Source organism: Schistocerca gregaria, chromosome 8 (assembly GCF_023897955.1).
Source record: "Schistocerca gregaria isolate iqSchGreg1 chromosome 8, iqSchGreg1.2, whole genome shotgun sequence".
NCBI lineage: Eukaryota > Metazoa > Arthropoda > Insecta > Orthoptera > Acrididae > Schistocerca > Schistocerca gregaria.
Genome location: NC_064927.1, coordinates 123,757,913 through 123,902,091, shown reverse-complemented (window position 1 = coordinate 123,902,091; position 144,179 = coordinate 123,757,913). Strand labels below are relative to the sequence as shown.

Genomic DNA, 144,179 nt, shown 5'->3' with positions numbered 1-144,179 from the left:
TATTCAATCTGTATATTGAGCAAGCAATGAAGGAAACAAAAGAAAAATTCGGAGTAGGTATTAAAATCCATGGAAAAGAAATAAAAACTTCGAGGTTCGCCGATGACATTGTAATTCTGTTAGTGACATCAAAAGACTTCGAAGAGCAGTTCAACGGAATGGATAGTTTCTGGAATGGAGGGTATAAGATGAACATCAACAAAAGCAAAACGAGGATAATGGAATGTAGTCGAATTAAGTCGGGTGATGCTAAGGGAATTAGATTAGGAAATGAGACACTTAAAGTAGTAAAGGAGTTTTGCTATTTGGAGAGCAAAATAACTGATGATGGTCGAAGTAGAGAGGATATCAAATGTAGAGTGGCAATGGTAAGGAAAGCGTTTCTGAAGAAGAGAAATTTAACATCGAGTATTGATTTAAGTGTCAGGAAGTCGTTTATGAAAGTATTTGTATGGAGCGTAGCCATGTATGGAAGTGAAACATGGACGATAACTAGTTTCGACAAGAAAAGAATAGAAGCTTTCGAAATGTGGTGCTACAGAAGAATGCTGAAGATTAGATGGGTAGATCATATGATTAATGAGGAGGTATTGAATAGGATTGGGGAGAAGAGACGTTTGTGGCACAACTTGGCTAGAAGAAGGGATCGGTTGGTAGGACATATTCTGAGGCATCAAGGGATCACCAATTTAGTGTTGGAGAGCAGCGTGGAGGGTAAAAATCGTAGAGGGAGACCAAGAGATGAATACACTAAACAGATTCAGAAGGATGTGGGTTGCAGTAGGTACTGGGAGACGAAGAAGCTTGCACAGTATAGAGTAGCATGGAGAGCTGCATCAAACCAGTCTCAGAACTGAAGACCACAACAACAACTAGATGGTCTGGGACATACGTCCTGAGTTCCACTTTTCAGGCAGGGAAATGTTATAAAGAAGTTGATTGGGAGAGGAACTTTTACAGAGCCTCTTAAGGGAGGATAACACAGATTACAAAATTATGTCATTGGCCAACGTCGACACACTGCACAACTTGATGGGCTACAACAGCGATACGGGGGTGAAAGTCATCCTGTTGGAAAACACCGCCGGAATTCTGTTTAGCACAACACGTCATGTTACCAGATTGGCGTACAAATTTACACTCAAGATGCGTGGGATAGCCACGAGTCCTCTTGCTGCCATACGAAATCGTACATCAGACCATAACTCCAAGTGTAGGTCCTGCCTGTTCAGCACGCTGCCAGGTTGGTTGCAGGTCCTCAACTGGCCTCCTTGGCTCTGAGCACTATGGGGACTCAACTCCTGTGGTTATCAGTCCCCTAGAACTTAGAACCACTTAAACCTAACTAACCTAAGGACATCACACACATCCATGCCCGAGGCAGGATTCGAACCTGCGACCGTAGCAGACCCGCGGTTCCGGACTGAAGCGCGTAGAACCACTCGCTGGCCTCCTTCTAACCAACAATGACACAGAGGCAAAACCAGCAGCTTCCATCAGAAAACATAACAGACCTCCATCCTGCCATCCAATGAATACCTCGCTTGACACCACTGAGGTTGCAGATGGCGGTGATTTCAAGTCATTGGAATGCATGATACAGGACATCTGGTTCGGAAATGTCCTTGAGGTAACCGGTTTTTAACAGTTCATTGTGTCACTGTGGTACTAAGTACCGCACAGAAAGCTGGTTCAGATACAGTACGATGCGCCAGAGCCATACGATCGTATTCCCTCTCTGTAGCGCCACGTGGCCGCCCGGAACGCAGTGACCTTCTGATCATACATTCCTGTGACCATAGCTGCCAGAAACCGTGTACAGTAACTACATTTCTGCCAAAGTCTATCTCCAATATCGCAGAAGGAACACCCATTTTCTCGTAACTCAATTGCATGAGCTTGTTCAAACTCAATGAAATGTTGATAAGGGGGTTTTTATTGCCTTAAACGCATTCTTCAGTAGCATCAACTCACCAATTCCATTGTCAAATCAAACTAATGCCCACCACCGTTACGGCGTGTAACTAAAGAAACATGATTTCCTTCCTCACAGGAGGAGTACTAAATGTAGCAACAAGCCTACCAACTTCCGTTTACGACGCACAGCTTCTTATTGTGTTGTGATTTTTTTTCCATCAGTGTATTTCTCCTACAACGTGGTTCTGCACAACTATAATCAGATCACTGTCGAAGGGATATAAAAAAAAAGGTATAAAGTATCTTGTCAAACCATACCATGCAGTAGTTGGCGTAGTAATCAAAACTATGGAACAAATGCCGATGTAGACAAAAATCCTGCGTTGTTACGGATTCATATCACATAGTGCCACTCAGTAGTATAACTACTTCGAAGAGATCTGACAGGCTTGCGGGAAGTACAAATTCCAAGGTTTACCGCCGCAAGTAGCAGAGAGATAACATCCTGTTTGTCCGCGGCTTCAGTTATCACCGAAGAATCTGCCCGCCGGCTGCACACCTCGGTAGAGCTCTGTCAAGATCACGTCTAGGGTTTCGAATACCTGCAGTGTCACTTCCGTTTGATGACATAAATAGCTGACTTACGCCGAGGTAACGTCTCCTGACATCGTGTCGGACCTCCTTTTGTCAGGCGTAGTGCAGCATGGACTCAACAAGTAGCTGGAAGTCCACCGCAGAAACGTTGAGCCACGCTGTCTCATAGCCATCCACATTTGCGAAAGTGGTGCTGGAACATAATTTTGTGCACGAACAGACCTCTATATTATGTTCCATAAATCTTCGATTGGTTTCATTTCGTACCGTATGGTAATTCCTAGTGTTTGTCGAAAAAATAGTCCTCATCCCCCTTAAGCTCACGGAGAATTTCCGTAACTAATATTGAGCAACCGAGCAGTAACTAACCTTTTCCGTTTGTGTGGCGTTATTTTCTTGTCAACAACCATAGAATGATGAAAGATGTGCTTGTATAGTGAAACGCGCAAAGCACTAGCTTGTAAGTCGCTGAGGTGAACCTGACCTGGATCGAATACTAGTGCTGGATTAAATATTTAACGTCAGATACATCGGCAAGTTTGAGTCTGGCTTTTAGCAGGTTTTCCACGCTCGTTTTGGCAAATGCTCGACTACCCCCCGCTCTATTAAAGCACGATCACAAGCAGGACAAAGTTTATACGATTAATACAAAAGTTTTGCCCACGAATTTCGTCCCTAAGGCCTTCTTGATGACTGGATACAAGAAGGACACCTGGTCAAAAACTTTAAAAAATCATGAAACCAGCGGGTCCAGTAGGAAGGCATAGTTGCTACAAAAGAGCCTTATGGCTGCTGAGAAGTTTAATGTCAAAGATGAACAAATAACAGTAAATTTTTCCAAAAATATGAGAGTGTCACTCACAAAAATAAAATCCTGGGGTCAAATTTATCAACGACCCCAGGATTTAATTTTTGTGAGTGCCACTCTCATGTTTTTGAAAGATTAACTCTGATTTGTTCTTTTTTTCTACGTTACTGCCAGAGACAACCAATGAACTCATTTATTTCTATCATAAAGTTTATTTTAGTCAAAGTCTCACATAAAATATAGCAGCTGAGGTCAGTTGGTGATCCTCAAGGTAGTCTGGTACAGCCTTTCTCCAAGCATAATTCCAAGAGCTAATCAGGATGACTGATAATGCGGAACCGATTACACAGTGAAATATTTGAAGCTACTCTTGCCTGTAATAAAATTTATTAACTTGCATTTTCAAGTGCTTTCATTTCAGAGTAACTGAATTTTGATTGATTTGGATATCACTAAAACAGTTAATGGAATAGCTGTTTTATTTTTGTTCATACTCGTTCATCATTTGATAGCATCACCCCCCCACAACAACTCCTAATTGACCATTGCACGTTATGAAAGAACTAGATTTAGAGAATTCAACTTTTTATTCGACAACTGTGTGAATGTTTGGAAATGTAGTCTTTCGTTTGAGCAAAACTGGCCACCCACTGCGATGGCAGGGTTCCCTTAAGACTTCGTTTCAAGTCTTTTGTCATGTGATGGGATGAAAGCAAGGATGCTAACTGCCACCAGCTGTTCAACATACATGGAGAAAATTTGTTAGGTAAGGTCATAGAGAATATGAGGAACTGAAATTGGAAATGACTAAAATACACGAATGATCAAGCAGTGCTGGCGGAACTAAAGATGATGTCAAGAGTATTCCAAGAAGGAGCGAGAATTATGGAATGAAGACAAGATGGAACAATTAAAATTCTTTCTGTACACGGGGCTTCTAATGACACGCAAGGAAGCTGTACGGCAAGAGTATGGGAAAGAGGGCGTTTGAAAATATGAAGCAGGTACTAACATATACTATAGAAGAACTTCAACGGAGTTGACAAAAATATTGCTGAATGGTGTGCCCGGAGCGCATAGTTATATAGCAGTGAATCATGCATAGTTAAAAAGAAAGAAGGAAAATATTTAGAAAGTTTCGAAACGCGGCTATGGAAAAGCACGCTTAAGGTGAAGTGGACTGACAGCCTTAAGAATGAAGAACCAATGAAGAAAATACGGGAACAAAGAAGGCTATCGGAAACTATCAGAAAGAGGAAGAAATCTTGGCTGAGACATATTCTGCATACGATTTGTCTCCAATAAAGATTTATGAACAGAAAAGATGAAAGAATAAGAGGAAAATATAGGAAGAGGGTTTTAACTAGAACAAACTAACAGCTGAACGAAAATGCTCAGAATTGGGCACGATAGAGAGCCTCCAGTTGGAACCGGTCATAAACTAAAGAAGAAGAAGGGTAGAAGTAGAGTGCACAGTTAGCCAGAGCCTGACTATTACGGATGGACTCCAAGTTACACGCAGCTGAGGCCATTTACACACACTACCTGATAAAAGTATCAGAACATCTTACTAGTGCTTAATTGACCAGTAGGTGTCACGAGAGGAGACCACACATCTATAAAAGAAGACAGGGAGCATTGTGTTGTCAACAGAGAAACAGCAACATCAGGATGCGTCAGTCAGTTCAGCTCAGTTACTTCGATCGTGGGCTAGTCATTGGATGTCAGCTGAGCAACAAACCCATCGGGGACATTTCAGCACGTCTAAAGCTGCCCAAATCGACTGTTGGCGATATAACTGTGAAGTGGAAACGTGGAAGAACAACGACAGCTAAATCAAGACCAGACAGACTTCATGTACTAATTGATTAGGGCCGTCGAGCACTGCGAAGGGCAGTTGTAAAAGATCGCACGAAGTCGACGCTGGAAATCACTCGTGAATTCCGAAGTGCTACCAGGTGTCCACCTCGCAAAATGACGATGCTTCAAAGGAACGGGACACACTGGTCGAGCGACTCGCCGTAAGCCACACATTTCTGAAGACAATGCTAAGCCACGCTCGATAACCGGAAAGGAGTGATTTGGAGTGATGAATCTCGATGTGTTCTATGGCAATCCTGTAGAATCGTTTGGGTTTGGCCAATGCCGGATGAACGTTGCCTGCTATTAGACGTAGTGATACTGGTTGAGTATGTGGTTGTTTTCCGTGGTCGCTCGACACGAATTCATCTCCTACACAAAACGTTTTATCTCACAGTAGCTCTTGCAGCATACGTCCTCAATTTCTTGCTGTATATATTCTAATCTCCATCTTCTTCTACTGTTTTTATCCTCTACAGCTCCCTCCATTACCATGGAAGTTATTGCCCGATGTCTTAACAGATGTCCTATCATCCTGTCCCTTCTTCTTTTCAGTGTTTTCCGCATATTCCTTTCCTAGCCGCTTCTGTGGAGAACCTCATCTTATAGTACAGGAAATTTTCAACATTCTTTGCCACAGTAGATAAACCGGTTACCGTGAGATTACCGACGTTAGGCGCTGTTGGGCGTGGCCGGCGCTTGGATGGGTGACTATCCAGCCACCATGCGCTTTTGCCATTTTTCGGGGTGCACTCAGCCTCGTGATGCCAATTGAGGAGCTACTCGACCCAATAGTAGCGGCGTCGGTCAAGAATACCATCATAACGACCGGGAGAGCGGTGTGCTGACCCCATGACTCTCCTACCCGCATCCTCCACTGAGGATGACACGGCGGTCGGATGGTCCCGGTAGATCACTCGCGGCCTGAAGACGGAGTGCTTTTTTTCCTGTAGTACCACATCTCAATCGACAGTGGTTTTGCTTAAATAAGCTATTTTAAACCATACTCGGGCTGGTTGATATCAAAACCCGTATGATTGTACTAAGCCATTTCTCTCTGTTAGTCTATTTTTGACAAGGTAGCGATAGAGGTAAGTTATGTCAGTTTCATATATGTGTAATTCAGTATGCAAATAGCATTAAGCATTAATAAAAGATATGTGAAGACAGAACATGTCTCATGGAATAATGGATACGGCGAACCTGAGTGCTTTCTCTGGATTGTATACTGCAGTATAATGCGGTCGGTCCAAGAAACAAGTGATAGCTATTAAAATGAAAATAGATGCACGTGTAACGCTCGTCAGCAAGACTTGGTTATTAGACAACAAAATTTGTTGCAAAGAGAAAGGCTACGGTTCAGTTGAGACGCCGCCGTCATGGTAGGAACATAATTCCCCGTACTCTTCAGTTTAATAATGCATTCATGAACACTTTTTCGCTTGACATTATAATCTTGCAAGATGTTACGAAATTTACGGTCATGAATTGTCCTGATATCCATGTCTCCAAAACTGCTGGGACGCAATCAGTTTCCGAAGAAAGGTTCCGTTGGTCACCAACTCAGAACTAGCGGCGTCCACATAAACGAAGCTAGTGGGATACATCTGGTATGCTGACAAGGTTCTTTCGAGTAGCTGTAGAAGTGTCGCTAGAAAGCCCTTACACATCCTCCATATAGTCCCGATCTCTCCCCAATGCATTTTCTATATTCTTGGAGCCTTGAAGAAAGACATTCGTGGCCCTTGCATGGAGGAATTGATCGTGTAGGATATCACACCACAACGCAAACCACAGTGGCAATGTACATAAATATTCCGTGTACATGATTGTATGTGTTCTTCTTTGACTCTTGATTTAGGCACTCTGTCAGGCACTTTGTTGTGAATAGCAAAGTAATGACGTAGATTAGATGCACTTTTAGTGTGCTATGTTCAGTGTGCTAGAGAAAATAACGTATTCGTAAGTACCAGTATTAATGTAGCATATGTGATAGTCAATAGATAACCATCTACCTGGTTACGTCAATAGAACCGCGCCGGCTGCATAGCAGGCTCGTACATTCCAGGCCACCCGCGTCGCGTTTATTTTCACGTTCGACGTGATAGAGGCACTAGTAACCGTAGAACAGAACTATTATTTTTAAACATATTCATGCATAGCCTAAGTATCTAAAGTACAAGTAACCGCAAGGAAGCCCACGCTGCTAGTCGTGCTGTATAACGCACTGCTTTCCGGGCGGGAAGGCGTGCCGGTCCCCAGCGCGAATTAGTGTCGAGGCTCGTTGTGCCAGCCAGTCTGTGGGTGGTTTTTAAGGCGGTTTTCCCATCTGCCCCGGCGAATGCGGGCTGGTTCCCTTTATTCCGCCTCAGTTTCACTATCTCGCAAACACTTTCTCCTCGTAATTACTCTACCACGTAAGCATTGGGGTTACACTCGTCCGGTGTGAGATGTTCTCGGGGGGGGGGGGGGGGGGGGAGGGGGGGGTGAGGGGGGGGGGGAAGGGGGGTGAGGGGGGGGGGCGGGGCGTACCACCCCCACCATTTTGGCAACATAACTCAGTGGTATGGTTTACGCAATTGTAAAGCCAGTTCATGTTAGCACAAGAATCGTCCGATAAAACCAAATACAGATATGTCGTCGCAGCACTAAATGGAGATTTAGCTGCAGAAGCGCAAAACATCCTGGTCGCACAGCCAAATGCCGAGCGATATGCATCTATCAAAAACTCTTTAGTGATTCGCACATCCTAATCCGAGACGAAGCGATTGGAAAGGCTTTTAAGAACGGAGTAACTCGGTGATCGCACCCTATTGTAGCTTCTACGACATCTAAGGACGTTGGCGAGATGTACCACGAAACATCTGGTTGTCTCACGTGGCTTCCGGTAAGCAGAAAATTTCAACGATTTATCCGGTGAAATGAACACGCTGCCACAGATAACAGACATAACTGTGTAAACGTACCCATCCGTGAACGTGTCAACATTCGTTTCACAACAAGATAACGCAAACGCAGTGACTCTCTCCTCCCTACAGTCACAATTAGCTCAGCTGTGTACAAATCACTTCATTGCGAATGACGCACACTCGTCGACAGCAATATCATCTCGAAGCCGCAGACGATCACCTACTAAGCTGAAAATCTGCTGGCGTCATAAGAAGTTCGCCAACGTGAAAGCGCAAGTATGACACCGAGGACCTGTCACCGAGTACCTGTCTGGCAATAGCATATGCTGCTTTTGCGTCATGGACCGTGACACCGAAATACAGTATTTAGTAGATTCATAGTGGAACTATCAGTGTACCCGTCAATCCGACTACCAAGCCGCATCTGTGATAATTACTATTTATTCGCCGCCAGCGACTCCAAGATCAGGACATATGGGCACGTGACTCTATTACGCAATTTCGGATTACGTCACCGACTGCAGTGTCAGTTCACGGTGGTAGACGTGCCACAGCACATTCTAGGAGTTGATTTCTTATCTTTTTTACGGCCTGGTCGACTTTCCAGTAGCAGTTGAGGAGCTCCGTAGTGCCAAAGAAGAATAATGGATGGCGCCCATTAGGCGATTACCACCTACTCCACACGAAGACATACGTGCTCAGCATCCAGTGCCACATATAGAAAACACTCCCTTCAGCATCAACGGTAAGAAAATATTCTTTACTATTGACTATTTTATCATCGGTTCATACACAGTCATGCGCTCATAACAGCCCCACTGAATTAGTTTTGAAGGGCCTGCTGAAGCCAAGTAAAGGGTGCAGTGGACAAGCGAAACAGTCGCTTTCAAAAAAATTGTTCAAATGGCTGTAAGCACTATGGGACTTCTGACGTCATCAGTCCCCTATACTTAGAACTACTTAAAAGTAACTAACCTAAGGACAACACACACATCCATGCCCGAGGCAGGATTCGAACCTGCAACCGTAGCGGTCGCGCGGTTCCAGAGTGAAGCGCCTACAATCGCTCGGCAAGCGAAGTCGCTTTTCAAGCTGTAAAAACAATAGCAGAGGCTTCACAATTAGCTCACTCATTATCACAGGGTCAACTTGTGCTCATGGTGAATGCTTCGGCTAACGCTGTAAGCGCCATAAGTTTCGGATTTTATTCATAACAGACACTCAAAACACCCTGTGAAACAAGAAGCTAAAATTACGATTTGTTACTTGAAGTACCAAACAGCCCATGCGTCTCACAAAATGCAATGTCTAACGTATCAAAATACATACGACTCAATCAGAGTAAATATTATTCATGACTTGTTATCCAAAGCAGTACATCGTATTAATAAAGATATTTTTCCACCATACGTCGGATTATATTTATTTACTTGTTAACTCTGCACCATGGTCTCTTCGCAAAATACACGTAGGAGTGAGCAATATACTGCTTGACTCTTCGGTGAAGGTATGTTTTCGAAACTTCACCAAAAGCCTGTACCTAGTTACTGAGCGTCTCTCTTGCAGATTCTTCCACTGGAGTTTATCTATCATCTTGGTAAAACTTTTGAGATTACTAAATGATCCTGTAACGAAGTGCGCTGATCTCCGTTGGACCTTCTCTCTCACAACCGTATCTGGTACGAATCCCACACCGGTGAGCAATATTCAAGCAGTGGGCGAACAAGTGTACTGTATCCTGTTTCCTATGTTTCCTTAGGATTCTTCCAATGAATCTCAGTCTGGCATCTGCTTTACCGACGATTAATTTTGTATGGCCATTCCATTTTAAATCACTCCTGATGCCTACTCCCAGATAATTTATGGAATTAACTGCTTCAAGCTTCTGACGAGCTATATTGTAGCTAAATGATAAGGGAACTATCTTTCTGTGTGTTCGCAGCACATTACACTTGTCTACATTGAGATTCAATTGCCATTCCCTCCCTGCACCATGCGTCAATTCGTTGCAGATCCTACTGCATTTCAGTACAATTTTCCACTGTTACAACCTCTCGATATACTACAGCATCATTCGCAAAAAGCCTCTGTAAACTTCCGATGTTATCCATAAGGTCATTTATATATATGTTGCGAATAGTAACGATCCTACGACACTCCCCTACGGCACACCTGAAATCACTCTTACTTCGGAAGACTTCTCTCCATTGAGAATGGCATGCTGCTTTCTGTCATCTAGGAACCGATCCCCGTAGTCTAGGGGTATCGTCTTTGATTCACAATCAAAACCTCTTCGGTCCCGGGTTCGATCCCCACCATTGCCTAAATTTTGATAAATAATCAGCATTGGAGGCCGAAGACTTCCGGCATAAGAAGTCAGCCTCATTCTGCCAACGGCCTTGTGAAAGAGGGCGGAGGAGTGGATAGAGGTTCAGGGCACTCTCTTGTCCTAGGGGTGAGAAATTGCCCCTAAAGGCGGAAGAATCAGCAATGATCAACGACATGAGGATGCAGAAGGCAATGGAAACCACTGCATTAAAAACACGTAACGTGTATCCACAGGACATGTGGCCTGTAGTTGAAGAAGTGTCATGATGATCTCTCCATTGGCAAAAGATTCCGGAATAGTCCCCCATGCGGATCTCCGGGAGGGGACTGCCAAGGGGGAGGTTACCATGAGAAAAAGATTGAATAATCAAGGAAAGGATAATGTTCTACGAGTTGGGGCGTGGCATGTCAGAAGCTTGAACGTGGTAGGGAAACTAGAAAATCTGAAAAGGGAAATGCAAAGGCTCAGTCTAGATATAGTAGGGGTCAGTGAAGTGAAGTGGAAGGAAGACAAGGATTTCTGGTCAGATGAGTATCGGGTAATATCAACAGCAGCAGTAAATGGTATAACAGGTGTAGGATTCGTTACGAATAGGAAGGTAGGGCAGAGGGTCTGTTACTGTGAACAGTTCAGTGACCGGGTTGTTCTAATCAGAATCGTCAGCAGACCAACACCGACAACGATAGTTCAGGTATACATGCCGACGTCGCAAGCTGAAGATGAACAGATAGAGAAAGTGTATGAGGATATTGAAAGGTTAATGCAATATGTAAAGGGGGACGAAAATCTAATAGTCATGGGCGACTAGAATGCAGTTATAGGGGAAGGAGTAGAAGAAAAGGTTACAGGAGAATATGGGCTTGGGACAAGGAATGAAAGAGGAGAAAGACTAATTGAGTTCTGTAACAAGTTTCAGCTAGTAATAGCGAATACCCTGTTCAAGAATCACAAGAGGAGGAGGTATACTTCGAGAAGGCCGGGAGATACGGGAAGATTTCCATTAGATTACATCATGGTCAGACAGAGATTCCGAAATCAGATACTGGATTGTAAGGCGTACCCAGGAGCAGATATACACTCCTGGAAATTGAAATAAGAACACTGTGAATTCATTGTCCCAGGAAGGGGAAACTTTGTTGACACATTATGGGGTCAGATACATCACATGATCACACTGATAGAACCACAGGCACATAGACACAGGCAACAGAGCATGCACAATGTCGGCACTTGTACAGTGTATATCCACCTTTCGCAGCAATGCAGGCTGCTATTCTCCCATGGAGACGATCGTAGAGAGGCTGGATGTAGTCCTGTGGAACGGCTTGCCATGCCATTTCCTCCTGGGGCCTCAGTTGGACCAGCGTTCGTGCTAGACGTGCAGACAGCGTGAGACGACGCTTCATCCAGTCCCAAACATGCTCAATGGGGGACAGATCCGGAAATCTTGCTGGCCAGGATAGCTGACTTACACCTTCTAGAGCACGTTGGCTGGCACGGGATACATGCGGACGTGCATTTTCCTGTTGGAACAGCAAGTTCCCTTGCCGGTCTAGGAATGGTAGAACGATGGGTTCGATGACGGTTTGGATGTACCGTGCACTATTCAGTGTCCCCTCGACGATCACCAGAGGTGTACGGCCAGTGTAGGAGATCGCTCCCCACACCATGATGCCGGGTGTTGGCCCTGTGTGCCTCGGTCGTATGCAGTCCTGATTGTGGCGCCAAACACGCATACGAGCATCATTGGCACCAAGGCAGAAGCGACTCTCATCGCAGAAGACGACACGTCTCCATTCGTCCCTCCATTCACGCCTGTCGCGACACCACTGGAGGCGGGCTGCACGATGTTGGGGCGTGAGCGGAAGACCGCCTAACGGTGTGCGGGACCGTAGCCCAGCTTCATGGAGACGGTTGCGAAAGGTCCTCGCTGATACCCCAGGAGCAACAGTGTTCCTAATTCGCTGGGAAGTGGCGGTGCGGTCCCCTACGGCACTCCGTAGGATCCTACGGTCTTGGCGTGCATCCGTGCGTCGCTGCGGTCCGGTCCCAGTTCGACGGGCACGTGCACCTTCCGCCGACCACTGGCGACAACATCGATGTACTGTGGAGACCTCACGCCCCACGTGTTGAGAAATAAGGCGGTACGTCCACCCGGCCTCCCTCAAGCCCACTATACGCCCTCGCTCAAAGTCCGTCAACTGCACATACGGTTCACGTCTACGCTGTCGCGGCATGCTACCAGTGTTAAAGACTACGATGGAGCTCCGTATGCCACGGCAAACTGGCTGACACTGACGGCGGCGGTGCACAAATGCTGCGCAGCTAGCGCCATACGACGGCCAACACCGCGGTTCCTGGTGTGTCCGCTGTGCCGTGCGTGTGATCATTGCTTGTACAGCCCTCTCGCAGTGTCAGGAGCAAGTATGGTGGGTCTGACACACGGGTGTCAATGTGTTCTTTTTTTCATTTCCAGAAGTGTAGACTCAGATCACAATATTGTAGTGATGCAGAGTAGGCTGAAGTTCAAGACATTAGTCAGGAAGAAAATACGCAAAGAAGTTCTAAGGAATGACGAGATACGTTTGAAGTTCTCTAACGCCATAGATACAGCAATAAGGAATAGCGCAGTAGGCATTACAGTTGAAGAGGAATGGACATCTCTAAAAAGGGCCATCACAGTAGTTGGGAAGGAAAACATAGGTACAAAGAATGTAGCTGCGAAGAAACCATGGGTAACAGAAGAAATACTTCAGTTGATTGATGAAAGGAGGACGTACAAACATGTTCCGGGAAAATCAGGAATACAAGAATACAAGTCACTGAGGAATGAAATAAATAGGAAGTGCAGGGAAACTAAGACGAAATGTCTGCAGGAAAAATGTGAAGACATCCAAAAAGATATGATTGTCGGAAGGACAGACTCAGCATACAGGAAGGTCAAAACAACCTTTGGTGGCATTAAAAGCAACGGTGGTAACATTAAGAGTGCAACGGGAATTCCACTGTTAAATGCAGAGGAAAGAGCAGATAGGTGGAAAGAATACATTGAAAGCCTATATGAGGGTGAAGATTTGTCTGATGTGATAGAAGACGAAACAGGAGTCGATTGTCGATTTAGAAGAGGTAGGGGATCCAGTATTAGAATCGGAATTTAAAAGAGCTTTGGAGGACTTACGGTCAAATAAGGCAGAAGTGATGGATAACATTCCATCAGAATTTCTAAAATCATTAGGGGAATAGGCAACAAAACGACTATTCACGTTGGTGGGTAGAATATATGAGTCTGGCGACATACCATCTGACTTTCGGAAAAGCATCATCCACACAATTCCGAAGACGGCAAGAGCTGACAAGTGCGAGAATTATCGCACAATCAGCTTAACAGCTCATCCATCGAAGCTGCTTACAAGAATAATATACAGAAGAATGGAAAAGAAAATTGAGAATGCACTAGGTGACGATCAGTTTGGCTTTAGGAAAAGTAAAGGCACGAGAGAGGCAATTCTGACGTTACGGCTAAAATGGAAGCAAGACTAAAGAAAAATCAAGAGACGTTCATATTATTTGTCGACCTGGAAAAAGCGTTCGAAAATATAAAATGGTGCAAGCTGTTCAATATTCTGAAAGACGTAGGGGTAAGCTGTAGGGAGAGGCGGGTCGTATACAATATGTAAAACAACCAAGAGGGAATAATAATAGTGGACGATCAAGAACGAAGTGCTCGTATTAAGAAGGGCGTAAGACAATGCTGTAGCCTTTCGCCCCTACTCTTCAATCTGTACATCGAGGAAGCAATGATGGAAATAAAAGAATTTTTCAGGAGTGGAATTAAAATACAAGGTGAAAGGATATCAATGATACGATTCACTTATGACATTGCTATCCTGAGTGAAAGTGAAGAAGAATTAAATAATCCGTTGAACGGAATGAACAGTCTAATGAGTACACAGTATGGTTTCAGAGTAAATCGGAGAAAGACAAAGGTAATGGGATGTAGTAGAAATGAGAACAGCGAGAAACTTAACATCAGGATTGATGGTCACGAAGTCAATGAAGTTAAGGAATTCTGCTACCTAGGCAGTAAAATAACCAATGACGGATGGAGCAAGGAGGACATCAAAAGCAGACTCGTCATGCCAAAAAAGGAATTTCTGGCCAAGAGAAGTCTACTAATATCAAATACCGTCCTTAATTTGAGGAAGAAATTTCTGAGGATGTACGTGTGGAGTATAGCATTGTATGGTAGTGAAACATGGACTGTGGGAAAACCGTATCAGAAGAGAATCGAAGCATTTGACATGTGGTGCAATAGACGAATGTTGAAAATTAGGTGGACTGATAAGGTAAGGAATGAGGAGGTTCTACGCAGAGTCGGAGAGGAAAGGAATATGTGTAAAACACTGATATGGAGAAGGGACCGGATGATAGGACATCTGCTAAGACATGAGGGAATGACTTCCATGGTATTAGAGGGAACTGTAGAGGGCAAAAACTGTAGAGGAAGACAGAGATTGGAATACGTCAAGTAAATAATTGAGGACGTAGATTGCAAGTGCTACTCTGAGATGAAGAGGTTAGCACAGAAAAGGAATTCGTGGCGGTCCGCATCATACCAGTCCGTAGACTGATGACCGAAAAAAAAAGGAACTCTTCAATCGAATCACACATTTGGTCTGACAGTCCATACGCTCTTACTTTGTTCGTTAAACGACTGTGGGGAACTGTATCAAACGCCTTGCGGAAGCCAAGAAACACGGCATCTACCTGGGAACCCGTGTCTATGGCTGTCTGAGTCTCGTGGACGAATAGCGCAACCTGGGTTTCACATGGTCATCTATTTCAAAACCCATGCTGATTCTTACAGAGTAGATTTCTAGTCTCCAGAAAAGTCATTACAGTCTATCATAATACATGTTCCAAAATTCTACAACTGATCGACGTAAGAGATATGGGTCTATAGTTCTGCACATCTGTTCGACGTCTCTTCCTGAAAACGGTGATGACCTGTGCCCTTTTTCAATCTTTTGGAACGCTAGGCTCTTCTAGAGACCTACGATACACGGCTGTCAGAGGGGGGGCAAGTTCCTTCGTACTCTGTGTAAAATCGAACTGGTATATCATCAGGTCCATCGGCCTTTCCCCTTTTGGGCGATTTTAATTCTTTTTCTATCCCTCTGTCACCTATTTCGATATTTACCATTTTTTCATCTCTGCGACAATCTAGAGAAGGAGTTACAGTGCAGTCTTCCTCTGTGAAACAGCTCTGGAAGAAGACATTTAGTATTTCGGCCTTTAGCCTGTCATCCTCTGTTCCAGTACCATGTTGGTTACAGAGTGTCTGGACGTTTTGTTTTGATCCACCTCCAGATTTGACATAAAACCAGAATTTCTTAGGATTTTCTGCCAAGTCAGTACATAGAACTTTACTTTCGAATTCGTTGAACGCCTCTCGCATAGCCCTCCTTACATTACATTTCGCTTCGCGTAATTTTTGTTTGTCTGGAAGGCTATGGTTATCTTTCTGTTCGCTGTGAAGTTCCCTTTGCTTCCGTAGCAGCTTTCTAACTCCCTTCTTGCACTTGATAACTCTTTTCCATCTGTTATGATCTTGCTTGGTACATACTCATTTAATGCATATTGTATGATGGATTTGAACTTCGTCCTCTGATCCTTAACAATATCTATACTTGAGATAACACTTTTGTTTTGAGCCGCCAAGTACTGTGAAATCTGCTTTGTGTCACTTCCGCTAAACATAAAAATTTTTCTACTATTTTTAATATTTCTATTTACGGCTGAAATGATAATTTATTGATTAATGCGATATAAGTTATTAAGAGCTTAATGCTTTCTAGTATTGTTAATGGTTGTTTTTTTTCTTTATTGTAGTTCAATTCCTCATCGGGGATGGGGGACGAGGGTGGCAGCAGCATAGACGCTGCTCTTCAACCAAAGACATTAATTATAAAACATAAGACATTTAAACTGACATAAAGGAGAAAATATGGCGGTACAGAAATATAAAAAGGGGGAACATTATGTAAGAAAAAGGGGGACGACTGTAAAATGGCGATAAAAACCTTAAAGAAATATCATACACATAAAACCACACACTATGACAATTAAAAGAACACAAGGCAAAGTACGGCCAGTGCATAAAAGTTGCGACGAGCAGCGTATCACAGAACAATCACAGACAACAATACTGTGTACAAGTCCAGTACACAATGAAAATCACAGCTTATGACACAGTCATAACCGGTTTCGCCCATACAATGACAACCTTCAGATTCTAAATGCAGCATACACTAAACACAGATTTATATGGTCAACGCATGAATGCATGAACCTGTGTTCAGTGTATGCCGCCTTTGAAGATGGTCATTGTATGGCCGAAACTGATTATGACTAGGTCATAAGAATGTGATTCCGTATATAAATAAAAAAATTTTACGAGATAATCAATCACTCACCCCATGGATAAAATGTCGTTTTTTTCCAAAATCACATCTCTCGACAGCATCGGAGAACAGCACCAAACACAACAAAGACATAGCACACTGTGAAAATTCCCCTTAGGAAAATTATATTTGACTGTGCTTAAACTGACTCACAATATTTTTAGAGCAACGCAATCTGACTTTCAAAAATCCCTACAAAAGAATGGCCCTGACTACCATTAACCTATAGCTTTCACAAATCACTTACCAAAAATCTTCGTTACTCGAACTACTGCAATACAGCGAGCGCCACTACTGCCAACTAAATAAAAGATTCAAACTATTGAAGGCACTAACTACTGATAGGCATAGTTAGCAAATGAAAGATTTTGATAGAGAACAAACAATGTATTTACCTTAATAGTCATAATATATATAGCAGTTCATAACATCCATTCTTACAAATTTCAAAACTCCGCCATCTCTCTCCCCACATCCACCACTGCTGGCGGCTCACCTCCAACTGCACAACGCTACGCGCTGCTAACAGCCAACAGCCTAACACTACAATAGCGAATATTACAACAATGCCACCAGCCACAGACTGCGCACAGCACAGCCAGTGATTTTCATACAGAGCGCTACATGGCGTTACAAATAAGAAAAACCTAAACAGCCTACTTACAACTGATGTCGACAAACAAACTGAGACGATCTGTCAGGGGTACAGAGAAGAGGGAGAAGGGAAGAAAGAGGAGATAGGTGGTGCTAGAGGGGAAAGAGAGGGGGAGACGGGCGGCAGCGCGCCGATGGGGGCCAGGGAGAGAAATGTGGAGGAGGGAAACAGCTGAGGAGGGGGTGCAGAGACTTAGGGGGGGGGGGGGGGAAGGTATAACTGCGCTAGGGAAAGGAGGGGAGAGGAAACAAGGGGGCCCTGAAGAGGAGGGGGAATAAGGTCAGGCTACACTTGGTAGGAAGGGTAGATGTCACAGCAAATTTATCATCCAGGAGGGGGAGGTGCTGGACATTCCCCGGCTGAAGGAGATGGAGGTTGTGGAGGTGGAGAGAGGGAGGGATACAGTGATAGAGGTGCAGCAATGGATGCGGTGGAGAGGAAGGAGGACACCAGGGGGTGGCAGGATCAAGCCTGTGGACAGTTTAAACGTTGCAGATATGTAGCGGGAAAAGGAGGTGGGAAGGGATGGGGTCATACAGGAGTCGTGTGGGGGATGGAAGGCACATATAGAAAGCAAGGAAGAGTATGTGGCGTTCTAGGGTTTGGAGGGCCTTTTGAAAGCAGGGAGGGGCAGAGATCCAGGCAATGCTGGCATAACAGAAGATAGGATGGATGAGGGATTTGTAGGTGTGGAGGATAGTGGAAGGATGCAGTCCCCATATCCAGCCATACAGGAATTTCAGTAAATGGAGGCGGGACTGGGCTTTCTGCTGGATGTTCAGCGGATGAGGGGTCCAGGGGAGGTGACAGTTGAGGGTGACAGCAAGGTATCAGGGTGGAGGTGAGCTAGATGGGACAGCAATAAATGGTTAGGTAGAAATCATGGAGATGGAATTGGCAGTTGGTGTGGTGTATGACGATTGCATGCATTTTGGAGGGATTGATATGAAGGAACCATTGGTTGCAACAAGTGGCGAACTGGTCAAAATGGGTTTGGAGGGTGCATTGGGACCATTGAAGAATGGGATAGAGAGCCAGGAAGGCGGTGCCATCAGCATATTGGTGGAGGTGGACAGTTGGGGATGGCTTGGGCATATCTGCAGTGTACAGGAGATAGAGGAGGACAGAGCCCTGGGGGACGCAGCAGTGGGATAAATGATACCGGAGTTGGCATCGTGCAGGGTGACATAGGAAGGACGGCGTGAGAGGAAGGAAGCTACCAGACGGACAAAATTGATAGGCAGGGCGTAGTTTCGGAGTTTAAAGAGGAGGCTGGGATGGCATACATGGTCGTAGGCATTTTGGAATGATAGGAAGAGGCGATGGAAGGGGGTTTGTTGGGTTTGAGATATAAGAGTATGTGCAAAGTATTCTACAAGTTAGGGTAGAAGCCAGTAGAGAGGATGACGTTGTATAAATCGGCAGGGACCGTCAGGAAGGAGAAGGGGCATGCACTGAGGTGGCAGTAGGTGACACAGTCGTGACCAGGGACCGTGTTGCGTTTTGACTAGAGGATAAGATGAACGTCTTGTGCTGTGATTGGATTGTTTATGGCGGAGGGGGCAACTGCCCCAAGTACTGGAGACTGGGACAAGGTGGAGTGACTGAGGTATCTGTGCGTTCCATGATGGTGGGGAGAAAAGGGAATAATTAATGGTTGTTACTGTAATCTTCATTTTAAAATACAACTTTACATGGGAAGAATGAGAAGTTGGTTTTATTATACAGTTTTTCTTCAGACGACTTTTGATTTTTTATTTTGATTTTAAAATTTGAGAGTTTTTCATTAAAAAAAGATAAAATTTGTTTTATTATAAACTTTTGTTTAAACTATATGTTTGGTCTGGGCTATTCTTGTTTGTAAATGATAGCTCGTGTAGTGTTTTTGGGCGCCGAGTGTTGGGCTAAGTGTGCTTATTTATAAATGAACTCCCTGTTTTGATTTAAGACACGCTGTACAAAGAAACGATGTATAATTTCTTAGCGGTGTGACTTATACACTACTTTAGTCATTACTTTGTTGTATTGGTGATGACTATGGTATGCAACAAATACTTTCTTACACATCCGATAGGGACTCCACGTGCAGGAAAATTTCCTCAGGCTGACTGAAGTTAGATTGTCAGTTTCTGTATCCGTTTTCACAATCACTTGCATTGTACTCCTTTGGATAACGATTGTCGTGATTTTTTCTGTGTGGAGTAATATTTATTCTGATTGGATGGTACATATTTTTACACGTTAGACATTGCACTTTGTCAGACGCATTGACTGTTTGGTACTTCATGTAATAAATAGTAACATTAGCCTGTTGTTCCACAGGATGATTTGAGAATGGGTTGTAAATAAAAACCCGAAACTAGTCTTCATCTAGTAATAAGAAGAGATATTTTGTAACTTCGGCTGTGTGTTTTATTGAAACTGAAAATAATTGGAGGCACCAGTCTTCTTTAGTTGCAAGCTGTCCCCATCAAAGCAACTCTGGACAGCTTACTACCAAGAACTGTACGCTGCATGTGCTGAGGTTTGGTAGTTAGGACACTCGTTAGAAGGTGGCTGTTTACCCTTTACACGGACCGTAAATGCTGTGCTACGCTTTCAATAAGAAACCAGAAAAAGCATTACGAAGTCAGTTTCAACACTTGGGCTATGTCAGTCAGTTTACTACTCACATAGTCTATGAGCAAGGGAAATCCATTACGAGGTCCTCACTCAGTCCGGCAGCACGATGCAAGTTATTGGATCACCGAGCGGGATAGAAGCTACAACGCGTGACTGTACCAGCAACAAAATTCGTATTGTACTGTGAGCAAAAGTACTACCGTTCATACCTCACCAATTCAGTTCACAAGTAACAGCGTCAGTGCACAAAATGGCTCATGCCGGAATCTGAGACACGGCGAAATTAGTCAAACAGACTTTCGTCTGGCCAGAAATGGATTCGGACCGTAAGATATGCGTCACACACTGTATAAGATCACTCGGCTCGTCAATGCACCATTAGACACATTCCTCCCAGAACGCCAGCTCTCAGAACACTTGCATACAGACACGGGGAGCCGCCTTTCCAGTGTCTGAAGGTACAGCTCCTTTCTCAAGGCCGTGAATCGGTTTTCGAGATGACCTGAAGCTTTTTCTATGTAAGACAATACAGCGGCAACAACAGCACAAACGTTATTAAATTTTAAAATTTTCCCGGCGAATTGACTGTTCAAACAAATTTCGGGCTTTCAGCCGGTCGTCGTTCAATACTTGGCACGATATTTAAACTGGGCACCTGCCAGTCATCTTCAGTTGAGCCGTCGAAGAGTGGCGAAAACGTCGCCGAAATATGGTGGCACATGTGAGAACTCCGGCTAGTGCCACCTAGAGAACAAAGTTGAAGACACACGTTCTTATGCGAGAACCTCTCTAGCTGAATTCGTTTATTTGTACGTAACGACACGGTAAGCAGCCTACTGCAGCGTGCGTATGAAGGACCATGTACAGTATTTGGTAGAAGCAACAAACCTTTTATGTCAGAGATCAGGGGTGTGTCTACCACCGTATCCATTGACAGACCCAAATCTGGCTTCTTTGGTACATAAGATACAACGAAGTCGACCGGCCCCACGACTGCCAAGGATAAAGATGTAATTCCTGAATGTCCAACATGATGACGATAAGATACGACAACCAACTGGCGCTGTGTTGAAGAAAGTGACGTCCAGTGCAGTTCAACCACAACCCGCTGGTACCACCTAACTCAGAAATATGACACCAGATTTCCAAAAAAGAGCGACAATGGGTACAGGACTTTAGGTCCGATTCAACATCAGATGCCGTTGATACTCTGGGGGGAGAAGAGAGGGGAGTCATATAGGATGTCACACCACGACGAAAAGCGCAATGACAGTGTAAGTAAATACTAAATACTGTATCACACCCATGATTCTATGTGTTGTTTTTTGACTCTTGATTTAGCTTTAGTATTCTACGCTCCATGAATTGGAGATCAGAAACTGTCCCACCAGCATTAACGTAATAATGTGGAAATGAGTGATTAACTATTAAAAGATAACCACAACCGTCTTGTCTCTTAGTGGGGTACACGTATTAAAAGTTACAGCGACTACTAATAAAGAGTTTACTTATTTTTTTCATGCGTCTCCTTTTTCATTTGACTACCCCTGTGTTTCTTTGACTTGGGGACTAGACACGTCGTTGCTGCTAGAATCGCCAGACAAAAGGCAACTAGTGACCGTAATTTAATTCACGTAATAGGGGAGAAGTAAGTAATGAGGTAAGTTACGATATCTGTATTTCATCTCTTATATTAATCCTTTTTAATTATAAATCGATAGCTACTATTCAAGGCTGAATTTGATTTAAAATAGCAAATTACACCCATTATCTGCGGTAATCAGTCTTTGTAGCTCAACACAGTAAGCTACATATTAGGGAATATGAGTTCAATTTGTATTATCGGTACACAGTGTCTGCAGATACTGCATAAAATTATCATTGCCGTATTACCTTGCTGTACACATTGAATAAGTTGTTCACTTACCTTGGGAATAGAGATTGATGTTAGTGATCCTGTAAAGCAGAATATTCACACAAGCCGTCTTGTAAAAGAACATGATCTACCTTCAACACTTATATCTCAAGCTTTGTTGGGAAGAAGGGAATGTCTGCAGAGTGACAGAGCTTACATTTCGCACAAGGACCATGGCTTCAGTGGACTACAGTAAAACATACTGTTTTTCGACGTAGTTCAGGGCAGCAAGGGTAACGTGACGCCTTGTGTTAATTTGTTGAAAGTTAACGCCACGGAGATCTCGAAGATACGGTACATCCCCCCCCCCCCCCCTCCACCACCACCACCATAATGTGTTATAAATGCAGCAGGTGGTCCAAATTTCAGGCTTTGCGAATCAGAGAATACCCTGTTGTCAACCCAATGCTAACTTATTCCTTCAATCAGGTTGTTCACCTGAATTATAATAAACTCTGTCTGAGAAAGTTTAATCCCCTCGGAGCATAGAAACTTGACTACATCAGTTGTAATGCTGTAAACAGAACCAGGAGTCGTCCCGAAAATAACAGTGCCACTCCTGGGTCGTGTCGTCCTTTCATATGTGCTCCTAGTGTTAGAATTATTAGTATTTCATATCTGTGTTCCACGTAATGGTGACGCACTTTATGGAAAATAAACACACCTGGACATGTCTGCACACTTCGTCGCCAGTGATTCATAAGGCGATCTTGTAAGTTTGTGAACCATCCTGTAGTTGCTTTTTAGGAAGTAGTGCTGTAGACAGAATGGGGAACTGTCTGCTCGCTCTTCATTTTACAGTTCTGTCGAGGAGGGTAATGCATGGTAACAATCGGGCGAACTATCTTCTCTCATCCTTCTAACCTCCACCCTCATCCACGGAAGACGATTTATTTCTTTATGGCTCTACAACACTTAGATGTGGCACAAACATTTAATATTTGTTCTTAATCCACGTTACTTTTTTTGTTTTTTTTTTCTTTGTGCAATATGAAAACTAAACTCCTTCCGAACAGGCCATGAATGCCCACCAGTACTGACCGGCCACCGTGTCATCCTCAGCCCACAGGCGTCACTGGATTAGCATATGGAGGGGCATGTGGCCAGCACACACCCCTCCCTGTCGCATGTCAGTTTACAATACTGGAGCCGCTACGTGGAAACTGCACCAGAGAAAAGATTAATAGGACCTCTGTTGCAGAAAATTTAATGTGCTTTTGTACTGGAAAACATTTTCGCAAGAATATGCGTTTTTGACATAGTTGAGAAAAACCTAAAGAAGTTACCTTCAACAGTATTTTTTCGTATATTATTCACGACACTCCCTACAATGACTGTCGAAAAATTTGCCAATACATGAATTGCTCCACCTAATTTTTCTTCTTTGACTGGGCAGGTTTTCATATATTTGACTTTAATTAGAAGAAGAGCAGCAATATAGCTATCATGTCGTTTACGAGTAAGCATCTTAAGTTTCCTGATGTTAAGAGAAGTAGCCACTTAGTGGAATAGGAAATTATATGCATTACAAGGCATAATTTATCTTTGTAGCACAATATTCGAGGCAAGTACTGAGAAAATACAAGATGAAGAAAAATTCATGCACGCGGACTTCTCAGCGCGATTTCTCGAGTACTAGCAAAACAAAAATGATTCTCACAAAATTTCGTCCTGCACATATTCCCGGCAGAAAATGGACGTTAAATATTGGCAATCTGGCAACATTGTAATCATATGCACTGTTTCAGTATATAGCAGCAGTACTGTGTAGTTGGTGCAGTGTTCAGCGGTTTGGCAAAACATGGCAGGAGGTCGAGGCTAATTGTTTTTATTTGTCAATTTCATTCTTCCGTATAATACTGTAGTATACACTGTTTCTTAAGCCACATGCATTGAACATTTAGATAGTACACGTTTCGAATTTATTTGCAAATCACGTTGCTGGGTCTACTGGTGACGTGGAGCCATAACAAAATGTAATGGACCTGAACATCGAAAGAATAATAATTGCTACTAATCGACGGGACCAATGAACCAGGGTAAACAGAAAACAGGTTTGGAACCTAATAGTTACAGTGGTATGAAGTATTTCGCTTCTAGTGTTTGTAGCGAGTACGTAAAACTTGCATTCTCATATTAGACTGGGTGTTTCAGCTGCCCCTAGCGACACGTTTCATGTAACTCAGAACACCTTCTAATATCACGCAGGAAATTCCCATATTTTTTGAATCGCTATGTGCTAAGTGTTAGTCAAACAAAAACAAACGAACATGACTTTTTGTAGGAAATAGATGTTGTTAAATTTTGTACTGGGTTACGATTTCGCTAGAGGTCGTGATTTTATTCAAGAAAAACATACAAAAGTGACCTTAAATGCACTACCATCCAGTTTTTCTTGAATAACTATGAAAATGTGATTTTCTAGTAAAACATGTCTCGCTATAAAATTTAATTACATTAACTTTCCTACGAAAATGTCCTGTTCGTTTTTTTGTAGGATTAATAGGTCGTACTGAGGGAGAAGATATCAAAATAGCGAGTGTTTTTTAAATACGTTGCAGTTCAAATGAACTCCATTGGTAGAAGGAGCTGAATACCTTGTATAAATGTAAATAATAGGTAAATTTTTTGCCTGACGTGAAAGCAAAATCTGATATTAGTGATCCTATATAAGTGAATATTCGTACAGACAACCATGTAAAAGAACTTGGAACATCTTCAGTATCTGTGTGTTAGGTGTTCTATCACACAATACAGAGTGAACTTAAATAAACGACAATTTTGTTCTGACAAGAAGAGTAGGGCTTATTTTTCGTACCAGTGCAGTGACTTCAGTGGGGAACTGTAAAACACCGTCATTACCGACATAGGTCAAGACTGAAAGGGTAGACTGCGTTTCTGTTTTATCTAGTTGAAAGATAACGCCACGGAGATCTTTAAGGTTGGGCACAACCCCTGAGCATAATGTGCCATAAACGAAACAGCTGTTGCAAATTACAGGCTTTGTGAACCAGTGGAGAGACTGTTGTGTAGCCTCTGGCAGTCTATGCCTTCAGGCAGTTGACCTGAAAGATGGTAAACGCAGCCTCCTACTGTTCGTTGTCACCGTAATACTGAAAAGTACACTCCTGGAAATTGAAATAAGAACACCGTGAATTCATTGTCCCAGGAAGGGGAAACTTTATTGACACATTCCTGGGGTCAGATACATCACATGACCACACTGACAGAACCACAGGCACATAGACACAGGCAACAGAGCATGCACAATGTCGGCACTAGTACAGTGTATATCCACCTTTCGCAGCAATGCAGGCTGCTATTCTCCCATGGAGACGATCGTAGAGATGCTGGATGTAGTCCTGTGGAACGGCTTGCCATGCCATTTCCACCTGGCGCCTCAGTTGGACCTGCGTTCGTGCTGGACGTGCAGACCGCGTGAGACGACGCTTCATCCAGTCCCAAACATGCTCAATGGGTGACAGATCCGGAGATCTTGCTGGCCAGGGTAGTTGACTTACACCTTCTAGAGCACGTTGGGTGGCACGGGATACATGCGGACGTGCATTGTCCTGTTGGAACAGCAAGTTCCCTTGCCGGTCTAGGAATGGTAGAACGATGGGTTCGATGACGGTTTGGATGTACCGTGCACTATTCAGTGTCCCCTCGACGATCACCAGAGGTGTACGGCCAGTGTAGGAGATCGCTCCCCACACCATGATGCTACAGCCGTAATTTTTCCCGAGGACATGCAGCTTTACTGTATGATTAAATGATGATGGCATCCTCTTGGATAAAATATTCCGGAGGTAAAATAGTCCCCCATTCGGATCTCCGGGCGGGGACTACTCAGGAGGATGTCGTTATCAGGAGAAAGAAAACTGGCGTTCTACGGATCGGAGCGTGGAATGTCAGATCCCTTAATCAGGCAGGTAGGTTAGAAAATTTAAAAAGGGAAATGGATAGGTTAAAGTTAGATATAGTGGGAAATAGTGAAGTTCGGTGGCAGGAGTAACAAGACTTCTGGTCAGGTGACTACAGGTTTATAAACACAAAATCAAATAGGGGTAATGCAGGAGTATGTTTAATAATGAATATGAAAATAGGAATGCGGGTAAGCTACTACAAACCGCATAGTGAACGCATTATTGTGGACAAGATAGATACGAAACCCACACCTACTACAGTAGTACAAGTTTATATGCCAACTAGCTCTGCAGATAACGAAGAAATTGAAGAAATGTACGATGAAATAAAAGAAATTATTCAGATAGTGAAGGGAGACGAAAATTTAATAGTAATGGGGGACTGGAATTCGAGTGTAGGAAAAGGGAGAGAAGAAACATAGTAGGTCAATATGGATTGGGGCTAAGAAATGAAAGAGGAAGCCGCCTAGTAGAATTTTGTACAGAGCACAACTTAATCATAGGTAACACTTGGTTTAAGAATCATGAAAGAAGATTGTATACGTGGAAGAATCCTGGAGATACTAAAAGGTATCAGATAGATTATATAATGGTAAGACAGAGATTTAGGAACCAGGTTTTAAGTTGTAAGACATTTCCAGGGGCAGATGTGGACTCTGACCACAATCTATTGGTTATGACCTGTAGATTAAAACTGAAAGAACTGCAAAAATGTGGGAAATTAAGGAGATGGGACCTGGATAAACTGAAAGAACCAAAGTTGTACAGAGTTACAGGGAGAGCATAAGGGAACAATTGACAGGAATAGGGGAAAGAAATACAGTAGAAGAAGAATGGGTAGCTCTGAGGGATAAAGTAGTGAAGGCAGCAGAGGATAAATTAGGTAAAAGACGAGGGCTGCTAGAAATCCTTGGGTAACAGAAGAAATATTGAATTTAATTGATGAAAGGAGAAAATATAAAAAAGCAGTAAATGAAGCAGGCAAAAAGGAATACAAACGTCTCAAAAATGAGATCGGCAGGAAGTGCAAAATGGCTAAACAGGGATGGCTAGAGGACAAATGTAAGGATGTAGAAGCTTATCTCACTAGGGGTAAGATAGATACTGCCTACAGGAAAATTAAAGAGACCTTTGGAGAGAAGAGAACCACGTGTATGAATATCAAGAGCTCAGATGGCAACCCAGTTCTAAGCAAAGAAGGGAAGGCAGAAAGGTGGAAGGAGTATATAGAAGGTTTATACAAGGGTGATGTACTTGAGGACAATATTATGGAAATGGAAGAGGATGTAGATGAAGACGAAATGGGAGATACGATACTGCGTGAAGAGTTTGACAGAGCACTGAAAGACCTGAGTCGAAACAAGGCCCCCGGAGTAGACAACATTCCATTAGAACTACTGACGGCCTTGGGAGAGCCAGTCATGACAAAACTCTACCAGCTGGTGAGCAAGATGTATGAGACAGGAGAAATACCCTCAGACTTCAAGAAGAATATAATAATTCCAATCCCAAAGAAAGCAGGTGTTGACATGTGAAAATTACCGAACTATCAGTTTAATAAGTCACAGCTGCAAAATACTAATGCGAATTCTTTACAGACGAATGGAAAAACTGGTAGATGCGGACCTCGGGGAGGATCAGTTTGGATTCCGTCGAAATGTTGGAACACGTGAGACAATACTGACCTTACGACTTATCTTAGAAGATAGATTAAGAAAAGGCAAACTTACGTCTCTAGCATTTGTAGACATAGAGAAAGCTTTTGACAATGTTGACTGGAATACTCTTTTTCAAATTCTAAAGGTGGCAGGGGTAAAATACTGGGAGCTAAAGGCTATTTACAATTTGTACAGAAACCAGATGGCAGTCATAAGAGTCGAGAGGCATGAAAGGGAAGCAGTGGTTGGGAAAGGAGTGAGACAGGGTTGTAGCCTCTCCCCGATGTTATTCAATCTGTATATTGAGCAAGCAGTAAAGGAAACAAAAGAAAAATTTGGAGTAGGTATTAAAATTCATTGAGACGAAGTAAAAACTTTGAGGTTCGCCGATGACATTGTAATTCTGTCAGAGACGGCAAAGGACTTGGAAGAGTAGTTGAACGGAATGGACAGTGTCTTGAAAGGAGGATATAAGATGAACATCAACAAAAGCAAAATGAGGATAATGGAATGTAGTCCAATTAAATCGGGTGATACTGAGGGAATTAGATTAGGAAATGAGACACTTAAAGTAGTAAAGGAGTTTTGCTATTTAGGAACTAAATTAACTGATGATGGTCGAAGTAGAGAGGATATAAAATGTAGACTGGCAATGGCAAGGAAAGGGTTTCTGAAGAAGAGAAATTTGTTAACATCGAATATAGATTTAAGTGTCAGCAAGTCATTTCTGAAAATATTTGTTTGGAGTGTGGCCATGTATGGAAGTGAAACATGGACGATAACAAGTTTGGACAAGAAGAGAATAGAAGCTTTCGAAATGTGGTGCTGCAGAAGAATACTGAAGATAAGGTGGATAGATCACGTAACTAATGAGGAGGTATTGAATAGGATTGGGGAGAAGAGAAGTTTGTGGCACAACTTTTACTAGAAGAAGGGATCGGTTGGTAGGACATGTTTTGAGGCATCAAGGGATCACAAATTTAGCATTGGAGGGCAGTGTGGAGGGTAAAAATCGTAGAGGGAGACCGAGAGATGAGTACACTAAGCAGATTCAGAAGGATGTAGGTTGCAGTAGGTACTGGGAGATGAAGAAGCTTGCACAGGATAGAGTAGCATGGAGAGCTGCATCAAACCAGTCTCAGGACTGAAGACCACAACAACAACAGCCATGATGCCGGGTGTTGGCCATGTGTGCCTCGGTAGTATGCAGTCCTGATTGTGGCGCTCACATGCACGGCGCCAAACACGCATACGACCATCATTCGCACCAAGACAGAAGCGACTCTCATCGCTGAAGACGACACGTCTCCATTCGTCCCTCCATTCACACCTGTCGCGACACCACTGGAGGCGGGCTGCACGATGTTGGGGCGTGAGCGGAAGACGGCCTAACGGTGTGCGGGACCGTAGCCCAGATTCATGGAGACGGTTGCGAATGGACCTCGCCGATACCCAAGGAGCAACAGTGTCCCTAATTTGCTGGAAAAAGTGGCGGTGCGGTCCCCTACGGCACTGCGTAGGATCCTACGGTCTTGGCGTGCATCCGTGCGTCGCTGCGGTCCGGTCCCAGGTCGACGGGCACGTGCACCTTCCGCCGACCACTGGCGACAACAACGATGTACTGTGGAGACCTCAAGCCCCACGTGTTGAGCAATTCGGCGGTACGTCCACACGGCCTCCCGCATGCCCACTATACGCCCTCGCTCAGAGTCCGTCAACTGCACATATGGTTCACGTCCACGCTGTCGCGGCATGCTACCAGTGTTAAAGACTGCGATGGAGCTCCGTATGCCACAGCAAACTGGCTGACACTGACGGCGGCGGTGCACAAATGCTGCGCAGCTAGCGCCATTCGACGGCCAACACCGCGGTTCCTGGTGTGTCCGCTGTGCCGTGCGGATGATCATTGCTTGTACAGCCCTCTCGCAGTGTCCGGAGCAAGTATGGTGGGTCTGACACACCGGTGTCAATGTGTTCTTTTTTCCATTTCCAGGAGTGTAATTACCCGTCGACCTGGGACCGGACCGCAGCGACGCACGGATGCACGCCAAGACCGTAGGATCCTACGCAGTGCCGTAGGGGACCGCACCGCCACTTCCCAGCAAATTAGGGACACTGTTCCTCCTGGGGTATCGGCGAGGACCATTCGCAATCGTCTCCATGAAGCTGGACTATGGTCCCACACCGTTAGGCCGTCTTCCGCTCACGCCCCAACATCGTGCAGCCCGCCTCCAGTGGTGTCGCGACAGGCGTGAATGGAGGGACGAATGGAGACGTGTCGTCTTCAGCGATAAGAGTCGCTTCTGCCTTGGTGCCAATGATGGTGGTATGCGTGTTTGGCGCCGTGCAGGTGAGCGCCACAATCAGGACTGCATACGACCAAGGCACACAGGGCCAACACCCGGCATCATGGTGTGGGGAGCGATCTCCTACACTGGCCGTACAACTCTGGTGATCGTCGAGGGGACACTGAATAGTGCACGGTACATCCAAACCGTCATCGAACCCATCGTTCTACCATTCCTAGACCGGCAAGGGAACTTGCTGTTCCAACAGGACAATGCACGTCCGCATGTATCCCGTGCCACCCAACGTGCTCTAGAAGGTGTAAGTCAACTACCCTGGCCAGCAAGATCTCCGGATCTGTCCCCCATTGAGCATGTTTGGGACTGGATGAAGCGTCGTCTCACGTGGTCTGCACGTCCAGCACGAACGCTGGTCCAACTGAGGCGCCAGGTGGAAATGGCATGGCAAGCCGTTCCACAGAACTACATCCAGCATCTCTACGATCGTCTCCATGGGAGAATAGCAGCCTGCATTGCTGCGAAAGGTGGATATACACTGTACAAGTGCCGACATTGTGCATGCTCTGTTGCCTGTGTCTATGTGCCTGTGGTTCTGTCAGTGTAATCATGTGATGTATCTGGCCCCAGGAACGTGTCAATTAAGTTTCCCCTTCCTGGGGCAATGAATTCACGGTGTTCTTATTTCAATTTCCAGGAGCGTACATGTGTCGTGATGCTGCACATGGAACCAGCACTCATCGCAAAAAGTGGGGTGCCACTCTAGTGCATTCGATGGGCAGACCACTTTCAACACGTTTCTCTCTTCTGACGCGACAGAGAAAGCCGAAATAATCGTTGCCATGTTAATGATATTGGGCTGTCCCTGTAGATACATGTCTTGCTTGGAACTAGCCAATTTCCTACTTCTTTCTATGTCTTTCAGCTACTAAGGCTCGAATCAGCACTGGACATCGTAGCTTCACTTCCTCCAGTACTTCATCTCATACTTTGCAAACTTCACAGAGGTTCTCCTTCATACCTTGCGCCACTAGAACTCCCGGTAGAAAAGATATTGCGCAGAAATAGCTCAGTCAGAGCCTAGGCTAATATTTCCAGAACGAATTTTTCACTCTGACAGACAGGAAGCTGTAGATGTGCATTAAAATTCTTACTTGGAAAGCTGTATCCGGAGGACACTTGCCCGCGGAACGAAGAGATCACAGGTTCAGGTCCCACTCCGGGACACAGTTTTAATCTGCGAGGAAGTTCCAGATCAATCCACATTGGGTGGCTGATTGAAACTCATTTTCAAAGTAGCTCCTTACTTTCTTTTAAAGTTAATAAAGAGGAACTTCCTTATTAAGTTAAATTGTTGTTTCTCACCTTTTATAAGTAGTTCATGGTTTAAAACCGACCTTCAAATGGAACACTGTTCAATATATTTACAATAGCTTTTAATTTTGTAAATTTTCAATATGTTCTTCGTCCTATGGCGTGTAGTTTAATCTTAATTTTCTTCATTTTATAATTTGTTGTATGGCCCATTGCAATAAAGTAAATTCTTCAGAATGAATTTTTCTCCCTGCAGTAGGGTGTGTGCTGTTTTGAAACACTACGCCAAATTATGTGCTGGATCTAAAATTGAACCCAGAACCTCTGGCTCCGGTTTAAAGTCCCACGTTGACTAGTCTGGCAGAACTAGTGTGGCCGGAAGCCCCAAAACAAAATAAAAAATTAAGCTCCTTCTTTGTTGTAAGTCCTACATTACATTGATACACCTTTTTATCTCACATCTCCACTTAATTGAAAGTATAAATATATTTCGACAATGTTACCTTAACCTGCTTGTCTCACACCGTTCTTGTAAACCTCAGTTTACAATATCTAATTCGTCTTGAACATCTTTGCTGTTTGAAGTTCCTTTTTTATTGTGGGGTGAGGGGTGTGGGAGACAACAGTCTCCTGACTGTTTTTATGCAGTCGGCAACGATTTCCGCTCGTGTGACAACCTCTTCACATCAGAGTATCACTTTCAACCTATGTCCTCAATTATTAGCTGAATGTATTCCAGTTTTTGTCTTCCTCTACAGTTCTTGCCTCTACAGGGTTCTCTAGTACCAAGGAAGTCACTCCCTGATGTCTTAACGGATGGCCTATCATCCTGTCCTTTCTCCTTGTCAGTGTTTTCCACGTATTTCTTTCCCCTCCGTTCTGCGCAGAGCCTCCTCATTCCTTACCTATCAGTTCACCTAATTTTCAACGTTCGTCCGTAGCACTACATCTCAAATGCTTAGATTCTCTTCTATTCCGCTTTTCCCAGTCCATGTTTCGCTACGATACAGTGCTGTACTCCAGACCTACTCTCTCAGAAATTCCTTCCTCAAATTAAATCCATTGTTTGATACTAGTAGATTTTTCTTGGCCAGGAATGCCCTTTTTGCCAGTGCCAGTCTGTTTTTGAAGTCCTCACTGCTCGTCCATCGTTTGTTATTTTTTTCCTAGGAATCAGAATTCCTAAACTTCATCTACTTAGTGACCGCCAATCCTGATGTTAAGTTTATCTCTGTCCTCATATCTGCTACTGCTCATTACTTTCGACTTTCTTCAATTTACTCTGTCCACATTCTGTACTCCTGTACTCGTTAGATTATACATTCCATTCAGCAGATCATGCAATCCGTCTTCACTTTTGCTGGGGATGTCATCAGCGAATAGTATCATTGATATCCTTCCACCTTGAATTTTAATTCCACCCATGAATCCATCTTTTAATTCCATTATTCCTTCTTCGATGTACAGATTGAATAGTAGTGACGAAAGACTACATCCCTTCTTAATTCGAGCACTTCGTTCTTGTCCGTGCACTCTTAGTCATTACGAAAGCGTTCTTAAATGCGATCTGTGTGGCTAGGGACTGGAGATTGCCCAGAGGCGAAGGTAAATAATTCATTTAATAAATAAAATAATTTAACAGCAATATCGCCTGTTACTGGAATATCTACATACTTTATTCTGATAAAACACAGTTGTGATATTAACACACTGTTGTTTCCTTTTTTCAAATTGAAACACAAATGTAGAATTCGTAAATGACATATTCCATTAGTGTAGCGCGGCAGATTACAGCTTGAAACGATAAAATTATGAGATACACAATTGTGGGTCAAACAGGTTAAAAATAGAAAATTTAAGGCGCTTTTGACGAAATTCCAATCATATCACACACAAATGCAAATAGACATTAAAATATGTAGCTATCAAACAAGTAATAACCGTTACAACTATGTTAAAAACTGGATAGGATTGATTGTCGAGGATATAAGGAACAAGTTAACCAGAGCGTGCCTTCCACGAAAAGAAATTTCCAAGAAATGAAATTTAATATTATTCATTTTAATTTCCATTAACAGATACTGAATGTAACAAATACTATGCATTAAAGGAACTTTGCAGAAAATATTTATGCTACCAACAGCATACAACGTAATTAACAATATCAAATTTTCTGTTGTTGAACTCCAGTTTTAATAATTTACTTGCAACTTTATTTTATCCACTTAGGTGAAGTATCTGTACTAATAGATTAGGAACTCTTCAACGTAATTAGTCGAGTTAACGTCAGTCAAAAGTAATATTTCTACTGACTGTTAGTACACTGTTTATTAATGGTGATTGTCAATAAGTGTCATAGAAGCATTCTATTCATACTGTAATAACACGCATTACAGAGAGTATTTTCAGTGAAGTTATCAACTGGTTTGTGATAGCTCATGTAGTAAACCAATACACCTAGTTTAATTTCGTATAGTAGTACGTTGTAACTCAATTAATTTCGTTTCAGTGATGACGTTTACTTTGATTGCATCTCTTGTTCAAAGCCGTCGGAACCAGAGGTAGTTCCTGTTCCACTTTCACCACAGCGAGCCTGAGTATACACAGTATGACAGTGTTATTGCACTCCTATAGCCTCGTTCAAATGTCCCCGTACTTTTTTTAGTTTACGTTAGACTAAGCATTCACAGTCGATTAACATTATCGAGTACTTATTATTTGATGACTGTTCGACATACTACACATTTTTAGTCTAGAGTCTATGTCGCATCAGTTGTTCTGGCTCTCAGATGAAACAGTTGTGTACGCTGTTGTGTCATTGCAGATGTCGAGCACAACGAATTACAATGGATAAACGAAGGTAGCTCCATAGATGAAAAACCGAAGCTGTACGCCGCCCATTAATGTTCAGTTCTTCCTTTCAGGCGCTTAGGCACTAATCTTCGAGTGGATCACCTCACTTGCCGATTAGCATTCTTAGTGTAACCCATAACAACAACAGACGTTGAGATGCAATCACATTGCACAGATCACATTGACTTTGTGAGCAAATCACACCACGCCACGTCATAGTAGCCGTGTTGGACTCCCTACTGCTTTTAAAACTTAAAATGTCTTCAAGAAAATTCAATTTCAAGAGGTTCTTGAGATTGTAGTAACTGGATGTCACTTATTCACAGCGAGGTATTCTCGCCTTGCGACGATATCCTTGAGGGTGAGAGTCTGAAAAAAATAAAAGAAAACCAGCCATTAGTCGTACGCCCGTCACGTGAAAATTAGGAAAGAAGAACTACAGCAATAAAAAATGAATTCTTGACTTTATAGTAAGTAAATGTCTTCATTACCACTGATTCTAGATTTGTTACTCATAGAGCGCATCTGGGACGCTATAAGGAAGCGCAAACGTTATGTCGACATCAATCCAGAACTCAGCACCACCTATCACATGTGTATCAGATGTGGGAAGAACTTCCTCAAGATGATATTCGGAGGCTGTCTACTTCCACGGCGTAAAGAATACCAAAGTGTATTCATGCCTGTGGGACCACATCCCATACTGATGTTTACGATGGACATTAATTTTGAATGTATTTGAAGTATAATTAATTGATACGAGACTTATAATAAACATCACCAACGAGTTTGATTAAGAGCGGACTAATGCTCCGTGATAAAATACGCTCCCCTACCCTCCAGTCTATGTGTTTAAGAATTGTACTTCTGGCTCCGTCCAGATTATAGCGTTTCGTTTGGCTGGGAATCGTTTGTTTTGCAAACGTGTCGTTTGGGGGAGGAATTAAATTAGGAAATAATGCAGTAAGCTCCTATAACTGTTTGACTATTTAGGCAGGAAAGTAACTGGTAACAGATGAGGTAGAGAGTATATAAAATGCCGACAGGTAGTACTAAAATTCTGAGAAAGATGACTTTGTTAACGTCTAACATACATTTAATTGGTAGGAAGTCATTTGCGAAAGTTTTAATCTGGAGAGTAGCTTTGTGCTGAAGTGAAATGTGGACTATTAGCACTTCAGTCAAGAACAGACTAGCGACATTTGAAAAGTGGTGCCAGAGAAGAGTGCTGAAGGTTACATTGGTAGATTTGGCTAACTAATGAGGAGGTTCTGAACAGATTTGAGGGAAAAAGAAATTTATGGAAAATCTTGACTAAGTGGAGGAGTCGGTTGATAGGACCCATCCTCCACACTTGACTCGAGTACCAAATTCACTGTTATTTAATGATATTAAATATATAACTATTATATAAGAATATATAAATTCACTGTTATTTAATGATAGTGAATTTGGTACTGGAGGCAAGTGTGAAAGGTAAGAAATTTAGAGGAAGAGTTAGGCATGAATAGTGTATGTTCTGTAATTATTCGGATATGAAGTGACTTTTACAAGACAGAATAACATGGCCACTTGTCTCCAACCAGACTTCAGGTTGGAGATATGCAACAACAACAACAACAACAACAACAACATAGTCATTAAGTTATACTGGACATTGGATTTTCCGCAGTTATCATCAGTTCCAGATGGAATTTAAGTAACGCTGGTGACAAACTCCCGTTAGTCGTCTTGATATGTGAATGTCGCGGTCATGGAAAACTGAGTGCAGGCCGGAGTGGCCGAGCGGTTCTAGTCACTTCAGTCTGGTGCCGCGCGACTGCGTCGGTCGCAGGTTCGAATCCGTCTCGGGCATGGATATGTGTGATGTCCTTAGGTAAGTTAGGTTTAATTAGTTCTAAGTTCTAGAGGACTGATGACCTCTAGATGTTAAGTCTCATAGTTCTCAGAGACATTTGAGCCATTTGAATACTTAGTCTCTTCAGTGATTTCTAACGAATGTCTTGAGAATTCTCTTGTTACCGGAATGGATAGTGGATACTGCAGGCATTAATATTCGACAGTACCGACGGGGGACAAGCTGTGGGACGTTGTGTCAGTTCTATTTTACGATTTCATAAATTAGTAAACTGTACGGGAAATTGGTCTTTTATATTTCTGTAAAATTCGGACCCTGAGTACTTCGTCTACTGAATATGCTGCTTCAGCTGCAGACCGATGGCAGCTGCTATGATAACGAATGTTCTAATGTGAACAATATGCAGACTGAAGGTAGTCACAAGGAAAGAAATGAGGAACTGTTTGGCCTACGAATTGACTGTAGAAAACGAAATGACGGTGACTCACTTTATCGCTCAACTTGTGTATCGCAACATTCGCTTAACTTCCTTATTAAGAAACACTGTACTGAAAGCCTACGTACCTGACAACAGAGTCTGTTTCATATTATGAGTCGGAGCGTGAGTAATTCTCTGTATCATTATCTCTGCAGATGAAACACGAAAGCACTACTTCGAACCGAGAACAAGCTGATAGCAGATAAAATATCAGAATAATGACTCATATGTGGAAATGAAAAATAAATGAATAAATTTTTAGGGAAAAAGTGAACACTAGTGAGAATTTTAAATATAAGAAAATAATTATAAGGAAACGATACCAAAGACTTGCAAATAAGGGCAAAAACAATTTTAGAACAAAATACTAAATTTAGAAGGTTTTGAAAATAGAAAAAAAAAAACATGGATGGAAGGAAGGGGAAAATCAACTCGGGGAGAAGATGGAGTGTTGGAAAAATAGTATTTAAAGAGAAGAGGAATTGAATTTGTCACTTCATCCTAGTCGATCACTGCAGTAGGTCTTATACTGCACCTTTTAAGTTTTTAAAAATTTTTGCTCTATTCCAGTTAACAATGGACTGCGTTGTATTTGGACGCAGTAGAATAAAGGGAAAGAGTGAACCTTACAACTCAGAAAATCATGAACAATCCATCTTCTTCGTAATATATGACTTCTGGATAAAGGTTCATATATCACTTAATGTAGACAGGTTGGCTACTTCAAGTTTCGTTAACTGAATGCGTTCTCATTTCAGAGATTGCATTGGTCGGATAACGTAAAGAGTCAACGATCCAAAGAGATGGAGGGAAAGGGCAGAGCGAGGCGAGCCAGTCACAGGGCAGACAGCAGTTATTATATTTGTGTATTTTGTGACCCATCTGACGCCAAACACCGTATTTGGATTATATGGATTGCTGTATCATTTATAAGCTTTATACATCTCCTATTGCCTCTTGTGACATCCCTATTGTCGCTTTACAAAAACTCATTCTGCCCGTGTTTCATCCTGTTCATCTGCTGAAAAAGAAACTAAAATGGTCAATGCACTGAAAATTGAGGTACGACAGTGTCACACAAATATTTAAAGGGTTGATACAGGAATCGATCAAATTTCAGAAATGACCAATAATTGGAATGAAAAATTTGTTTCTAAGGAAATAAGACAGTTGAGTGCTTAGTTCTTTAAGAAACTTTGAATTAGCGTATAAATTAAGGCATTTAGCTGTCAAACTGAAAGAAGTAAACTGAGATAAATTTTTTGCAAATAAATAAATATAAAAGAAGAGACAGACACAGAGAAGCAAAAGGAATATCTTATTCAGTTAGTATCCAAATACATAGTTTCCCCGATAATAAAAAATGATTTAATCACAGAAAAATAATTTTTAAAATGAAATCTCATTTGTCACCGTATTTGCCTCACAGACGCTGTACTCATTAGATTTCATTAGTTTCATATATCATGTTCCCGACGTATTGGTCACTCAACTACATCTGTACAACATTTTTAGTGTTAAAGAATGAGTAAGAATTTTATGGCTTTTTCGTTTTTCTCCCAAGTATATGGACCCAGAGCACCCCTTCCCGGAGCTGAAATTGCACGCAGTTCGTCTTTTCTGTGCAACTAAACCGAACAGGAGGGTAGGATTAACATATAATCAGTCTTGCAAAATAAGAGTCAATGTTACGATGAAGAAATTAAATAGTAATCAAGATACTTAACATTTTTGAGAATTGATGAAAACTCAAAACCAGGAAAAAGCGTCTTACTGAAATGTCGCTGTGTAAGAGACAAGTAGGTCTGCAAAATCAACATGAGTCTTACGATTTCACGCCTGTATTCCTTGTTGTTGTCTTCACTGTCCTGCACAGGTCCAGTAGCTACTTCAACATAGACCCACATGAAAGTGCTTACTCTAGCCAAACTTTGGACCCTCTTCACAATTTCGATCACCCATATATCCCTTCACTATCAAAGTAACGAATGCTAGACGCCTCAAGATGTGTTGCGTTAAGCTATCCCTTATTCTGAACAAGTCTGCCTTTATTTTGTCCACGATTAATTTGAGCACTTCTTCATCGGTTATTGGTTCTACGCATCTAACTTTCAGTATTTTTTAGCAACAGCACAGTTCAAAAGATGCAGTTCTCTTCTGGAATGTGCAGGTTCCATATTTCACTTCCATATAGGTCTACGCTCCGGACAAATACTCAGTAATAAACGTTGTAACACATAAATTTGTATTCTTGTTGACAATTCTCCCTTTTTCTGAAACGATTTTATTGTTTTTCATAAAGTGCTTTCTATAATTTTTTTATTGTTGCCGTCGTCTGGTATTTTGCTGTCCAGATAGTAGAACCGGTGAACTACTCCCCTTATGTCACCTCATTGCCTCATTCCCACTACCCACCTAATTTCATGTAACTACACCCCATTACTATTTTCTTTTGACTTTTATTGATGTTCACTTCAGAAGCAATTTTCAAGAAATTATCTTTTTTTTTCGGTTGATGTACCAGGTCCTTTGCAGTCTCTGACAATTACAATGTCATCAGCAAACCTAAATTGAAGAACTGTCGAACTTAAGCAGTGATGATAAGACAGGCTCTACTTGGACAGTAACATGTAACAGTTTTATAGAGCTGTATATTTCTGACTCCAAAGATTCGCTGAAGATGATCATATGATTGAAATGGGTTGCTTTTCTAAATTTCATCTTGATTTTCTTCACACTTCGTCGAGTATACAGATCGAACAAATGGGAGATAGGCTAAAGCCCTAGCCCACTTCTTCTGTAACTCCACTCCATGTCCTTCATTTCTTAAGCCTACAATCCGGCTTCTGTAAAAGTTGTAGACAGCTTTTGTTTGATCGTATTTTATGAGTGATAACTTCAGTATTTCAATGAGTACAGCCCCTTGAACATTCTTAAGCGCTGTTATAAATCTACAAATGCTGCAAATGGTTAATCTTGCTCATGCCATCTTTCCAGATGCATCATAGGATCAGTATTGCCTGTATTGCACCTACATTTTTTTCTGATGCACCTACATTACAACTGATCTCATCGGGGTCGGCTTCTACCAGTGGTCCACATCTGTACTCCGTACGACTATTAATTACATTTCAATTAATTACAACAGTCAGATTTTAAATACTTGGAGAAATACGTGATACACACGGTGCTGTCTTACAAAGCATCTATTCACTACTCTGAGTGCCATAGCTGTAGCGTGTGTCCTGTGTTATTCAATGGCGTAAATATTGAGCAAACAGTAAAGTAAAGCAAGGAGAAATTTTGCAAAAACAAATTAAAGTTAAGGGAGAAGTAAAGAAACTTTAAGGTTTGTTGATGGCACTGTTCTCGTGACAAAGACGGGAGAGGACGTGGGAGATCATTTGAATGGTATTGATTACGTCTTGAAAATATGTTGTTATTGCTGCTGTAGTCTTCAGTTAGAAGATGCGGCTGCTCAGAACTGAAATCTACATCAATTTGAACCTTATTACTTTTGTAATGTCTTGATTCCACAGTACAATGTTTAGCCGTTACATTTTATTCCGTAATTAAGGTGACGATTCCTTGATGTTTCAAGATCTGTTTTATTAACCTATCCTTTGATTTACTCAACTTTTATCAAAAATTCGTTTCTACCCACTCATTAGTTGTGCGATCTACACGTCTAATCTTCAACATCGACTTACAGCACCACATCTCTGAAGCTAATATTCTTTTTTTGACTGATCTGTTAACATTATAGTATGAATACTTAAAAATGAAAACAAGCTGATATAATATAGAATTAATTCAGACGATGCTGAAGGAATCAGATTAGGAAAGTACACATTTATTTGTGCAGATAAAATAAATGTAGACAGGTGAAATAGAGAGGTTCTAAAATGCAGACTGAAAGTATCAAAGAAGCAGCGTTTCTTGGAAAGAGAAACATAAGAGAGGTAACACGTATTTGAGACTTATAGTGTATTTTGAGGAACCATGGATGAGAAGCAGTCTGCTGGAGTGGCCGAGAAGTTCTAGGCCCTACTGTCTGGAGCCGCGCGACCGCTACGGTGTCAGGTTCGAATGCTGCTTCGGAAATGGATGTGTGTGATGTCCTTAGGTTAGTTAGGTTTAAATAGTTCTAAGTTCTAGTGGACTGATGACCTCAGAAGTTAAGTCACATAGTGCTCAGAGCCATAAGAAAAAGAAATTATGAGAAATAGTACAGATCTGAGGAGAATTGATCTCTTGAAATGAGATGTTACAGAAGAATATGAAATTAGGTGGCTAGATCAAGTAAATAATGAAGAGATACTGAACTAACTTATGCAAAAAAAGAGTTTTTTTTGTGCAACTTGACGAAAAGGATAGTTCTGTTGGAAGGACACATCCTGAGACTTCACGGAAAGCTCATCTCAGTAACTGAGTAAAGTCTGGAGTGTAGGAATTGTATAGGGAAATCAAGAGTCGTGTACAGTAAGATCAAGCGGATGTAGGCTGCAGCAGTAATGTAGGGAAGATGAGACCAGTACGGGAATGATGAGTGTGGTGAGACGCATCAGTGTCCCGAGGGGAGACCACAAGAAGGGCTACGGTGTTTTGGTGGATGCTTGAGGACGCCTACGCACCAGGACGAGCTTCTCGGGGCTGAAGCACTTCTCTATTTTCATCTGCAAGCCGTCCTCGTAGTCCTGGACGTGGCAGTGCGTCGTAGGGCCCACTGCCGTGATGACGCTGCGGATCTTGACACCGTTATACGACACCTGGTCGAAGGGCTCGCCCAGCCGGTACGAGAAGGACTCCTTCCAGTCGCCCGTCTGGGAGGTCTGCGTGAAGCGGTCGCCCTCCACCATCAGCATGAACGTCGAGTCCATTGTCACCGCGTTCCGGATCACCTCCAGGTCGTGGATGCCTGCAACAGCCGGACCACTCACTCTCACAATCACAGCAGACGATCAGACACGCCGCAGCGCAGGCACTAGGTAGGCGGAATACGTAAAACGACTTGAAAAGTGCTTCATGCGCCCTATCCTAGGGAACCCGTCTTACATCAACAGCGTGATGGGTGAGTTGCCTGCCTTAAGGAGGTAGGACGCCAAACGGGCCGACTTGGAGCAGGAGAGGCACCACAGGATACTTTGATTTCCACTGTCAATACTTTTACAAGTAAATTCATAAAACCGTGTCAATATGACCAGGAAGGATTCAGGATTCACACTCGTAACAGCGGAAGTTCAAAAATAGAACAAAATAATTTTTTTTACTTTTGAAATTATCATTTTTTCACTTACTATTGGCTGCATTTGTTGCTATAGGTACACTTTTCTTCATAAGTAAGCAGACTGTTCTATGAATTTTACACAGCATAAAAACCATACTTATAGGTGTATGAAACACTAGAATCTATTTAATTTATGAAAAAATGAATGAGCTGTAAGGTTTAAAATTTATGTTTAGAAAAAAATCAAATTTTGTAGTTAATTATCTCAATTTTTACCCAGTTTTAAATAGATTTCGAAAATTCTAGAGTTTCGTACACCTGTAAATATCATTTGTATGCTGTGAAAAAATTCATCAAAGAATCCCTATTACTTGTGAAGAAAAATGTACCTATAGCATGTCCGCATCTCGTGGTCGTGCGGTAGCGTTCTCGCATCCAGCGCCCGGGTTCCGGGTTCGATTCTCGGCGGGGTCAGGGATTCTCTCTGCCTCGTCATGACTGGGTGTGGTGGGATGTCCTTAGGTTAGTTAGGTTTAAGTAGTTCTAAGTTCTAGGGGACCGATGACCATAGATGTTAAGTCCCATAGTGCTCAGAGCCATTTTGTACCTATAGCAACAAATGCAGCCAACAGTAAGTGAAAAAAATGATGAAATTTCATATGTAATTTTTTTTTATTTTGTTACGTTTTTGCACTTCCACTGCTGTGAGTGTGAATCCTGAATCCTTTCTGGTCGTACTGACAATGTTTTATGAATTTATTTGTAAAAGTGTAGACAGTAGAAAATAAAATGTCCTGTGGTGCCTCTCCTGCTACAAGTGGCCCGTTTGACGTCGTACCCCCCTTAAGGTGCATGAAATACTCTGCTCTAAAAAAGTTGAGGGCCAGATAGATAAAGTAACGTAACATATTAACTACTCGGTGGAAATGATTGAAAGTGTAGGAGTATGTAGCCATAATCTCCCAATCGTAGACAAACAGTTGGACGTCACATGAAGTGTGATTAGAGTGAGTATAGCTCCATATATACCAGATCCCACAATACGAGGCGGCTGCAAGAACGGAAAAGACGGTATGTGTCAGTCAGCGAACAGTTACGGAGCGCTGTCGTGATGTTTTTCATTATAAAATGGAACATAGATAACATTTGTGAGCCGTGGAAAAAATTGCTGTTTTGAAGAGCGTTGTGTGAAGCAGCCGCCCTCCGTTTCTGACGGTGGCGCCGCTGTGGCAATCGCACCTTTGCTGTCTCCCTCTGGTGGAAAAGGAGAGAGGTTGCCTGTTCACGTGCATTTAAGGGGCGCTATAAGCTCGCCAGTCGGTCAGTTGGTCATCTGGGTCAGTGTGGGGCAGTCAGTGTCTGTCTGTCGTCTAGAGTGCTAGTATGCGTTAGGCCGCCAGTCTGTAGAGGTTGTTCAGGCAATCGTCATTGGCGGTTGGATCGATCGGTTGGTCGGTCGCACACTGAGACACGAGATGACTTGTCCGTCTTGAGCGTCACCGCATGTGCGTGGTGGTGGAGGTGGTGGTGGTTAGTGTTTAACATCCCGTCGACAACGAGGTCATTAGAGACGGAGCAGAAGCTCTGGTTAGGGAAGGATTGGGAAGGAAATCGGCCGTGCCCTTTCAAAGGAACCATCCCGGCATTTGCCTGAAACTATTTAGGGAAATCACGGAAAACATAAATTGGGATGGCCGGAGACGGGATTGAACCGTCGTCCTCCCGAATGCGAGTCAAGTGTGCTAACCGGCGCATGTGAGGTCGCCACGTCAGTCCAGTGGGTCGCGCCGTATAGCGAGGGGTAGTGGCTTCGCGGTCAACATGAGAGTAACAGGAGTCAACCCACGACATCGGTCTGGCCGGTGCGAGCTGCGACGCCGTGAGACAGGGGATCGGCGTGCCTTCCTGTGTCCGTTGAAGAGACTGGCAGCGGACGGTTCGGGAGAGTGATTTGGGGGTGCTGCGCCAGATCTTCGCCAGACATCGAAGTTTATTAGAAGTTAAGTGATTCGTGATATGTTGTTTCATTTACTTGTTTTAAATTCTACTTGTTTTCTTGGTCTGTCTCTCGTCCGTATTTGTTAGGCAGTTAGTGTCTGTCTGTCAGTGTCGGTCTGCCGTACGTTAATAGCTGCCTCTGTCATGTTTGTTGGATTCGGTGTGTTAACGTATTTATTGGTTGAAGTGTAACGGCCGAATTCCTGAAATATGTTTTTATCTTACCTATCATCTTGAGAGGCCGTATATGTGTAATGTAGAGCATGTTTGGCCAACCTTATATACTTTATGTAAGAATTCATTTCATGGGTTTTTATTTAAATGGTCATTTTAGTATATAAAGTTGCCACCCTTCCACCGTAAGAGTATTTTTTTAAGTGAAGTTGCACCTCCGGTGGCAAGTTAACTTTTAATGTTAGTGTTTTGTACCACTCCCATCACTCCTACGGGGTGCGTAGTTTATGAGCTTGTGTGAATTGTTAAAGTTTTTGGTTTGAAGTAATCTGGTGTGTTGCAGATTTTCACCAGTGTAGTCTTTCAGAGGTTGTTGTGAGCGGTCGAGACTACGGCCGTCGAAAGGGAGCGACAGGTTGTCAGCCCGAAAGCTCATACAGTCAAAAAATTGTCCTTTCTGCCTCTGAATAAATTGTAACTTGATATTTACAGGTTGCTTTCTGATTATAATTTTAAATGTTTCTAAAAAAAAAAGGGCTTTTAGGAATAAAATTTCCATTTGTTGAAAGAAATTTGATTTGTTTCCATCAGTTACCCCCTGGCAACTACTTACACGCTCACATAGTGTGATTAAATGTGTTAATGTTCTTGATGAATTGCTAGTAAATAAAGCAAATTATAAAAGAAAATGATTGTGAAAGTAAATTCACGGTTCAATTTGTATGATTTATTACAGGGAAGAAGAACGAATTGAGACGGTTGCAAGTCAGGTGTTTGCTGTTGCTCACCTTATTGTTTCATTTGCGTTGGGGGAGGGGGGACGGGGGGGGGTGACTTCCGAACCACAGACACTGCTGCCGGAAGTAGAGGAAGTGGTCGACCACAGTCATCTACACCAGCATATGACTGCTACTTCTTGCAACAGGCAAGAAGGCACCGACATCCAACAGTGGGAGCAATTAGAACCACTTTAACAGAACTGCAAGGCGCACAATCTCACGCTCCACAGGAGGACGGCGACTGCGTGGGGGTGCTCAATTACCAGTACGCTGTGTACCGTTGAGACACGCACATCGGAGGCGCTGTCTGCCATAGTGCCAAGGGCATAGGCGCTGCACCAGCGAGGAGTGCGGTGTGGTGCTCTTCGCGGGTGAGAGCGTACTCCGTCGGAATGGTAATTCTGAATGTACCTTCATATGGCGAGATATGGGAACAGATAATGCATCCAGGAACATTGACGAACTTGACAAGTACTGACTTCCAAATCTTTCAACGCGATGACTCACCCGTCAACGTTATTGTGACACACCACTGCTTCCCAAAGTGCGCCTTTTTAGGCGAAATTCAGCCATTACCTCATTTTTATGGATGACACTGCGTTACCAGATCGAATAGTACAGGTGAGCAATTCTTCGAACGAGAGGATATTCGGCGAATGGGCTGGCATTCCAGTTCCCCCGACTTAAATGCCATGTGTGATGAGGTGAGGGGGAGTCTTACAGCACTCTCACATGCAACAAAGATCATCCAGCAGTTGTCAATCCAGCATGGGAGCTCACTGCAAAAGATGCACTGCTCTTCGTGGTGAGCAGACACTCTCTCAAGAACCGTGTCCCGCCGTTTGTAACGCCTAGAGGATGATCATAAACCGCGGTGACTTCAGCTTAATTGAAGTCTTTGAAAAAGAATGTCACTTCTGTTCCTCTCATTGCTTGTTTCTATCATTTACCTTCTCTACTGCATTATCACAGTTCCTCCTATGTATGGCACAAGTTTCATAAGGCTTTTTTACTTGACAGTAACACATCATACAGTATACGATAAATCACACTAGCCTAAGGGCTGTCAATTCGACTAAATACCTAGGAATTACAATTACGAGAAACTTCAGTTGGAAAGACCAAATACATTATATTGTGGGGAAGGCTGCGCTTTGTTGGCAGAACACTTAGAAGGTGCGACAAACTCACTAAAGAGATAGCCTACATTACACTTGTCCGTCCTCTGCTGGAATACTGCTGCGCTGTGTGGGATCCTTACCAGATAGGATTGACGTAGGACATCGAAAACGTGCAAAGAAGGGCAGCTCGTTTTCGTGTTATCACGCAATAGGGGTGAGAATGTCACTGATATGATAAGCGAGTTGGGGTGGCAGTGGCTGAAACAAAGGCTCTCTTCTATGCGGCGAGATCTATTTACGAAATTTCGATCACCAACTTTCTCTTCCGAAAGTGTAAACATGTTTTTGACACCCACCTACTTAGGGAGGAATGATCATCATAATAAAATGAGAGAAATCAGGGCTCGAACGGGAAAGATTTAAGTGTTCCTTTTTCCCACGAGCAATTCGAGAGTGGAATGGAAGAGAAGGAGTATGAAAATGGTTATATGAACCCTCTTCCAGGCCTTAAGTGTGAATTGCAGAGTAACCAAATAGATGTAGATCTAGATCATGCAGCAGGCCGAAGTGGCCGACCGGTTCAAGGCGCTATAGTCCGGAGCCGTGAAACCGCTACGGTCGGAAGTTCGAATCCTGATTCGGGAATGGATGTGTGGGATGTCCTTAGGTTAGTTAGGTTTAAGTAGTTCTAAGTTTTAGGAGACTGATGACCTCAGAAGTTAAGTCTCATTGTGCTCAGAGCCATTTGAACCATTTGAGTTAATCTTACATTTAATAAAAGTATGGCAGTTCCTGTACTACACTGCAGTTAAATATTGTCACTTGCGCAACGACAGAGAAATAAGATTCAAGCATATGACTTGAGATTCCTAAGAACCGAGGAATAATGTGCAATAACATAAAACAAAAAATAGAGATCTTAGGAATCAACTAAAGCTAGAACCAATAAATGATATAATGGATGAATAAAGTTAAATTGAAGGTCGAGATAAAGGACCAGAGTGGTCTTCGTTACAACAAGCCATGGCTTATGTACCATATTGATGATTCTCGATCTAGAAAAACATTTGGCAACTTAAAGTGGTCGAAGGTGTATGAAATCCTTCTGAAAATGCATGTACGCTGTAGGGAAAAGAAAATGTAAAGAATATTTCTCATGTGTGTTCCCATATTCTTATGGGAATTCCGTTTTCATTCTCTGTTTCCTGGATATAGACGTCTGTATGAGACTCGGCCCGCTATAGAGCTTCGTCTTTATTGCAGCCGAAAACCAGGCAACTAGTGTGGGGTCGTAGTCTCCAGGTGGAAATAAATTGAAGGGAATTAGCAGTTCCTTCATTCGCATCACAAACATAAGACATCTCCTGAAAAGTTTTTAGGATACTATTTGTATCACTTGGTGCATTAGATATTTTACAATACTTATATTTAAAGAATTTATTTTTAAATAATGTATCAATTTGAAAAGTGAATTTTCTTGTTCCATTACGCTTCTTTACGTTTGATGAAATGTAAATTCTTTTCCAAAGTCCACAATGTCGCTCCTCGCCCTGAAACGGGAGACTGAATTTGTAATAAATTTACCACATTAAGCGTCCAATTACGAAAAATGCTTTCTCACTAAATGGTTAACTAATATAACAAAACCCTTCTCCAAATTTTGTGTTTCGAGGAGGCTGGCCGTTGATTCTTAGATTTTATTATGTTACTGTCCCAAAACAACGTTGATACCTATTGCAGCCTCTTCGAGATTGAATTTTATGAAATTAATAAATGACTATAATAATAATAATATTAATAATCTATACTACTACACATAGTCAAATAGTTCTTTAACATTGCTAGCAAAACGCTTGAAAAGTTCTTGACCGATTTTTTAAATGTATTTGGTATATAAATACATATACATATAAATTGCATAAAGGGGAAAGGTTGTTATAAAAATTCTCGAAAAGTTCTTGACTGATATACTTCAAATTTTTACATGATACTCAAGTAAACATTCATACATACATATGCTACACATTTTATCGAAAGTATTAAACGTTGTTACTTAAAATACCGGAACCTTCTTGCCCTATTTACCTCAGATTTGTACACAAGCATCACTGCGAGTGACGCGATAAGTAACATAGATTATTTATCAAACAGTCGCCACCCTATTCTAACCTATTCTATTACACAGGAATTATTCTTGATGAAGAACTAAAGGAGATGTATGGAATCACACTAAAAGTTGTGGAAGTTGAATTTAGGTATCACAGAATGCTCAAATAATAAATGGACTCCATTACTATCATTTCAGAATCTCGTGAAAGGATAGTGCACTGTTCTCTTCGTTCAGCAAACACAGTTTCCATAGTCACTGACACTTAAACACTACACGTTGTTTGGTTTGATTAGTTTCTCTCCATTATATCAGATGGTATCGTATATAGGAGATTTTATGAATTTAAAAAGAGTATTTTAGCTTAGAAGGAAATGAATCGAAGGGCTGTTATTGGTATCGAATTCCTGCTCTGGTATCCATGTATATTCACTCTTGTGAACGTAGATCTTTTCAAATATAGATCGTTTCAAATATAGATCGTTTCAAATATTATTAAAAGTAAACTGTCGACATAATAGCGATTTAATGACATGCAACTGTGCCTGTAATAGACTCCGAACAGAACTGTAAGTTTTAAACGAAAAATCCGAGTTTTTATAACCGAAGTTGAAAAGCTAATTTTTGGCATGCTCCTATTAGTGTGTAGTGGAATTCCTCCTAATGGTTTCTGGGCCTTTCGATGTATCCCGTTACTCATTTCTATACAAGATCTCATATCTTTCGTTTTCGTACCTATGCTATTGTTTACATCAACTTTGTGTCAGTTATCTATGTTTTATAAACAGCCGAAAGTTTACTTTACGTATTTTATTGATATGACCGTTTCGGCCAAAATAGGCTATCTTCAGTCACTGCCATCAACTGATGCCCGTAGTCAAAACAGAGTCCAATTCGGTTTTGACTACAAACATCAGGTGTTGTTAATGGGAGATATCCCAGTTTGAGTTCAACTAGATTTTGACGACGCGCAGTAATTGATACTAATGAGAAATTTCCCACCATACGTACTTTAGATCTGAAGATGGCCTAGTTACGTTAGAATCAGAGTCGATAATGGGGAACAGCGCGATACTCCTCCATGACTAACTGAATTGTAGAGATGAAAATTTCTTCCAAAGGAAACATGGAACTGGGTCCTTCTGCGATGAGTGTATCGCTGCTGTACTATTATACACCAAAGGACTCAGCTTCAAAAAATGGATCTGAGCAGTATGGGACTTAACTTCTGAGGCCATCAGCTCCTACAACTTAGTGCTTTAACCTAACTAACCTAAGGACATCACACACATCCATGTCCGAGGCAGCATTCGAACCTGCGACCGTAGCGATCGCGTGGCTACAGATTGTAGCACCTAAAACCGCTCGGCCACCTCGGCCGGCCGGACTGAGCTTCAGACGTGGGTAAGGACAATAATGTAGAGTGATCCTGATCTGTGACTTGGCATTAGCACAACTATAACGAATGACAATATAAAGAAAGGAAACAGTAACAGATAGAGGGGAGACTAAAAACTGTATTTTTACTCATTCTTCTGCATTCTCAGAACAACGAACAGTCGATGACTTTTGTAAAATGGGCATGTTTTGGCCTCAAGAATAAGGGTAGCACTATATGCGAATAGTCCACTACAGTTCGCCTGGTGTGTGTGTGTGTGTGTGTGTGTGTGTGTATGTGCGTGTGTGTGTTCGAGTCAGATTCAGCAGTTCACAACAGGACGCACGTACCTGTCTCTGAGCACTCTTACAGTAACTGATAAAGGGGATATCAAAGTCCCAGGAAGTGTATCAGCACTTTGAGATTGCGATGCCGATATGATAATGGTCTCATAGCCGACAGGTGACACGGCACAGCTTAAAGCCAGGCCTTTACGTCACAGTTCCGTGAATGATAGTGCAGTCTTGCTTACAATACGAAACTGTAATGCCTGTGTTGTCAAAAACTACGATGCAATGTTCCTTCGGACATCCATGCATGTCCAAAGGAACATTACTTTGTAATTCTTCGTAACACAGGCACTGCAATTCCATATTTTCGGCCGACATCGGACCTGCTACTTAAAATGTCCCTCATGTATGAGGGTAACATTAATGGGGTTTACGAGTACTGGTAATACAGATGAACGCCGTAGTCGTGATCGGACAACCGCTCATGCAAATCGAATAATGCGTGTTCCAATAGCGGTCTGGCACAAAATTCCACTGTCGTTATTCCATTATATAGCTGGAAGTACCTCATATTCGCAACTGCGAAAACATTTCATGTCTTGCTCACAAAAGTTTACTATAGCAACAAAATCACTCGACAAGCTCTACGAAGGTCATTATTTTCATCACGGCAGCGGCAACAGCAACCGTTACGAAACTGTCACGAATTAAAAACAGCCCACAGTTGCACTAAATTATGTTTACTTTTAACAGCATGAGTATAACTGAGGTAGTGGCGGAGGACATGAGGTGCCATATGTAATTTTACTTATGTTCTAAACAGGCTTATGTCTGTCGAAGTTATTTTATTGGTCTTGAAGCAGCCGCTGGAGTAAGACCTTTTTCATTTATTAGTGTGTATGACTCCTGAAGAAGGCTGTATTATTATAGCAGAAACCATGGTAAAGGTTTAAAATAAATATAATTTAGAGCAGCTGTGGGCTGTTTTTCATTCGTGAGTCTACGAAGGTCACCTTTGTCTGCAAACAGCGTCTTCAACTACTAATCTAACCATGCAGGGTCCCTGATTCGATCCCCATGCTGATTAAATGTTGAAAAGAAGAAAAAGTATCATAAGCAGTGGCTACCCAGGAATTACAGTATAAGTAGTTGTCAAAGAAGATAGAGACGTGGACCAATAATCAGAGCAGTCTCTGTCCCTTGGGGTGGGAAACTGCCCCTAACTGCAGAAGAATTAGCAATGATCAAAGGGACAAAGATGCAGAAATCAACAGAAATCACTGCTTTAGGGACATGAACTGTATCCACAGGATACCTGTCCTTTAAATAAAACAGTGTCATCATGAGCTCTGCACTGGTGAAAGATTCAGGATTTTTATCCGATTCGGATCTCCTGGAATAAGAAATCCAAGCAGAGGATTTCAGAAACGATTTCCGGAAGAACATACAGCTTATAGAGACGTACAATGAAATTAAAAGGAAAGGTGTCAACACTAAGAATGCAAAGGGAATTTAACTATTAAATGCAGAGGCGAGAGTGGATAGATGAAACGAGCACACTGAAAGCCTCTACGTCGATAGGAACCGATGATGTGATAAAAGGACATAGGGGAATCGTTAGTGGAGCACAGGGAATCCAGTGTTTGAGTCACAATTTAACAAAGCTTTGGGCGACTTGCAACAGAGTAAGACGAAATGAGAAGATAACATTCCTTCGGAATTTCTGAAATCATTGGGAGGGGCGGTATCCAAATGACTATTGAAGTAGCTTTGTGGAATCTATGAGACCGGTGACTAATAGAATTTCAAACAGATGTTACACCCTGCACGCAAACCCCAACATAGCAAGTGCAAGTAAGTACGAGAACTATCACAGAACATCTGAAGCATCCAAGTTGCAGACAAGGATTAGGTACAGAAGAATTAGAAAGAAAACGAGGGTCTGTTGGGTGAGTGCGAATTTGGTTTTATAAACGACAGAGGTACCAGAGAGGCACTTTGGATATTGCTAATGACAATGAAAAATGACTTAAGAACTATCGATATACATTCTTAGGATTTGCCAATCTACAAAAAGCGTTAGACAATACAAGATGGTGCAAGATTTTCGAAATTCTCGTGAAAATAGGTGTAACCTGTAGGGAAAGACTAAGATGAAGGGTGAACAATAAGACAGGAAGACCAAGAACAAAGTATTCGGACTTGAACGACTATGAGACAGGGATGTAATGTTTCCCCTCCACTGCTCAGACTATAAATCGAAGAAACAATTACGCAAATTTAAAAAAAAGGTTTTGGAGTGAGCTTAAAATTCAGCATGAAAGAACATCGATGACAAGATTAGCTGATAAAATTGCTATCTTCAGTGAAAGGGAAGAACATAAGTCAGACTTACCAAATGCAACGAACATTCAAATGACCACACGCTGTTGACTGACAGTAATCCGCAGAAAGGCGAAAGTAACGTGGAGCAGGAGCAATGAGATTAACGTCAAAATTGGTGACCACGAAACAAATAAAGTTGCGAAACTATGCTGCCTAGGAGCAAAAGATATGTAATGGACGAAGCATGGAGGACGTAAGATAACATAGTGGCACAGGAAAAGAGGAACTTTATGTGCAATACAAGTGTACTAGTATCTAAAATTGGCCTTAATTTGAGGAAGAAATTTATTACAATGTACGTCTGGAGCCCAGCACTGCATAGGGAGAATTATGGACTGAATCGAACCGTTTGAGGTGTAGTGCTATAGAACAATGTTGAAATTCAGTCGACTGATAAGGTATGAAATGAGAATATTCTCCACAGTTTCGCGGAGGAGAGGACTGTATAGAAAACACTGGCAGAAATAATGGGTAGTTTGCTACGACATGTATAAAGAGCTCGGGGAATACCTTCCATGGTACTAGGGGAAGAAGTACAGGGTAAAATACTTATTGGGAAAGAAATGGATTAGACTACATCCAACAGGTAATTGAATAAGTAGAGTGCAAGTGGTGCTATGACATGAAGCGGTGGGCACAAAAGAGTAAGAAGCGGCGAGTTCCAATAAACTGATGGACCAAGTTCTTTATCTTGGGTGGAAATCTTGTATGATAAGATTAGCTCATAACACAGCAGTAATCGCAGGAAGTGAATAAGAATACACTGAGGTTACAAAAATCGTGGGATACATCCCTTATATGGTGTCAGATCTTTTTTCTGGCGTAGTGAAGCAACTCAACAAGTCGTTGCAAGTCTCTTGCAGAAATACTGAGCCACGTTGCCTCTGTATCCGTCCATGATGAAAGTTTGTGAAAGAACTGATCTCTCGATTATTCCATAACTGACCTAGAGGGGGTCAAATCAATTACTCGAACTTTCCAGAATCTTCTTCAAACTTATCACGAACAATTGTGGCCCGGTGACAGGTGCATTGTCATCCATAAATATTCCACTGACGTTCTGGACCACGAAGTCCATGAACGGCTGAAAATTGTCTCCTAATAGCCATGCGTCCAGACTACACAGTCCATTTCATGTTAACACAGCTCTCACGATTATGGAGCCACCACTAACCTGCACAGTATCTCATTGACAACTTTGGTCGATGGGTTTATGGGATCTGTGCCACACACTAATCCAACATCAGCTCTTACCAACTGAAATCGTGAGTCAGCTGACCAGGCCACTGTTTTCCAGTCGTCTAGGGTTCCAAGCAATATGGTCACGAGCCCAGGAGAAGCTCTGCACGCGATGTCGTGTTGTTAGAAAAGGCACTCTCGACAATAGTCTACTGCCATAGCCAATTAACGTTATATTTCACCACTCTATTCTAATTCTTAAATAGAATTACACACATACAATAAACCAAACTTAAAAAAGAATATTTGTAGGTCAGAGACGAAGTAGTGGAAAGGTTATGTTGGCAACACTACAAAACACAAACATCAACACACACTTGAAGTACGAAAACAAACAGAACACAGAGGTGTGCATAAAAGTGTGTTGCGAGAAATACATAGTGCTGCAGGACATGCTTCTAGTTCGACTCCGACACCGGCGATCGTTTTCGCAATTTAACCTGCATAGTTGCAATGTACGATGTTGTTATGTTTACTTGCACTGTGCCTGTGTGTTCCTTGATTGCCCTGAAACTTGCTTGTCAGTTTGTGCACGACAGTCCATGCAGTTGGTCGTGAGTGGACTCTGGGATTTACCAATGAAGAAACGGCGACATATTCATGGTGTACGGAGAGTGTAGGAAGAATGCAGTTCGTTCTTCTACAGTGTATGCGGCAAGACATCCCAACAAATGTCGTCCATCTCGGTAATTATCTGTCAGCCTCTTCAACCAGTTACATGAAAGTAAGAGGAGGAAACAAGTGACAAGAGAAAGCTAATATTCTTGCTGCAGTTGCAGTTGATTCGCACTGTATCCCCGTCCAATCGCAAGAGGAAGTTGTGTCGTGCAGGTGTCCCAGTCATTATCCATCTACATACATTCTACCCCTATTACATCTCCCTCCATCAAGAGCTCCATGGAGAAGATTATGACAACAGTGTTAACTTTCCTACATGGGCATTAAGACAGGATACTCTAGACGCATCACTTTTCTTTACTAATGAGCCCACATTTGTCAAGCACGGTCAGAGTCGAATCTAGACGTACCAGGGGTGCCATATCACTCCTACTGCACACGCCCCACACCATTATAGAGCCTCCATCATCCTGCTAACATGCAGGGTTCGTGGACTCAAGAGGTTCTCACCATACCAGTACACGTCCATCTGTTCGATACAATTTGGAACGAGACTCGTCCAACTAGACAATATGTTTCCAATCATCAACAGTCCAATGTCAGTGTCGACGGGTCCAGGCGAGGGGTAAAGCTTTGTGTCATTCAGTCGTCAAGGTTACATGAGTGGGCCTTCATCTCCAAAAGCGCATATCGATGATGTTTCATTGAATGGTTTGCATGCTGACACTTACTTGTTGATGACCCAGCATTGACATCTGCAGCTTTTGCGAAGGGTTGCACTTTTGTCATGTCGAACGGTTCCCTTCAGTCGTCGATGGTCTCTTTCTTAGAGAGTCTTTCTCCGACTGCAGAGATGTTGGAGATTTGATATTTTATCGGACTCATGATATTCGCCGTACACTCATTAAATGGTCGTACGAGAAAAATCCCCACTTCTTCGCTACCTCAGAGAAGCTGTGTCCCAACGCTCGTGCGCCGCCTATAACACCACTTCTGAAAGTGGTCACTTAAATCTTGCTAACCTGCCATTGTAGCAGCAGTGACCGATCTAACAACTGCACGAGACACTTGTTGTCTCAAATATACGTTGACGATCGAGACGTCGCATTCTACCTTTTTACATACCTCTGCATCTGAATACTGTGACGGTACAAACTAGATGAATATTTCTAGTATGCAAGGATTGCTTTGTGGAGAGCGAGCGCGCTACATGGTGCGCGAATCGCGGAGGCGTGTGGCGCGCCCGAACGAGGTTTGCAACGGTCGGTGGGATGGTCTCCGCCGCCGGGCGGCCACGTGGCCCGCAGCTTGGGGCATTGATTTTTAGCACACTATGGAAAAACTACGTAACTTACGGTGAAGAGCGATGCGTCAATGGATTGTGGTCAGCAGTATGCACCTTCTGAAAGATCTATCTTTATTTCAAGTCACGAGACGCATGAGTTATAGTAACCTCAGAATCGGTTAAGATCAGGAATATTGAAAGATTAATAAAAAAAGTAAAAAAAAACTTACAGGGATGAGCGAGCACTCGTTAAAAACGTTTCGTCATAGCGGATCGAGTGCCGTAGTCATATGTTAAGATTCATAAATAATTAAGCCGGTAAAGAGCAATAAGCAAAGTTTGAGGGAATATTGTTTATGAAATTCAATAGAAATTTCATGACGTAAAGAACGGCACTATATAATATTTTGGGTGGCGTCATACATATTTTAAACTATTTAAGTTATACTTAACTTGCAATAGTTTTCATTATTTGCAAATTATTATTAAGATTTATCTCCCATAATTAATTAATTATTATACATATGGAGATTTTGAGAAGCGCAATGTGTAGATCGCTATAGATTACGTCTAAAAACGGTTCTATATGCAGTCCTATGTTAAAACTTTGTAGCAGAGATATGAACAAACAAATTTGCGCTAAGTGGCGAAATTTTGCAAAAAACTAAAAGTTCATTTACGGACGATAGAGTAATTCTATAAATTAATGTAACATAGTAAATAGTATGTACTTTTTAGAGCGGTTCCGATGGTGTACTTATTTCTGTCGAGGGATGAATGTTTCAAAATTCGTAACCTTAACTGGTGAGACTGGTACTTGCATAACCAGGGGGCAGACATCCAAGCCTACATAGGCGAGCGGTCATCATGGCCAGAGGTCAGTCGTTGGTCAGTTGTTTAGGAGGGTGGGTGGCGAGCAACCCCCACTTCAGGGTGGCCAATGTGGTCGTTTGAGAATTTTTTCTAGGGCCGATTTATTTCGACAAAGAGTATTGTTTAATAATGCAAGTGTGCAAGCACATATTTGATGAACTGGAAGTGATACGATTATTTGTGTGAGTGCGAATTACGAGATATACATCGGCGTAATTGAACATGTGGCGATCTGTGATTTCACACCAAATCTGCTAGAACAAAGAGGACAGTGGGACTTGTGGTCCTGTTCGAATGGAATGAGTAATTTTCATTTATAGCAGCCTACATTACTGCTATTCGGGGCTCGGAATCAAATTTTTACTAAAGTAAAACTGTAAACCGTCTCACCAGTACTAATTTCATTGTGTGAAAGAAAAGGACAACGTCAATAAATAGTGATTGGACTGTGTCGTGAAAAACTGATTTTGCTGTAATAATCGCCTAATTTTTGTTCCCTGTATAAACTGTACTCATGATTATTAATTCAAAAACTATAACTAATGCGCGGGTGTGGAACGGTGTACTAATGCACCAAGTGTGGAAATCATCCCCTGAGACGTACGTGAGAGCCAACATTTGCAATAACAATTTTTAACCAACATTTGTATATGCACATTCGTGGGAACGCTTCAACCGCACTTCTTTATTTACCGCCCCCTCTAAATATGCATGCCTCTATCAGTTTCTTTGGCGCTACAGTGTACTTAATTTTATGTTAATCCGGCTTCTTGTTTTTAAGCTTTAAAAAAGTAGAATAACTCCATGAATATTGATTTGCATGAAAAAATGATATAAAACTTTTCGATTCCTTTGAGGTTTATATTTGCATCGCTTGCTTCGAAAACTCTCCTTCTCTTACTGTCACAAGTGCTTCTCCACCCCTCACCAAGGACGTCATTCATGCACCTCACCTGCTGCTTCTTGTATCGTTACTTGAAAATGTGTGTCAACGTTTTCAGAGTGTTTGCTCAGCGTGAAAATGAGGCGGGACACGGGTACACCCGCATCCTTTCATGTCCATTGAGCATTCCGACAGATTTGGGCAATTCCAGGAGGACCATGTGAGAGCGCACACGTCCGGAATTGCTAGAGAGCGTCTCCAGGAACACTCCTCTGAGTTTAAACACTTCCGCTGGCCAATTAACTCCCCAACATGAACATTATTGAGTCGGCCGCTGTGGCAGAGCGGTTCTAGGAGTCAAGTCCGGAACCGCACGACTGCTACGGCCGCAGATTCGAATTCTGCCTCGGGCACGGATGTGGGTAATGTCCATAGGTTAGTTAGTGGTTCTAAGTTCTACGGCACTGATGACCTCAGATCCTATAGTGCTCAGAGCCCTTTGAGCCATTTGCACATTATTGGGCATATCTGCAACGTGCTGTTCAGAAGAGAACTCCACCCCCTCGTACTCTTACCGATTTACGACAAACCCAATCTTGTAGCCTTGAAGACTGCGCGACACAAAGCTTTACGCCTCGTCTCGGCCTGTCGACATCGACATTGTTGATGTCTGGAAATGTACCACCTGGCTGTAAGAGTCTCGTTTCAAATTGTGTCGAACGGATGGACGTGTACTGGTATGGAGACAACCTCTTGAGTCCACCGACCCTGCATGTCAGCAAGCTGGTGGAGGCTCTGTAATGGCGTGGGGCGTGTGCAGTTGAAGTGATATGGGACCCCTGATACGTCCAGATACGACTCTGACAGATGACTCGTACGTAAGCATCCCGTCTGATCCCCTGCATCCGTTCGTGTCCTTTGTGCATTCCGACGGACTTGGGCAACTCCAGCAGGACAATACGGGGTCATTATTAAGTCATAAACTAACCTTGTTGGTTTTTATTGTCCATTCCTCCCCACCGCCGCGACCCCCACCTCCCCCCCCCCCCCCAAACCCAGAGGAAAATTTAATTTTACTGTTCTGGCGATTATTTCTCTTAGAATGACAACCATAGTTAAGATTCATTCATTGGGACTGAGTAAACATTTACCCAATATTTTTGAAGTAAGAGAGAGGTTTATAACCACGAAACCGTTTTAGGAACCAATGATTTAATGGTGAACTGTTATGTCTTTACGTTCTATTAAGACATGCAAAGACCATAGAAACTTTGTAGGAACAACAGTTAATAAGAAGTTAAGCCAGTGATTCAGTAATTGATAGCATAGCATGATATCCAGCATTCCCAAACAAAATTTCTGAGACTCATTGCCGTTACTCTCAAAACACTTGGACTCATACGTGGGTCAGTAAGTGCGAGTATTGTTCTGCTTCCGCTATCCTGTCTGGCCTCTGCGGTATTTCAGATGATCATGGTCCATTTCATCAGTGACTCTAATCACTACAGATTCGAAAGGTCAATAACATAGTAACTGTAGTGACGTTATTCTGCCCATCCAGAATGAGGGTTTTTTCCATAAATACGAAAGGTTTTATAAGGTTTTCACTCGATGAGTACATTTATATTTCAATTTACCATTCATAAATTCGCTCAGTTCAATGCACATTAATGAGTGTTTTACGCAGAACCTTTACAATCTTTAAAGTTCGGAAGGTATCTGAGAAAATGGGACATTCGCAGTTAAAAACGCACCATATTGAGAAAAATGTGTTACAGTTATAAGTAAAACTTATTTTTATTTTTGCATGAAGTTAATTAAAAGTATACTGCTCCATATTGTGAGCTACCTTCCTCATCTGCGTTAACGTTTGTCTTCATTTTTTTCTATCTTGTTTGATTATATTTTTTACGGCAACCTCAGTTTTCTCTTACCAAGTGCACATTGTGATGTCCTTCCACAGTATGCTTCCCCAAACACACACCTACCTTCTTAACAACTGTGTCTAATTCTAGACGCATTATTTGAGGTAATTACAACATCATAGGTCTCTGATTTCTTTATCCAGATAAGTACTCATTTTGGTAGGCAATGACAATACGTAAATTTTTGCACTTTTCATTTCCTTTCCGATGCACCTTCAATGTTACTGCACCACCACAACGGAAACAGTTTACTGCTTCACGTAGAATTCAAGCCCAAATGCTTAATTCCACAATTGTGTTGGCTTTCACATTTTCAACGCTGAGTTCCCCGTAAACGCCGCTGTGTACTATTTTTTTTCTCATGCTATAGGGAACTAGAGGAGAGGGGGGAGTGTGCTAAGGGTGGAGGTGGAGTTCCGATTAGCCTTGTTTTGTATCAGACATCTCACTTTCTTGTATTATACACCGAGCTTAATTTCAAAAATACATCTGCGGTACAACTTTTACACATTTGTTTTCACGTTTCTTAACATTAGTTTTCGGGGGGGGGGGGGGGAGGGGGGGATGTTTGCTTTATATACTAACCCATAACTCTAAAACGAAGGTACTTTACATAAAACACAGCATATATCAAGCGAAGCTCTTCGAGAACAAATCACTACTTAGAGCAAGCTGGCCATAACGAAATAACGAATATCACAGGCTTCTAGAGTAAACAGTTTAGAAAACGTGAGCAGTCAAGTGTAATTCTCGAGGAGGCAAACTGACTATTCAGGTGTAAAGACGAGGAGATAAGACCAACAAGAAACTGTTTCTTCCCAGCAATAATATATCAAACCGTTCAGGACTTCCGACACTTTTTTTAATGAAAAAAGAAACATTTATCCCCTTTTTAACATTATCTGCACTTGTTCCTCCATGAAATCGAAGTAGAAATAGTCACAAGTTACGTGCAGGTCAGTTTCCGAAGTAGAGGTCACTGCATGAAACATCCATGTTTCCCCCTGAACCGTGATACGGCGAAGCAGTTGTGTGGTGAGGAAGAGGAAAGGACTGCGCTGCCCCAGCTGTTACTCACCGTAGGCGTACAGAAAGTCCTCCATGTTTTCCTGGCTGTCAACATCCAGCTTGTACGTGATGCCAGAAATCTTCTCCATTGCGGCCTGCTGTGATATCAGTTCGCGATTCTCGTCCCGTTCCTACCACGAAACTCGGCAGTTTTCGACTCAAAACCAAGAGAAGCGACTTTTTTTTTTAATTTTACGGTACGCGTGGCCAAATGAACCAGCCACGAAACGTTCACTGCTGTAGGTGGCCGGCCTTCACAATCTCGCGACTCCGGGCCTCGATTAGATAAGGGCGACGTTTAATGTGATAAAGCGGCTCTTGTAACGAGACCGCCAGAAAACACGGCGATTTTGCCACAGATGAGAGGATATCGCTCCTTGGAATCGGACCAGTTTCACCGATCATGACTTCCGACGAAATCGATTCGCTTAGTGATAGCTTACAAGTAGTCGCAATGCGCAGTTTAGCGTGCATGTAAGAAATTTTGCCTCTGGGGGCTTCCTTGGATGATTCTGCGCATCATATGCTTGCTATTAGGTGTACGATTGGAGTATTTGAGTATCTCTTGGAGAGTAATTTTTTTTCACATCTTCTACTCCATACGCTAGAGATTCAACGAGAGAGAGCAGTGTAAAGGTACTTAAACATTCGGCAGGAGGAGTACGCCAACCATGAATCGTAATACGTCATGAAAGATAACACACCAACAACAACTGGCGCCACCATCCAAAAGAAAGTTACCACGCCAGAAGTTGTCCATTTGTCCATACTGAATCTAAGAAACAAGGGGTGAGCAAGTAGCGTTAACTTTCGCGTTCTTTGTTTTGGCCAAGGAGAGAGCATGATTCCAAGTCTGAAAAGATCATTTGCTTGTTTAATCTCAACTGTTTACTTAATAACATTATCGCAATAGCTGGAAATGCACGCCAGAATCTTTATGCTGTCGTATTCCATAGCATGAATGGTAGCACCGAAATGAACTTAAAAAAAAAAAAAAAGATATAGAGAGAGAGAGAAAAGAAAAAGCACTCCGTCTTCAGGCCACGAGTGGCCTACCGGGACCATCCGACCGCCGTGTCATCCTCAAGGGAGGATGCGGATAGGACGGGCGTGGGGTCAGCACACCGCTCTCCCGGTCGTTATGATGATATTCTTGACCGAATACGCTACTAATCGGTCGAATAGCTCCTCAATTGGCATAACGAGGCTGTGTGCACCCCCGAAAAATGGCAACAGCGCATTGCGGTGGATTGTCACCCATCCGACCACGCCCAACGGGCTTAACTTTGGTGATTTCACGGGAACCGGTGTATCCACTGCGGCAAGGCCGTTGCCAACGAATTGTTCTGGAGTAGCAAATTTGTTCGCCTGTTGTACGGTGTGTGACGCTTATCGTCTCTACACTGTACACCGGTCCGCGACGCTCTTGATGGTCTGAGCAATGTATGACGTACCATAACTGTACGGGTCACGGTAGACTCCAGTCTTACGCAAACCAAGATCATCCTTTACGGACGCGAAAATGTCTCTAATCTTAGATGTTGGTAGAGAACTATTCCCACAGAATGCAACCTCCTTTGTTGGAAATGGCTCTTGAGTGACGCAAAGAGGCCGTAGGTTTAGATACCACCTCGCTATTTTCGTCATTACTCGATTCATGGTTTCTCGACAGTGAAATACGCTTTCTATCTCTCATTCTGGCAAAAGGTGATACCGACGTAGAATAACTCTGCTGAAAAATTTTCAGGGTCCGAGATGACTTAGGCCCTGTGAAACCGGGTGTGAAGTATACCCCTTCACGCAGGTCACAACCATCTGCCTGAAACTACTGATCCGAGTGAATAAGGGCCCTGGAAAAGGCTTGTCCCAGCGTACCTTCAACCTTCCTCAAGAGGAAGGTTAGTATCACGTTCTGTCTCGAGTGTAGAATCCAAGCATGATGGTGGTCACCTTAAATTTTGCGAACATCACGCCAGCATGAATGGAAAGTGTGCTAGGAACAACAGTAGCATTATACAAGTTTAAGTTTCGAAAAGTGGAAACAAGAATGTTTCTTGTGGTTAAATTTTTGAGGCGGCTGAAATATACGAGGTTTTACGTATGTACCCTCCCAGTTGAAGAAGATGACTACGTGAAAACCATAAGATATTCAGAAAATATACATATCAACTGATACCGCATTTCTCCAAAATTTTAATTCACGTTACCGGCACCCACTGTGGGCACCGTTTGTGACGCAGCAAACGCCAATATGTCAGTGCAGATCATAGACGTCACTCCAGCAGCTGCTTCTTGCGTTGCCACTGCGAAAGAATATTTCTTGTAAATCTGTTCATTGGCATGTCTGTCTACAGATGCGAACTAATTCGAAGCGGCAATATGGAGCGGATGACTTGCCTCCATGTTGTGACATGTCTGCCCTTTGGTGGTGCCCTTTGCAACCACTCCATAGATTTTTATCAGTCACTTATCGAAACTTGGAGAGATGCTGTATCTAGTGACATGTGTCTGTTTACTATATGCCTCGTAGTTCTCATGCAGTCGTCTCCTGACCCCCAGAGGTATTCATCAACAACTCTGTAGAGAAAGATGCAAGGTAAAGTCGGGGTTAAGTGCCAGACTACAGATCCAACGATCGGGAGATCGATGCTTGGTCAGTTTCCTGATTTTTATCAATCACTTATCAGCCCTTTCATTTCCGGCAATGTTTGTAAATGTGAAAAACACCGACTTGCTACTTGTTTGGGAGTCAATGTTAATCTGTAGGTCCCCCTTTTAACTGGTTGGGCAAGTAAGTTGGAAGGTCGGATGACGACGTGAGGATCACTGCTACATCATGCATAGGAAAGAAGTATCGTTTTTAAACCCTGCGCCGATGGAGAAATTAAAAGCCACCGTATTTAGAATGACAACACGTACACTAGACAACTGGCTCCAAAACACAACTAAAGATGACCAATGTCAGACGTTATCGACAGTGAAAAATTAAGAAACAACAGGTCAGAAAATAACATGTTTGGAGTTAGACGAGAGCTTTCGACTAGAATACGCAACTGTGCTCTGAACCCTTCGCAGAGATTCATTTCATTTCAATTTCAGTTTCCTGTCACGAATTTTTAACCTTCTGTCTCCAAAACCCTAAACAGATCGTACATATTCAATAACCATGGCGACATACAATGATTTGTATTTCGTAAATAGTTATAAGTTATGTTAACAGCAAACGTTTGTAAAACTAATGTAAAAATCAAATGGGAAATAAGAATAATTTAAAAGAACATAAAATAAAAGAAATTAATTCACGTTCCAAGTAAATAACTTCCACCTTCTATTCTTCTGATTCTATAAGAAAACCGCTTTTGTCTCTTGCATTGTTATTACGAAGATTACAGTTCGGCTTGTACTGACATCTGTTGTCAGCCACAAAAACCACTATGGAGTAAATGTATTGTAACTGACAAGGGGAAAGCCGCCATTGGTGTCTCTCCGATGCAATCGAAACTTAGCGTGGTGATAGAGGGGTGCAAACACTCAATAGTTTTCGAGAAAACGACTCGGCATCATGAGTTGACTCACGCATAGTGAAATTGAGGTAGTTAGTGCAGTGGCGAAGAGCATAGTTTCGAAATTTCGCTTCCCAACTTCAAACCCTATTTTACAGTTTGTTTTTCTTTTGTCATAACGAAAGTGTGTGACATCAATACGTTTTGTGACATCATAAAATACAATGGAATTATTGACAAAAGACATAACCATTTCAGATCTTATCATCAAAAATCTTGTGCAATTAATAGTAACAAAATCAAAAACATTTCAATTTTTGCTTTGTATTGTACTTTTATACTTCAAGAGAACCAGTTCATTCATAAAAACATTCAAAGAATAACACTTCGGAGCTCAAGGACGAATGTAGCAAGGCATATGTGTCACAGTTTTCATGTTTTGTGTAAGTATCTTTAGGAAAACAACATCGCGTTATAGGGATAATTCCATGGTAAATCACACTTATGTAATCTTTTTTCGAAAACTGGACCATGCCGCTGATTACTGATCAAAGTGTGTATTTTAATTTCAACTCTTCCGCTATTGATTTTTCATTTATTGTGCGATGAGAGTAAGGCACTTCCGCCGGCTGCTGTGGCCGAGTGGTTCTAGGTGCTTCAGTCTGAAACCGCTCGACCGCTACGGTCGCAGGTTCGAATCTTGCCTCGTACGTGGATGTTAGTTAGGTTTAAGTAGATGTAAGTCTAGGGAACTGATGACCTCAGATGTTAAGCCCCATAGTGCTTAGAGCCATTTAAACCATTTGAAGGCACTTCCGTATCTGGGAAGGTAGTTGTTCATCTGTCAGTAAAAGTATACGTGGCAGGCGTTACGTAAGGGCATACATTTTGATGGCATTACTTTTAATGGACACATAGATATTCCGATTTAGTCGACAAACAGCTCTTTATAAGGAGGAATCGTTTTGCCCATCTCACGAGTAAATAAGTCCAGAAACGGCTCCATTTTTACCTAACGTTGCAAAGTATCTACGGAAGCTGACTATAGGTTTCTTTTGTCACCTTTCCAATGCTGCGGTTACTACGTGCACATTTTAATGCCATTACATTACATGGTTTACATAGTGATGGACTCTAGGACCAAACAGGTAACCAGTTTCTTGGAGACAAACGAAACCTGTCGCTAGCAGTTTGTGGAAGGCGCTAATCCCTGCCAGTTGTGTGATACAATCTATTTTTATAAAGACTTGAAACCAGTTTTTGCCATTCATTCCATGATGTATCACGATGTCATACAAATATTGATGTCACTTAGTTCTACGACAACAAAAGAAAGAAGAAACTTAACGGGGTGCAAAATTTCGGATATCTGCTATTTAGCTACTGCGCCACCATCGCATTGGGGTCGACGACGCGCGAGTAGCCTGATGAAGTCGCATCGAAGCTTTGATAATCATTTTCTCGGAAGCTATTGCAAGTTGGCACCTAAACCAAACCAGTGTCACTTTATTTTCATTCTTCTATAATCCAGCCAAGTGTCCACCGCATCAGTGAAAAATGTATGGCGGGTCCCCCTTGTTAGTGTAAGAATTCCAAGATACTTAAAATATTTCCTGCAAGGTACTTGGTTATGTGTTTTACATAGTCTTCTTACAGGTTGCTACTACTAATAAACACTCTGTTTTCACTAGGTGTACAGCATACTAAGATAATTCCATAAGGCAACGAAGAATGAAAATATGCAAAAACAGATATTTCTCTTCACTTTAGGTCTCCTTTAGGAGAAGTGATTTTAAGAACAAAACGTGTTTAACTTAACTTCTTGATTAGTTCAGCTATTTCTTCATTATGTTTCAGTTTGTTGTCCCACTAGACCGCAAGTAATTTTATACATTGCGTTTCATTAAATTTCTGGCCATCAAATTTCACTTCTTTATGTCTCATCCTGTTTGATTAGTTTACGTACATGTCGCGAACCTAATGAAATGTATTCTGTAAACTAACGTCTGTTCTTTTTATACCTGTCTGTGTGTGTGTGTGTGTGTGTGTGTGTGTGTGTGTGTGTGTGTGTGTGTGTGTGTGTGTGTGTGTGTGTGCGTGTGCGTGTGCATGTGCATGTGTTATGAGTTGTGTTACGTGTGTGTGCGTTTGCGTGTGCAGTGTGTGTGTGTATGTGTGTGTGTGTGTGTGTGTGTGTGTGTGTGTGTGTGGTGTGTGGTGTGTGGTGTGTGGTGTGTGGTGTGTGTGTGAGTGTGTGAGTGTGTGTGTGTGTGTGTGTGTGTGTGTGAGAGAGAGAGAGAGAGAGAGAGAGAGAGAGAGAGAGCTGATGTAAGTTTTGGTTCAAATGTTTTGTGGAGGGGTTTATCAATGGGTGAGTGGAAAAATGTAGGGGGGTATTTTTACGATAATAATGCACTGTTGGAGTGTTTATTATTTTTGCTGTTAACTAAACAGTGAGGTAGCTGTCACATATATTTGACCATTCAACACGATTTTCTTTTCTGTTTCGTCTTTTTGTATGTGATAATTTTCTTGCAGGGTTAGGAGATTTTCTTATTGTTGATTCCGATTGTTGTCATCTCTTCTTCTCTAGACGTTGGTTTGTGATTGTGTTCTCTTAGGTGTTCTGTAAATGTGAAGTGGTTTGTCCCATACTTCCAGGCCCTCATATGGACCTTGTGTCTGCCATCAAATGTATTGTCTATTTGTCCATATACTGCTTTTTCACCCCTATCACCAAGTGTTACATTTCCAATCACAGATTTTGTATTGTCACTGATATACAACTGCTTGCTGGTATATATCTATGTCCTTTGCCAGTTTAGTGGTATATTTTTGGACAGAATTGCTTGTTGTGTATTCTGTTTTTACGCCCAGTATTTTGAAAATCTTGGTGATTTAGTCTGTGAGTTTGTGTCTGTGTATCATTGCGTACCATCTTCTGTGTTCTCTTATATTTTCCTGATTATTTTGTGTTGTTGTTATGGTACTGAGTATTTGTGATTGTGTTTGATTCTGTTGTGTTTTTGCCTGTGGTTTTCTGGTTTTATTTCTCTTTCAATTTTTTTTTTGTTCTTTGTGACGTGTTACTATTGAAACCATTGTTTTTGGCTATCTTCATTGTTATGTCAAGTTCTTTTTGGTAGTTTTCTTTGTTGAGTGACATTCTGTTGAGTCTATGGATCATGTGTCGGAGTGCTGCTTGCTTTAGTTAGTGTGGGTCGTTCGAGGATTGGAGAATGATAATGTCAGTTGCTGTTGGTTTACAGTAAATTTCAATCACATGTTTACTGTTTTTATACTGTTCTATTTCAATTGTGAACTTCGTATTTTTGTGTATCTTTTTGACAGCAGCATGTGGTTTTTCAGTTTTTATTTTTGGTTCATTCTGAAGAAGAGGCTGTCATCCATATACTTGAAAGAATACAATTTTTTGCTACTATTTTTGACAAAATGATGTTTTCAATGTGGTTTATAAAAATATTTGCTAAGGCTCCTGAGGCTGGGGCTCCATTGGTAATCCACCTTCTCGTAAATAAAGTTCATTATTGAAATGGAAGTATTTTTGTTCTATTATGAGCTTTATTAATGTATTTCATTAATCTAGTAATCAGTTAAATACGTGTTTTCAAGTTTTTGTCTATGATGTATATTGATTCTGTTACTAGTACATTGGAATACATGCTTTGTGTATGAAATGAGAGAGCTGTTCTTATGTCTGGGATTTTTATATCTTATTTGTTGTATTAGCTGAGAAGTTATTTTAGAAGTTATTTTAGTGGTTCTGTTTTCTTACACAACGAAGTTTTCGGATTGTAATTCTAACATGTATCCTACAAACTTGTAAGTGGAGAATTTTCTGAAATCTGGTGTCGGCTTCATAGGGATATTCGGTTTATGATTTTTGGTTGGCTTCGGAGGACAGGTGAAGTGGGACTATTCTCTATCAGTTTTCTTTTATCCGTGTTATTCAGTAACATGTCTATAATTTTCAGAGTTTTTTTTGTCTGTCATCAGTTTGTGGGGGGCCTTGTTTTAATCTTGTAAACTTATTTTGTGTGATGAATTCCTGTACGTTTTCAGCATATTGTTCTGTATCTATAAGTACAACTGTGTTACCCTTGTCTGCCTTTGAAGTGATGACATTTTCATATTGAAGTTCATTCCTAAGTTTTCTGAGTGTTTCGGATTCTGTGTTTGTGTTGCTGTGTTTTCATGATGGTTACTGTGTTATGTATTCATTTTTTAAGAGTTCCCTATTTAATCCAAAGTTGACACTGTTGTTTCCTCTTCTATCTAAATTAAGATTACATAGAAAATCTGATTATAGAAGTAGAAAGCTTATAGAGAAGGGAAGATATGAGCAGCAGTGTCAATATTCGATTAACGAGAGAATTGGTAAGAAGGAAATATTAGTTTTCAGCATGTACTTACTTAGGTAGGCAATATATATGTAAACAAACCGAAAAGAAGGAGACCTGCCGTAAAACCACAGCAGTTACGACTTTAAATCACAGTTTTCGGTAAAATATCTACAACTAGTGCCAGTATACTAATAATACTCCACACAAATTTGCACAAAGAACATGAAAATTCTGAAGAAAAAAGTTAGTAACATGAAAATGTGCTTACGTGTTGTAAGCGTAGTCATAGTGCGACCTCCAGCATGTGATCAGGTGAGAGGAAACGCAGAAGCCAGCCAAATATTCAAACAATTGTAAGTAAACACTTATTTGTGTAAACAAAATTTGAACTGTTTTATAATCTACAAATATTGCATATTAAAACAATACTGTAACATTTTAGATTTCATTGAAGATCCCTTAAAGAAAAAGGGGAAACGCTTCTGGAACAAGTGACATACAGTGAAATAAAAAGAAGGCAGCTCTTATTTACAAAAGATTTCTAATCGTGAAAACAAATACCAATTTTCGTGGTTCTGTATTCAAAATTGCCTTAATAGCGACATATTTCCAAAAACCGTTAGGGGTGGAATTCCGAAAACTCCATTCTTAGCGACGCCTACAGTGTACGATCAAAACTCTGTCCAAATGTCAGGTTTTTATCCTCAGCGCTTTGATCTGGGCGATGATGAGTCAGTCAATACATTGTCTTTTATATGCATAGATTGCGTGACTATGGAGTATCGTCTCAGTTGTGCAACTGGATTCGACATTTCCTGTCGATGAGATCACAGTTCGTAGTAATTGACAGAGAATCATCTAATAAAACCTGACGTTTGGCGTTCCCGAAGGAAGTGATACAGGCTGTTTGCTCTTCATAATCTATATGAACTATTTAGGAGACAAACTTTCTTAGATTGTTTTCGGATTGAGCTGCCATTTATTGTATGGAGAGCCATCAGAAGATCAAAACCATTTGGAAAATTATTTAGAGAAGATTAAATGATTCGAAAAGAAATAGATGGCTCTAAATAAAGAAAAGCGTGAGCGTATCTACATGAGTACCAAAAGGAATTCGTAAAATTTTGGTTATGTGATAAAGCATATAAACCTAAAGGCTGCAGATTCAACTAAATACGTCGGAACTACTAGGATCGACAGAGAAAATTGGAGAAGTTCAAAGAATGTCAGCCGGTCTTGTACTATCGCGAAACAGGGTATGGAGTGGGGCGTATATGATATGCGAACTGGGATGTCATTCATTAAAATAAAGGCGTTTATCGTTGTAGTAAGGTATATTTCCATAATTAAAATCTCCAGCGTTTTCCTCCGAATGAGGAAAGATTTAAGTGTATTTTTCCCGCGTGTTGTGAGGGAGTGGAACGGTGGAGAAATGGCGAGAAAGAGTAGTTACGTAGGTGTGGATATAGATGCACAGCCATTTGACTAATGTTTATGGTTGAATATAACGTCTCATTCCGAGTCTCTACAATTACTATCATAATGTCAATCAAACATTTTCCCTCTGCTCTCTAGTGATTTTAAAATAATAGTAGAGCTGCAAGAAATACTTCGACAGACAGCTTTGCTGAACGCCGTATTTTGCACGTGGATCAAGGGAAGTGAAAACGTATAGAATTTTAAAAGTGGGGCTTTCGGCTTTACATAAGTGGTTGTAAGAGCTAATAGTCTAAATAACACAACGGCACGTAAGTTTTTTGATGATTGTACATTGACATGACGTGAATTCCATTTTCTTGAAGCCATAGTGGTTGCTAATAAACTACATGGTCCTATCTCGTTAACGTGATCATTGCCCATGTTCGACGACAACGTGCAATAACCATTCATAGATGGCAGGTGTCAGCATTACCGGGCAACTGTGGTGCACGAAAGGCTACAGATGACAGAGAGGAACGACTGCTCTGGACACGTGTACGGGCGGATACACGTGTCACCGTTGAGCGACTGACTGTCCAGATGAACCAAAGGGCTACCAACAGCCTCGCCTCAACGGCCGTACAACTAACCTTGTTGAGCATGGGCTTCCGCAGCTAGCGCCTGGTTCATCGGCGACGAAGGCTGGAATCCGCACGCAAATACCGCATCTGGACGTTCACTGAGTGGTAATAGGTGGTCTTTTCACTCTAAAAAAACTTGTGCTCCCTCAGACAGATGGGTGTTGGCGTGTTCGGCGTGAATCGTCTGAAACCAAACGCTCTGACAGCAGGAGGGAGTGTTATGGCCAGTGGAAAAATGGTTCAAATGGCTCTGAGCACTATGGGACTTAACATCTATGGTCATCAGTCCCCTAGAACTTAGAACTACTCAAATCTAACTAACCTAAGGACATCACACAACACCCAGTCATCACGAGGCAGAGAAAATCCCTGACCCCGGAGGGAACTGAACCCGGGAACCCAGGCGCGGGAAGCGAGAACGCTACCGCACGACCACGAGTTGAGGGTTGACCAGGGAAATGTTTTCGTGAAATTCTCTGGGTGATCCCGTCATGTTTGCCTGCTTGCTTCAAACGTTTGCACCGCACTGAGCCTTCTGGGTGTGGGTGTAGAAGCGTAGATATAGGTGGCGCTCTGGTAACTATGACACTATCTTATTGTTGGCGAACGACGTGGAAACTATTATCTATACCTCTACTACACCTCAGCTGGCATATGCCGTCATCCAAATAAAATCGAAATCGTCTTTCCGGATGTACTAATCTTTCTTTTCGGCACTGTATAAGTTGCCGCTGATGGGTATGTACTTCCTATACTAATACGACAATAAATTAAGTAAATCTATAATAACATGACATATTTTCCATATCTGCAAGCTATAGGTAATCACCGGCCAGCGCAAGCTATAGGTAATCACAAACACAAGAATTTATCATTTAAGTTTCCTCAGCCTCTGTGTTAATTTTTTGTTCTCAGAGATCTATATATACTGGGTGTTTGAAAAAGAACTCTGTAGTTTTAAGTATACATTTAATAAGGAAATTAACGAAAAATTACATCAATGAGTACATATCATGAAAGAGAATTGCTTCAAGTTTTGTTTAATGTAAATAGACTTCAGCGTGGACGCCATTTGTTGCCCTGCACACATCGAGACGATATTCCACTTCTCGCCACGTATTCACCAACATTTCAAATGTAACTGTCCCAACCGCCGCGACAATTCATTCTCATAAATGTTTGATGTCTCTGATCACCAATTCTGTGTCGAAAGTCAACAGCAAAGTCATACCTTTCGATTTCATCAGTAGGTTTTATTTCATGTAACAGCTTAAGTCTTTTACGCACATCATACACAGTACATTAAGGCACTCCTAATTGTAGACTACGTCTGGCAAATGATTTCTTCGGGCTCCTAACACACGAAACACGGATCTGTTCAACAATGTCTTCAGAAGTTCTTTGTTTACCTGGTGATTTCGCTTTTAAAACACTACCGTTTTCCTTGACAGACTTTAGCCAATGACGGATAGTTTTTGCTGTAGGTGGTTCACCACCATACTGACTTCTAAAATTACATTGCACTGTTATGACTGACTCAGTTTTCAGAAGCCAAATAACACACTGCGCTTTCTGTTGCGGAGCACATGTAGTTGCTGAGTTGCTCTGCATTGCATTGCAGACACGCCTGGACTGAAGGAACAGAGGGAAAGAACAGCACTGGTGTCGCCCCAAGGTCAAGCAGACCAGCCAACTACAGGGGAGCCAAATTTGGGGAGTTGATGAATTAAACATCACAAATTAGAATAGTGTATGTCATCTTGTACAGATTCTAGGCACATTAAAACTAGGGATTTATTTTTCAGATACACTGTACTTTCGTTATCTGCTGCTAAGCCTATTTCTTCAGAACGCCAAACGCTGGAGAACAAATTCATGTATCGCTGATTTTGGAAACCCTTCTAAAAAATATCAAGCCTCCTCTATTATTAAACTTCCATTGTTCTCTTTTCCTACCGCTTCGTAGCATTTTCCACATGGTTATCAAAATAAAAATTGTGTGACGTGAATGTGAGGGTGTCTGTACAACATCAAAAGCAAGTTCAACAACATAACAGACACAATTTTTTCTAGGGCGGTCATAATTACGAGATCAGAAGAATATAATTCGGAAAGATAACAGATCTGTTTAAATCTATCTTCCCGATAATTTAACAGTAAGCACCTTAGGCGAAACTAAGAAGCATTATGTAGATTTCCAGTAAATGTTCCTAGACAGCAGAAGTGCGCAGAGGATTGTCCGAGATAACAGAAATACAGAACGTGGGGCCTCATATGAACGCCACACAGCTGTCAGTGGAGAGGAATCGGCAACACTGGAAGTTTATTCATGAAGTGAATTACATTGCAACACTTCGGCCTGCAGTTGTCAGCAATCTTAGTTTATGCAAAGGCGTGTCACTCACCCATTTCGTAGACTAAGTCCTCCATGTTCTCTTGAGTATCAACGTCAAGTTTATATATTATTCCAGAGAACTGTTTCATCAATTCACGGTTGGAGACGGCGTCGCTGCCAGATTCTACAGCTGAACCAAGAGTCATGATGGACACGTGAACAATAGATGTTACCAAGTTGCACGGACCTGCACCTGAATATATAGCTGTATAGCTGCCTTACTTCTCTGCAAAACAGGAAGTAAGATTAGATAACTGTGTTATCAGATAGCTAAAACACAGTGCGCTGGAACCTGAAATTTGAGTGATATCAACTTGTAACGACGTACATCCTCCAGCGGTAAGGAGAGTACCTCAGGCATATACTGTTCACGTTACTAACTGCGTATTGAAGGACGCAGTTCACAGCGAAATATGTGTTTTAGGGACTAACGACGTAATTGAGCTCATACGCAACTTTGGGATTATTTACGCTGATCACTGCTTAGTCCGCCAGTCAACATCATGAATGTCTTAAAGTGAGCATTACACATATGACTCCCAGTATTACAAAGGAAGTGTTATGTAGTGTTAATAGCTTGGGACACCACGAAAGATGGTTCAGTCCCCCAAATGGAAAATACTTTACACATTGACACGTTTCCTTCTCGATATGAGAACGTTACCTCCCGTGTACAACATACAGGATGGGCACAAAAATATGGAAACACAAAAAAAGAGCACATTACCGTGCGTATTACGATGCAGGGAAACCGTTGACATTCAAAACAGCTTCCATTCATTCGGAAAGGATAAATGCAGGTACTGCACAGTTTTCATGGGAATCTTATACAATTCTTCGAGCAAAATAATGGCAAATTCAGATGACGATGATGGAAGTGGATAGTAAAATGGTTCATATGGCTCTGAACAATATGGAACTTAACATCTGAGGTCATCAGTCCCCTAGACTTAGGACTACTTAAAGCTAACTAACCTAAGGACATCGCACACATCCATGGCCGAGGCAGGATTCGATCCTGCGACCCTAGCAGCAGCGCGGTTCTGGACTGAAGCGCCTAGAACCTCTCGGCCACATCGGCCGGCAAGTCGATAGTAATAAAGCACCCTTTTCTCCCAAGCAGATCACAAAGGCTCAATAATATTTGGCAGTACTGACTTGCAGATCAACTTTGGGGCCTTAGAATACCGCAGTAAGGCTGCCAAAATCCTCACCGAGTCAGCCCCGTGTATTCTTGGGACGTAACGTCAGCCAATAGTTGGAAACAGTGTGAAACAAGACTCATCTGACAAAGTGGTAGTCTTTCATTGTTCCGTACTCCAGGCTTATGGCTTCTGCACAACGTCATTTCGGTTACAGGCGTTTACATCACTGATTAGTATTGGAATTCCAGCTTCCCTTCTAATTCCCAGAATATGAAACCCTTTCCTGTTGTTTTGGTGCTGACTGAGCGTGACATTCAATTCTGTAGTGACTTTCACAGCTGTTCTCCTCACATTTTTCATCAAAATCCTCTTCAGTGACCGTGTGTCGCTATCACTCAACGCACACTTTTGTCCGTGTTGTAACTTAGCGGACTTCCGCTTTCCTTGTACGCCGTATAAATAGTGAATACATTACCTCCTGAAAATCTTCGATACAATGCGTCCTGAAACCCCAAACACTTCAGCTCCCTTGGTTACGGAAGCAAGCACCATGCGAGCACCAACAAATTGCCCACGTTCGAAGCTCCGACATAATACGCTCACAACTACACAGAACACTATTCTGATCTCGATTGACACTTCCAACGTATTGGCGACATTGGACAGGTGCCGTTCGTAGATAAATACTGTCCACATCGCTAACCGAACTCCCACGCCCGGGTTTCCGGTTTCGATTTCCGGCCGGGCCAGGGATTTTCTCTGCCTCGTGATGACTGGGTGTTGTGTGATGTCCTTAGGTTAGTTAGGTTTCAGTACTTCTAAGTTCTAGGGGACTGATGACCACAGTCCCATAGTGCTCAGAACCGCTAACCGAACTTGCCTCTGTTTTGCACCAAGATGATACCAGTTTCCCACGAAAACTGTACAGGACTTCTATTTATCTTATCCGACAGACTAGAAGCTGTTTTGAATGTCGACGGTTCTCCTACACCGTATTACGCCTGGTAATGTGTTCGGTTTTTGGGTTTCAATATTTTCGCGACCATCCTGTATGTGGTACGCAGGAGGGAACATTGTCATATCGAGAAGGAAACATATCCATGTCTGAAGTACTTTCCATTTAGGGCACTGAACCAACATTCATGGTTTCCCAACACAACTCTTCTTTTGTAATACTGAGAGTGATATGTGTGATGCTCTCTTTAAAACATTCATGATGTTGGCGGACTGTGCTAGTGGAAGGTAATGTTTGTGATCAGCGTAATTAAGTCCAAAGTTTCGTATGAGCTCAATTACATCGTTAGTCCCTAAAACACATATGTGTGAAGTGCTGCTTCTAGTACGCAGTTAGTAATCGTCAACAGTATATCCCTAAGATACAAAAGTTATCATTTAGCTTTCACAAATGTTCAATATGCCGTCCGTCGGGAGCATCAGAGTTATCCAGTCGAGGGTGAAACTTCAGGAAGCATGTCAGAATTTGTTGCATTGATTCCCGTTGCTATACGGCGTTGCAGGTAAGCCTAACTTGCTATAGGGGAGGCAGACGAAGTGTCCCAGAAACGTCCACAAGAAAAGAATCACGTGTCACCATTTCAGGTGACCTTGGAGGCCAGCAGTGGAATGCGAGATCCGTACACGATGGGAGGTGGGAGATGCAGATCCGCAACCTCGACCACGCCGCACTGTTGGAACTGAAATGCACCGGCTGAAGTGAGAACAGAATACGCCATTTGATCCTGCGTTGTCCCCGTCTCGGCTCGATGTACGTTGGGTGATGAACAAGCAAGTGAGCGAGCTCGCTAATGCTTGGAGTTACTTGACAACAACCGCTTGAAAATGCAATTTACAACCGGCGCGAAGAAACTATTAGTTTCGGAGTGTAACTTATAATTCACTCGTATTTCGGTTTTAAACAAAAGTATTATTTAAATATTCGAACTTTCACACATAAAATATACGTTTCACATATCTCGGTGTTGATGACGTCATACGCCTCAAGCTATGCGTCTCACAATGATATAATGTGGCAGGTATATTCAATGGCGTATGACCATACAACCAGGAAACGTGTTATTAGTGAAGAAGTAATATAGGGGAGGACGAGGAGATTAGTGTTTAACAACCCGTCGACAGACAGGTCATTAGAAAAGGAGCACACGTTCGGATTAGGGAAGGATGGGGAAGGAAATCGGCCGCGGCCTTTCAAGGACACCATCCCTGCATTTGCCTGAAATTATTTAGGGAAATCACGGAAAACCTAAATAATGATGACCGGACGAGGTCTGAACCGTCATCTTCCCGAATGGGAATCCAATGTGCTAATCAATGCACGATCCCGTTCGCCTCATGATGATTTTTTGCTGTGTCAGCAGCGAAAATGTAGTATGCAATAATGTTTTGTGCTTTCCTTATTTTGTGGTGCGTGTAAGCGACAAATTTCAAAAGCATGGGAGATTATGTGCAAAAGTTTCTTCAAAATGGCTAAGCCCTCTTATTTTCAGATACTGGGTGAACATAGTCTGAGTACTTTGTGCGCTGTGGGTTACCGTGCTTCAAGAGAAATGCACAGTTTCTAACTTTAAAACTGAGTTGGTGAGTTAAATTTTTAAGCACAAGGCTACGACTCTTAATAAGTCGAATACCATAACATTTTAAATTTTTAAATTCGTTCTATAATTCATGAGTTAATAAAAATAGTCAAAACCACAACAATCATTTATTTAAAAATGATGACATGTTTCTGGCTTTATGCTGCTCATCCTCAGATCTAACTCACTGTAAAGCTATAAAGAGTGTCAGATTAAATAGGGATGTCATAAACTAACATTGTGTGCGAGAAAGAAAAATCAACAACATCGCATTTACCCACGTGGCTGCAGCCGGCAGTGCACGGGACGGCTGCGTGAAATCACAATCGCTTACTACTGTTGATGGGTTTTTTATTGTTATTTCTTCCACACTCGTCCCATACGGGCGGGTGAGCCCATCCCTACGCCGCCCAAAAATTTCAGCTTTTTAAAGGTGAAAAGTAAAATGAAAGTTTAATAGATGAACCATAGGTGACTTCTTGCAGTTTTAATTAAAACACTAATAATAAGATGTAAAATGAAACGCAATAAGGGCACATTTAAAACATGTAGCTGAATCACTAATCCGTGAAAGAAACACTTTCGTGTCAGTTGAAACTGGAAGGATTTGCTATGGAATTGGCCAGGGAGGAGGTCAGGAATGTAGTGATATAAGAATGGAGGACGGCTGTATAGCAGCAATGGAGTAGGAGTGGCTGGTAAGACAGAAGAGGAGGTGGTGTAGAGAGGGGGCATTGGCGATACTCGTAGTTACTGGGGAAAGGGGTGGGGGGGGGGGGGGGGGGAGAAAGGCAGATGACGCAAAGTGTGGGCTGAAGAAATGTGGGAAGGAGAGGGAGAGGATGCCCTGAAAGAGTGGATTGGGTGGGGACGACTTATAAATATTAGTATGGGCAAATGTCAAGGCGGAGTTAATGATTTGGGAGGGGACAATGGTTGAAGACATGATTGAAGTATCCTTGGGAGAGTATGTAGAGGGTGTGTAGGTGAAGTGTTGGTGGGCCGGCTGCTGTGGCCGAGCGGTTATAGGCACTTCAGTCGGGAACCGCTCTGGCTCTGAGCACTATGGGACTCAACTGCTGTGGTCATTAATCCCCTAGAACTTAGAACTTCTTAAACCTCACTAACCTAAGGACATCACACACATCCATGCCCGAGGCAGGATTCGAACCTGCGACCGTAGTAGTCGCACGGTTCCGGACTGCGCGCATAGAACCGCGAGACCACCGCGGCCGGCAGGGGAACCGCTCTGCTGCTACGGTCGCAGGTTCGAATCCTGCGTCGGGGATGGATGTGTGTGTTGTCCTTAGGTTAGTTAGGTTTAAGTAGTAAGTCTAGGGGACTGATGACCTCAGACGTTAAGTCCCATAGTGCTTAGTGCCATTTGAACCATTTGAAGGGTTGGTGGGATATGTTGATAAAGGAGCGGTGGAAAGTAGAGGGAAAACGATAGCATTATTCAGATGATGGATGATCTGCCGCGAGTTAAGTAAAGAGGAAAACGCGCATTCGTGCCACGTGACGTCAGCCTCAGCCACCAGACAATGGTTTACGAAAGAAGTGTCCAAATGAGCGAATAAAGATGTGGAACAAAATATAAATATTTTGTATAATTTTATACAAAGAGTAGCTTACAAAAACTATATCAGTTCTTTGATAGTAATAGTGTGAGCTATAAACAAATCATATTAAAGGGGCCAGTGTGACAGGCCACATGGTAACCGGTCGCCGCCTGGTGCCGTTGGTTGGCAGTTCCAGGATCGCTGTTTCCACAGACGTGTCGTCGTCAAGACGGCTGCTGGTAGCCAAAGGTGTACCAGGAGGACGCTGCCTCTTGTTATGACGATGCCGTATGGTTATCGACATGCTCTGGCAAGGATGAAGCATCATCATTTTTAAATAAATGATTATTGCCATCTTGACTGTTTTATTATCTCATATTCTGTAACGGATCTCTGTCAAATCCGCGTACAATGTTATCGTTCAAGAATCACACGAAACAGTTAGCATCAATCTTAACTTGTGCATGGAAGCAGGCAAGGTACTGCTACTAGGCCTGGTGATTCTTTTCTCTGCTGAGTGATATGGCGCAGTTATTGAAATTAGTTCAAAGACTGACGATATTAAAAATATTCGTATGGTTTTGCAGAAAGCAAAATTTTTCAGATGTATCAGAGTTATTAAAAGTGGATAAAACAAGTATAATGACACGTTTCCCTAGTATGAGAAAAATTCCATCATATTCTACTAGAGCAGGTTGCTGATTTTGTTAGCAAGCTACTTTGATAAAGGTTTTTGATCACTGTTATTTATCATTGCTTTTAGTACCTAATTTACGAATTGAAGAAAAAGAAGAAAAGACAGAATACCAATTATTTTAATCATAGCACACGTGCATGTTTATCATCTAAATTTTCTATCGAATTGTCGTCCTGCCTATCGAAACGTACATTTTCCCCATTAGTTCGATTGTTACGAGAGGGGACAGGCTGAAATCTTTATAAAAGTGTATTAATATGGCCAGCGAAACGTACGGAATTATATAATTGTTCAATTGAGTTGTAAAGGGCTTGTCTAAAGCCCGGTAGTGGCAGGCCATATCGATAACAGCTATTATTACCGAAAGTTGACCTAAACAATGCGAAACAGTCATTATGGTGGATGCATAGAGCATGTTCATATTCTTTGCTATTGTAATGGGCAGCAACAAAGCATTCAGTGCGTGTCTTGGACAATGTAAGAAATATGTAAACGTAAATACTACTGTTTCTTTCCTGTATGGATATTGTAACAATAATTTAAGTATACTAATGAATGTCTTTAGCGCTGCGTTGATTGAAATTCGTGCAATGATCTTATTTCACGTAACACTATTTTCTACCTCACAACAATGATCTAGTTCGCATAAGCGTTACGCCAATCCTTTGCTAACTTGCTCAGTGGTTCAAATCCACTTACGGACATCATTATTAATACCTGCATAATTGTTTGTTGGGACACATTTGCAGCGAAATATATCACCGATTCTGCTGTTCGTTGGTAGATTTGTGGAGCCATGTGGCACCGGATGCCTAGGGGGACCGGATGCCTACGCACAAGTCACGTGATTTCCGCTTGCTTGTGTACGCGATGACGGCGCTCGATACAAACCCAAATGGGAACCATCGGTTTCACATCAGGCGACTTTGGTGTCCAAGAAATTTCACTATCATGCTCCTCGAACCACTGTAGAACGATTCTGGCTTCGAGACACGGACAATTATGTTGCTGAAACATGACATTGTTGTCAGGGAAGACATTAGGGGCGAAGAGATGCAGGTGGTCGGCAGCTGACAAGTTCTATACTACCACAGCAGGAGAATGCAAGCGCAAGACAATGTCTATCATAGCATAATACTGTTCTCACCGGCCTGCGTCTGTGGTGCGGTGCACGTTTCGAGCAGCGGATCACATGGATGACTGCGTTTGTGGAGATGACCGTTGCCATGGTGTAGCAAAAACTTGATTCATCCGACAAGCCGATACGTGTTACTGTCGTGAACATGTACGGAAAGAGAGCAGAGAAACTGTAATAGGCGCTAAAGAATTGGACATCCACGATTCTTCACGGAACGTGACGTGAGGTTCGGGGCTTGTCTGCTCTGTGAAGTGGAATACATACTGATCTGTAGCATCTCTGCTGAAAGAGCAAATTGCTGATAACGGGAGAGTGTTTCGGAGCCCACCATTCATCGTACGCTGTCGAACATGAAGATAAGCAGCAGACCATTCATATTTCTTCATATGCTGACCCAACGGAGTCGTCAGTTACAATTGCTGTGCGCACGGGACCATCGGGATTCGACCATATATCAATGGAAAGGTGTCGGCTCTTCGAGTGAATTACATTTTTGCTACACTGCGTCAATGTTCGTCTCCACGAACGCCGTCATCGAGGTGAACGGCGGCTCTAAACGTGCAGCACGCCACGGATGTAGGCTGGCGGGAGCAGTATAACGCTATGGGCGACATTCTTCTGCGCTTCATGAGACCCGTAATGGTAATCGAAGACTCGCTGACTGCTGCGAATCACCAGCATCCCTTCATGCTTGATGTCTTCCCCTGCGGCGATGTCGTTTTTCAGCGGAATAATTGTCTGTTTCTCGGAGCCAGAACCGCGCTACAGTGGTTTGAGGAGCTTTATAGTGGACTGAAGTTGATGTCTCGGTTGCCAAACTCGTCCAGTTTAAACCTGTGGAACCCACCTATGTCACTATCTGGCGCCATTACTGCGTTCCAAATTAGTGGCTCGTTATTCAAACGAATTACTTAACCCGTGAGTAGACATCTAATGCCGCATACCTCCACAAACCTACCTACAAACTGTCGGATCCCTCGTACGATGAATCAGTTTTGTATTTCATTCCGAAGACGGACAAACAAAGTCTGAAGCAAGTGGTCATAATGTTTTGACTCATCAGTGTATTTGCTGTACAATTTACTTCTTGTTAGTTTGATAAATATCATTCTGATTTGTAGGACACAACAGGTTATGATCAAAATTGACATTTTCATGTTGATCTTGGTGAACGATGCCATTTTCCTCCACTTGTTTGTTTTCGACAGGTTAGTGAGAAGAAATGTTGTGTTAATATATCGACGAGTGGAAAGTATATGACCATCTTAATAGCACGTTACTCGATCTTTGGAACGCTATACACCTGCGATTCGACAAGTCTTTGGTAGGCTTTGTGGGGGTGCGTGGTGCACTAGATGTCTAACATAGGCAACCCAATGTTAGTAAATTACAGGGCGGTAATTTTTGTGAACTTAGGTGGTGGGTGATAGCGTCCCATATGTGTTCTATGGGGTTCATACTACGCAAATCTGGTGACCAAGACATCACATAAGTTTTCTATCGAGCTCCTCAAACCACTGTGAGACGATTCTGCACGAATATTTGTTCCTGCTGTAAGACGCTATAGCCCTCTAGGAAGACAGAAAGCGAGAAAGGGTGAGGCTGGTCCCCAGTAATATTCACGTAGTCGCCTTCGATTTCTGTCGTTGGTTCAGTGTAAGCCCAGGTGAATAACACTGCTAGGCTACCTAATCACAAGGAATGTCATTCATCCGATCGGCCAACACTTTTCGATTTATCTGATGTCCGATCTGCAAGATCAAGTGTCCACTTCAACTAAAATTGAGGATGTCGCTGAGATTAACATGGGAACGTGTAGTGGTCGTTTGCTGCCGTGGTCAACAATTTCCTCTTAACGATGTGTTCCGAAACCCATGTACGTGACCAGCATTATAGTCCACCGTCACATCTACTGCAGATCGCCGCATATCCCGCGGTATCTAACGTCCAAGCTTCTCAACCCCATGTTCTGTCATGTGACGTGGACGTCCAACACTTCGTAGCGTATAAGTGTCTTCAACCATATCCTAAACACGGTCACGACGGAAAGAAGGGATCATCTGACCGTTTAGGAGACGCTCGCTTGCAGGCGCCGCTCCACAGTAATCACTCCTTTGTCAGAGTAGAAAAAATGGTTCAAATGGCTCTGAGCACTATGGGACTTAACTTGTGAGGTCATCAGTCCCCTAAGTAATCTAAGGACATCACGGACACATATGTCCGAGGCAGGATTCGAACCTGCGACCGTAGCGGTCGCGCGGTTCATGACTGTAGCGCCTAGAACCGCTCGGCCACCCTGGCCGGCTATCAGAGTAGCTTATGGCATTGGAACTCTCCATTTTCGGCCCATATTGTCGGTAGAGTGATTTTTCAGCCGCCTCTGCTCTTATTTCGTACTTTTCATACCGCGTTATGTGTCCGCATCGGAACCAGGTGGCATTTAATCTTGGGGTAGGTAGCGATCCTAATGTTTGGGTACATCAGAGTATATTATCAGCTCTACAAATGAAACTTCATAACAAGTATCTCGTTACATGAGAGAATCGTTTTATAATACACAGGGTGTTACGAAAAGGTACTGCCAAACTTTCAGGAAACATTACTCACACACAAAGAAAGAAAATATGTTATGTGGACATGTGTCCGGAAACGCTTCGACTGAAATGTGCTGGAGCTCCATCGTGCATGAACCACATCTTGTGTCGTACTTGTCAAGGCACATGTTCTAGCAGCACAGGTAGAGTATCCCGTATGAAACCATGGCGGTGAATCGAGGAAGTACAGTACATACTGACGAAACTAAAAAAAGCTCTAACATGGAAATTAAGCGTTTCCGGACACATGTCCAATAACATCTTTTCTTTATTTGAGTGTGAGGAATGTTTCCTGAAAGTTTGGCCGTACCTTTTTGTAACAGCCCGTATAAAAATAGTAACATATATTAGGAATATTTGACGGGGCATTGTGCAAATCAGTTTCAATGAATGTTAAGAACCTCTGTCCGGCACACAATGTTAATCTGCCAGGAAGTTTCGTATCAGCGCACATTCCGTTGCAAACTTAAAATCTCATTCTGTCTAAAGAGATACGCAGCATACCACCATACGGTGAGTGTCTGAAGGTACCCAGCACCACTACTATCCATTTCCTTTCCTGTTCCATTCGCAAATCGAACGAGGGAGAAACGACTATCTATATGCCTCCGAATGAGCCCTAATTTCTCCTTTGTGGTCCTTACGCCCAATATATGTCGGCGGCAGTATAATCGTTCAGCGACCAGCTTCAAATGCCGGTTCTCTAAATCTTCTCAATTGTGTTTCTCGAAAGGAACGTCGCCTTCCCTCCAGGGATTCCCATATGAGTTGCCGAAGTATCTCCGTAACTCTTACGTGTTGTTCGAACCTACCGGCAACAAACCTAGCAGCTCGCCTCTGAACTGCCTCGATGTCGTCCTTCAGTCCGACCTGGTACGGATCCCAAACACTCGAGCGGTACTCGAGAATAGGTCGCACGAGGCTCCTATATGCGGTCTGCTTTAAAGGTGAACCACTCATTCCTAAAATTCTCCCATTGAACCAAAGTCGACCATTCACCTTCCCTACCACAGTTCTCAAATGTTCGTTCCATCTCATATCGTTTTGCAGCGTTACGCCCAGATATTGAAATCACTCCACTGTGTCAAGCAGGACACTAGTAATACTGTGTCCTAACATTACAGGTTTGATCCTCCTACTCACCCTCATTAATTTAAATTTTTCCAAATTAAGGCTAGCTGCCGTTCATCACCCCAACTACATATTTTGTCTAAGTCGTCTTGTATCTTCCTACAATCACTCAGCATATCCAGACACTCCGGGATGATGATGGCTTTGAAACAGAGGACGACACGCGTAAAGCTGAAATACTAAACACCTTTTTCGAAAGCTGTTTCACAGAAGAAGACCGCACTGCAGACCCTTCTCTAAATCCTCGCACAAACGAAAAAATGGCTGACATCGAAATAAGTGTCCAAGGAATAGAAAAGCAACTGGAATCACCCAACAGAGGAAAGTCCACTGGACCTGACGGGATACCAATTTGTTTTTACACAGAGTACGCGAAAGAACTTGCTCCCCTTCTAACAGCCGTGTACCGCAAGTCTAGAGGAACGGAAGGTTCCAAATGATTGGAAAAGAGCACAGGTAGTCCCACTATTCAAGAAGGGTCGTCGAGCAGATGCGCAAAACTAAAGACCTATATCTCTCACGTCGATCTGTTGTAGAATTTTAGGACATGTTTTTTGCTCGAGTATCATGTCGTTTTTGGAAACCCAGAATCTACTCTGTAGGAATCAACATGGATTCCGGAAACAGCGATCGTGTGAGACCCAACTCGCTTTATTTCTTCATAAGACCCAGAAATTATTAGTTACAGGCTCCCAGGTAGATGCTATTTTCCTAGACTTCCGGAAGGCGTTCGATACAGTTCCGCACTGTCGCCTGATAAACAAAGTAAGACCGTACGGAATATCAGACCAGCTGTGTGCTTGGCTTGAGGAGTTTTCAGCAAACAGAACACAGCATGTTGTTATCAATGGAGAGACGTCTACAGACGTTAAAGTAACCTCTGGCGTGCCACAGGGGAGTGTTATGGGACCATTGCTTTTCACAATATATATAAATGACCTAGTAGATAGTGTCGGAAGTTCCATGCGGCTTTTCGCGGATGATGCTGTAGTATACAGAGAAGTTGCAGCATTAGAAAATTGTAGCGAAATGCAGGGAGATCTGCAGCGGATAGGCACTTGGTGTAGGGAGTGGCAACTGACCCTTAACACAGACAAATGTAATGTATTGCGAATACATAGAAAGAAGGATCCTTTATTGTATGATTATATGATAGCGGAGCAAACACTAGTAGCAGTTACTTCTGTAAAATATCAGGGAGTATGCGTGCGGAACGATTTGAAATGGAATGATCATATAAAATTAATTGTTGGTAAGGCGGGTACCAGGTTGAGGTTCATTGGGAGAGTCCTTAGAAAATATAGTCCATCAACAAGTGAGGTGGCACACAAAACACTCGTTCGACCTATACTTGAGTATTGCTCATCAGTGTGGGATCCGTACCAGATCTGGTTGACGGAGGAGATAGAGAAGATCCAAAGAAGAGCGGCGCGTTTCTTCACAGGGTTATTTGGTAACCGTGATAGCGCTACGGAGATGTTTAGCAAACTCAAGTGGCAGACTCTGCAAGAGAGGCGCTCTGCATCGCGGTGTAGCTTGCTCGCCAGGTTTCGAGACGGTGCGTTTCTGGATGAGGTATCGAATATACTGCTTCCCCTTATTTATACCTCCCATGGAGATCACGAATGTAAAATTAGAGAGATTCGAGCGCGCACAGAGGCTTTCAGACAGTCGTTCTTCCCGCGAGTCATACGCGACTGGAACAGAAAAGGGAGGTAATGACAGTGGCACGAAAAGTGCCCTCCGCCACACACTGTTGGGTGGCTTGCGGAGTATGGATGTAGATGTAGAACTTCGACACCCTACCGTACACCACGGCATCATCAGCAGATAACGGCGAATTTCTCACATCCTTTCCGCCAAATTATTTATGTATACACAGAACAACAGCGGTCCTATCACTTTTTCCTGGGGCACCGCTGGCGATACCCATGTCTCTGATGAACGCTCACCATCGAGAACAACGTACTGGGTCCTACTATTTAAGAAGTCCTCGAGCGACTCACTTATCTGTGAACTTATTCCACATGCTCGTACATTCCTAACAGCCTACAATGAGGTACCGTGTCAAATGATTTCCGGAAATCTAAAAATATGGAATCTGCCGGTTATCCTTCATCCATCTACATCTACGTGATTACTCCGCTATTCACAATAAATTGCCTGGCAGAGGGTTCAATGAACCACCTTCATGCTGTCTCTCTACCGTTCCACTCTCGAACGGCACGCGGGAAAACCGAGCGCTTAAATTTTTCTGTGCGAGCGCTGATTTCTCCTATTTTATCGTGATGATCATTTCTCCCTATGTAGGGGGTGCCAACAAAATGTTTTCGCAATCGCAGGAGAAAACTGGTGATTGAAATTTCATGAGAAGATCCCGTCGCAACGAAAAACGTCTTTGTTTTAATGATTGCCACTCCAATTCACGTATCATGTCTGTGACATTATCTCCCCTATTTCGCGATGATACAAAACGAGATGCCCTTCTTTGTACCTTTTTTTTTTTCGGTGTCATCCGTCAGTCCCACCTGATGCAGATCCCAGACCGCACAGCAATACTCCAGAATAGGGCGGACAAGCGTAGTGTAAGCAGTCTCTTTGGTAGACCTGTTGCACCTTCTAAGTGTTCTGCCAATGAATCGCTGTCTTTGGTTTGCTCTACCAACAATATTATCTATGTGATAGTTCCAATTTAGGTTACTTGTAATTGTAATCCCTAAGTATTTAGTTGAATTTACAGCCATCAGATTTGTGTGACTTATGGCGTAATCGACATTAAGCTGATTTCTTTTACTACTCATGGGAATTTCACACTTTTCTTTATTCAGGGTGAATTGTCACTTTTCGCACCATACAGATATCTAATCTAAATCATTTTGCAAGCCGTTTTGATCATCTGATGACTTTACAAGACGATAAATGACAGCATCATCTGCAAACAATCTAAGACGGCTACTCAGATTGTCTCCTATGTCGTAAATATAGATAAGGAACAATGGAGGGCCTATAACACTTCCTTGAGGAACGCCGGATATTACTTCTGTTTTACTCGATGGCTTTCCATCTACTACTACGAACTGTGACCTTTCTGCCAATAAATCACGAATCTAGTCGCACAACTGAGGCGATACACCGTAGGCATGCAGTTTGGTTAGAAGACGCTTGTGAGGAACGGTGTCGAAAGCCTTCTGGAAATCTAGAAATATGGAATCAATTTGACATCCCCTGTCGATAGCACTTATTACTTCATGAGTATAAAGAGCTAGTTGTGTTTTACAAGAACGATATTTTCTGAATCCGTGCTGACTATATGTCAATAAATCGTTTTCTTCGAGGTACTTCATAATGTTCGAATACACTATATGTTCTAAAACCCTACTGCCAATCGACGTTAGTGATATAGGCCTGTAATTCAGCGGATTACTCCTGCTTCCCTTTTTGAGTATTTGTGTGACCAGAGCAATTTTCCATTCTTTAGGTTCTGATCTTTCTGTGAGCAAGTGGTTGTATATAATTGCTAAATATGGAGCTATTTTATCAGCATGCTCTGAGAGGAACCTGACTGGTACAGAATCTGGACCGGAGGCCTTGCCTTTATTAAGTGATTTAAGCTGCTTTGTTACACCGAGGATATCTACTTCTATGTTTCTCATCTTGGCAGTTGTTCTTAATTGGAATTCAGGAATACTTACTTCATCTTCTTTGGTGAAGGAGTTTCGGAAAACCGTGTTTAATAACTCCGCTTTAGCGGCACTGTCATCAGTGACTTCACCGTTGTTGTCGCGCAGTGAAGGTATTGATTGCGTCTTGCCACTGGTGTGCTTTGTATATGAGCAGATTTCGAGACAGAATTCGTTGTGGAAATTATTAAAAGCATTTCGCATTGAAGTACGTGCTATATTTCGAAATTCTGTAAAACTTTGCCAATCCTGGGGATTTTGCGTTCTTTTAAATTTGACAGGCTTTTTTCGTTGCTTCTGCAACAACGATCTGACCCGTTTTGTGTACCATGGGGGATCAGTAACATCACTTATTATTTTATGTGGTATATATCTCTCAATTGCAGTCGATACTTTCTCTTTGAAGACATTCCATAACTTTTATACACTTACATAAACATATCGGAAGTAGTGGAGACTGCCTCTTAAAACGGCGTTAAGAGCATTTTTATCAGCTGTTTTTAAATAGATATACTTTGCGTTTCTTTTTTACGGTTATAGGTGTTGCGGTATTCAGTCTATCAGCAACTGCCTTGTGGTCGCTAATTCCTGTATCCGCCACAACACTCACTATTTGTGCAGGATTATTTGTTGCTAAAAGGTCAAGTATGCTTTCGCAACCATTTACGCTTCGAGTGGGCTCTTGAACTAATAGTTCAAAATCATTTTCTGATTATGCATTCCGTACAATTTCGGATGGTATTTTTATGCCTGCCGCCGGCTTTAAACGTATAATGTTTCCAGCATATCGAGGGTAGATTGAAGTCATCACTAACTACAATTGTATGAGCGGGGTACTTGTTTGAAATGAGACACAAGTTTTCTTTGAACTGTTCAGCAACTATGTCTTCTGAGTCGAGGGGTCGGTAAAACGATCCAAATAATAGTTTAGTACGATTGTCAGGTATAACCTCTACTCATACTATTTCACATGAACTATCTACTTCAATTTCGCTACAAGGCAAACTACCTCTGACAGCAATAAACATTCCACCGCCAACTGTATTTAATCTATCCTTCCTGTACACTGTTAGATCGTTTGAATAAATTTCGGCTGATTTCCGTCTTTAGCCAGCTCTCTATACCTACAGCTATTTGAGCTTCCATGGTTCCCAGTATATCATCGCACCAGCGATGTTTCTAAAACCGTACTAATTCGATAAGTGTTACAAGTCCACATGTACGAGTACATTATTTAGTTTCAGTCTTCTTACATTGGTGACACCGAGAAGCGTAAGATGTGTTAAATGGATTTTAGTAAATATTAACTGTCTGCCTATAAATATTAACTGTCTACAAGTAAGAAAATGAAGCAATGGCCTTGCCACAGTGGATACACCGGTTCCCGTGAGATCACCAAAGTTAAGCGCTGTCCGGCGTGGCCAGCGCTTGGATGGGTGACCACCCAGGCCGCCATGCGCTGTTGCAATTTTTCGGGGTGCACTCAGCCTCCTGACGCCAACTGAGGAGCTACTCGACCGAATAGTAGCGGTTCCGGTCAATGAAAACCATCATAACGACCGGGAGAGTGGTGTGCTGACCACACGCCCCTCCTATCCGCATCCTCATCTGAGGATGACACGGCGGTCGGATGGTCCCGATGGGACACTTGTGGCCTGAAGACGGAGTGCTAGTGCTAGTAAGAAAATGAAAGAAAATATTCGAGCCTCACATGGAATTGACACAACAGTCAGTAAAGTGAGAGCTAGGAGGTGCGTGGTTTCTTCAGGAAGTGGCTTAGATGTAAAATTTCCACTTGTTGCTAGTAATCATGATTTATCTTAAGGCGAGTTACTTACCGAACTCATAGTAGAAGTCCTCCATGTTCTCTTGGCTGTCGACATCAAGTAGGTATATTATTCCGGAGAATTGTTTCATCGATTTGCGGTTGGACTCTGCGTTCTTGGCAGATGCTGCGGATGGACGAAGAGTCATGGTGCACCGGTGTACAACTGAAGGCAGCCAGTTACATCTCTGCATGTGGCTGCTTTGTTTCTTTGCAGCACAGGATGGAGGGCGAGATAACGCTCTTATCGGATTACTTGATATGAGAGTGTGAGTGCGTATTTCCGCGATAGGTGAAAAAAGTAGTGGAAACATTAAGGGAAGTGGATACTCCAAACACCAATAGTGCCCATGCCAGGCAGTGGTCTGGGAAACCAGAGGGTCAGGTTCAGCAGCCTAATGTGACTGATTTTTCCTCCTCCGCTCTTAACGATTCCAGTATTCGCGCTGTTTCAGAATAGCGTCCTAATTGAAACTTCCTGGCAGATTAAAACTGTGAGCCCGACCGAGACTCGAACTCGGGATCTTTGCCTTTCGCGGGCAAGTGCTCTACCATCTGAGCTACGAAGCACGACTCATGCCCGGTACTCACAGCTTTACTTCTGCCTGTGTCTCGTCTCCTACCTTCCAAACTTTACAGAAGCTCTCCTGCGAACCTTGCAGAACTAGCACTCCTGAAAGAAAGGATATAGCGGAGACATGGCTTAGCCACAGCCTGGGGGATGTTTCCAGAATGAGATTTTCACTTTGCAGCGGAGTGTGCGCTGACATGAAACTTCCTGGCAGATTAAAACTGTGTGCCCGACCGAGACTCGAACTCGGGACCTTTGCCTTTCGCGGGCAAGTGACCAACTGAGCTGCGAAGCACGACCCACCCCCTCTACTCACAGCTTTACTTCTGTCAGTACACTCCGCTGCCAGCCACTCCGGTGCAGAGTGAAAATCTCATTCTGGAAACATCCCCCAGGCTGTGGCTAAGCCATGTCTCCGCAGTATCCTTTCTTTCAGGACTGCTAGTTCTGCAAGGTTCGCAGGAGAGCTTCTGTAAAGTTTGGAATGTAGGAGACGGATACTGGCAGAAGTAAAGCTGTGAGTACCGGGCATGAGTCGTGCTTCGGTAGCTCAGATGGTAGAGCACTTGCCCGCGAAAGGCAAATGTCCCGATTTCTAGTCTCGGTCGGGCACACAGTTTTAATCTGCCGGGAAGTTTCATATCAGCGCACACTCCGCTGCAGAGTGAAAATCTCATTCTGGAGTGTCGTAATTGTATGGATGAACGAGTAAATGTAATTAAACGATTAATTATAACTATTCTGGTAATCGATTATAGACATACCGATATTTGTTTCACGCCAGTTAATTTTACAGTCGATTATCCTTAAGAACGGTTATTTCGGTTTTTCCTAGTTTGTTTTGTAGCCTGCTGAGTGTTGCTGCCTACAGCTTTACTACGAAAAGAATTCAGACATTCCCCCTAGTCCTCTCCACGTAACATCAGCACAAGTAAGAACACTTCTTGTCGACTGTGTTCTGTATACAGTTCCCGCTAACAAAAGTGTTCTAATGCTAGTATTTCTTCAGCAGCGCGGTGAAGTCTTCTGTAGCGGGTGTGTTAACTGCGAAATAAATGAGGTGCAACTAAATTAATGTCTAGCAGTCGTAACAGAGAACACCGCAAATACACTCCTGGAAATTGAAATAAGAACACCGCGAATTCATTGTCCCAGGAAGGGGAAACTTTATTGACACATTCCTGGGGTCAGATACATCACATGATCACACTGACAGAACCACAGGCACATAGACACAGGCAACAGAGCATGCTCAATGTCGGCACTAGTACAGTGTATATCCACCTTTCGCAGCAATGCAGGCTGCTATTCTCCCATGGAGACGATCGTAGAGATGCTGGATGTATTCCTGTGGAACGGCTTGCCATGCCATTCCCACCTGGCGCCTCAGTTGGACCAGCGTTCGTGCTGGACGTGCAGACCGCGTGAGACGACGCTTCATCCAGTCCCAAACACGCTCAATGGGGGACAGATCCGGAGATCTTGCTGGCCAGGGTAGTTGACTTACACCTTCTAGAGCACGTTGGTTGGCACGGGATACATGCGGACGTGCATTGTCCTGTTGGAACAGCAAGTTCCCTTGCCGGTCTAGGAATGGTAGAACCATGGGTTCGATGACGGTTTGGATGTACCGTGCACTATTCAGTGTCCCCTCGACGATCACCAGAGTTGTACGGCCAGTGTAGGAGATCGCTCCCCACACCATGATGCCGGGTGTTGGCCCTGTGTGCCTCGGTCGTATGCAGTCCTGATTGTGGCGCTCACCTGCACGGCGCCAAACACGCATACGACCATCATTGGCACCAAGGCAGAAGCGACACTCATCGCTGAAGACGACACGTCTCCATTCGTCCCTCCATTCACGCCTGTCGCGACACCACTGGAGGCGGGCTGCACGGTGTTGGGGCGTGAGCGGAAGACGGCCTAACGGTGTGCGGGACCGTAGCCCAGCTTCATGGAGACAGTTGCGAATGGTCCTCGCCGATACCCCAGGAGCAACAGTGTCCCTAATTTGCTGGGAAGTGGCGGTGCGGTCCCCTACGGCACTGCGTAGGATCCTACGGTCTTGGCGTGCATCCGTGCGTCGCTGCGGTCCGGTCCAGTCCCAGGTCGACGGGCACGTGCACCTTCCGCCGACCACTGGTGACAACATCGATGTACTGTGGAGACCTCAGGCCCCACGTGTTGAGCAATTCGGCGGTACGTCCACCCGGCCTCCCGCATGCCCACTATACGCCCTCGCTCAAAGTCCGTCAACTGCACATACGGTTCACGTCCACGCTGTCGCGGCATGCTACCAGTGTTAAAGACTGCGATGGAGCTCCGTATGCCACGGCAAACTGGCTGACACTGACGGCGGCGGTGCACAAATGCTGCGCAGCTAACCCCATTAGACGGCCAACACCGCGGTTCCTGGTGTGTCCGTTGTGCCGTGCGTGTGATCATTGCTTGTACAGCCCTCTCGCAGTGTCCGGAGCAAGTATGGTGGTTCTGACACACCGGTGTCAATGTGTTCTTTTTTCCATTTCCAGGAGTGTATAATGTAGACTATTCACAATACATATGGTACACGCAAACACTCACTTTGTTTTTCACACACACTAAACTTGCAGTGCAAAAACCACTAGAGCATTCTACGGAACGTAAAGGAATAGTTTTGGAGTTGACACAGATAGTTACGTACTTAAAACAAGTATCACTATTTCAGATGAGCTTCTGACAAGGGCGAAATTCTTAACCTCATTCAGAACTGCGCCATTAGAGGGGAGGGCGTCTCTGCTTATTCCAGTCTGTAATCAACGGATACCATCTCCTCTGCAATTCTAAAAGGTCAGTGAGAAATTATAGACTGCTCTGTTTCACGTGTCACATAAGTATTTGTTTCCTCCAAAAGCATGTTTTCTATGTCAGAGGGGACAACAAAACAGTCGGCAGTTCGAAACTCAGTGAAACGAGTAGTGATCTTCAGTTCGCATCCTGAAAAATGTTGGTGCTTAAAAGCACATTCACGATAGAATCTGTGTTAAAAACCTTAATATGTATTATGTTTACTAATAACTGTTAAGCAGCTACATATTTCCACTAAAACAAAACTGAGCATCTACTGTTGTTAGAAGAATGGAACATACGTAAGGTAGCATCACTTTATTTTCTCTAAAACGTATGGTTTTATCACAAATAATAATGCAAGGTGAACGATTTAGACATCTAAAAAGAAAGATGAAACACACCAATTGAGGGGCTGAAAACCATTACGGCCTAAAACACATTTTCGATTTTGAGATTGTAGCATGTCGCATTTTCCTGACATCTGTTGATATTATGGCAAACCAGCTTTATCAGCACTGTAGGTGCTGTACCCCTACACTCTGTGTATGAACATCTGCGAAAAGATGCCGCACCGATTTATCTAATATTAACTTCCGTTTGGTTCCAAAGCACAAAAATTCATTGGTACAGAAACTTTCACTGGACACGCTGCCGCCCATTTCTGCATAAAAACTCGAGGCTCTTGAAGGAATCCTCCACCCTAATGTTGTGCTCCATGATTTCAACAAGCCAGTCTGTAAAATGGACGCTGAGCATTTCAGAACCCTTAACAGTGTTACCGACCGCATTCTCCAATCAAAAGTTGAAGTCCGTGCTAACAACGTACATTTCATGAACCTTAAAATTATGAAGTTTTTAATAGCTTCCCATAAACTAATGTTAGTTTGTTAATTATTTATTTAAATTGGCATTCTTATTAATTAAAAATTAAATGATAAAAACAGTTTTCATTTCATGGAACCAAAAAACAGTGATACTTTAATAAACGTCCTTTTGATGATATATTTCTTCATGCTAAAGATTTAAAATAATTTCTCCTTCTTCGGAACTCTTTTATGCCTCTGTCACACTACGTTCTAAAAATGAAGTTTCTTTCTTTATAAAAGCAAATAATTCTGATATTGTGCCTAATTCCAATCACTTACACATTTATAGAAACTAATGTTCTTACTTTTGTGTTAAAAAAATTTTCTCCGTTATTGTAGCAGTTCTTTCTTACTGTATCACCATTACATTTAAGTGCGTAAGCTGTATATTTAAACAACAAATTTTATCACTGTAATACTTCATTATCGTCTTTAATGGTTCTAACTTACATTTTCCGATATCTACACATGATTACGAAATGTTCAAATGAAATCTTATGGGACTTAACTGCTAAGGTCATCAGTGCCTAAGCTTACACACTACTTAACCTAAATTATCCTAAGGACAAACACACACACCCATGCACGAGGGAGGACTCGAACCTCCGCCGGGACCAGCCGCTCAGTCCAGGACTGCAGCGCCCCAGACCCCTCAGCTAATCCCGCGCAGCTACTTGATTACATTGAAGTACGTAGGCTGTTCTTCTAAGGTAAAAATTTTATCATTGTAATAGCTCATTACCGTCTTTTCTGGTTCTAACTTACATTTCTTAAATTCCGATATCTATACTTGTTTCTCACACTCTAATAAATTTGGATTTTGGACTTGGATTAGGCATAGTGTCTCTTAGGGTCTAATTACACTTAGTTTTATTTCACCCAACAATTCCAAAGTTCTATACTTTCGTCATTCCTTTACTGTTATTGGCAAACAATCGCTTACGATTCACATTCAATCTCGCTTTCTCTTTGATCACTACTGCTAGTTGTTGAAGGTCCTTTATTTACATCGGTTCTCTCCTCTTCGTTACTACTCGCAGAAATTTTTCTCTCCGAATTTTCGGTCAAAATTTAATCGACTTTTCCCTATTAGCAGACTCACTCCTGTCCATTGCGATTGTTCTGTTGTTTCAGATGTAAATCTGCGCATGCTGCCACTGGGTGCACCAAGCATTCCGTTTGATATCCTTTCGCCAAAGCTCCGTACATTGCACCACATTCAACGACCTCGATCGCGGACATTTATGAATTGTTTGTTGGAAATTGACCGATAGCAGGATTACTATGCCGATCGCGTCGTTTAAAACATGTTGCCTAGACACTGCTAGTGTCAGCTACGGTTTCATCTTTAGCTGCACTACTAACCTTGGCTTGGACTGCTAGGTAAGTGATTAGTATTTCCTAGTCCTAAATTCTCATGACACTTCCACGTACGGCCAAGAGCGGAAATTAACTTTCATTTAAATCTTTCCCGACATTACTACTGAGTTGATGCTTATAGTTTACAGACTGTAGACCATTAACGGAAGCTAAATTACTTTCAGCTGATGCAACACCGTTTGCCGTCGCCTCTCTACTTATTCCTGCTACGAGGTCCAAAACTAAACATTTACGTTTAGTTAGGTTGAGGCCAAGACAAAATTTTCGTCTGGAACAGTTCTGTTTTATATGGCCTGTTTCAGACATATGAAGTATACTGGTAATTGCCCCATGGACGTAATGCATGCTTGATGTCCCTTACGTCTCACTGAGGATGTGATCGGTTTTCTAACTTCCATTTTTTGTAGTTCTTACTACGTTTTGGATGAGCAAAAGATAAAAATCTGCACATACTTCGTTGCCAATGCGGGAACATTTCAGTCATTCTGGAGTTCGAGTTTTATTGCTCTGTTTGGAACAGGCGCCCAAATCTCAACATTCCTTGGCCTGCACAATGGTAAACTTCGAGACAGAGACTGCAGCCAATGTTAACTCAAAGCTACCAGCACACTCAGGGATCATTCGCTCTCACATTAAGTTACAGGAAATTTTAAAGCAATAGGTTCACTCGTTAGTACTGAGCGGTGCACTGCCTATTTAATCACATGTTAATTTCATGTGGGTACATCCACAGTTATGAATTTTGAAGTCTGCTGACAGCTCGTCGTCCTTGGCGAATTCCAGTTTCACTGTACTCTTCTGGTGGGTACTTCCACTGTTACTGGTGCTTTTTCGCACGTTTTGAAATAAAGATTATCGTTTCTCACTTAACCCAGCTGTGTAATAGCCGCTACGTGAGAGGGTACGAATAGCAAGCAAACTGTCGAACGTATGCAAGTAAACAACCGAGTAACCCATCGCAATTATCTCATTACGTGGGTACATTAGCCGTACTGTTTGGTTTATATTCTTGGCGAGGAATCAGTTTCAGTCACTTAATCGGATCAGAAAGGTGGCGATAATTAGCTTCGGAGATCCGAAGAGTTTTTCGAGTACTGTAATTTTGATCGTACTTCACACGCAGACAATTTGACATCACGATATGTGGATGTCATGCCTTATGGAAAATATATTTATTATCCGTAATTGTGAGGGTTGTACCTAACGTTCATTATTATTTTAACGTTGCGGTTGCGTGTATGATAGTATGAAACCCAGTCTCTGCACACAACCTGTAACATGTCGAGTAGTAAAATGAGCACATCAAGCTTAATTTACGCAAAATATAAATGTACTGGCTTCTTACGGTGGCTTCACCTGTGTACCAGTACATCGCATATATTTCAAACATGTGTGATTGATCTCCTCTTAACCTACCTCCCTCTTCTCTCTCCCCACTCCTATCTACTTCATCATACCCTGTCTCTCGTCCGCCTGCCCCCCTCAGTCACCTGACTGCTCTAACCCTGGATCTTTTTATATCCTTTTCCTCTTCCACATTTCCCCTCAAAACCTGTCTCTTTTCCACCTACCTCTTTTCACCTCTTTTAACTTCCACCTGCCTCTTTACATCCCCATCCTCTTTCACCTTAGATCTTCTCACTCTTCCACCAGTCTCCTCACATTCGCGTCCATTTCCATCTATCCACTACCTTCTCTCTTCCCCTTCACCCTGTCCATCTCCTTCTCTCAATCTCTATCTCCTCCCTCTGTCCATTGTCCGACATGCCCATCTCCTCCCACCTCTTTCTCTGTCCATCTCCTTGTGTCCCAACTCTCTGCCAATTCTTCCTCCCCCTGTCACTGCCCATCTCCTTATCCATGTCCGGTTGGTTCTTACCCCCACAGTACTTCTTTCCAGTTAATAACTAATATTTGGACCAAATTTGGTTGGAACTGAGCCTTAGAGATGTGTAACATACATGCATATGACGATTAAAATTCTCCTGGTTGTTTTACAGCGTCATTATATAAAATACTTTAATTATGAAAATAAAATCAACATTTCGACGGCTGTAATATGAGCGGAACGTTGGTCTTGAGTTTATAATTAATGTATTCCATACAATAACGCGGTACAACACACAGAAGAATTTTAATCATCATGACACCGGCCACAGACGCCCATACGGGGTGGCTATAATTAGAAGGCAGATACTCCTGAAGACCAGTGTGAGCTGTAATTACCGTATGGTACCGAAATTTTATAAATACGCTGGGAAAAACTTAGTTCTAATTTTGCCCAACAAGTGCTAATCTAGCGCTGTGGAAGCAAGAAAAACGTATAGAAATATTTCCACATTTAATGGAATAGGAACCCGACGTGGGTAGAAAAGGTCAAACAAGCGAGAAGTTAAATATGAACACCGGAGAGATGCTGCAACCGTAAAACTACGTAATCAACAGTTGTTTGCAGAAGTTCCAGTGGAATCTGAGCGACGTGATCCAGTATACTGGCCGTCAGTGCAGGTAAAGACCGACGTATTCCTGGTAAACGTAGTCTTTTAGGTATCCCTAGAGCTAATAGTTAAATGGATTCAGATCAGACGATCTTGCATGCCTCTGGAGTCATGCTCTTTCAAAGCAAGACTCAAATGCTGTGCAAAGAGGTCTCCATAATGCACAGAAGACAAGGACACTTGACAGCTCTTCTTGGTGTATTCTCATCAAAGACGAACGGACAGAGAATAGAGGTGTTTTTGAGTCCATACCACAATTAACATACGGCAAGTCTAATGGCTCTTCGTGCACAACTCGCGGTTTAACATTACCCAAACTCGGCAGTCCTGTTCATGTTCTGTAAAATGCGCCTCATCATGCCATAAATACTGCCCGACCAAGTGCCATCGACTTCAATCCTTGCCAGAAATCGAAGAGCAAATTCAGAATGTTGCTGAGGATCATGAGATTTCCGTTAGTGCACCGCCTGGGTCTTAAACGGGTACCGCAGTAAAATAGACAGCATGACATCCCGTATTGTTCACCAGGGGACGGGCAGTTCTCTTGATGCTGCACGAGCTCTAGCACTGCTTGGGCACGTGCTGCATGGTCACTTATAGCAACAGCAGCCCCGTCAATAACTTCCGCTAGAGAACGTATATCTGTACACTGGCCTACAAATACTGGAATGCACAGTACCTTACACAGTATCACTTGAAAACTGCACGTACAATTTTGATTAATTACTTATAGATATTTCTCACGGAATACTTAGTTGAGATTTATAGAAACACAAACTATAGTTACCTCCGTTCAAATTACTAATTTGCATCATAACAAATATTTGACTGAAAATGCTCTTGACATTGACTATGGCATACAATACTACACAGCACATGAACATAGTTATTTGCTAGTAAATTATAGATTTCAGCGATCAGTCGTCCTTTTTAAATTTTTTTGGCAGATCTAGATTTCAGCTAAAAGCTAGCGATTCTCAATGCACTATTATTTTTGCTCAATGCATGTAATGCACGAATACTCAATCAGTATTCAATGAACTGTGGATGAAGCCCGACCAACAGGCATTACGTGCATTGAGCAAAAATAATAGTGCATCGAGAATGGCTAGCTTCTAGGTGAAATCTAAATCTACCAATAAAATTACAAAGGACGACTGATGGCTGAAATCTATAATTTAAAAGTCAATATAATAGTCGCTGCGTGCAACAGCTTTCCCAGTCGAAGGTAACCTGATAGTTTTTAATTTCATTTATTTAGCGTATGTCATCTACAGAGTAAAATTGCACACATACTATTAATTAATATAATAAACGAATTACAAATATAATACTAAATGATTGATTGCAAGCCGCGCGGGATTAGCCGAGCAGTCTGAGGCGCTGCAGTCAGGGTCTGCGCGGCTGGTCCCGGCGGAGGTTCAAGTCCTCCCGCGAGCATAGGTGTGTGTGTTTGTCCTCAGGATAATTTAGGTTAAGCAGTGTGTAAGGATAGGGACTGATGACCTTAACAGTTAAGTCCCATAAGATTTTACGCTCATTTGAACTTTTTTTTTATTGATTGCAAACAACAATATGCGAAAGATAAGGAAGACAGCCACTGCAGTTATTACAAGTCCACATCTTAGCAGGTAACACACTGAATAGCACGTGGAGTAGCCCTCCATTCGCCTTCAAACCTCCTCCCAGGACATTAGAAGATCGGGTGAGGGATTGTTTTTTCTTCTGCACCACAGACGCATCAGTGAGTTTCCGTATGTGGAGAATGGCCTTACACCTGCTGTGGTTAGTCCTCACACTATGAAGTCTGCACCAAGTTCTTCGGGGCATCTGCATTCCTTCCGCCAGTATCGAAGGATCAGAATCAGTGATGAGAGGATGGTCATTATTCAGCGACCAGTATTGCCTCCATTCCCTTGCTATGTCGTACCTTTCTGGGAATTTGAGGACTTCTTCTTCCCAAATAGGTTTCCTGGATTTTAGGGGGTAGATGGTCCAATATTTTTCGGATAGGTACATCTTCAGAGACAGAGTGGTTATTAATTTTCTTCTATTCTCGGATAGCTGCTTCATGCCTTCTAAGGGAGGGATGGGCTATATGGCAAAGGGCATGAAGCCAGGGAAGTGGAGTTCCTGAGACAATCCTCATGGTGGTATTAAGCTGGACGTCTATTTTCTTCGTGTGTGTGATCTTGTACCAGACTGGGGTGCACTATTCTGCCACCGTGTAAACAATAGATTGTGCTGGTAATTATTTGCTTCTAGGTTGTTGAAGGTATTCGTTTGAGCTGAAATAACAGTTGTCATAAAAACTTGAATATTCCTTCCTTAAAAGTTTATGACTTTTAGAGCTGTGTAATTTGCATTGTAACACCGTTCGTAATTTTTTTGATAACCACATCTTGTACTTCAAAACTTAGACAACACAGTTTCCACAAACAAAATATTCACTTTCAGTTTCCTCTGGAGGCCCAAAGACTTAATGGTCGATATCATTACTGCAAAAACCTGAGCTTTGATTTGGTTTTGGATTTGGTCATTCTCGCTTTCCTAGGACAGGAGTATCTGCCGAGTGTCACACTCTTCTCTCAACATTTTGTATCAGGATTGCGTTTGAAAGTGCTTGATTTTCCACCACTTTTAACGCCACTCACGGGTGTTGGCTCTCTCTCAAGGCGGTCCAGAAGATTGAGAGAGTCACTTATTTACTTGTCAGGTAGCTCGGAGCAGTATTTCCAGACACCTATCGCCTGTGCGGACTCTATATTAAAATCCGATGAACGGAAGCACGCTAAAAATTAGTTCACTCCACATCAGCAGTACAGTAATTTTACGATCTGGCCTGATAAGGCTCTTCATATTTCTACATTCTCAACCATTGTCTGGGATGATCGTATTTCACTTCTTCTCGGCTTGCTGAAAAGGATTTGTCTCATCTGTACAGTTGTGAATGTCCTCTGTAAGAACAATAAGTGTATTTGCAATTGTGGATACGGGACTCCAGCTGTAGGATTTATCAGGGAAATATGAAAATCTGTTCCAGAGCACTACTTGAATCCAAATTTACCGCTTTATGCGAATGGATGGCTTAAAGAGTGTTTTTTTCTTTTTTTCTGAGCATATGTCACAGTACTGCCCTTCAATTCATCGTTGAATACTTCGCTCAGTTTTTTTAATTACAGAGGCCAGCTAGCCCTTTAACAGAATCGCGGAGCTACCGTGCTTATTACTAGTTGGGCTATCCGAGCACACTTCCACGACCGACGGAAGCCTCCGTATGTCATCGAGAGTCCGCGTCATCCACTCGCACAATTGCTGTGATTCCTGCAGTAAATAGTATTCTATGCAAGTCCTCTCTAACTTTTGATAAGTCACAGTATCAGCTTCTCCAAGCTTCACAAAAAATTAGATGGTACTACCTACATTTCTGATAGTATTGGCAATCCATTTTCGCACTGTACGTGGCGACAATAACTTCAAATACTCTGAGCACTCGCCGTGGAAGTGTAGCAGACATTAATTGCTGCTAACTCAAGGTCACTATACATATCTCATTGCCGTGTAATGGTGAAGGCAGCATCGTTGTCGATTCTTGCACAGTGTTGCCAGTCTCATTAATTTCCTAGGGCATCTCGTACATACCTCTCTTTAGGTTTGGCACTAACTCCCACCTGTTTCATACGTAATGAAATTTGGGATGGCAAACGTTTACAGGGAAATGTAGAGTTGTAGCAGCTGTAAGCAGAATCACACTTCAGGGTTGGAATCTATTCAGTGGAAGAAGATGGATAAGATCGACTGAAATGAATGCATTCCCGAAGTCGCTTTAGTACATTCGCCTGATTAGCAACGTCATGTTTGAACGTCAATTCAGAGATCAATTTTATCAGTAATGAAGTGCAACTGGAGTGGTCTGATGATCTTCAAGAAAAGGTTTACTAAGAAAGTAGATTTAGCAATCTTCAATAGTTTTGCAAAAGAGGATGTACGATAAGATAGCAATATCTTATCCTGTGCGACAGACGACATTTCTTACTTAATCTCTGAAGAACTGAAACAGACGCAACTAAATTGAGGTGTAGAACTACGTAAGGAGACTCAGGAAAGTTTAAAGCAACGTGGAACACATAGTATTTAGTGTACGACATTGTATTCCAGTTTGAAACTCTTTTCTCCTTATTAGGAATGTACGTGTGTTTATCCGTAGAGTATCAAATTCCAATCGCTCACAATCGTCGGTAGCTTTGTAGAATAATGAAGTGAAATATAAAAGAACTCACACTTCTTGATTAATAAGTCTCCAAAGAATGGTGATAGAACCGCTAATAAGTGTGGATGTTGATGAAGTATTGGAATAAGTGAAAACTTAATAAAACGAGTAAAAGTGTAGGGTGAAATGATGCCATTGCCAAAACTCGCAAATGACATAATGCATTTTCTAGCCAAACTGATAGGTTTAGTAGAACTGATAAATGAGGCCGATAAGATTCGTAGCCTATAATATCCGTGAAGGGACTGACATATTATTTTAAGTTTTTTTGCGGCTTTTTTGTTCCTGTGTCTGACACTACTTTATTTTTGGGTATTTGATCACTTCGACACGATTCAGAATCATCCCGGCATTACTTATTGTCTCTACATTAAATTGTGATGACATGTTGGCTCCTTCTACCACCACAGACATTTTTTCACTGTGCAATGCTATTTTGAATGCGAAATTGTTTAACGATGGAGAGACAATGAAAGAGAACACACCAAAATAGCATTACTGGTTACATAGCGGTTTAATAAAGAGAAATGGGGACGGCCGATTCTATGAAAATACAGTCAATACATTCTAGCACGTTATCGTGGAGCAGCTGAATCACCCAAATGAACGACGTGATTTTAACATATAGCTGGAGATTTTTGATTTTGTTGACAGCTAACTCATTAAAATGTTCTTCACGCTTATGTTTCGGCCTACTGAGGGGGAGTTTAGTGTTTAACGCCCCGTCGACAATGAGGTCATTAGAGACGGAGCACAAGGTCGCAGTAGGGACGGATGGGGAAGAAAGTTGGCCGTCGTCTTTCAAAGCAACCACCCCGGAATTTGCCTGAAGCGATTTAGGGAAATGAGGGAAAACCCAAATCAGAATGGCTGGACGTTGGTTTGAACCGTTGTCCTCACGAATGCCAATCGAGTGTGCTAACCACCACTGCATCACTTCGTTCGTTTCGGCCTACTTAAAGAGACTTACTTCTGGAGGAAATTGTTTGTAAACGCTTATGTTGTTGATTGATGAATTCTTCTCGTGTTATCAGCGGAGTAGTGACATCGTCTTGTCGCTACGGTTCAGTGAGTTTCTTGCCCATCATCTTCTGGCGAAGGTGTTGTGCTGCCTGTGCACACTGTAAAGTTCTATAAAAGATTTTGCTGTGTTTTTCTTTGGTTGTCATTAAATTCTTATCTGGTACATAACACATTTGATTGAAATGGTTGGTGTGTTGTTCGTGCACATTTATTTTGTTATTATTCTTTCTTTATATTATTCTGGATGTTGGCATTGAGATGACTTCACTGTTGATTTTCTATACGTACGTTTGTAATTTACTTCAGTTATTCAGGTAGTTTATATTTAGATAATATTTTGTATAGAAGGCCAGTCACAGCCTTATGCTTTTTTAGAAACTTCATTGTGTATATATACAACTGAACTTTTCTTGACTAAAAAAACCTGTTTCGGACAGGTTAGGAGCATCTTAAAGTTATTACATCACAAACAAAATGTCAGTAAAAATAGCTGTTTAATGCAATTTTGTAATGACATTTTCTTACTCATAAAGGTAACCATAAGATGGTTTCTACACTGAGATAAAACAGTTGTTTAGTAAAGAAGTACAGCTGTGTTGAAGTACAATGAGGTTTCTGTAGTTCATTTTTACATAGAAAACGTCCATATGATTTGGGAAACATTTATGTGAAGGTTTTTAATCATTTAGTGTGTCAGGTGGCATGAAAATTGTGACTTTATTTTTGTGACAACATTCTGTACATTTCTCCATCTGCACCTTGTTGAATTTGCTTATCCGAAAGCCAAGAACTTATAACACACTTTGCTTCGTATTTCACCACCAATTTTATGTCTTTATGTGACTTATGAACGGCGTTTTCTGTGTTGTCAATGTCCTCCCTATTCGCGTGTACTGTACAAGGAGTAAAATATCTTTAACTTATAATAGTTTATTTAATGTAGGCAGAGAGACGCACGGATGAATGCTTAAACGCACATAAATGGTTAACCTAAATCTGTTTTACTTTACGCTTGTAAACAGATGGTATATGTGGAGCGTTCTAACTTCAAATCGTCCAGCAACGTAAACTCTTCGAGTGTGCGGATTCCGACATGGACAATTGCTCATCGTCTGTTAGAGGACAGTAATACTTTAGACGCTTTTTTGTTGTTCTAATTGCTGTGTTTACATTTTTTCATCTCAGATGTCGAAGAAGGGTTTTTTGTGCTGTTTTATTTCTGTCACCTTAGTAATGAGTGATATCACAATAAACCATATATGAAGAGTTCAGGGTTAGAAAACCAAGTACTAACTTCAGTGACTTCTATAAACGGGTAAAGCAGTCACCTGGGCACCCCACAACCCAGCAGCTATGCTGGTTGCTTATCTAACGCTCTCCAGGGGCAACAAAACCTGATTTTCAGAATTTCAGATAACTGTTGGCTGGATTTAAAAATGTTAAAAACGTTATCATAATCCACTCGTTGAGAACTATAACTTTGCGTTAACGTTTAACACAGTAAGAGAAGAATTAAATTTAGAAACAGTGTCTATGTTGTGTTGCAGCGTAACTCACCTGGCGTAATTTGCGCAGACTATATTCAACTAATACTTCAGAATGAGATGTCTTAGCAACTTTCAACAAACTTTACACATAATTTCAAAACGCATCGAAGCTTTTTGTTGCTGAGATCCCCCACAAAATAATAGAAGATATTTTCGCTGCTCATCCAATAAAACTTAATCATCGGGCATGACGTTCTAATTCATTACTTCTTTTCTATCAACTCTATTTACAACGCACTATGCAGACAGTATCCACACATACCACTGAGTGTACCTACGAAATTTCTTTTTTTTTTCAAACAGAGCGCAAATTATACAAATTATATACACATCCTGTGTTGGATAATGAGAGCTCTTTACTACTTCCTACAAACTCTAAATATAATTCAAACCCTAGTAAGTAGCTACACGTGCGAAACTGCTTTCACATGACAGATTCTTTTAAGAAAGGGCAGTAGGAGTTACTGGTGTAACATAGAGAGCACACATTTTGTTTAGTAAATCTTTATTGAGATTTGAATATTATTTTACATAAGTTAATCCATTTGCTTTCAGCAACATCCAATTTATTTCCAAGCTTCCGATTCAAAATTTTCCTCGCCACTCACTTTCACAAACTTTGTTTTCATTTGTTCATATTTTATGAACAATAAGAGCTTTTCTGTTGTCAGTACCATCGATCTTCTAAGTACTTTCTAGGCATACGTACAGTTATCGAATATTCTGCGCCTTCCCGCTGGACTGGTGCGCAGGAGTATATCATTACCTCTACTGGAGCAGCGTGCGGACCATTAATATTCTGGTGGTCGATTTACTGTTAACATCACATCAAGTTTCTTCAGACATTCAACTCCACAGTTGTCACTATACCCAACTGTGAAGTTCTTTCCAAACGACGTTCCTGTTCCAGAGGACAGTCAGTGTTGTTGCCAGTAGTGTGGTGATCAATTGTGCCTGTACTATACAGGGAAACGTCTCAGCTCCATGCAACTCCCGTTGCATTTTCCAGAATTCTTCCATAATTACTACTGTGTAATAACTCTTCTTGCTCTTACACCTAGATGCTTCTAGTCTACAGACCGTAGTTACACCATGGATATCAAATATCACCTTAGACAGCACTTTGGTGAGTCATAACAACGGCTGTTTTAATGAGGAAAGGTGAAGTGGAAGAAAAACTGCCAAGAGTCGACTGGGAGGTCTTTGGATATAGCGAGAATGGTATCGTTCTAACTGCGATATACCTAAGCAGTTTCTGATTGATGTTGGTGGAAATATGTTCTGGGAAATACGTTTTGTCTGTCAAGCGCCATCTGCTTGTAAAATACAGTCTGGAGGGAAAGACTGCGCCGACTGCTGTGAAACTGACGTGGAACACCCCTCTGACGTCGTAGTTGCTCTGAACGTCCTCCTTGCCGTCACGTCACCAATCTTTAGAATCTGTAAGTAAAATTAAATTACACTATTAGACCACACAATAGATATGTTTCTATTAATTACACATCTTGTAGCTGCAACTATTCGTTAACGGGCGCATCCTGTCAAACAAAGTTATTTAAGTCACTTGGCTCAGAACTACACGTTTCAGATTTTCTTCCATCATACACTGCCTTATATTTCCTACGTTTAAGTCAAAACAAATCTGTATGCTATAAAAAAAAATAAAACCCAGTGAAGATTAACATACTGTAGCACTTTATTTACTGTTTCTGGTGTCTGTGCACTGTTTGTCAACACATGGGTGGTTTCAGCCGGTACTAGTGTAAAAACAAAGTTACAAAAAGCTGTGATGCCACACCCATCGGAAGGTGTTATTGATGTTGCTGCTGCTTACTTGCTTTCCGTGTGGTTTTTGTGTTTGGTGTTTGATGCATGCGCACACAAACACACACACACACAAACACACACACACACACACACACACACACACACACACACATACAGAGAGAGAGAGAGAGAGAGAGAGAGAGAGAGAGAGAGAGAGGGGGGGGGGGGGGGGAAACTGAGAAGTAGATATTTCGAACAACAGAGAATGTTTGAACACTAAGTGATCTAGTTCGAGGTGGTTTTACGCTCGTAACTACTTGACTGTTAAAGAGTTGTGTGTATTCACGCAACACTTTCATTCTTTGTTTCACTGCTGTGATGTATGGTAGTATTCTTGTATCGTTATTTCGTGGAGCCTATCGCTTTCTCCGAGAACCTACACATTAGTTTCATTATTATTTGGTTATTGTTTCCCTCTCTGAGGTGATATGAGAAAGCGGAGTGTGTAGCATCACTTCTCGGGCATGACTAGTTTTACAATTTCTTGTTGTTTTTCCTACGTAAACAGTTCGTGACGTGCATAATTCTGAAAATGCGAACATGTTTGTTCCATGCAAAACATATCACATGTTTTTTTGAGTAGCACAATTTTTGCCTAAATAAGATTGGTAAGACAATGTAAGCTACTCAGATACTCTGTCATGGTGTGGCGATAGTGTAAATTGAATATCAGAGAAATGTTACTATTGGTGACAGTACGAGAGGGGAGGCACGGTTATTCATTGTCTTATCGACCACTGAAAAACAGGCATCGGCTACATATGAGTTATTTTTAGATTTTAGTGTGTCGGACCAGTATTGAGCCTCATGTCCATCTTCAGCGGCATACGTAGACCTGGCTGTGTGATTAACCCCGTGCCGGCTTATAAGTCGAGTGATGGTGCGGTTTCAGTTGTGTCTCCATTTCTTCTTTCGACAGCTCTTCATTCTCTTCTAACCACGTTTCTTTATCGTCAGGTCACCGAAGAGTAAAGTACTTGATGCTACTCGTTTGAAGCTAGGCACATACACCGATGGCGATAGCTTAGAACTAACCGTTGATGCATCTTATGTTGTAGCTTCCATCCCGAACATATCTCTTTTTTGTGGTGTTCTAGTTCAACTATGCTGTAACTGTGTTTAGGTGACTGAATACACATTGTGTTCAAGTTGCATTACGGTTACGTAATAGCATAATATTTAAATTTCTTTAAGTAACTTGGAACAAAACAATTCTCACTTCCTCCCCTGTGTTGAATCCCCCTCAACACCGGCAGAAGGAGAAGAAGACTGGTATCAAATTCAGTAAAAACAGTATCAACTTTGGAGACACGTAAAAATTGTGCAATACGAACATATCACGAAGGCCCAGTCTCGGGTATCTGAGGGTAATTTTGGATCCGTACTTGTTCTTGCATAAATATGTAGAGAGAACTTTAGAGCGAAAACACAGACCATGTCAGAGAAGCTCATACCTATATTCCTGCCCAAGAAATTAGGAATAGGTTATACAGAACTGCTACCAGTCGCTTTTGAAAAAAAAAAGTGACTGGTTGCAGTTCTGTATAACTTATTTACATTCAATATACAGTCACGGTTCTAAAATATCCGTAATGGATAAGCATAATTAGGAATGGCTACCAAAATCCGACTTTATAAGAGTACAATCTTATCAAGAACACAATACGGCAGTTCTGTTTCCGAGATACGAGCAAAAATAGATTCCATGATAAATAACTAGTCCAGAACAGACACTTGTGATGGATTTTGAAAGGAAAACTGTGGAGTAGCATAGCTACACCATGACTCCCATATGGACATAGCTTGTACAGAAATGATTAACAACAGTCCCTGGCATCATCACTCATCTAGAAGAGATCGGAAGACCAAATCCATTCCCCTGGTATAGATACAAAACCCCAAAGGCGTCATCTCAGAAGTCATCTAGAACAATAAGGCCGGAGATACAGTCGTGGACAGTCCTGAAACATGACCCTATACGCAAACGTAAAGTGAATTTAGGCCGAAAGATCTGGAATTCCGACTTCACATGAGAGAGAGACAGAGAGAGAGAGAAAGAGAGAGTGTTTCAAGTGAATGAAGCCCCCCCCCCACCTCCTCCCCAGCGAAAATGGTAACGGCAACTGGTACCTCACCGTAAGTGGGCATATAAACTAAGACGTGGTTGTCACACTGCCATTTTTAGGCGTGGTGCTGAAGATGGGACTGAGGCCCAACACCAGTCTGGCTTAATAAAATATTTAGACCAAATTCTATGCAGCCGCTGTGTTTTTAGTCTGAGCCTCGTGCAAGTAGTAGAGAACAGCGTGTGTAGTATGAGCACAGCCTGCACACGCACCATGACGAGCTCCGTGGTGCTGAAGCGCTTCTCGATGGTGACGGAGGTGCCGTCTTCGTACGTCTGCTGCAGCAGGTGTGTGGTGGGCCGCGGCTCCGTCACCAGGCTGCAGACGAGGCTGCCGTCGTAGCCCTGCTGCTCGTAGCACTCGCCAAGCCGGTAGCTCACCACGTCCTCGTAGCAGCAGGTGCTCGTCTGCTGCGTGAACTCGTCACCGTCCGACGTCAGAGTCACCCTGCACGACGCCGACAGCACGAAGTCTATGGCCAATTGGTCGCTGACACCTGCAATTGTAACACTGCCCTCAGTATACCCCCCCACCTGTCAAGACAGTTTGCACGTGTGCTATGATACTCTGGGTGGTGTGTTATACAGAATCTACTCAAATGGTGGTTCAGAAATATATGTGTACCTTCTATTCACATGTTGCGTATACTGGCTGAACAAAAGAAGTGAAGCACCTAGAAGGAGAGGAGGGAGAAACTTGAGAGGATAGGAATACATATGAAGTTATTTCAGTGATCACAAAACCAAATGAGATTTACAAAGACTTGGCAGTATGAGCACATTCATCAGCATGACGTCGCACACTCTCTGGTTTGCACAGTTTTCATTCAGAAAGATGTCATGAAGCCGTTGCATCCTCACCTGAGCAAGCTCTCTTCTTGATATCCTAGAGTCTGTGCCCTAGCTGATCCTTCACATGTTCTATGGGGGTCACATCAGGCAATCCTGCTGGCCAAAGGAGTATCTCAAGATCAAGTATAATGACTTTTCTGGAGACCAGAAATCTACTCTGTAGGAATCAGAATGGGTTTCGAAAAAGACGGTCGTGTGAAACCCAGCTCTCGCTATTCGTCCACGAGACTCATAGGGCCATAGACACAGAGACACAGGTTCACAGGTAGATGCCGTGTTTCTTGACTTCCCCAAGGCGTTCGATACAGCACCCCATAGTCGTTTAATGAACAAAGTAAGGGCATATGGAATATCAGACCAATTGTGTGATTGGATTGAAGAGTTGCTAGGTAACAGAACCCAGCATGTCATTCTCAATGGAGAGAAGTCTCCCGAAGTAATAGTGATTTCAGGTGTGCCGCAGGGGAGTGTCATAGGACCGTTGCTATTCACAACATACATAAATGATCTTTGTACGCCACAGAGAATAACTAGCTTTTCAGGAAAATGTGAGTAACTCTAAACATAAGTATCTGATTTTGACTTTTTTCAGTTTTCTATGGGTGAATAATCCGAAACTAATAAAATCCACATAAATAGGACTTAGTGTATTTAACCGTTAAGGTTTTACATTCTTAACAGAAAGTATTGAACACATTAAATCATTTATAATCAGACGCTTGAAGTTGTTTTATATAAGATAATTTTTTCTTCGAAGAATTGGGGGTGAATTGTAGTGGTTACCTAGTTGTATGGAAGAGAGTTGAGACCTACATTTATGCCATACCCTAAATTTAGCTTGAGAAGCTCTTAAAAATAAATCTGAAAGACGAACATAGTTTAGGATGCTGTTAAATTGGCTCTGTACGTTAACTGTAAAGGAATCGGTTTTTTATAGACTTATAGCCAGTGGAAATGTGGGCAGAAAAATTGTAACACCTCACGTACCTCAGCGAGATTGTCATCAGCATCTCGAGAAGAACTTACTAATGAGTAACCCATGTGAATGATGTAATTTTCGTTGAAACCAATAACAATGTATTATGAAAGGAATATCCCTTCGATTCCACCATTACAGACAAGCTCAAGTAAATTGGCTATAGTAGTGTAACGCGGACCTAAAATTACTACACGACTTTGTGAGTGGAAATAAACAGAATCACGTGAGATTATCACTGAGCTTCAATCGCGAGCAACAGAGACATGCGAAACGCATTGGGATATTATATACGAGAAATACTTTTCTATCAGACAAAAGTACTCACCTAGCGCGCGCAAGAACTGCTCCATGTTTTGCTGGCCTTCAACGTCCAGCTCGTAGACAGTGCCGCAGTACTTCTCCATGGTTGCCGGACACCTTCCTGAACTGACACTACGCTCCAGCAACTGTGAAAGGGATGAATGAATCGACGAATAAAGATCGGCCTATCAGAAGATTATATAGCGCGGCGAGATAGATCGCGACTGTTCTTGTCAAATATCCGGTGCCGAAGAACTATCAGTCGCCGGACGCTGATAAGATACGAATGGCAGCTGATGGGGCGCGCTGAGTGCTTCGTGGTTTCTCAAACTAAATTTCCTGTCAGCTTCCTGCGACGTTTCGAAAGACTCAGAGTCACTTCCTTTATCTCCAACAGGAAATCTCGAAGTTACATTTGGATTAAAAAACAAGAAGACGAGAGATGTAATATCTCATATACGACTATTTTCCGCCATCCAGCTTGAGTAGAGATTACGCAATAATTTTTTAATAATATCAACTAGTAATGCAGTGAGTAAACCGATATGAGTTTACGTAAAGTGACAGATGAAGGTCAAAGATCACTTCTGTCTAACTTCTTACGTTTCCCCTCGTCTATCGGAAGACGAGGTGTGTGCATTTCTTAAAGGCTTCGATTCCACCATTACAGACAAGCTCAAGTAAATTGTCTATAGTAGCCATTCTAGCAAAATTCACAGTTAAGCTGATCTTGCTGAAGTTGATTAAGGCTAATTAAATTTAGTGTGAAAATATCAAAATGTTCAAATGGCTCTGAGCACTATGGTACTTAACATCTACGGTCGTCAGTCCCCTAGAACTTAGAACTACTTAAACCTAACTAACCTAACGACATCACACAACACCCAGTCATCACGAGGCAGAGAAAATCCCTGAGCCCCTCCGGGAATCGAACTCGAGAACCCGGACGTGGGACGCGAGAACGCTACCGCACGACCACGAGCTGCGGACAAGTGAGAATATCCGGAATTTTAAAATTAGACGTCTCTTACTTAAATGTTGTTGGGCGATTCTCGAAGAACAGTAAAGAGAAAAACGCATTCCTATTATTATATTACAAATGATACTAGTAAGAGCATACTTGCGTTCCCAGATTCTGTCTCTACTCCGTGGACCAAATTATTTTTTTAAGTTGTGCTAAACATTGAATTTGTTGTTCGGTGGAGCACGGATCGTAATTTATAACATTTCATACTTCCATGATTGATATAACACGATTGTTGTCCGCTTCATATAGAAATCTGTTTGCCGCAACTTTTCACCTTTTTGAATATGTCTTCTTTCATTTCATGCACTATCTGATCCAAAGTATCCGCCATTTTATTAGTGTACGTGAATATGGCGTATGTCCACCTTTATGATGGCTTGAGCTGTGCTGAGGACATTTTGAACGGGGTGTCTTAATGCCTGTGGAGTAACGGGATCCCATTCTTTCTCAATAGCAGAAACCTGAGAAGTTAGTGGTGGGGAACGCTCATCTCTGGAGCGAAGCCGTCGTTCTAACTCATCCTAAAGATATTTCATTGTGCTGAGGTTGGGACTCTGGGCTGGCCAGTGCTCAGAGCCATTTTTTTAGCTTACAATAAACGTGTTGCTAACTCTAATTTGGGAATACATTTGACACATTGCGGCAAACCACTAATATGGTGATAGATTCATTATGCTCTCCCGTTTGAAGAGTTAATTACAGCCGTTATTTTCAATTAGTATCCTTAAGTAACCACTCCAAACAATAATATCAATGGGTTGACTGCCCCAATGTAACAACGTAACTAAAGTACATTACTATTGCTATTATTTCGACACTTCATTATCAGTTTTGAACCACAGATAAACTGACAGTAATTACTCTTCATAAAATTACTTAACGCCCTATTCTGTAATGTTGAAACTAAGACAACAATAATTTTCCTATTAGAAACTAATCTACGTGCCCAGTCTGAATTGTAACTCTGTTAGGGACTGCAGTGGAATTGGTAGAGGAGTTGAAGAGAATGGATAGCGTTTTGTAAAGCGTTTATAAGATGCAGATCAAGAAAAGTGAAACAAGGGTTATAGCATGTGGTCGAATTAAACCAGACAATGCTGCCAGAATTAGATTGTGAAATGAAACGCTAAAAGCATTAGATTAGTTCTGCTATCCGGGCATCACAATAATTGACGATTTTACAGCGCTGAGAATAGCTGAAAGTAGAGAGGGTATAAAACGCAGAGTAACTATACGAAGGAAAACAGGTAACGAATAAAGAAATTTGTTTACATTTAATTTTAATTTAAGTATTAGGAAGTGTTTCCCGATGGTATTTATTACGACGACAGCCTCTTACGAAAGCGAATCATCAGTTCAGACAAGAAGAGGATGGAAACTTCTGAAACGTCGTGATTAGATGGGTAGATGAAATAACTATTGCGAAGGTACTGAGTCAACTTGGGGAAAAGTGATATCTATGGCGTTATTTGACTAACAGAAGGGCCTGTGTAGTAGAACACATTCTGAGGCGTCATGAAATCATATATTTAGTAACAGAGGTGTGGTGAGACATGCTAAAAATTATAGAGAGGTCATGAATTGAATCCTGTAGACAGATCCAAATGGAAAGGTTGCAGCTGTTAGCATAGATGAGGAGGCTTGTAAACGATGAACTAGCACGGATGGCAGCATCCAACTACACTCCTGGAAATTGAAATAAGAACACCGTGAATTCATTGTCCCAGGAAGGGGAAACTTTATTGACACATTCCTGGGGTCAGATACATCACATGATCACACTGACAGAACCACAGGTACATAGACACAGGCAACAGAGTATGCACAATGTCGGCACTAGTACAGTGTATATCCACCTTTCGCAGCAATGCAGGCTGCTATTCTCCCATGGAGACGATCGTAGAGATGCTGGATGTAGTCCTGTGGGCTTGCCATGCCATTTCCACCTGGCGCCTCAGTTGGACCAGCGTTCGTGCTGGACGTGCAGACCGCGTGAGACGACGCTTCATCCAGTCCCAAACATGCTCAATGGGGGACAGATCCGGAGATCTTGCTGGCCAGGGTAGTTGACTTACACCTACTAGAGCACGTTGGTTGGCACGGGATACATGCGGACGTGCATTGTCCTGTTGGAACAGCAAGATCCCTTGTCGGTCTAGGAATGGTAGAACGATGGGTTCGATGACGGTTTGGATGTACCGTGCACTATTCAGTGTCCCCTCGACGATCACCAGAGGTGAACGGCCAGTGTAGGAGATCGCTCCCCACACCATGATGCCGGGTGTTGGCCCTGTGTGCCTCGGTCGTATGCAGTCCTGATTGTGGCGCTCACCTGCACGGCGCCAAACACGCATACGACCATCATTGGCACCAAGGCAGAAGCGATTGTCATCGCTGAAGACGACACGTCTCCATTCGTCCTCCCTTTCACGCCTGTCGCGACACCACTGGAGGCGGGCTGCACGGTGTTGGGGCGTGAGCGGAAGACGGCCTAACGGTGTGCGGGACCGTAGCCCAGCTTCATGGAGACGGTTGCGAATGGTCCTCGCCGATACCCCAGGAGCAACAGTGTCCCTAATTTGCTGGGAAGTGGCGGTGCGGTCCCCTACGGCACTGCGTAGGATCCTACGGTCTTGGCGTGCATCCGTGAGTCGCTGCGGTCCGGTCCCAGGTCGACGGGCACGTGCACCTTCCGCCGACCACTGGCGACAACATCGATGTACTGTGGAGACCTCACGCCCCACGTGTTGAGCAATTCGGCGGTACGTCCACCTGGCCTCCCGCATGCCCACTATACGCCCTCGGTCAAAGTCCGTCAACTGCACATACGGTTCACGTCCACGCTGTCGCGGCATGCTACCAGTGTTAAAGACTGCGATGGAGCTCCGTATGCCACGGCAAACTGGCTGACACTGACGGCGGCGGTGCACAAATGCTGCGCAGCTAGCGCCTTTCGACGGCCAACACCGCGGTTCCTGGTGTGTCCGCTGTGCCGTGCGTGTGATCATTGCTTGTACAGCCCTCTCGCAGTGTCCGGAGCAAGTATGGTGGGTCTGACACACCGGTGTCAATGTGTTCTATTTTCCATTTCCAGGAGTGTAGTTTTTGGGCTAAAGACAAACACAGTAACAACAACAAAAACACCAACAGTGCACAGCTGTTAATTGTAATCTCTAAACCGCTTTGCAGACATTTAGCGGGGTATTTTAGCGCGTACCGTTAACAGGCTGAGACCAGTGTTAGGTAGCGTCAACCGTTCTGCCCCTTCTTAGGGAAGGCGGCATTGACAGGGATGTGTGTAGGACGCAGCTAGGCCGCACTGGACCAGATATCTACCGACAAAGATTCTAGCTGGTCATCTTCGCTTATGCACATCTTGATTCAGATGGGTACCAAAAACTGACCCGAAGAATGAGTATGTCGAGTTCTGCTCCTTGCCATACTGAATTCTTTCGACGTTTCTTTAGTCTTCAGTGGCCATGTAGGATTTTAATATTATCAATCGTATTTATTGTTAGCAACTTCTGTTGTCCTTAAACAAGTGCCCTTACTTCCTCAATCTAAGAAAATACAAATTAAGAAATTAATTTGCCCCACCTCGCTCTCCAATTGCGAGTCTCTGATTAATGCTTGTTTTTTTCTTTTTTTGGATATTTCTGTCATAATCTGCTAACTGAGTTCTTCTTTGGACTGTAACGTTTATCGACCTTCCTTTACAGATGCACAACAAATGTACACCGATAAGCCGAAACATTATGAGCACTTGCTTAATAACGAGTTGATCCACTTTGGAACGCCATACAGCAGCGACTTTACAGAGACTACTCTTCAGCACTGGCTAATTAATTTGTATGAAGCTGCCACGAACTCTTACCCAGCACAGTCCCAAGCAACTGGAAGAAATTACAGTTGACTCGCGTATATAAAAATGGTAAAAGAACAGATCTTTAAAATTACAGACCGATATCCTGCGGAATTGTTGAGGATATTCTACGTCAGAATATATTAAAATTGCTGAAGTGAGAAATGCTTCTCTCCACTAATAACAAGGAGAATCGCTCAGTTAAAACAAGCTTATCCTGTCTTGCCAACCATAGATGAAGGGCAAGAGGCGGATTCCATATTCCTAATTATCCAGAAAGCGTTTGAAACAGCAGCGCCTTAGCACAGGTCCAAGCGTGCGGAATAGGTTCCCAAATACGTTAGTGGCTACAAGACTTTTACAGTAACAGAATACAGACCTTATTCAGAAGGCCAAGTGTTCATCACAGACAAGGATATCGTCAGGATTGACACTGCGATGCGTGATAGGGCCGCATTTGTTCTTTATACAGGCTGTTTCCGTAAGAACGTGCAAAAATGTAACAGGACATAAAGAATGCTGCACTGAATAATTTGAGGTCGGAGGAACCATCTTAAGGAGATACGAAAGTAAACTTGTATACCGCTTAGACAGTGTTTTCCAGCTAATTTACAACTAAAATGCGTACAGGTTTATACGTGCTGTGACATTTATTTACATTCTTTAGGTCCTACAAGCAAACGAGGAGGCCGAGCCTGATTACTAGGAAGTATCTCCTGGTCTCTGGACTGGAAGGGGAGGTCCTATTCTATGGCCTGCGCGGCCTCTTGGCCTGAATCCCTTTATTATTTCCTATGGAGATATTTAAAGTCACTTGTGTAAGGACCCCGTTGGACACGGAGATGGAATTAATTTCCAGAATTGTAGCCGCCTGTAATGACATTCTAAATACACCAGGGATAGTTACCAGGGTGCGTTACAATATTGTTCGCCGATATCGTGCTAGCATTGAGGTTGATGCCACTCAGTTTCAGAACTTTGTGTAAGATACAGTACATATGTTACGTTCATTGTGTCAATGATGGCATGTGAAAGTAACTGTAACTAATGTAAATGATAAAGTACGCGGTGCTGCGTTTTTATTCCTACTATCACCTTAAGCTGGCTTCTCCGATCCCTGGTTCCCTACCTCAAATTGTTCAGTGGAGCATCCTCTATGTCCTGTTAAATTTTTTCACGCTCTTACGCAGACACCCTGTTGTTGTTGTTGTTGTGGTCTTCAGTCCTGAGACTGCTTTGATGCAGCTCTCCATGCTAATTTGTCCTGTGCAAGCTCGTTCATCTCCCAGTACCTCCCTTCTCAATCTGCTTAGTGTATTCATCTCTTGGTCCCCCTCTACGATTTATACCCTCCACGCTGCCCTCCAATACTATATTGGTGATCCCTTGATGTCTCAGAACATATCCTACCAACCGATCCCTTCTTCTAGTTAAGTTGTGCCACAAACTTCTCTTCTCCCCAATTCTATTTAATACCTCCTCATTAGTTGCGTGATCTACCCACCTAATCTTCAACATTCTTCTGTAGCACCACATTTCGAAAGCTTCTATTCTCTTCTCGTCCAAACTATTTATTGTCCATCTTTCACTTCCATACAAGGCTACACTCCACACAAATACTTTCAGAAACGACTTCCTGACAAATCTATACTCGATGTTAACTAATTTCTGTTCTTCAAAAACGCTTTCCCTTTTTGAATTTTCTAACCTACCGGCCCAATTAAGGGATCTGACATTCCACGCTCCGATCCGTAGAACGCCAGTTTTCTTTCTCTTAATACCGACGTCCTCTTGAGTAGTCCCCGTCCGGAGATCCGAATGGAGGACTATTTTACCTCCGGAATATTTTACCCAAGAGGACGCCATTATCATTTAACCATACAGTAAAGCTGCATGCCCTCGGGAAAAATTACGGCTGTAATTTCCCCTTGCTTTCAGCCCTTCGCAGTACCACAACAGCAAGGCCGTTTTGGTTAGTGTTACAAAGCCAGATCAATCATCCAGACCGTTGCCCCTGCAACTACTGAAAAGGCCGCTGCCCTCTTCAAGAACCACACGTTTATCTGTCATCTCAACAGATACCACTCCAAAATATCTGACAGGCTGTTGCTGATGTCTAGTGGCTAGCGTTGCCGGGTTTGATTCCCGGCAGGGATAGGGATTTTCTCTGCCCCGGGACTGGGTGTTCGTGTTATCCTCATCATTTCATCATCGTCATCATTCGTGACAGTGGCTCGACTGGACTGTGGGAAAAAAATGGGGCTGTGTAGAAATTCGTACTTTGTACGGGCGCTGGTGGCCCCGCGGTTCAGCGCACCACAAACCAAACTTCGTCGTCATAGACTATTGGTGATGACGCTGCAGTGAAGGGAGACTGTCGTCGTTGCGTGCTTGCAGGAGGGTAGAGGATGAATTCTACTGAATTTTTTTTTAGTGTGAAATGGCTTGTTCTAAATACGGGAAACGTAAATTGCTGTAGATGAGTAGAAAAATCACACAATTAGAACTCAGTTAATTGGGAGAATTCTTGGATTGTGTAGCTCATATATGAAGAAGACAGCGTGCAGAACACTTGAGTCAGCTCTTGAGAACTGCACGAATTTTTGGGATCCCTACCAGGTCGGACTGAAGGAAAACATCGAACCACTTCAAAATGGCTGTTATTTGTCACCGTTAAGTTCGACAAACATGATGCAAGTCTTACAAGAAAGATCGTTGACCTCAAATGGGAAGCCTTGGAGAAATTTAAGAGACCAGGCATTTGTGATGAACAGCAGGATAATTCTACTGTCACAAATCTATACCTCGCGGAAGCACAACGAAGACAACATAAGGGAAACCACGGCTCGTACGGAAGCATATAATCAGTTGTTCCTCCCTCACTCCATTTCTGAGTGGAACACAAAACGGAATGACTAGCAATGGTACAATATTAGTCTCCACTATATACCCTATAATGCCTTGCGGGATTTGTATGTAGGTGTGGACTGTTTTACTCAAGAAGTTGCCACCATCGTCAAGCCATGCAACAAAGCTGCATGTCCTTGTCAAAAATGACGACTATAGTCTCCACATGCTTTCAGCCGTTCACAATAGTAACACAATGAGGCTGAACGTTACAAAGCCACTTATTTCACTATCCAGGTTGTTGACTTTCGAAGTATTGAAAAGATTGCTCCCCCTCTTCACGAACCACATGTTACAGTGTTTTACGGACTATAAGCCGCACATTTTTCTCGAAAAATTGCCTACAAATTTCTGGTGCGTCTTATACTCAAAATTAATATAAAACGTCCATTAATTGATTCGAAATTCCCACAAATCTTAAAAATGTTCTTATATTCGACGCCGTGGGAAACCTACCTCTATCGCCGGCCCTGTGGCCGATCGGTTCTAGGCGCTTCAGTCTGGAACCGCGCGACCGCTACGGTCGCAGGTTCGAATCCTGCCCCGGGCATAAATGTGTGTGATATCCTTAGGTTAGTTAAGTTTAAGTAGTTCTACGTTCTAGGGGACTGATGACCTCAGGTGTTAAGTTACATAGTGCTCAGAGCCATTAGAACCATTTGAACCTACCTCTATCTGGCAACGCTGTATTCAACTGGCAGCACCAGTGAAAGGATTCACAAGCTTGCTAACACTTTCTCCCTCCCGCCCAGTCATCACAAACCCAGAACACAGTCTATCCTACCATGCGTCATTGCAGTCTACGGTGCCAGTGAACCTGAACTAAAAGTGGTTTCTGGTATCGGTAGCAGTACAATATTTTTGTTAATATCTAATTTCGTAATGGAAAAAATAAACGGTATTCATGTGAAGCGTGCTATAAATTGGACGTGTTAGCATATGCAAAAGAACATGAAAACAGAGAAGCTGAGTGCCATTTCGCGATTGTCGGGCTAGTAAAGGAGAACTGAAAAAATAAGGAAGACTAAATGTGCAACATAGGACCGAATGAAAATGGACAAAACTAGAAGATGACGCGTTCAAATGGATTCAAGGACTCCGTCGAAATGATGCTGGAATTAATACAAAATGATTCAAATACACGCTCGAGACCTAGCGCTACAGTGAATTTAACAGACTTTAAGGGTAGAGTTGATTGGTGCTACAGATTTATGAAGTGTCATGGACATAGCAAGCGCACCAAAACCAAAATTTCTCAGAAAGTGACACAATAGTATGAGAAAAAACACATTATCTTCCCATCGATTTATTATTTACCATCGAAAGAAAACCTGTGTAGAACTAACACAAATAACGGATTCTTTTTAGTACTCACGTGGACGACTTCGCACTCTTCATGATTTAGAGTCGAACTCAACTTTTTGTACCATACAAATATCTTATTCAATTAATTTTGGAATTCGTTTTGTACATTTGATTGCATTAAATGACGGTACAAACTAAGAGTTTTTTAGTTTGGCTTTGCAAATTAATCATAAAAATCGTCTTTCCACAGATCTCGGTCCGTTGTTGCTGCACCTACAGTACAGCTTCGTATTTTCTTGAGACGCGCAAGCACCCCAGATGGGCAAGGTCCATGGGGGATAAAAGTAGTACACAGTCAAAATCACACTGGAAAAGAAGCCGATTATGATACATGTGACACAGAAAAATAGGAAGTGAAAACCTTCGATAGAGGCTTTACAACATAGGGAGGCAGTGAAAGCACTAAGTATAGTGTCGTTTTGACACTAAAGTTTGGTGGCCACACTGTCGATTGCAGCTGGGCACTGTGGCCTCGTTCCCAACCTTGCCATATCGCCGAAGAGGCCAGCAGTCGTGTATTTGCCGTGCGAGAAACGACAGCATCATTAAAGCACCGCGATTTTACCGCCAACTACACACTGTGGCACTAGCTGTGCTTCGGGCCGATAAAAATAGTCTTAGACCCCATAGCACTAGTACTTCACCAATCTAAATAGTGCAGTCGCTTTAAAACCTTTTGGGTCACGACTCCTTTGACCTGAACATAAACACTGACCTTTCATTCGGAGTGTGGGGTGAATAAACTTAAACTTCGAAAAAAATTACTAAGAGTAATTACTTCTTTACTAACAACATAACACATTTTTATCAACTTTCAATGTTATTCTTATTCATGAAACAAAATCAATGGGAAGTCTGAGCTTGTTTCTTCATCATCAATTCTTCAAACCTCAGCAAAATATTGGAAACTGCGTCAAGTATCTAATCCTCCACACTCATTCGCTCTCTCTATTTCGTGCTGATAACTGTCAATGCTTGAAAGACCGCCTCCCACCAGTAGAATTTTCCAAAATGCATGAAAACTTATACGGTCTTGTATTACCTGTACGTTCACTGCACTATACCAGTGTTAGTGACGACAGGTCACAATTCGTCATAACTGATTGAAAGTCATCAAGTAAAACACAAGTAATATCTGACGTTCCCCAAGGAAATTCTATAGGCCCGCTGTTGTTCCTGATTTACATAAACGATTTAGGAGACAATCTGAGCAGTATTCGTAGATTGTCTGCAGATGATGCTACCACTTACCGTCATTTACTGTCATCAAATAGCAAAATGACTTAGACAAGATGTTTTTATGGTGCAAAAACTTGAAATTGACTCTAAATCATGACAGGTCTAAAGCCATCCACATGAGTACTAAAAAGAATGCGCTAAATTTCGGTTACACGATAAATCACACACATCTAAAGGCTGAAAATTCAACTAAATACTTAATGATTAAAATAACTAATAACTTTGCGGTAGAGAAAAGAAAATACGTTTTAGATCACCAATTCGAAAAAGTGGTAATTAGCGATCATACGGACATTATGATCATTTCAACTACATGAAGTATCCGAAGCGACCTGTGCGAAACAGCTGCGAATGATATGTCAGCCCCAAAATTAGTTATCCTGCAAACAGATGACAATTCTAAAACAATACAATATTTATCAGAGGAAGTGAAATCTGTATCTGAAGACTTGATTATGCCCAGCGTTGACACAGAGCTATGTGACCATAAAACTCACTCTAATTTAGATAATGTATACCACCAGATCGTGAAATAGTCCAAAGTAGTAACAACAAAATCAAACTTTATAGCAACTTCTTGGTGGTATATACGAATTTCTTTTTGTCAAAACTGAGGAGACTAACTTAAAGGGCATTTTAAGAACAAAGGATACAGTGATATATTGTGTGTGCAGAGCAACTTTGCATGGAAAATACCAGCGTTTCTAGTATGTGCTGTCCACATTTTCCACCTCTCCGTAGTCTAGTGGTCAGCGCGGCTGTCTGTCGTGTAAAGGACCCGGGTTCGAATCCTGGACCTACTAGGGTTTCTTTTTTGATGGGAGGACTGGCGAGGTGCACTCAGCCTCATGGGACCAACTGAGGAGCTGCCTGACCAAGTAGTAGCTGTTTGCATACGTAACTACCTGTATGTGGTAAACGAAAGCTAACCTGCACAAAGTTAAATACATGTCGACAAACAGATTAGACCTCTCGAATAGCACAAAGGGGGTCACCTAGCTTAAAGTTCCATCCGGCAGGCGGATCACCATCAACAGTGTAACATGTCTCTACTTTGTAAGATACCGTGGAGAAGTTTGGTGTTTAATCAAGGACACTGAATCAAAGTCTAATGATAATACACACTGACTTATTGCTAGCCATTGTCAACTGTTGGGAGACCATTACTGTAGTTACAAGCTCTGTATGTTCTATAGGTGTTCTACAGCTACATATACATTTGTACTCCGCGAAGTGCTGTAATGTGCATGGCAGAAGTACTTCCAATTCTACTTTCCCGTTTGATTGACGTATGGAGCGCAGGTAGAATGGTTGTTTAAGCGCCTCTGTACGCACTGTAATTAGTCCACATTCGTTCTCTCGATCCCAACTGGAGCGATATGTAGAGGGTTGTAGTCTGTTCCTAGTTTCACCACATGACGGTTCTTTAAATACATCTAAGTAAGCCTTCTCGGGATATTTTGCTTCTATTTTCATGCGCCTGCCAGTTCTGTTTCTTCAGCATCAATGTAGCACTCTCTCATGGGTCAAAGAAACCTGTGATCGTTCCTACTGTTCTTTTTGTAATCTCAGTATCACCTGCTAGTTCTATTTTCTATATGTCCCTCAAAATTGAGGAATATTCTATGATGGTTGGTACCAGTATTTTGTAGCATAACTGCTTTGTTCACGGATTCGATTTCCCCAGTACACTTCGAATAAACCGGAGTCTGCTACATGCGTTATCTAGAGCTGAGTCTATGTGATCGTTCCATTTCATATTCCTACACTTTTTCCAGCCGGTGATTTTGTATGGTGACCCACTCCATTATGACTCTCTGATATTACAGTCTGGTACTACGTTTTTTTTTCGTTTTGTGATACGCACAGTTTTACTTTTCTGAGCATTTAAACCAAGTTTTCAATATTTGTGGTTTGAAATTTTACCTAGATGCGACTGAATATTTGTACTGTTTTTATGAGGCTGTTCTTAATTATAGATAACGGCATCATCTGCGAAAAGCCAAAGTTACTGTGAATATCGTCTGAAAAGTCATTAATAAACGACATGAACAGCAACGGTCCCAACACGTTTCCCTGCGAAACACATTAAGTTACTTATATATCTGTCAATGAGTCTCCATCCACGATAGCATGGTGCGTCCTCCCGACCAGAAAATCCTAAATCCAGTCATAAATTTTGGTCGCCATCACATACGATCGTATTTTCGAGTCTTCGGAGATAGGCAAATGCTCAATTTCTGATAACCGAAATCGTACTGTCTCTAATTCGCCCCAGTGCAGTTGAATACACATCTTTGTTTGTTAGCCTGAACACGTTATAAATATGTTTCAGAGGCCCTCTTATTGGCCTGGCAACATTATATGAGTCCCTATATATTGCTCGTACGTTCAGTCACTTTCTGTTCACCAGACAGTATCAAAGTGCACTTGTTTAACATAAGTCACATGAATTTATATTGTGAACCCAAACTGGAGTAATATCTTGTAGTATAGTTGCGTTATCGATTATCTCAGAAATGACAATGTCGATACCTAAGAACAAACTGAAGTTAAATGAAAACCGATACCATGTGAAACCCATTTTTTAACCATGACGTATTTGCGGCAACAGTACAATATTGATGATTCCACAGATGCAATACAATGATTCGGCAGTTGTACTTCAGTGTTCCGATAACAATTTCACATTTCGAACATTGATAACCGGTCACTTTATCACCCCAAATTTTTCTATCATTAATTGAGGGTAGGTAGCAACTAAAGACCATAAGTAGGATAACAGGTTTCATGAAAGAGTAACTCACTTGACTGACTCCAAAACTTAGTACGACATACATGAAGAGAGGAAACTGTTGCATAATATGCATATTTAACTAAATGACTATTTTGAAGGTAGCAGTTGTTCAGCAGTTCTGGAGAACCAAATATCATGATTTACACATATAACTGTGATGTTGATGTTCCTAAAATATATATTAGAACAGTGAATTGTCCGAAACTTCGGAAATATTACAGACTCTCAAATTCTAAGAGCAGTTTTGCATCAGTATATAAATTTCTTTAAAGTGAGATATTTTACACATAAATTCTGAATACATTTAAATTTAGTAAAAATACCACATATTGTATGTTTGTAAGGTGACAGATTTGAGGAGATAATAGATGATTCAAGTACGGTTTCTACCAGATTAATTAACATTCTAAAATATGTAATAGTCCACAGATATACTATTTGGGGTAAATACTAGCATGAACGAACACAGAGCTAGCCTTTAGACAGGTTAGTTCCGTTATTAGATAAATTCCTATACTTCACTTTGTGAAATGCAAACCCTTAAACTGGTGGGAGGAGGAGCGCATTTAAATACGTTTTAACTGAATCCAAGCGTCACTTGGCAATGAGTTGAATTCATTGTACGACAGCTAGGCCTGCAACCAAATGTAGGATGTAAAGAGTGTATAACAATGCGCGATGTCCGTCACTAGGAAGTTCTATCACTTAATAAGAACTGAGCTATGGAGGCATATTTTATTTGCCGATATTTACATTGTAATAATCACAAAACCTGCTAGCACAAGTGACTTCAGGTCGACAGACCGGAAATGGACTGCAGCCATCGCGTTCATCACAGTAGAATGATAAAATCCACTAGTTCAGTGTCTTTAATTTTTAAATTACCCATCGCGTCCCCAGGAACGTTGACGCCGTACAGTAGGGGCTTCTCGGTGAGTCCACGTAAGTAATAATTTAGTTTATTTGCTTTCAGAGTAAAGGAACTATGAATATATGCGTAGTGAGCCCTCAAGTATGTGTTGCAGGTACTGGAGTGTCGTACTATATGACTCGTCTATTCAGTAGCTACAACGTCAAAGGTTACTTTTATATCTGCATGATTACTCTGCCACATTTAAGCTTCTTCTCTACCATTCCACTGTCGAACAGCGTCTGGGAAAAAGAACCCTTAAATCGTTTCGTGCGAGCTCTTCTATCTCTTATTTTATTATTATGATCATTTCTCCCTGAGTAGGCGAGTGCCAACAAAATACACTCCTGGAAATGGAAAAAAGAACACATTGACACCGGTGTGTCAGACCCACCATACTTGCTCCGGACACTGCGAGAGGGCTGTACAAGCAATGATCACACGCACGGCACAGCGGACACACCAGGAGCCGCGGTGTTGGCCGTCGAATGGCGCTAGCTGCGCAACATTTGTGCACCGCCGCCGTCAGTGTCAGCCAGTTTGCCGTGGCATACGGAGCTCCATCGCAGTCTTTAACACTGGTAGCATGCCGCGACAGCGTGGACGTGAACCGTATGTGCAGCTGACGGACTTTGACCGAGGGCGTATAGTGGGCATGCGGGAGGCCGGGTGGACGTACCGCCGAATTGCTCAACACGTGGGGCGTGAGGTCTCCACAGTACATCGATGTTGTCGCCAGTGGTCGGCGGAAGGTGCACGTGCCCGTCGACCTGGGACCGGACCGCAGCGACTCACGGATGCACGCCAAGACCGTAGGATCCTACGCAGTGCCGTAGGGGACCGCACCGCCACTTCCCAGCAAATTAGGGACAGTGTTGCTCTTGGGGTATCGGCGAGGACCATTCGCAACCGTCTCCATGAAGCTGGGCTACGGTCCAGCACACCGTTAGGCCGTCTTCCGCTCACGCCCCAACATTGTGCAGCCCGCCTCCAGTGGTGTCGCGACAGGCGTGAATGGAGAGACGAATGGAGACGTGTCGTCTTCAGCGATGAGAGTCGCTTCTGCCTTGGTGCCAATGATGGTCGTATGCGTGTTTGGCGCCGTGCAGGTGAGCGCCACAATCAGGACTGCATACGACTGAGGCACACAGGGCCAACACACGGCATCATGGTGTGGGAAGCGATCTCCTACACTGGCCGTACACCTCTGGTGATCGTCGAGGGGACACTGAATAGTGCACGGTACATCCAAACCGTCATCGAACCCATCGTTCTACCATTCCTAGACCGGCAAGGGAACTTGCTGTTCCAACAGGACAATGCACGTCCGCATGTATCCCGTGCCACCCAACGTGCTCTAGAAGGTGTAAGTCAACTACCCTGGCCAGCAAGATCTCCGGATCTGTCCCCGATTGAGCATGTTTGGGACTGGATGAAGCGTCGTTTCACGCGGTCTGCACGTCCAGCACGAACGCTGGTCCAACTGAGGCGCCAGGTGGAAATGGCATGGCAAGCCGTTTGACAGGACTACATCCAGCATCTCCACGATCGTCTCCATGGGAGAATAGCTGCCTGCATTGCTGCGAAAGGTGGATATACACTGTACTAGTGCCGACATTGTGCATGCTCTGTTGCCTGTGGTTCTGTCAGTGTGATCATGTGATGTATCTGACCCCAGGAATGTGTCAATAAAGTTTCCCCTTCCTGGGACAATGAATTCACGGTGTTCTTATTTCAATTTCCAGGAGTGTATTTCCACATTCTCAGGAGACGGTTGGTGATTGAACGTTCATCTGAAGGTCCTGCCGCAGCGAAAAACACTTATGTCCAGTAGGTGCAATGGTTAACGCAACAGATAAGTAAGCAGGGGATACCGGGTGCGAGACCCGGCACGGAAAACATTTCTACACGTCGGGGCTGTTTTCGCATAAAGTCGCGTGTCGCGTGTCGCGTGTGTCAGTGGCACTTTCTTCTCTATTTCCTGGTACAAAACGAGCTGCCCTTGTTTTGTACCTTTTCGATGAACTTCGTCAATCATGTCTAATGCAGATCGCACACTTCACAGCAAAACTACAGAAGAGGGCGGACAGACGTAGTCTAATCATATTCTTTAGTAAACCTGTTACATTTTCTAAGTGTTCTGACAGAAACGTATCGGAGCATCAGAATGTCACTGCCACGTTGTATGTTGGCTTCATTATACCTTCTGTTTGGCAACTCATGGTCGGGAAAATTGCTGAAATCTCTGAGACGTCATCCTGGATCTTGATATCTAGTATCTTAAGTATCACACTGTGACCTTTTCTTTTGTCATCAATGGGTTCGATGCGGTCTAACTATAGATTTATCTCTACAGAAGCTGCTATTTTACTGTTTCATTATCTCTAACATTTACGATAACCTCATGATAGCCTTTGCGACTCCAATAGTGCTTCCAAAAATCTTGTACGTCTCTAAGTGAATCTGGAGCAGGTTATTGGAGCATTCACCTTCCCGCTCCCCTCCCAAAACAGACGCTTATTTAATATTGCAAAATGAAATTCCTTACAACTCGCGCATTCTTCCTATTTTATGTTGCGCTCCGACTCTACTGCATCACTCATGCATCCTATTAAAAATCAGTTTTCATTCTGTCGTTCAATTGATCTGAGAACGCGTTACGGAGTTACCTGGTGGCTGCCCAGGATGTATAGAACCAGACGGTCAAATTTCTTTTCCACGCCAGTTTAATCCGATTGCTAAAACTGGTCGAAATAACCGGTTTCCTAAATAACGGATTTTCAGTTTTTTTGTTCCTATTACGTTTTGTCGTAAAACGTAGAAAGCGAACAAAGAATGGAAAATTTTGACTTTTATAGTTTCAAAACCAAATACTAAATTAAATAGGTAAATAAAAGGAAACAGTCCATCTACCATTCGCTACTTTTCTTAAAAAGGTATAAGTAGTTGAATTCTATAAGGAATACCAGTATTCTGCTATTGTTACTAATTTTTTGAAACTGTTAAAATGAAATGTTGTAATCGAGTATCAAACGACTGTGAGTGAAAACTGAGGCTAAAGAACTGTTTTTCGTGTTTACTTGTCTGCTTTTATTTTTTACTATAATTTCCTTCCTATTTTACTATTTCATATAAACTGCAAACAAACCTTTAATCATTTAAATCAAATGAAGCATTGTACTTAACTGCTATGCCACTTTGTAAAAATATGTCCAGACTAGGACTGGTGACAATCTGCAACGGAACGGATGTCCGGCGATGACAGCTAGACGCTATCGTATAGACCAGGTGAGGATAAGTCTTGCACACTGCACATGCGTACCTTAAGCCACGACACAGGTTGTGACAATGGAAAATTGTACTGAAATTCTGGAGGATCTGCAACGAATTCACCCATGGTGCTGGGAATGGCAATTGAATCTCAATGTAGACAAGTGTAATGTGCTGCGAATACATAGAAAGAAAGATCCTTTATCATTATGCTACAATATACCAGGTCAGCAACTGGAAGCAGTTAATTCCATAAATTATCTGGGAGTACGCATTAGGAGTGATTTAAAATGGAATGACCGTATAATATTTGTTGATCGTCGGTAAAGCAGATGCCAGACTGAGATTCATTGGAAGAATCCTAAAAAAATGCAATCAGAAAACAAAGGAAGTAGGTTACAGTACATTTGTTCGCCCACTGCTTGAATACTGCTCAGCAGTGCGGGATTCGTACCATATAGGGTTGTTAGAAGAGATAGTGAAGATCAAACGGAGAGCTGCGCGCTTCGTTACAGGATCATTTAGTAATCGCGAAAACGTTACGGAGATGATAGATAAACTCCAGTGGAAGAATTTGCACGAGAGACGCTCCGTAGCTCAGTATGGGCTTTTGTTGAAGTTTCGATAACATATCTTCACCGAAGAGTCAAGCAATATATTGCTCCCTCCTATGTATATCTCGCGAAGAGACCATGAGGATAAAATCAGAGAGATTAGAGCCCCCACAGAGGCATACCGACAATCTTTTTTTCCACGGGCAATACGAGACTGGAATAGAAGAAAGAACCGATAGAGGTACACAAAGTACCCTCCGTTACACACAGTCAGATGGATTGCAGAGTATGGATGTAGATTTAGATGTAGCTGTAGACACGTAGCAACAGGTACATTTACGAGCATCGTTCAATAAATAATGCCCCAGATTTTTTTGAAAAGCGGTTAATATGCCTGTACCTGGACAAACATCCTTGTTGGTTCTCCACATTTGTTTGTTCTGCCCGCCAGTGAAGTTTCGAACCGTTGTGGCAGATGGCAGAGCCGTAGTACAGCTTTAAAATTGAGTCTACATACGACTCACGTGCTGTTATTGAATTCTTGTGTGCAGAAAAAGAAACCGTGATGAACACCCATAAACGTTTGTGTGCAGTGTATGGCGGTGCTGCGCTCAACAGGAATGCAGTTGGTCGATGTGTAAAGAGAATTACAGCCTCAGGAAATGCAGCAACAGAGCTCCATGAGCAGCCACGCTCGGGACGCCCTGTCACAGCCACTGCTCCAGACATGCTGAATCGTTCGGATGCTATTATTCCTGCCGACCGGCGCATCACAATTCAACAATTGGCACTACAGTTGCCGGGCAGCATTGGAAGTGCGTCTCCAATGATCGGATATTCAAAGAGGCGCTCGCGATGAGTTCCACGAATGCTCACAGCGGACCAAAAGATTCAAAGAAAGGCCGTTTCACCTGGATTACTGGAGTGTTTTGAGACAGACGGAAAGGGCCTTCTGATACGGATCGTTACGAGAAACGAAAGCTGGATGCACAATTTTGCCAGGAAACAAAGAGGCTGTGGTATCATCCACCACAAAGGAAGAGATTCAAGACAACCCTCTCTGCGTGAAAAGTCGTTGGAACAGTCTTCTGGGATTGTGAAGGCGTCATTCTCGTGGATGTGATGCCGAGAGGGTCAACCATCACTTCAGAGGCATACGTGATGACTCTGAATAAACTCAAGAACCCTTTCTGACATCTTGGATCGGACAACAATCCAGCAGAAGTCTTGGTCCAGCACGATAATGCACGCCAAAACGCAAGTCTGAGAGCCCGGGAACACATCGCCAAATTGGGTTAGATATCACTGCCTCATATTCCCTACAGTCCAGAGCTGGCATCCTCGGACTTCCATCTCTATGGGCCGCTTAAGGATTCTCTATGGAAAACACACTTTGAAGATGATGAGAGTTTCAGTTATGCGGTGAAACCATGGCTGTTTCTACAGCACAAGAGCTTTTACCAGCAGGGAATACATGTTCCTCCACAATTTTGGATTAACCCATAGAACGTGATGGAGGCTACGTAGAAACATATAACATGGACATGTTGATGTATACTGTCACAAAATTCTGGCTCTTAACAATAAGTATGTTCAGAGAAACACAATATGCAGCGTTACTTATTGAACAAATGGTTCAAATGGCTTTATGCACTATGCGCCTAGAACTTAGAATTAAAACTAACTAACCTAAGGACATCACACACATCCATGCTCGAGGCAGCATTCGAACCTGCGACTGTAGTTGTCGCCCAGTTCCAGATCGTAGCGCCTTGAACAGCGTGGCCACTCTGGCTGGCCCTTATTGAACAACGTTTGTATATGAATGTGTGATGTCTCTTCTCTTGGACGTGTTTGAAAGAACAGACACCAGGCACTCATATACCTATTTCGCCTCTATGGGTAATGAGTCCACCACCTTCAGTGCGGATACAGAATTATGTTCGACATCCCATGAGACATGGACATGGACTGCAGATAGGCGACGCTAGGGGGGAACGTGGGCTGACCGGGAGGAGTTTCGGGATCTTCCACGCAAGTGCATCAAACACCGTGTTCGGCTGGAGCTGAGGTTAACGCAATTGTCTTGCAAGCAAGAGATGCGGGTTCGAGTCTCGATTCGGCACACATTTTCATTCATCGCCAATGTTTCCGCATAAAGTCGCAATGCAGCTGACGCCAATAGTTCTTTCCCTTTTTTTCATTTCTCCCCCTTCCACCTTTAATTTACATAACGGGGACATTATTGTCTCAGCAATGTTGTGCCAGAACTCTAGCATCTGGTGAGCAAGATGTATGAGACAGTTGAAATACCGTCAGACTTCAAGAAGTATATTATAATTCCAATCCCAAAGAAATCAGGTGCTGACAGATGTGGAAATTACTGAACAATCAGTTTAATAAGTCACGGATGCAAAATACTAACGCGGATTCTTTACAGACGAATGGAAAAACTGGTAGAAGCCGACCTCGGGGAAGATCAGTATGAATTCCGTAGAAACATTGGAACACGTGAGGCAATACTGATCCTACGACTTATCTTAGAAACTAGATTAAGGAAAAACAAACCTACGTTTCTAGCATTTGTAGACTTACAGAAATTTTTGGCAATGTTGACTGGAATACTCTCTTTCAAATACTGAAGGTGGCAGGGGTAAACTACGGGGAGCGAAAAGCTATTCACAATTAGTACAGAAACCAGATGGCAGTTAAAAGAGTCGAGGGGCATGAAAGGGAAGCAGTGGTTGGGAAGGGAGTGAGACAGGGTTGTAGCCTCCCGCGATGTTTTTCAATCTGTAAATTGAGCAAGCAGTAAAGGAAACAAAACAAAAATTCGGTGTAGGTATTAAAATCCCTGGAGAAGAAATAAAAACATAGAGGTTCGCCGACGACATTGTAATTCTGTCAGAGACAGCAAAAGACCTGGAAGAGCAGCTGAACGGAATGGACAGTGTCTTGAAGGGAGGATATAAGATGCACATCAACAAAAGCAAAACGAGGATAATGGAATGTAGTCGAATTAAGTATGTTATGCTGAGGGAATTAGATTAGGAAATGAGACATTTAAAGTAGTAATGAGTTTTTCTATTTGGGGAGCATAATACCTGATGATGGTCGAAGTAGAGAGGATATAAAATATAGACGGGAAATGGCAAGGAAAGCGTTTTTCAAGAAGAGAAATTTGTTAACATCAAGTATAGATTTAAGTGTCAGGAAGTCGTTTCTGAAAGTATTTCTATGTAGTGTAGCCATGTATGGAAGTGAAAGAAACACTCCGTCTTCATGCCACGGGACCATCCGACCGCCGAGTCATCCTCAGTTGAGGATGCGGATAGGAGGGGCGTGTGGTCAGCACAGCCGCTCTTCCGGTCGTTATGATTGTGTTCTTTGACCGGAGCCGCTACTATTCGGTTGAGTAGCTCCTCAATTGGCATCACGAGGCTGAGTGCACCCCGAAAAATGGCAACAACGCATGGCGGCTGGATGGTCACCCATCCAAGTGCCGGCCACGCCCGACAGCGCTTAACTTCGGTGTTCTCACGGGAACCGGTGTATCCACTGCGGCAAAGCCGTTGCCCACGAAAGTGAAACGTGGACGATAAATAATTTAGAGAAGAATGGAATAGAAGCTTTCGAAATGTGGTGCTACAGAAGAATGGTGAAGATTAGATGGGAAGATCACATAACCAATGAGGAGGTATTGAATAGAATTGGGGAGAATAGGAGCTTGTGGCCCAACTTGACTAGGAGGAGGGTTTGGTTGGTAGGACACGTTCTGATATATCGAGGGATCACCAGCTGGTAGAGCACTTGCCAGCGAAAACCAAAGGTCTCGACTTCGAGTCTCGGTCCGGCACACAGTTTTAATTTGCTAGGAAGTTTCAGCATCCACCTTACAATACCTATGAATAACCAATCATCCGGAGCGACCTAAAGTTGAGTGACAACACAAAACAAATAGTAGGAAAAGCAGATGCCAGACTGAGATTTATAGAGAGATTCGTAACGTATGGAAGTGATTTACATATCGCTCGTCCGATCGATTCTTGAATATTGTTCATTAGTCTGGGAACGTCACTGTGCAGTCCTCAAGCATCGACCGCACACTCACCAGCGCAGCGCCGCGAAACGGCATCAAAAAGGCGCTGGCCCGCGAGGCAGTGGAGAGAGCGTGCAGCTCCACACCTCGAGGAAGAGTTCAGCGCCCCCTGTCAACGCTGATTTAACCAGCTTCTACCGCTGGTCGGGCCAGATCGGTCGCTGACTTCGAGAGTATCAGTAGGGAGTAATAGGAAAACGGTATTCAGCCTGCGTTCTGCGAGTAGTAATACAGACTAAAATACTTGTAAGTAGGACGCTCAGACACCCACCTTACAAAAAAAAAAGGTCATGTTTGTTTTATTTTTAGAAGTAAAGTGTCCTTCTAATTAGAATGTGCTTGTACAATTGATTATGGATTCCTGCCACCGAACTTCTCTCCTTCCTTGTTTGTGTCGGTGCTGAATCCCATAGAAGCACTTACCAAGTAGGACCAATAGTAGAGATGGAGAAGGTCTAACGAAAAGTGGCACGTTCTCCACAGGAATCGTTAGCCGGCGATTCTCAGCAAATTCCAGGGGCAGACGTTACGAGAAAGCCGTTGTACATAACGGAGAGGTTTACTGTCGAAATTTCGGGAGAACACTTTTAGAGAGGAATAGGACAACATATTACTTCCTCCCACACAAGTACCGCGAAATGACCAAGACGGGAAAATTGGAGAAATTAGAGCTAATAGAGAGTCTTACCGACAATCATTCTTCCGACGCCCCACATTTCTGCTAACGAGATATTGGATCACTGCAGTTTTATTTGGCCGTTTATTCCTGTTTGACATTTTGAAAGATTTCGCCTTATTCTTCAAACTATTTTAGGATTTCCATTACTTTTATAACTTTGCGGATTTTTTCTTGTGTCTTCCCGATTGTTTTCTGTGAATTAATCATATATTTAGATCGTCCAATACTGAAATATTCAGCATAATGTTTCAATACTGTTTCTTCATACAAACGGCTTACTTCCTGATATCTGTAATTGGTAGCGTGACTGCGCTGTTCAACTTGTTGTAAGACTTTTGATTTTATTAATAAAACCATCGTCCGCGAATAATGGGGCAGTTTCATAGTCACGCATAGCTGCATCAACCATCTTCGTACTTTCTAGTGCTTAATAGATCCATACCGATCTCATCCTCTGCCCCTGACAGAAACAAAATTCCTACATCCTCGCCTAGCCCAGTAACCCATCCTTTCTGCAATTTGTTCACTGATTTTGCAAATTTTATACACTTCCTGACAAAAAAAGTGAAGCACCCACTTTACGTGGTCGGAGGTCAATTGTTTTGAGGAAGGCCAGCAGTAGTACTCCTGGGAGCCATCGGGTATGAATTCAAGTCTGGGGACTAACGGCACAACGGTACGTCGCGATATTCCTGCGTCCTCATGTGTTACCTCTCATACGACACCATCGAGGAGCCAGGACAATGCTCGTCCACACATGTTATGTACGTGTTTTTTACGATCTGTCTGCTTCTACATCTACATCCATACTCCGCAAGCCACCTGACGCTGTGTGGCGGAGGGTACCCTGAATACCTCTATCGGTTTTCTCTTCTATTCCAGTCTCGTACTGTTCGTGGAAAGAAGGACTGTCGGTGTCGGTATGCCTCTGTGTGGGCTCTAATCTTTCTGATTTTATCCTCATGGTCTCTCCGCGAGATATACGTAGGAGGGAGCAATATACTGCTTGACTCTTCGGTGAAGGTATGTTCTCGAAACGTCAACAAAAGCCCGTACCGAGCTACTGAGCGTCTCTCCTGCAGAGTCTTCCACTGGAGTTTATCATCTCCGTAACACTTTCGCGATTACTAAATGATCCTGTAACGAAGCGCGCTGCTCTCCGTTGGATCATCTCTATCTCTTCTATCAACCCTATCTGGTACGGATCCCACACTGCTAGCAGTATTCAAGCAGTGGGCGAACAAGCGTACTGTAATCTGCTTCCTTTTGTTTTCGGATTGCATTTCCTTAGGCTTCTTCCAATGAATCTCAGTCTGGCATCTGCTTTACCGACGATCAACTTTATATGATCATTCCATTTTAAATCACTCCTAATCCGTAGTCCCAGATAATTTATGGAATTAACTGCTTCCAGTTGCTGACCTGCTATTTTGTAGCTAAATGGTAATGGATCTATCTTTCTATGTATTCGCAGCACATTACTCTTGTGTACATTGAGATTCAATTGTCATTCCCTGCACCATGCGTTAATTCGCTGCAGATCCTCCTGCATTTCAGTACAATTTTCCATTGTTACAACCTCTCGATACACAACAGCATCATCTGGAACAAGCCTCAGTGAACTTTCGATGTCATCAACCAGGTCATTTATGTATATTGTGAATAGCAATGGTCCTACGACACTCCCCTGCGGCACATCTGAAATCACTCTTACTTCGGAGGACTTCTCTCCATTGAGAATAATATGCTGCTTTCTGTTATCTAGGAACTCTTCAATCCAATCACACAATTGGTCTGATAGTCCATATCTCTTACATCAGGTCCAGCGACCTTTCCTCTTTTGAGCGATTTTGTTTCTCTATCCCTCTGCCGTCTATTTCGATAACTACCATTTTGTCATCTGTGTAACAATCTAGAGAAGGAACTACAGTGGAGTCTTCCTCTGTGAAACAGCTTTGGAAAAAGGCATTTAGTATTTAGGCCTTTAGTCTGTCATCCTCTGTTTCAGTACCATTTTGGTCACATAGTGTCTGGACATTTTGTTTTGATCACCTACCGCTTTGACATAAGACCAAAATTTCTTAGTCTCATGAATCCATGGACCCTGCATGTCAGCACGGGACTACTGAAGCTGGTGGATGCTCTGTAATGTTGAGGGGCCTATGATATGGGACCCCTGATACGTCTATATACTACTCTGACAGGTGGCACGTACGTAAGCATCCTGTCTGATCACCAGCATCCATTCATGTCCATTGTGCATTCCAATGGAGTTGGGAAATTCCAGCATGACATCGCACATCCAACACGCCCATTATTCCTTTAGAGTGGCTCCAGGAACACGCTTCTGAGTTTAAACGATTCCACCGGCCATGAAACTCCCCAGATAGGAACATTATTGAGGGTATCTGGGGTCTACATCTACGTAATTACTCTGCTATTCACAATAAAGTGGTTGGCAAAGGGTACCTTGCAACTTCAGAAGAGATCTCCACCCCTTCGAGCTCTTCCTGTTTAAGGTTAGTCCTGCAGAATTCATGGCGTCAATTCTCTCCAGAACTACTTCTGAAATTAATCGACTCCATGACACGTCGTGTTACAGCAATTCTGAGTGCTCTCAGGCGCCCTACACAATATTAGGCAGGTGTACCAGTTTCTTTGGATCTTCAGTGTATGACGTGAGACTCTATGAACTATCTGCGTGATGTTGAGGTATTGCAGTGGCCACAAAGATCCATATAGTTGTCCCAGTAGAACATCTGTGGGACCACCTGGGACATCAACTCCATGACAGTGCCGGTACCAAAATTTTTATCAGTCCATCTACTTTTAAACATTCTTAGAAATCCCTTTCTCAAATTTAGGCCTATGTTTGATACTAGTAGAGCTTTATGGCTAAGATATCTGGCTCTGCGTGCGCTGTTGTGCTTTTTATATCTTCTTTGGTTCATCCGTCACGAATTCTTTTCCTTCTGTCGTAGCTTAAGCTGATCTACTTCGTGAACATCTGTTTTGATGTTAAGCTTCTCGGTATTCTAAATTCTGCTACTTCTCACGACTATCGCTTTTCTTCGTCCTACTCTAAATTCGTATTCTGCACTCATTAGGCCGTTCATTCCATTCAACAGCTGCTGTAATTCTGCTCCAACTTCACAGATGATAGGAATGGCATCAGAAAATCTTATCATTGATGCCCTTTCACCCTGAATTTTAATCCCAATCATCATTCTTTCTTTTACTTCCTTCATTTCGTCTTCTATGTACAGGTTTGGACTCTTTAATACGAGCTCTTCCTTCTTGGTCTTCCAGACTTATTATTTCCTCTTGGTTCTTGTACGTACTTATTGGATATTTTCCTTCTTTTCCTACAGCTTACTTATATTTTTTCGGAAATTCGAACATCTTGTACCATTTTACGTTGTTAAACGATTTGTCTTATGAAATCCAATGAAAATGTCTTGATTTTTGTTCAGTCTTGCTTCCATTATCGAGCACAAAGTTGTGGCCATTTCTTTGGTGTCTTTTACCTCGCCTAAACCTAAATTGATCCTCATCTTGCAGAACCTCAACTTTCCCTTCCAGTATTCTGAATATTATTCTTGTCAGCACCTAGGATGCACGAGCAGTTATGCTGACTGTCCAATGGTTCCAGTACTTACCTCCCTTTCCTACCATCGGAATTGTGTAGATGATATTCTTCCGAAAGTATGATGGTATGTCGCCCGCCTCATAGATTCTATACATAAACTTGGCGTTTGATTGCCATTTACACTAACAATTTTAAAAATGCGGATGGAATGTTACTATCCCTACTGCCTTGCTTGATCTAGTTTTCCAAGGCTCTTTTAAATTGTGACTACTAAATAGTCCCCTCTGTCCTCGATATTCTCTACTATCATGTAATCAGAGAAGTTTTCCCTCTTTTTACGAATACCCGCTCTATTCTCTGCGATTAACTGTGGAATTTTGGTTGCATTCTTAATGGTGACGCTCTTCCTTTTAATTTTACTAAAGGTTTTTTCGACGTTTCTACATGTTGAGTCAGACCTTCCGACCATCATTTCTTTTTCGGTTTCTTTCCCTTTTGCCGGTAGCCATTTTGCCTTGGCGTTCCTGCACTTCCTATATGTTTCGTTCCTAGATGATATGTATTGCTGTATTCCTGTCCTTCTCTAAATACTTTTTGTACTTCCTTCTTTTGCCGATCAGCTGAAATACCTCTTATATTACCTATGGTCTTCGCAGTTATCTTCCTTATAAATACGCTCGCTCGTCTGTCCTACATCTCTGATTGTTCTTTTTGCTGATCTAAACTCCTCTTTTACTGAACTGCCTACAGTAGTATTCCTTGTCGTTTTCATCATATTCGTACAGAACTGTAGACGCGTTTCATCAGTCCGCAGTAAACATCCACATTGATCCTTTCGGACTGTTCTTTTAAACTAGTCTAGTCTTCACCATTACTAAATTGTGGTATCAGTCTATATCACCTCCTCTATGCCCTACAGAACAATATCAGTTTTCGTAAATTCTACCATGATGTACTGAAGGTGAAATCTTCCCGTGTACGTTTGCCTTTTCCGAGTATCCCTCCATCACTTGTGATCCCAGAATATTCGCTATTACTAACTTAAATTTATTGAAGAATTCAGTTAGTCTTTCCCCTCTTTCATTCCTTCTACCAAGGTCATTTTCTCCCGTAATCCATTCTTGTATTCATTCCCCTCCAACTGCGTTCCATTACCCCACAAGTATTAGATTTTCATATCCCTTTACATACTGAAATTCCCGTTTCTCTATTTTGTCATCTTCTGCTTGCGACTTCGGCACTCATAACTGAATTATTGTTGTCCACGTTGATTTACTATCGAATCTAATGAGGACTGTCCTATCACTGAGGAATTCGTAGTCACTCTCTGCCGTACCTTCTTATACCCACTGTATCATCTTCTGCTGATTTGTCTGACCAGAAATGCTTATCTTCCTTTCATTGTACTTCACTGATCCCCACTACATCCAGACTGAGCCTTTGCATTTCACTTTTCAGATTTTCTGTCTTCCGTATCACATTCAAACTTATGACTTTCTACGCTCCAACAAGTAGAAAGCTATCCTTTCGTTGAGTATTCCAACACTTTCTTACGATTACCTCCCCCTTGGCAGTACCCTCGCGGAGATCCGAATGGGGGACTAATCCACAACCGTTTACCAATGGAGGCATCAGCATGACACATTACATGCCCTTATTGCAGTGGTTTCCATTTCCTTCTGCATTCTAATTAAGTTGATCATTGCTGTTTATTTTGCCCCTTGCCCTCTTTCAAGAGGCAGCTGGCAGAACGAGTGTGACTTCTTATGCCGAAATTTGCGGCCGCTAATGCTTATGACAGCAACGGCTGAGAATACAACACATTTATTACACGTTCCAAACTAATCATTGTATGCATCCAAGCCAGAGCAGGTGGAACGTCATACAGATAAGCGGGCTCATACTGCGATGTTCTTGGTCAATTTGATTCGATATTGCAATCACTGAAATCACGTACTCTATCAACCCGTTATGTTTCCATTTTGTTTCCTCCGCTCTTCTAGGTGCTGCACTTTTACTAGCAGGATGTGTACTGTTGTGAGTTGGTTCAACAAAGCTTCTTTATCATTCGAAAATATTAGCGATACAAACTGTATTGATGGAAAATAGTACACAAAGTAAATTAAAAGAATCATTGCAGTAAACAAATTACAAATTAGGCGAACTCTCTGCAAAAAATTAATTAAAAAATCTACACTGATGTTATATAATAAAAAACAGATTTGATTTGTTCCTAATGGTTGGTATTAGGTGTTATCCCAGGACTTCTATCACCTCAGTGTATAGCTAGTATTAAAAATATACACAGTTTTACTCACCATAAAACTCCGTGACTGAAGAATGAACAATATCCTCAAATAGCTTTAATACATTTTACAGCATATAAATATGTAGAACTCTTAGTAGTTACAAACGCTGCAAAAATAACTTAAAATGCCGCAAACTGCTTCTGGTGGTTCCTAGTGCGCACTTCTTCACGTGATTCTAAAATAGATGACTAGACCGAAAAACCTACCAGAAAATAGCATGTGTTCCTAGGTACGCTCTCCTCCAAGCGCAACTCTCTCCCTCCATTTGCATATTTGTGTAACGTTTGGTAAGGCCATATCCCTTCAAACGACAATGTGTCAGATTTTTATGTTTTTATCCTATTCGCCATGCCTAAGAGCCATTTCACTTAGTAAGCAAAAAAGAAACAAAAGCATATATTTTTTTCCGGAATAATGCATCTCCTACTTTTTTATGATATGTTCTACGTCTATGAAAACGTTATAACTATGAATGTGTGGAACAAAAATTATATCCCTCTTAGCTGTAAATATACCTTAATCTTGGACGTCTTTCTATAAAAATTACGGGTCGGAATATATTCAGTTCAGTTTCTTACAGATAATAAGACGGGAACCTTGCTGCTACAATATCGCAACCAAGGAATGCTGAACTCTTACACAGATCTACAATCGTAGCTCAAACTCCTGTCTCATTAGTTTTTTTTATACGCTACTGACCATTAAAATTGCTACACCACTAAGATGACGTGCTACAGACGCGAAATTTAACGGAACGGAATAAGATGCTGTTATATGCGAATGATTGGCTTTTCAGAACATTCACACAAGGTTGGCGCCGGTGGTGACATACCTACAACGTGCTGACATGAGAAAATTTTCCAACCGATTTCTCATATACAAACAGCAGTTGACCGGGGTTGCCTGGTGAAACGTTTTTGTGATGCCTCTTGTAAGGAGGAGAAATGCTTACCACCACCGACTTTGATAAAGGTCGGATAGTAGCCTATCGCGATTGCGGTTTATCGTATCGCGTTGGTCGAGATCCAATGACTGTTAGCAGAATATGCAATCTGTGGGTTCAGGAGGGTAATACGGAACGCCGTGCTGGATTCCGACGGCCTCGTATCACTAGCATTCGATATGACAGGTATATTATCCGCATGGCTGTAACGGATCGTGCAGCCACTTGTCGATCATTAAGTCAACAGATGGGGACGTTTGCAAGGCAAAAACCATCTGAACGAACAGTTCTACGACGTTTGCAGCAGCATGGAGTATCAGCTCAGAGGTCATGGCTGCGGTTACCCTTGACGCTCCATCACAGACAGGAGCGGCTGCGATGGTGTACTCAGCGACGAACCTGGGTCCACGAATGGCAAACAATCATTTTACGGATGAATCCAGGTTCTGTTTACAGCATCATGATGGTCTCATCCGTGTTTAGCGACATCGCGGTGAACACATATTGGAAGCGAGTATTCGTCATCGCCATACTGGCCTATCACCCCACGTGATGGTATGGGATGCCATTGGTTACACGTCTCGGTCTTCTTCGCACTGACGGCTCTTTGAAAAGTGGACGTTACATTTCAGACCCATGGCTCTACCCTTCCTTCGATCCCTGCGAAATCCTGCATTTCAACAGGATAATGCACGACCGCATGTTGTAGGTCCTGTACGGGCCTTTCTGGATACAGTAAATGTTCGACTGCTGCCCTGGCCAGGACATTCTTCAGATCTGTCACCAATTGAAAACGTCTAAAAAATGGCTCTGAGCACTATGGGACTCAACTGCTGTGGTCATCAGTCCCCTACACCTTAGCACTACTTAAACCTAACTAACCTAAGGACATCACACACATCCATGCCCGAGGCAGGATTCGAACCTGCGACCGTAGCCGTCGCACGGTTCCGGACTGCGTGCCTAGAACCGCGAGACCACCGCGGCCGGCTTGAAAACGTCTGTTCAATGGTGGCGGAGCAACTGGCTCATCACAATACGCCAGTCACTACCCTAGATGAACTGTGATATCGCGTTGAAGCTGCATGGGCAGTGGTACCTGTACACGCCATCCTAGCTCTGTTTGACTCAATGCCCAGGCGTATCAAGGCCATTATTACTACCAGAGATGGTTGTTCTGGGTATTGATTTCTCAGTATCTATGCACCTAAATAGCGTGAAAATGTAATCACATGTCAGTTCTAGTATAATACATTTGTCCAATGAATACCCGTTTATCATCTGTATTTCTTATTGGTGTAGCAATTTTAATGGCCAGTAGTGTAATTACTGCTGATTCTTTGCATTAGCTACTTTCAAAATTATCATTATGGTTTACACCATAAACATTACCGTTATAAAATAATGTTTTATGCAGTTTAGAAACAGTGGGGAAAATGTAGCTTACAAGGTGACGAGCCCTCACTGAGGACAGATGTATCAGTTTACGAAGTAGACGCTTTTGGCTTCATTTAAATATTTGTCAAGGTAGCAATGAGAACATGGATTTTAACGTAACTGAGATTATACAGTTGTTCACTTCGCTCTGAAAAACGTTCGCCACATTATCTGAAGAGGTTGAGTCGCGCATGTGAAAATACTTGCTAACTCGCATGCATTGTTTCCTGACATGGAAAAAAGGCTATTGCTGAGTCAGCTAGAAGCCTATGACGCATGTGGTGACACTTCAGTAAACGCAGAAGGCCATTGTGGATTATTTTATTAATTCATCATTCGGTCCCAGAAAATTTATTCAACCCAATTTGTGCTCACTATAGATTTTTCAATTTTCTGTTACAAACGCACGCTTCATCATTAACTTTAGATACCTATCTACATCTACATCTGCATCGTCGTGGATACTCCGCAAATCACATTTAAGTGCCTAGCAGAGGGTTCATCGAACCACCATCGCAACAATTCTCTATTATTCCAATCTCGAACAGAGCGAGGAAAAAAAGCGGACACCTGTATCGTTTTGTGCGAGCTCTGATTCCCCTTCTTTTATTATGACGATCGTTTCTTCCTATGTAGGTCAAAAAAATATTTTCGTATTGAGGAGAAAGTTGGTGATTAAAAATGTGTGAGACGATTCCGCCGCAGCGAAAACTGCCTTTGTTTTAACGATGTCCACCCCAATTCCTGTATCATGTCAGTGACACTCTCCCACGTAATTCTCGGTAATACAAAACGTGTTGCTCTTGAACTCTCTCAATGTATTCCGTTAATCGTATCTGGCAAGGACACACACTGCGCAGCAGTACTCCAAAAGAGGACGGACAAGCAGAGTGTAAAATGGCTCTGAGCACTATGGGACTTTACTGCTGTGGTCATCAGTCCCCTAGAACTTAGAACTACTTAAACCTAACTAACCTAAGGACATCACACACATCCATGCGCGAGGCATGATTCGAACCTCCGACCGTAGCAGTCACACGGTTCCAGACTGTAGCCCCTAGAACCGCACGGCCACTCCGGGCGGGAAGCAGAGTGTAGGCAGTCTCTTTAGTAGATCGGTTTCATCTTATAAGTGTTCTGCCAATGAAATACAGCCTTTGGCTCGCCCTCCCCACAACATTTTCAATACTTTCTTTCCAGTTTACGTTGTTTGTAATTGTAATTCCTAGGTATTTAGTTGAATTTACGGCCTGTACATTTGATTTATTTATCGCGTAACCGAAGTTTAAAGGATTCCTCTTAGCACCCATATGAATGACCTCATAATTTTCATTATTTATGGTCAATTACCAATTTTTAGACCATACACTTTATCTAAATCGGAATTTTCTTTGTTCTTCTGATGACTTTACTAGGTGAGAAACGACATCATTATCTGCAAACAACCTAAGGCAACTGCTCAGATTGTCTCCTAAATTGTTTTTACAGATAAGGAACTGCAGAGGGCCTCTAACACTACCGTGAGAAACACCAAGAATCACTTCTGTTTTACTACGAACTGTGACCTCTCTGAGAGTAAATCACAAAACCAGTCACATAACTGAGACGACATTCCATAATCAAGCAATTTAACTACAAGACGTTTGTGTGGTACAGTATCAAAAGCCTTCTGGAAATCTAGAAACACAGAATGAATTTGAAATCCCTTATCAATAGCAATCAACACTTAGTGTGAGTGAAGAGCTAGCTGGGTTTCACAAAAACGATATTTTCTATATCCGTGACGGCTCTGTGACAATAAACCCTTCTCTTCGAGATAATTCATAATGTTCGAATAAAATATACGCTCCAGAATCCTACTGAAATCGACGTTAATGATAGAGCCCTGTAGTTTAGTGGATTACTCCTATTGCCCTTCTTGAGCACTGGTGTGATTTGTGCATCTTCCTAGTCTTTGGGTACGAATCTTTCGTCAGCGAGCGATTGTATGTGATTGTTAAGTATTGAGCTGTAGTATCTGCGCACTGCGAAAGGAACCTAATTGGTACACTGTCTGCACAAGAAGACTTGCTTTTATTAAACGATTTAAGTTGCTTCACTGCTCCAAGGTTCTCTACTTCTAAGTTATTCTTGTTGGCAGCTGTTCTTGATTCGAATTCTGGAATATATTGTCCGTCTTTTATCGTGAAGGGATTTCGAACAGCTGTTTTAGTAATTCTGTTTTCGCAGCAGTGTCATCTATAGTATTTGCATTGCTATAGAGCAGAAAAGGCATTGTTTGTGACTTGCCGCTAGCATAGTTTACATACGACAAGAATCTCTTTGCATTTTATGCCAAGTTTTGAGACGAAATTTCATTGTGGAAACTGTTACAAGCCTATCGCATTGAAGTCCACGCTAAATTTCGAGCTTCTGCAAAAGGTAACCTATCTTGGAGATTTTGCGTTGTTTAAATTCGGCACTCTGTTTTTGCTGTTTCTGCAAAAGTGTTCCGACCCGTTTTGTGTTCCATGGGGAATGAGTTCCGCCGTTCGTTAATTTATTTGGTATACATTTCTCAATTGCTGTCGATACTGTTTCTGTGAATCCAAGCCACATCTGGTCTACACTGATATTGTTAATTTGGAAGGACTGGGGATTGTCTCTCAGGAACGTCAAGTGAATTTTTATCTTTTTTTTTTGTAATAGGTATATTTCTCGTTTATATTTGCAGGGTTTAGTAATTACAACATACAATCTTGCTACGAAAACCCCTTGTTGACTAACTGCTGTATTCGTTTTGATGCTCGTTGTTAGCTCAGGATTATTTGTTACTAAGAGGTCAAGTGTGTTTTCACAACCATTTCTATTTGTGTGGGTTCATGAACTAACTGTTCGAAATAATTTTCAGAAATTACGTTTAGCACAATTTCGAACATAAACTGATAATAATGAAAGTTTCTGTCACACATGGTTAAATTATGACAATATTCAGAAAAATTTGTGTTTTTACTTAGTGGTTATGTTTCTCCAGGTTGCTACACTGATGGGAGTTGGGGTTGCTGTATCGCATCTATCAGTCAGATACACGAGTAATATTAACGTCATTAGAAAGGCCTGAAAGGATAGTATCTGCTCCGATCTAGAACGCCGATAATTTTCTTAAATATTTTGAGTTTGTTACAAATACGCGTTGGTCACGAAGGGCAGTGAACGTATGGTTTGAGGCTTTTGACGCTACGGAGTCAACGAGATATGTGAGCTTGAATCAAATTTATATCCGCAGTAGAAGGTGCAGTTACATTAAGAGAGTGTCAGCGCGACGGATCTGCAGACGGAAATCAGATACTCCTCAGGGCTCCGCTGGTGCAGATGAGTCCCAGACCTGCTGCGAAACGTCGTGAGTGAACGAAGGCACTCACTGCCAACTATTAGCCGTCAAGTGAGGCGCTATGCTATGTGGGATGAAATTAAATAATCCGCGGAAAGTGACGTCAAACGAGAATCACAGCTGCGAAATAATGGGAAATCGGTTTATAGTACAATCTTGAGTGAAAGTAAAAAGTTATTTCGGTATGGCAGCTGTAGTCCCCTCTCGCTACATTGTTAGCAGCGTTATCGTCACCTAGCAGAATTTGGATGCAGCCT

General features: G+C 42.4%; 1 protein-coding gene across 3 annotated transcripts; it reads right to left on the bottom strand.

Moving 5' to 3' along the window:
- Nucleotides 1-32,928: 32,928 nt before the first annotated feature.
- Nucleotides 32,929-88,689, bottom strand: LOC126284356 (fatty acid-binding protein, muscle-like). Of its 3 annotated transcripts, none has more exons than XM_049983221.1 (3): nucleotides 88,512-88,689; nucleotides 41,098-41,381; nucleotides 32,929-34,496 (listed from the first exon to the last, which is right to left on the bottom strand). In XM_049983221.1, the coding sequence occupies exons 1-3, from the start codon at nucleotides 88,645-88,647 to the stop codon at nucleotides 34,440-34,442; spliced, it is 477 nt and encodes a 158-aa protein (XP_049839178.1). In that variant the 5' UTR covers nucleotides 88,648-88,689; the 3' UTR covers nucleotides 32,929-34,439. The 3 variants fall into 3 exon arrangements, with proteins under 3 accessions (XP_049839178.1, XP_049839177.1, XP_049839180.1); XM_049983220.1 differs by lacking the exon at nucleotides 88,512-88,689 and adding an exon at nucleotides 72,146-72,312; XM_049983223.1 differs by lacking the exon at nucleotides 88,512-88,689 and adding an exon at nucleotides 59,824-60,052.
- Between the last annotated feature and the right edge of the window lie 55,490 nt (nucleotides 88,690-144,179).

Coding starts and splice junctions, on each gene's coding strand:
- LOC126284356 (XM_049983221.1), bottom strand. CDS start 88,647: ATGACTCTTCGTCCATCCGCAGCATCTGCCAAGAACGCAGAGTCCAAC. Junction 41,382..88,511: donor GGACTTCTACTATGAGTTCG/GTAAGTAACTCG, acceptor CGGCTGTTGCAG/GCATCCACGACCTGGAGGTG. Junction 34,497..41,097: donor GCCCCGAGAAGCTCGTCCTG/GTGCGTAGGCGT, acceptor TATTTTTTTCAG/ACTCTCACCCTCAAGGATAT.